Source organism: Prunus dulcis, chromosome 1 (genome assembly GCF_902201215.1).
Source record: "Prunus dulcis chromosome 1, ALMONDv2, whole genome shotgun sequence".
In the NCBI taxonomy this organism is placed as follows: domain Eukaryota; kingdom Viridiplantae; phylum Streptophyta; class Magnoliopsida; order Rosales; family Rosaceae; genus Prunus; species Prunus dulcis.
The window spans coordinates 42,829,729-42,966,768 of NC_047650.1; the positions used below are offsets into that span (position 1 = coordinate 42,829,729).

The window sequence follows — 137,040 nt, forward strand, 5'->3', positions numbered from 1 at the left end:
ACCTGATTCATTGGATGTTCCTAAACTAAGCATTACCTTACGTATTTAAGTGATAGCATGCAGTTTCTGCAGAACCCTACAAAGATTGTATGGCCAACTTCAGAGTATCTTCATAAAATAATGAATTGTTTTTTTCTTTTGGGTGGAAACAAATAATGAGTAGCATATGACATATAAAATGGTTAATCGTTGTGAATGGTGATTCTGCAGGCATAGGCACCTACCAAAACCAGTATACAAGGCAGCTGCAACATTGCGTGAGATGACCGAATCTCGGAGAAAGAAACATGAGAAGAGGAAGGCGCATAGCGCCCCTGGAAGCATCATTGAAGAGCCATTACGGAAAAGAAAAATCATCAAAGTTGAGTGATGAATGTGGGTAGTTTGTAATCGGCTCCTGCATATCCATGTTAGAGAATGGATCTTTCTTATGCAATGTTCGTGAGCTGCATACCAGCGCCTTTACAGTTCAAGTGATTTCCCAATCACCTATCCTCATCGTGCACGAGCCGTATCTATGGTGGCTTTGACGGACCATGTTTTGTTCATGCTATAGTAACTTTAGGTCATAGTGGAGTTTATTTCAAATTCAAGAGGGATTTGTCTCTCTCTTGTTTAGCCTTGTGCAATTTTGTCTGGAAAAATATGTAACTGAATATTGAAAGGTATATTGAGGGGACTAATCTTTTTCAGCCTGTGGACTAAATCACCCTTAATCTCTTGTAATATACTGCCTAACCCAAAAGTAATACATGGAATTGGGAGTCAAGTCACAGACAAAGTACCCTTCTTGACCTGTTTTTGTTCGCGGAAAGGAATTGATGAGAAATCAACCTTCATGCCTTTTCTTAGGGATTAAGAACACAGTATAACAGATTATAGGGAGCAAGAATTCGTACCCCTTTTACAAGATTAATTCCAAACAAGAACAGTTGTAAAATCTGAAATTTTGATAGAAAAATAGGAAAACTGACACCTCAATCCCAACGGATATTACACAATTAATTTGAAATTTAAAACGACTAATGATCAAGTAGCAAAAGAAAAATAAAAAAATTTGCTATAAATTCCACAATATGCGTCAAACATAACCCACCAAATTGTAAAAGAAAAGTAACTAGTGTGGTCAGCATGCACCAGTAACTAGCTTAATCATAATGAGAGACATTTTAGGACGAAAATTTTGATGTCTGAGTCATCAACTACCTAAGAACATTTGCTTAATTGGATTCCACTCAGAAAAAAAATGGTAAATGCTTTTAAGGCAACTTTGCCCTTGATGGGTTCGACAAAGTAAATTTTGCCTTGTAGAAAAGTTGAAGTTTTCTAGGCATTTGCTTAATCATTTGTCTTATTTTTAGAGTGATAAATTTTTAAGAGCGTGGTTTGGCTCCTTAGAATTGAGAAGGAGCTCTTCCTTTCAATAAAAGAAAAAATAGTTCAAGGAATTCAAAAGAAAATCAAGTTCAAGAAATTTGACACGTGTCAAAACTCTATTTATTGTGAGAAGGAACTCCTCCTCAATTTTAAGAAACCAAACTTTTTCCAATTTGTAATAAGTAAATATTGAAAGCAATGTTGAGCATGAAATGAGATTTAGTAATAACTCAAAATTCCCATTTTTCTTTTGTTAGGACAAGATTCCACATTGGAAAATTAGCGCACCTATCCTTATAACCCAGTTTTTATTGGCAAGTTCTACCCATGAGTTCCTTAACATTCGGTATCATATCTTGGTTTCACCACGCAAATGGGCTCAATTCCACGAAGGGGGCAACCTATAGGCTAGATTAAGATGATACACGGAAGGGGCAATCTATAGACTCGATTAAAATAATGTCGAGTTATTGAATACTGATAGTTGAGTCAATAAGGACATTGAGTACGAAAATGTGGTAGAATGTTAGAACTCAAGATCACACATTGAAAAAATAGTATATTATAGAGTGGTTTAAGAGCGCCAAATTCTACCTATTTATTCTTAACATTTTTTTTTGACGTTACTCAAATTTCTACTTAAATTGATCATTGAGACACATTTTTTCTTCTTAAAATGCAAGAAGAGCTTTGACTTGATCACTGAGGACTGGTAAGGTAAGTAGGGCCTACAGAATATTCACCTAATCCATTGTCTATCAATAATATAGTGAGTGACAGCTTTAAAGCATTATATTATTATATCATAATTATCATGATGGAATGGAACAAAAAAGAAAAAAGCATGATCTTGATCACCATGAAATTTTTAGTCTTGAGTTTAATCCAATCAATTAGCAACTTTTACCATATAGGTTAGCACATTTACTTATCAGGAATATCTTCTAATTTCTGTTTATGTATTTATTATCTCGTATTAAAATTATTTTATTTATTTATTTTAGTATAAACGAGAGTTTAAACTAGTTAGTCATGTTCGTCCTTACCAACAACCGAACAAATGCAGATAATCTAAAAATAATGAAACTCCACGTCATCGTACACACTGCCTGACAATACAAAATCACACATGGATTCAATTTAACACTGAAACTCAGAAAACCAGTTTTCACATTTCATCTTCTTCTGCAACATTTTCTGTGTCTTTTGGGTCTCTTTGAGAATCAGCCATGGCATTGCAGAGGCAGCTCTTGAAGAAAGCTCTAGGGGAAGCCAAGACCAAGATTGGTGGCTCCCGTTTTTGTTGCAGGCCATCTCTCTGCTGTTCTTTCTCTACGCTTCCTTCTTCTGGTGCTGATCATGAGGCTGCTCTGCCTTTGCTGCCGCCGTTTGGTTACGAGCCAAAGCCTTACAATGGACCTCGGGGCGATGAGGTCTTCCAGAAGCGAAAGAAGTTTCTGGGTCCTTCTCTTTTCCATTATTATCAGAACCCTGTATGATTGTTTATCTTTACACTTTCTTCTACCATTTGGATTAAATGCGGCCTGTTTCTGTTTTGGTTGAAATCATTTTCCATTTGGATAACTGGTTTGTTTCTCTGTTCTTGGACTTCAATCCCTCCGTTCTTGGACTTCAATCCCTCCGGCCGTTTGGCTGCTGAGAAACTAGAGGAAAATTTAATCAAACGGTATTTTCATGAGAAAATTTTAAAAGGAACTGACTATAATATAAAACATAGTATCAATCTTTTTTTTTTTTTTTTTTTTTTTTTAATCAAGACTTGGAACCTTTCAATTGGACCATGGATTTCAGGACCCATTTATATTTTGTTACATGTATGTTCATTTGAATTAATTATGCACTTTCTCTGTGGCTGGTTCGTTTTATCGTTTGAAAAAAGCTTTACAATGGCTCTGTCTGGTTTTAAAAAATAAAAATAAAAAAAATCATGTTGCTTCTCTTGCCATGCACCAATCAATAAGAACAGAAATTTGAGTGACTTTTGACATTTAGCTAAACTCTTTCAATCTTGTATTATTGGTAAAACTGCTTGCCGAGCAATTATTCAGTCAAGTTTTGTGGTAGAGTCTTATGTTGCATGTATCATAGTCGAAAAATTCTGGTTCCAAGGCATAAGGGTGTTCCTATATGATTTATTGCCTTTGCTCAACAACACCAGTTCATTTGCTAGTGAATGGAAATTATTGTCTCCCCGCCTGTATGATGTTGCATTTGCTTTTGTGCTACCGGATGTCCACTTCTATATTAACACAGTTTATGCAGAAACTGATTTCTTTGTTTTATTTATCGTTGTGTAAACAGCTCAATATTGTTGAAGGGAAGATGCAATATTTGTTTGATGAGAATGGCAGGCGCTACCTTGATGCTTTTGCTGGGATAGTAACTGTTTCTTGTGGACATTGCCATCCAGAAGTTTTAAATGCTATCATGGAGCAGAGCAAGCTTCTGCAGCATGCCACAACCATTTACCTGCACCATGCAATAGCTGATTTTTCCGAGGCATTAGCTTCAAAAATGCCTGGAAATTTAAAGGTTCAAGTTCTTCAAACTAGATTTCCAGACAATTTCTGACACTAAATTTTATTTTTTCTTAATGGTAGAAAATTATATTTGTTTAATTACAGGCTGCATAAGCTATTATATTTTAGCCTTCCCTTTGAAATAGTACTGAATAGAGCAACAGTGTTATGGTTTATCTGGTTTCAAAACTTGAGATACTTCTCAATTACTGCAAGGACAGAAGACTTCTGGGACTGTTGTGTAATCCATTTTATGTGCTTCATTTATCACCTTTTTTTAATTGCCAACTACTGAATAGACAGTTATAAGCTGCAGGTTGTTTACTTTGTGAATTCTGGGACAGAAGCAAATGAATTGGCAATGTTGATGGCTCGTCTATATAGTGGCAGTCTTGATATGATTTCGTTGAGAAATGCATATCATGGGGGAAGTTCTAATACAATTGGTTTGACCGCTTTGAACACATGGAAGTATCCAATTCCACAGGTTTGTACAATCAGTAGTCAGTATAGCTCCAAAGATCCATCTTCTGGCATGCTATGTTTAGAATACATCCAAATTTGATATGTCATTACTTTTATAGAGAAACTGGGGAGAACCAGAGTTCCATTTCCAGAGAGGTAGGCAAGGTGATCCATTAACCAGTTTATCACATTTTAATTACAATAACATGTAAATTATTAGTGTTCCAACATATGTTACCTGTGATATGCGTCTATGCTGTTCAATTTGGTCTCTTGATGTAAACCAGGGTTATGGAAGAATTGTTTCTTATCCTTCTGACACAATTTATGGTTTTGCAGGCACAATATTCTCAAAATAAAAGTTCTAAAAAATGTTAATAGGACTACATTTAATTAAGTTATTTTTTTTCCATTGCGCTTAATAGTAGTTATAAATACGCATGGCAGGAAGTTCACTATAGATAATGTCCTCTCATCACAAACTTTCTACTCCATGATGAGATTGTTTGTAACTCATTCTAACATAGCAAAGCATGCCTATGCAATGCACATTGATCAATTCATACTCTTGCCGAGTCTTCAGTCTTTGGCTCATTACCTTTTTTTTCAGTGTCACCAATATTAAGTTATGCAATAATCATACATGAACACTATTGAGACACCAACTTCTCTGTATTATCTACTTACTACTTGCTTTATCATTGCAGGGTGAAATTCATCACGTTGTAAATCCAGATCCATACCATGGAATCTTTGGCTCGGATGCCAAAAGTTATGTTAAAGATGTACAAGATCACATTGATTATGGAACTTCAGGAAAAGTTGCTGGATTTATATCTGAAACAATTCAGGTTGGTACTGAATGTTGTTTCAAATGTGGCTTTAAATTTATACATATAATGCCCTGTGCTTAGGAATCTGATACTTAATTCAAATTTTTTTTTTCTTCACATTATCTAACTGTAGGGAGTTGGAGGAGCAGTTGAATTGGCACCTGGATATTTAAAACTGGTTTATGACATTGTTCGCAAGGCTGGTGGTGTCTGCATTGCTGATGAAGTACAAACTGGTTTTGGGCGCACAGGAAGCCATTATTGGGGCTTTGAAACGCAGGGTGTCATTCCTGATATAGTTACCATGGCTAAGGTCTTTAAATATCAATTGATAGTTTGTATTTTATCTTTGAAAAGTTGATTCATGCGGTTTGGTGTTACAATAGTAGTATATGGTTGTGTTGTATGTTTTCACTATCAGCCTTTTCCTATAGATGACTTTGATTTTAGTGAAACACAATAACTTATTTACTGAACTATTTACCACTTTATTCCTTTGTTCAAAAATTTCAGGGCATTGGAAACGGGTTGCCATTGGGAGCAGTGGTGACAACACCAGAAATAGCAAGTGTACTAGCCCAGAAGATTCAATTCAACACTTTTGGTGGAAACCCTGTATGCTCTGCTGGAGGGCTGGCAGTGCTCAGAGTTATTGATAAGGAGAAGCGTCAAGTTCATTGCGCTGATGTTGGCTCTCACTTGCTTGGGCGTTTGAGAGATCTTCAGCAAAGATATGAAAGTAACTACCCTTTGAACTCAATGTCTTTAGAATTCTCTCTATTATAGGCATATATCTCTGGAATTTAAATATTTATCTATAGCCCATGTCATGGCCCTTTGTTAATGGGGAAATCAGCTGAGCCAGTTTTATATTTTTGAATGTATGCAAAGCTTACTCTGTAGTAGTACACTGAACTACTCTAAGGTTTGTCTTATGATACCTATACTCCTTTTGGTATGATTCGCTACTCAAAAATGTTAAAAATGACAGAAAGTTGGTCTTCCACCAACATTATATTCCAAAAGATGGAGTTACTCTTTGCCTTGAATTTCCCTACATATAGTTAGCTAACCTCATTAGAGCTTTATTGTGCTTAGACTTGATTCTATTGCCTCGCTCTATACTTTGCCTTGTAGAATCAGTTGAGTCCTAACTGATTGTTTGCAATTTGGCGCTCCTCTTTCTGGTGCCATATTTTGGTCTCTGAATCTGTTAAATATTACTACAAGTGTTCTTATATTAATATTCTATGTCAGTCATTGGAGATGTCAGAGGCCGAGGCTTAATGGTGGGGATAGAGCTTGTCACCGACAGGAAAGAGAAGACGCCTGCGAAGGCAGAAACCACAGTTTTGTTTGAGAAACTCAGAGGTATCAAGACACCCTCCCAGCTCATAGTATAAATTCTTTCAATAATTCCCAAGTTAAATTACATTTATCTCCATGAATTCCTTTCTACATACTAATCATAATTTGGTTATTGATTGAAGAGCTCGGAGTTCTAGTTGGCAAAGGGGGACTACATGGAAATGTTTTTAGGATAAAGCCACCAATGTGTTTTACCAAAGATGATGCAGGTACTTTTTATGTCTTACGCTTGGTATGAATTAGCCCAAATGGTAACTGGAAAGCATTCTATGAGCTGAGAGACAACAGCCTAATCAACACAAGACACACACACACACATATTATGTATGCATGTGAATATAATAATAATTTTCTCCGTCTCTTCCCCCTCCCTAGCGAATGACAAAAAAGAAGAAACAAATATAATAATTATTTTCTAATAAGGTCCATAACTTCTGTCCCGAAGAAGGTCCTTCAATGAAGACATGTTTTTCAACTGTTACATATTGTACACGAATGGTTCATATGCATACTTACTGTGAGCGTGCATTTGGGTGTGCTCGTGTGGTGACGTATAACAGAGGAAATAATTGTTTTTGGGTTGAGATACATACTTAAGTTAAACTTTTATGTCTGCAGATTTTCTTGTTGATGCTTTGGACTACTCCATGTCAAAGTTGTGAGGGCTAATACATGAAGAACCAAATGATATTGTGGTTTGTAAAGAACTTTCAATAATGTAAAGTTAAATTCCTAGAGTTTGTGCTCATTTTACATGAGAAATAGCAGCTTGGTCATCTCCCCGAAGGTGTCTAGCAACCGTTGGATGAAATCGACCCATGTACGGGGAGTGAGGACGCCAATCTGTGCACCAAAATGGATTCCGATAGCTTATCATCAGAGGCCATTAAGAGAGTGAGATAAGCTGTATGTTTTTCATTGTTAATGATGGAAGTTGCTAATTTACTAAACCCTTTTTGAGGTCTGGTTTTTCTTCCTTTAAAATGTCACCTCAAAGTGGAGAAGTGTTGACTAGAGAGCCAACCAACATTCCGTAAATAAGAAATAAAAATTGTCAGTGCTGCGTAGATTATTTTCAACACTCACAAACCTCAAGATCCAAAGAGGGTTGTTAAAATTACATTCCAAGTAGCTTTTCAACTCTTACAGCTCAAGTTATAAATAATTATAAGTAACACCTACGATTATAACTTAAGGGGCCTCTCGATACTCTAGACGGATGTAAAAGGATGTCATTTTACAACTTCCAAATTTTTTATCTCATATAAAAAACGCAGCATGAAAAGGTAAGCCGATGTCCTATAGAAAGTAAGCTCAATCTGATAAATTTAGCAATGAAACAGTTGGAGTTGGCTCACAGCAAAGATTGTGTTCATTGAGTCAAGGACAGCCTTGCAGCCGAAAACATGCATATAGCAAGCTCCGGCAGTCGGAGCTTCCATGCCACTTCTGGTAAAATACTGCAGTGAATCTATAACAGAGCTCAGCTCACAGCTCTGATTGTAGTAAGTAAAAACTATCTTTGATGAAGTCTGCAGTCGGAGCTCTCATACATACCAAAATGCCTTACTTAACTTTTCCAGAACAAGACACTCCGTTTTCAAGAGTAAAGGATTGTTAGGATGCATGACATCTGCTGTAAGGTCCGCCGCCAAAGATTATCAGCCTGTTTGGGTAAAAAGATTATTTAGTCAGAAAACATGTCATTGAAATGTTAAGAAAACTAATTACAATTACGATGAAAATCTCAGGCAACAGTAAAACTTTTTGTTCACCCCTTAACATAGAACTCATTATGTGATTATTTTCTGCCTTGTCCCAGTGGAAGCTGTAAATTACCAAATAGCTGACTAGTTGCAACCCTATTTTGTCATTAAGTTAATATCACAAATTCACTTGTCATTAAGAAATTAATTCACTTGTCATTAAGAAATTAATTTGTAATCAGATATCCTCAAAATTAGGAATTAAGTCAACTTAAAAAAAGAAAATAATTGATACGATTCCAATCCCTTAATTCCTTAATTTTAAGTTTTCCGATTCATCGTGTCAGTAAAATACTAGTACAATTTCCAAATTAATTTCTTTCTAGGTTTTGGCTCAAAAGTAAGAAAAAACTTACTTCTCTCTCTCTCTCTCTCTCTCTCTCTCGCTTCTCTCTCCCTTTCCACATTCAGACACCAACAAATTCTCTTCTCAATCCTATTTCCCCAACGATAAAATAGAGTTGGAAAGCTGATAAATTTCTTCTGGGGGTTTTAGTGCTCTGCCTCTTCATTTGGGTTGATCTTGGTATTTTTCTCTTGTGCTTGAGGTATGCGTCTTTTGATTTCTGGCTGCTGGTGGTTGGTAGATATGTGTTATTTTTGTTTGAACAATGTGGCAATGACTAGAAGTTTTGGCTTTTGTATTTTCACAATCCTGCTCTTCTATGAATCTGGGCAATATATTTTTTTCTTCTTTTAGGTACTTATATGAGCAGGCCAACCTAGAGCTCTTCACTATAAACAATAAAAGTGTTATCTTGTGGCCTTAAGTTTTCATAGTCAATTACAGTGGTGTAATCGATTTTGGTTTATATATCCCACGCATTCAATTTGCATCATTAGATGCTTTTATCAGATGCTTACCTGCACTGTCTTGCTGCTTGCTGCTCTCTCTCTCTCTCTGCCCTCACCTAATCACACTTATCACACATCCCCTCTCCTGGCCCCTTCTAAAATTAAATATCAACTTTTTCTTCAGAGAAATTAATAGTCAAGAGTCATGTAGCCGACAACACTTTAAGGGAATGTTTGTTAGACCGGACTAGGACAGGGATTGGGCTATTTGGCACCAATCCTGCCTTGAACTAAACAAGGGCTTACTTAGCAACTGGACTAAGTAGGATTAGAAGCTCACTAACTGGGCTTATTTTAGACCACTTAAAGTGTACGTAATAGATAGCTCCAGCAATACTGGTACTTTAAATGTGATTAATAATTTGGTAAATCCTTATGGGTGAGAATGGTTTAATGTTTGTTGAGTTAGAGAGTTCCAGAATGGATTGGATGAGATACAGATGCATATGCTTTGTTTTTTTACTCGTGGATTTGGATGTTTGGTAGTAATTGCTGCTACTGCTTCTTCTTCTTTTTTTTGGGTGGGGCGTTGGATTGCATTGATGATTAAATCTTGGTTTTCCTCTATTACTCTGTTATATATCCTTTGATTAGTTTTACAGCTCTAATTTGTAATTGAATACTGCAAGGTTCAATTTTAGCTATGTGCCCCTTTGTGTTGTTTGTAGTATTCTGGGGGTTTTAGTTTGTAGTGTAATGACAGTTTGCTCAAACGTGTAATGTGCTACAGACTGATGATAGCCTTCTGGGTAATCTTACAAACTGTCATGCATCTAAACTTAGTGATATATATCTCTTTATTCATTTGGAGATTATATGAGATTCACATTTTTCTTTTTCATTATATGTTGGCTTGCTGTAATGCTCCTCATTTTTTCTGTTTTTAAGAAGTGTTGTATGATAATTTCATGACCAATATCATCATTAGTTCTGTTTTTAACAACTGTTTGATAATTGTTCTAATAAGCAGAGCTGGTCGAGATGGCAAATAGTAAATATGAGTATGTCAAGTCGTATGAAGTCGACGATGAGGTTTTTCTGCCCAATTTCATTGTTGTTCAAATCAACGGCCGTGGTTTTAAGAGGTTTTTAGTCCTTCCCTCTCGTTGCTTGTGTGAGCTTGAGACGACAAGACAATGATTTTCTCCTTTAATTTTCCTTCAGGTTTTCTCAAGTTCATGAGTTTGAGAAGCCAAATGACGAGGTAGCTTTGAATTTGATGAACTCATGCGCTATTTGTGTGTCAGAGGAGTTTCCTGATGTTGTGTTTTTGTACGGATTCAGTGACGAGTACAGGTACTGCAACTGCGATGTAATCTGTTTATGTTCCATTTATATTAACTTAGTTGTATGAGAGCTTCATTGTGTTGTCTACAGCTTTGTTTTCAAGAAGACATCCAAGTTCTACCAGAGACGTGCCAGGTTTTAATTCTCAACCTTGAATTCAGCTTTATTTGTTTGTGATGCATCTAAGATTGTTGTAACAGTGCTTATTTGCATGTGATTCTTAGGTTGTATTCAATTTCAATTTTGATGAAATAATTTATATGCAAATTGTATGTGCAGCAAAGTAGAGTCCATTATTGTATCTTTCTTCACTTCGGTATATGTGATGAAATGGAGAGAATTCTTTCCTCATAAAGAGTTAAGATACTCCCCATCATTTCATGCACGGGTTATAAGCTGTGCTTCAATAGAAGTCCTTCAATCATATCTTCTATGGAGACAAACTAATTGTAAGTAGTCTCATAATGCTGTTTCGACTCTGTAAGTTACTATATAGTCATTTTCAAATAACAAGTCTCTGATTCAAGAAATACTTTCAAGTGAATTTTCTATTTACATGTTGTGTTTGCAGGTCATACACATAACCTACATAAGACTTGCCTTTGGGAGCTAATTAAATGCGGAAAGACCGAAAGTGAAGCATTGGAGTTACTAAGGGTGAGAAGATTTAATTGTACTTTATGCATTAATTGACGATAGATGCATGCTTATTTGAGGAAAAGGTTATGTTAAACTGTACCATGCGTTCGTCTAGTTATCCTTACAATTATATTTATTGTTTGTGTCCTTTCCTTTTTAACGTTATGTTGTGATATACTTGTGCTTCAATCTTTTCTTTTCTATTATTGAAAATGGTCCAGTTTTTCACCCGTTAAAAATAAATTTTAATTTTCAAATACAGAATGTTGTTGAATGTTGATATTTATAATTCTATTTTTCACCTGTGATTATCTATGTAATATGCAGGGCACTACTAAGGAAGAAAAAAATGATCTTCTTTTCGGAAATTTTGAGATTAACTACCAGAAATTGAATCCGATGTTCCGACAAGGATCCTGCATTTTAAAAACTGAGGTTATCTTTCAATTCTCTAGTGAACTCTATCGTACTGATCTTGGAAATCAAACTTTCCACTTTTGTTTCTAGGAAGTTTTTATTTGAATCTATTGGAAAGGTAGAACTCTTGGGCTTTTTGCATACTTTATTTTATACGTATGATGGAAAATGCTGAAAGAAATAAACTTGCACTTGCATATGCATATTTTAACATTTCTGTTTTGTTAGGAATTGTAGATGCCTTTAGTAATGTGTTCTAGTTCAAGTGACATTATAGATGCATTCTCATGCTGAAATCTTCATTGCACATTATTCAGGTGATTGACATTGTAAAGCACAGAGAAAATGGCTCTCCTGTCAGGAGACTTAGAAAAAAGTCTAGCATAGTCCATTCAAAGAATATAGCTGGAAAATGTTTTTGGAACAATCACACTGGTCTTCTGAAGGAGCTCGGTAGCTTTACAAATGACATTGGAAAAGTTGAACCGGATTATGTTAGGTCCTTCCAGTTTAAAAAAATACTGATGCCCTCAACTTGGATTGTTATTAGAATTGATGGTTGCCATTTTCACAGGTAAACTATTACTCACGTGACAACATAACTTATTGTGGTTGTTGTTGGTCTAAATTTTTTCTCGTGGGTTGCTAATTATTAAGGGGAGGTGTCCTACAAATGGTTCCAATCCTAAAATTTTAATGGGTTATAAAATTTACTTCTTCTGTTTAGATCACTTATTGAGAATTTTCCATGTTGGACCATTAAGTGGGTACAACTAAAGTGCTAAGTCATTGTTACACTACAAACAGTATACAACATGGACTATTTAATTTCTACATAGATGCATGTAATTTTGTTGTTAGATATCATGCTAAAATTCTAGAAATGATACTTAGTGTTTAGCTGTTTGGCTTTTTGAAGGTTTTCAGATGTTCATGAATTTGTGAAGCCGAATGATAAGCAAGCCCTCAACCTTATGAATGCATGTGCAGTGGCTGTTGTAAAAGAGTTTCCAGACATAGTTTTCTCCTATGGAGTCAGTGATGAATACAGGTATAAAATAGATTTTATATCAGAATGTTGTGATCTATAACATTAGTTTAATTGTTCCTGTTATTTTGCAGCTTTGTTCTGAAGAAGGATTCTCATTTCTATCAAAGGCAAGCAAGGTTTTTCTTCCATCATCTTTCTTATAGTTTCTAAACTTTAGATGCTTTTAATGGATGTCCTATATGGAATATAGTTAAATTTGTCTTTGGAGACGAAACAGATTGAGAAGGTCAACTATTAATAATGAATTTTCTTGGTCAGGAATTACTTTGTATTTCAGACTTTAGGTGACTGTTGGATTTTTTATTTATTCATTCAATAAGATTATTGTTAGATTTTAGATCATGTTAGATTTATAGTTACAATCGTTGACAATGCATTCTTATTCTATATGCATAGATTAACTAATATTTCTGTAGTGAATTACAAAACTAAGGTTATTTTAGGTCATGCTTGCTCTCAACCCAGGAAGGTGCTTCTCAGTGAAGCTCTTTTATAACACTGTTTGAAGTACCTTTTGTTTGAAGAAACGAGCTTTTGGGCCTCAAATTCCTATATTTCTCTGCTAGGTCTTTCATATTTTTTATACTTGAAGCACTTTTTCCCCATAAATCAAATTGGTCCTTTTGACCGGTATTAGAATTACTAACAACTTCACCTCTGCAGTGAGATAGTATCCGCCATTGTGTCATTATTCACTTCCATATACATAACGAAATGGAAAGATTTCTTCCATAAAAAAGAGTTAAAGTACCCTCCTTATTTTGATGGACGTGCTGTGTGCTATCCGTCAGTTGAAATTCTTCGAGACTATCTAGCCTGGAGACAAGTTGATTGTGAGTATTTCAGCTATAAATTTTCAAAAAAGAGAAAATGGGATTTAACTCTTTGACATTACTAAAAGCTAGAAGCAATAATTTTTTCAGTTTGTTTAAGGTTGCATTCAAAACTATGTACTTCATATGGATAATGTTGTAAATTCAGTGGAGTCAAATTTCTAATGGGTTTGCAGGCCATATCAACAATCAATACAATACTTGTTTCTGGGAGCTTGTTAAGTCTGGAAAAAGCAAAAGTGAAGCTCAGAATTTTCTAAAGGTATTTGGTCCATGCAGTATATTTAGGACACAATCTTTCTTCTCTAGGAGTCTACCCTCCACCTTTATCAATTTGAATAAAATTTTCTTTTGTATGTAGGTTTTTCATTCCAAATTTTTTTAGTGTTCCTTGAATATTATTTTTGCTTGATTTTCATATTCTTGTGGTAGCCCTCTTTATTAAAAAATAAAAAATAAAAATTTAATTGACAGGGTACTCAGACTGGAGACAAAGAGAAATTGCTGAAGCAATTTGGTATTGACTACCACAAATTACCAGCCATGTTTCGCCAAGGTTCCTCCATTTTCTGGGACAAGGTTGTCTTTCTATCTCTATTGGATGTGAAAATTTCAGTGCAATATTTTTTTATTATAAGATGTCGGCAACTCCTACCACCGGTTCATCTTTAACTTCACTCAAATAATAAAATGACAGGAATACATAGGTTAGTTTATATATGGAAAGCTTGGACTAATTAGTTCGGATTGGCCTTTGAGGAAAATAATGTTTACTGGGCTGCTGAATTATAGATCACATGGGCCAGATGGCCAACTTGCTTAATAGCAGATCTCATTGATGCTAGTTTGGCAACCAACCCTTTTTTCCCAAGTTTAAGCTAGTATTTTGACCAGAGTACCAGTGTCAGTAGATACATCTTATACTTTCCTGTGGAAAATGTGGATTAATGGAATATGCATAATTCTGTCCTTGCTTCATCATGACTCGTAACTAATATTTCACTTGGGACTTGGGATATTCCCAAGTTGATTTGGTTGAGTAGAGATGGAATTAGTAACCCAACTCATCTGCAGGTCATTCTTTCAGTAGGTTTCCATGACTGAAATCTTTTGGAGCATACCCTTTATATCCACTGTCTTCTCAGAAAAAGTGTAGTTCATTGATCTTTTATTCTCTATGGCAACTTCAACAGGTTTCTATATTTTCTGAGATTAGAAGTGGTGAGAAAATAAGGATAAGTGATTGTTTATGCGTTTGTTGACCTCTTTTGGAGTCCTATTGAGTAGATACACACAGCATTCTGACTAATGTGGGGTTGGCCATTAGCAGCTCCTCTTCTGCAGTTTTTTTCATTCTCTTGGTTTCCCCTTTTTCTGTTTAGTACACGTCTGTGAAACACCCACCCAGGATGCTACAAAAGGAATGGCCTGGAGGTCTAGTGGAGCCTTGAGTAGATAACGCACACAACACTCCCAATTAATCTGAGATCTATTTTTTCCTTTGGCCATTAAGAAACACACATAAATACACACCATCTATGAAATTTGAGATCCACTTTAGACACTTCAAAGGACTTTCTATCCGAATGGTTTTTTACATGCTAGTTCTTTATTTTCCCTTGATATGCAGGTTTCATTTTTAAGCTCTTGTATTTATTCTGCATGCAGGAAGACATCACAATGATGCAGGAGAAAGAAAAACCTGGTGGAAATTCTTTGAAAAGAGTTATTGTAGAACATTGTAATATAATTGAGCCAAGCTTTTGGGCTGCGCATCCAACAATTCTTTATTGGTAACTCCATAGATGCTGTGAAGCACCGAGTTCTTTGTTATGGAGAAATTGAAGACCTTGGCAATACCAAATTGAAGACCAGTTTTCCAAACCAAAACAAATCATCATGTGGCTTTACTTGAGTCCCGGTAGCTGGCCCTGTTTGTTCCACAATTTCAAGTGCTAAGGTAGAGACAACATGCTGGAGCTTTGTTCCAACCAGCATGACAAGCTTTGTCTCTGTGGAGCCCAGTCTTGACTTACCCTACTCTTGCAGGGCTGGTTCTTGCTCTTCACGTGCTTGCAAAGTTGTGGAAGGGAGTGTGTACCAGTAAGATTAGAGCTTCCTTGATGATGACCAGATTGAAGTGTGGATTTGTCTTTGGTTGTGCGGCTTATCCCTCATCTGATGTTGTACTTGAAACCCACAGGGAAGAGGAGCTCACTGGTTAAGTGTGATCTCTATATTTGACCGTGGTTGCTTGTATTGGCTTAGTTTATTTCAGGAGTTGCTTAATGTTTTTGTACTCTCATTTGTAGTATGAAATCATTGTAGCTTGTAAACCCTTACATGAATTTTCTCTTAAATCCCCTCTCTCTCTCTCTCTCTCTCTCTCTCTCTCTCTCTCTCTCTCTCTCTCTCAGGTTTCTGAGTTTAAAAGTGAAGGGTAGGCCTTACAAGGGAGACTGATAGCGGAAGGAAATGAGTTTGAGCATTGCTTAACAGGATATACATCCAGTGTTCAGCCACTATTCCAAACATGAACTTTAAGTGGTACATTGAACTCAGCTGCATTATAATCTACCTAATTATCTGAGATAACTTCTATTTAACCATGCCAAAAAAGAAGAGTTGTCAAACAATACTTTGAATTCTTGCTTGAGAAGCCAAGAACTCAAGTTTTCTGAAACAACTCTAAAAGAGTATCCACCTTTTCTTCCATTCCATTGCCTTCATCATCTTCGTCACTGATGGTTGGAGGTTGTGATGCACTAATTCTTACCGATTCAGATAAATACTCTTCCACTCGGAATGAGTATTCATGTTGAGGTGGTTCAGACGGCTCAAGAACAGCTTCAGGCTGTTCCGCTGACGCTACAGTTACTTGATGGAGTGAATCCAAGGAAGAGCTCCGAGACAAAGTGCCAGATGCAACTGTTATTTCATCTCTCGCATCAATTGTCGTATCAAGTGAACAAACTGACCTTGTAGCATGCGAATGCACAGAATCGCGTCTAGACCTCTCCTTTACTCTCTTGCACCAGCTATGGAGTGAATCTCTGACACTCTCGGCAACCAGAGCTTTCTTGCACCGTGATCCCATCTGTTGTCATCAAAATACGAAGAATGAACATCAAAATACCTCGTTTTTACAACTTGAACAAATTTCAATCTTCTCTGACTTCTCTATGTTCCTATAAATAAGAAACCCCTAGTTTGTTTGACAAAGGAAACAATTACTGAAAGTTGTGTATCCATGTGCATTGTGCAAAGTGATCGGTCATTCTGCAGAATGCTACATTTACTTTCTGTCTGTTCCAATAAATCCAAAGATTTATATTTCAGAATTGTTGAAGAGTTTAAGCAAACCTGTGTGACAATTACGTTCAGAGGCACTGTGCTGTAGCTACACCAGAACTGAACAAGAACACTGCAATTTCCGAAAAATTAATAAAAATATTTTAAGATGCATATTACTGATCCAACAAATCCATAGTCTCTAGGGCTGATTGGCATAATTAGGATACTGTTCATATGTATTATCAACAGAAGTGGCATGACTGGAATTTGTTGTTTGATAAAGTACATAACAGAGAAGGCAACTTACCCAGAGGTCAACCGGATAACTATCATTAAGTGGTTTTTCATGAAGCATGATCTCTCCTCAAGTCCCCACTACAAAGAGAAAAACTCAATACAATTCCCATGAATGAAAAAGCAAGCACACAACTAAAAAAAAATTTCAATAACTGTAAGCAAGGAGAACAGATCTGTTAATTCTGCTACTAGTGTGAATACGAAAATTAATTGCAGAAATCAGTCAATTCTGCTATTAGTGTGAATACAAAAATTATATGCACCGTATAACAACTTCGCTTACCAATTTCCATTTAATATTAGACAGGAAAAATAAAACAGAAATATATAATGGTTTTTCTTTTTTGTATTATGAATTATCTTAAAAGTAATAGTACATTTTTCTGGTGAATTAAGATTTTTTTTAAAAAAGGTTTTAGTGAAGAAGAAGCCCATATGTGATGTATATATTATCTGATTTTTACTTCTTTATTTTCTGTAAACTCTCCTTGAAAGTTTTCCTTGCTTTCAGAAGCATGTTAATCAACAAAGCATTTCCCATCCCATTACAAGCTTACAATGTAAGGAAAAATCTCTGAAATTGCATCGAGCCGATTTATATATTGTTTCATGCGACTATGTCTTACCAAGGACCAGAGAAAAGTTGCCATCTCAAATGCATTCTGCAGGGATGCACAAGAAAATGAGTGAGCATTTTTCTCATGAAGATTTATTGCAAATATTCATAAATAATATATACACATAAGATGTAAATTGCAAATATTCATAACCTGAAATATGATGAACTGTATCAACCTCAGTAGTATCACCGGTTTCCCAAACCAAAACAAATCATCACGTGGCTTTACTTGAGTCCCAGTAGCTGGCCCTGTTTGTTCCACAATTTCAAGTGCTAAGGAAGAGACTACATGCTGGAGCTTTGTTCCAACCAGCATGACAAGCTTTGAAATGCAAGAAGATTGAAAATATTCCATCAGAATGAAAAAAAAAAAAAAAAAAAAAGAAGGAAAATTGATTTAAGGGTATTTTAGTTTAATTCAATGATAACAAGTATGTATACTTACAATGGCAGGGATGAAAGAAAGCCAAAAGTAAATATTCAAACCTGCAGAAATTGGGAAGAAAAAAAAAAGGGTTAGGAAATAAGGCTCCAAATATATACAAGTTCAGTATATTTATTTGCATCTGAACATACAAGAATTTACCATGAATATTTACGAAAATGCACACTATGGCATATCCCCAAAGTGGCCAGCTGCAAAACCAGAAGTTAATTCAGATACAACCTTGCTTCTTCCCCATAAGATAATTAAGAAGTGCTTAAGAAATCAAATATGTTTAAGAGTTATAGGATGATGAAATATAGAAGAAATTAATGTTCAATATTAGATTACCGTAAGCTGTTTTAACCTTTTTTTTTTTTTTTTTTGACGACTCATCTTAACAGTATCGAAAGAATGTGGCACTTGTGATGTATAAACAAAGCAATTTTGGAACATATTTCTGGTATGGGATACTAAAAGTGTTGAAAAAACCCTCTTCCAGTCAAGTATTACATTTCCTGATGTGGGGAAAAGGCCAGTCAGTTAATTTTTGGTCTCGGAGTCGTATAATGACTATCCGAATCTTACATCTAACATAAAAAAATATAATTTCCATTACTTCAAGATTAATCTTAAAATAAAGATGTAGACCACTTTTATTATTGACGTTCAAGGAGAAGTCTTAATTTGCAACCATAATTAAAAGTATTCTAATTAATTCCTAGGGGCATGGGCAAAGCATGACAACTCAAGTACATAAAACAACAATAATAGAATTAAGGTAACCCAAGAGATCAAATAAGACACTATTATATCAAGCTACATAGATATAAATTATGTAATCCAGAAAAGTGCCTACCTAATACCCAGAATGCCCTGAAATTCATCTTCCATACTCCGGACCATATATTTATGAAAATTATAAGAAAGTGGAAGTTTGTGCTTCTGCATATTATTAACACAAATCAGTACAATAATAAAATGATAAAGCAATGAGAAAATGATGTTCCAGTGAACAAGAGAGTCAACAGAAATGCATTGGTGTTACAAATCTCAAAATACTGCAAAATCTGCAGCTATGCAGCACTTTGTTCAAATATTTCGAGGTTTCTATTGCAATATGAAAGAAAGAAAGTCAAAATGAAAATAAGCCCAGTAGGAAACATGTACAACTAAGGGCTTCAATAATAAAATACCCACACTGATGAAGCCCAAACGCAGAGCCAAGTAATCAGATCTCTGTATGGAACTCTTAAATTGTCGTAGAAAGCAGAGCTGCAGTATTAGGACACAAATCAACATTACCTTACAATCATTTGAAAACTCAACACATCAAAGATATAGCAAAAAATTGGAGATAAGGGGAACACTAAGATCAAAAGCAGTAAGGTATCTGATTCATCTATTGTTTACAATAAGAAGTTTTGACTGACATGGTGTTGTAACAGTTGTCTTGTTCAAAATAAAATTGTGATAATGACTGTCATAAGAGCACAATTTACGTAAGGCATTAGTTTTAAAATGGTGACTAGAAGGGAGGGGGTGCAAGTAATTCAAATCTTTTATGAAAAGGATGAAAAGTTACCATCCAAATCAGAAGCCGATTCCTGCTCCATGGATGAGATGTGTGATGAAAAATAAAGGTGGATTGCCGGGTCATGACTTTGTTTTTCTTTGCTATAGGAAAAACCAAGATGAGAAGGCTAATATAGCCAAGATGATAGATGATATAAGTACTTCAAAGACATGCAGAAATAGGATAATTAAGAAAGCTTCAAAAATGCACTAGAAGTTGTTATCAGTTGAAAAGAAACAAAAAATGCATAAAATAAAACCTCTGAATAATACTCATCTTCTAGGACTCAAATACAGAAGCAGATACTAGTGTCTGTATGAACTTGCATCAGCCAAGTGTACATCATCTTCCAAAACAGTTTTTGTAATTTGCTTGTTATTAGAACCCCCTGACAATGAACTAAAAGATATTTCCCATATCAAACTCCCAAGGAAATAGTCTCAAGTAGGGGTCTTTGCTTAAAGGCACTAATGCATTTCTAGTTTCCAACTTTAAAAATTCATCCAAACTTGAGGAGTACATTTCTTTTGTTCATGATAACTTGTATTGGCCCAATTATCCCTGTATCACCATTTTTCGGTTTAGACTTAACAAAAAGAAACCAAGGCCTGTTGTGCTATAGCCCTCTACAAACAGAAGTTAAGTGCTTAATACAGCAAACCCGGTTTGTTTATGAAGAATAGCCTTTATTGTTTAAATTAATTGACAAATGTAATTTATTTGGTTTAGCAAGTACGAGATATTTGCAATATTGATTTGCGTAGTCTGAAAATGTTGCAGGTTGGCAGGCATCAGGTTATCTACCTTTAGTGACCAATTCCTCCAATTACAAAACACGACATGTACTACGCTGAACAGAATTAATGGATATAAAGTGGTGTCATATGGCCTTGAGATTGACATCAATTAGGCTATTACATTATACCATCACCAAGTGAGAAAATTTTTACCAGCATAACAAGACTTTATTTTGAAATTCTGAAGTTGCTAAGTCAATGCAGAACAAAGAGGCAGTATTTTATTTTTAGTTTCCATTGTGTACCTTGCAAATTGGCATCAGCCACTGGACCATCTAGATTTTCCCATTTCCTCCAACTGTAAATCTGTAAACATGTGCACTAATTCAGAAGGCAGTGGACATCACAAGGAAATGAAATACTTGAACTAGTTTGAAATATCAGGAACTAGATTTATAAAATCAGGGATATAAAGATTAGGTCAATCAGAATCAATCAGGTATATGAAGACCGCACCTTGCTCATAGCCAAGGCAACAGCCAAACAACTATACAACACATGGGTGATCCCAAGTACAAACAAGAAACGATGCAGCTGCTCCAGTCCCTCGTATGAAACAAACGGTTCATGGCCCTGCAGTTAACCATGAGAATTGGTAAGGCGAATGCGTCGACAAATCTTTTCAAAATTCAACCTTGGACATCAGTTTACCTCACCACATTGATGAGAAAAGTTAATTAATCCTCTTGGAATTTCAGTCTTGTTAGGAGAAGAACTTTCTAGCATGGCATTCTCCTTGGTGCTGTAATCTCTCTCAGAACAGATATAAAATTGACTGGTGAAAAGAGAAGAATTTACACAAATCTCAGAGATCCACCTTGCTGATTGCGCCAACAACAAAGATATTAGCCCGAGCAGCATCAGCTCTGCCAGGAAGACCAAAATGTGAATTTAAGCAGAAAAAATATAGCAAAATTAACCCACATTGTCCCATAACTAGGGTTCTTAGAAGTCCACCACTCCAAAATTAAAAGAGAGAGATGACTAACTAACAAATCAAAACTCAAAGCCGAAATTCATCTCTGAAACAATATCAGCAGTCAGATTCCCTCAACATTTTAAGAACTTCTATTGTTAAACCCCACGCTCAACTCACCTTCCTTAATTTTCTCCAGAGAAGCAAATAGAGCTTTCCTCCTAGTCTTCTTTAACCACTGCACACAATAAAAAGAACAAACAAATATAAGAAAATCTTAAATCTTAAATCCAAAAATTCATAAATGCCTTCCAGAACTTGACATAAGCTCACTAAAATAAGCCAAATTGTGTTCCATCAGAACAATAACATTGAATTTGATTTATTTTGTTTCCTTTACTCTTAGCAACCAACCAGAGGAAAGTTGTGAACTGACTAAGCAGGTAGATATGCAGTTTTAATTAAGAAAAAAAAAATTTAATTCATTTTTACAGAAATTCTCATAGACCAAATAGAGTTCATGAACACAACTGACGTCTTCCTCAAGAACGTAGCTAGCTGGCTAAAGAATCTATAAATCAGCATTTGTCTTAAACACTCTCTGTAACCAAACAGAGCATCATCATTTATTGCATAATTATTTTCAATCCTCTCCAAATTAAACTATGCCAGATAGCTACATGGGCCCCTGACAAATAAAAACCGTAGCTGGAAAACAGAAATTCTTTTTCTGTTCTTTGAATCTTTTCTATTCAGTTCTGACATTTTCTCAGCAACCAAATGCAGCACTACAAATAACTTTTTGTTTCCTCTCAAACATCTCCAAACTTAGCTGAACAATCTATACATCAGCAAATATATAAGCTAAAACGCAAAAGCAGGAACCAAACAGGAAACAACAACATAACTCAACCTGCTTACCCTTCCAAATCTGTAGATTGACCTTTCAACCAGAAGGCACACAAACACCATAACCGTAACAACCGAAGCCACTGAATAAGTTGGTGTCTCGGCCAAGGACCTTTGTTGCTGTATCACCGCCTCCATTCTTCGTATCAACAAAAGAAACCATCAACTCTCACACTCTCAAAGTTTTGAACTTTCTTACTTGGAAAGCTGGAAACTTTCTCAAGAAAATGGAACCCAAGTGGAAAAAAGTAAAGAAAAAGGGAAAGATCCAGGAAATGGGGAAGTGGGAAATAGTAAGATGAAACTAGACCACGTTGTTCTGTAATATATTAATGTTAAGTGAAGTTGGATGTGGGGGTTTGAATTGAATAATTCAATAATTCAATAATTTAAGTAGTAGGATCTTCTTCTTTTGACACAGGAGCTTAGTTTATTTCTATTATATTTATCGATTAGTTTCTTGTCAGTGTTGTGATTTTTTAACCAAACCCACCTTCCATTGCTTTGGAATTGCTGCTCTCTCTCCCTCTCTCTCTCTCTCTCTCTCTCTCTGTGGCTGTGATGGTGTCGCACGGTGCTGCAGGTCCCCTTCAAAACCTACTCACATGAAGAAGCAGCATATCCCTCCACAACTCCCCCTTTTGGAATTTTAAAGATCCAACGGTCCCTTATTATTTACAAAACGGGTAGAAATGAAATCCTAATTCGGTCCAATTAAATTACTTCGATTATAATGATAACAGTTTGGGAAAATAAGTGTTGCTAAACGAACCCTAAAATTAACCGAGTACACCTTATAATATAAGTTAATCCTAATATTTTAATCAAAATGTAAAATTAACTAAGTACACCCTATTTAACTATCAAAAATAGCCTTAGTACAACACTCTAATATCAATCCTAAACCAGATTTCTCTTTTTACATGAATCTGTGCTCTCTTTTAAGATTTTGGGTTTCATCAAAATCTTTAATTTCGTAATACCAATCCTAAACTAGTTTTCGTTGCGTTATTCGTGAGCACCAAGCAATACGAAGACTTTTCTATGTCTGATAAGGGTTGAATATAGTGAGTAAAGTGTACTTATTAAAATTTTATTTGTTTCACAATTCAATATATCATTTTTGGTCATTTTATATTAGGGTAAATTAGTAATTCAATAAATAGTTTGGTAGTAGGGTGTACTCAGTTAATTTTAGGGTTCGTTTAGCAGCACTCTGGAAAACAAGCCAATCTCCTGCATTTATTTATAAATTTCATAACTCGGAATAGGCATGGCTCTGAACCAAACCCCAACAAGCTGAACTTAGAAAATTTAATGTTGGCCCAAATATATGTGGGCTTGAAACTACTCCAAAGCTTACTTTTACAACATAGTCCTTTGGTTAACAACAAAATGTCTTGCTAAACATTTTTGAGAAATTGAAAGAAGAATTTATTCTTGTACATTAGGAAGTTGCGAAGCAAGCTATTGATTCAAACAATAAGTAATATTGGTCTTTTGAGGATAAAATCCTCCTCATAATCCCAAATCTATATGAAATTCTATTCACATTCCTAGGCTCTATTTGGTGGGCTGAATTAAACTGCATATGTCCAATTAAATCGGGACCCTAATATACTAAATATACTTAGCACATTTTTCTCCTAAAATTACACCCTTAATAAAATATAAAAAGAAATCACGATAGCTTAACCAACCCATCACAACCACCCACGCTACCTTGACACCGGTCTCATGTGCCGATGATCCCTTCATCTCTCTTTCTTTCCATAGAAAAATAAAAGAGCTTAGCATGTGCTTATAAGGAATTGGGTCACTCCCTCATTGCTGACTATATTTAGGATTGAACTTCAACCTTTATGGTATCAAAGCCACATTATTAACGTCTTCTGCCAAACAGCCACACAACACATGCTTCGACAATGATAGAAGTTGTCTGTGTAGGTGTGAGGATGGAGTCAAGTGGACAGATTTTTGGGAGCTTCACATATAAGTCCAAAAATATAGAAGGGAAAAAAAACCTTACACTACCCAAACTAGTTTGTCAGATGTCTTACCTTTTTAGCACTCCTTCTTTCATATGGGCTGTAACTGCTCTCTTAGAGTTCTTGTAGATTACAGTTTCCACCGTTTTTGCCTATGGGCTTGTGGTGTATAAATACATGGTTTCTCTCTATGGATAAATTATCGAGTTTCACTATTATACATGGTAACAAAGGTTCTCACAAACTTCTCTTAACCAATTTTCTTCTGCCGTAGCTCAAATTTCTTTTTTACAACCTCTTTTCTTCTTTCATGGATGCTCCACCCACTCCTACTTTCTCTCTTTCTAGCTCCAATGTTGCTTACTTTCTCAAGTTTCTAAGGCTAACTACCTTCTATGAGAGAGTTAGATGCGCCCCTTCCTTATTAGTCATTATGTATGTAGATATGTCAATGAAAGTTATGTGGCTTCTTCTCAAACCCTTCATGGTTCTAGTGATCAGCTTGCCTCTGCCAATCTGGCTTATACTGCATGGTTTTAGGCGGACCAACTCGTTATGAGTCATCTCACCTCCACCTTATCTGAATATGTCTATTGATCATTGTTGGTCCCCTTTCCTCTCATGCTAGCTAGGACTGCCTTTGTCAACATTTTTCTGAAGTTTATGTTGCTAATGCAACTAATATTTGATTTCAACTTATGGATATCTCCAATGGCATGAAGTTTATACATGAATACCTTCAATATGTTAAGTCTTAATTAAGTTGATTCTTTGGCAACTATTGGTCAACCTGTCACCAATAATGATCTTGTTACGACAGTGTTCCTTAGGCTTGGCTCTGATTATGTCAAGCTCATTATAGTTATTCTTAAATTTCCTCATATGCCTCTTTTCAAAGGATCTTTATGCTTACCTCATCTCCTTTGAGTCTCAAACCATTCGACCTTCCTCATCTATTGCTTATGCATTCACCATCACTCAACAACATTTTTTTTTCCTTGTTCCTTTTCCTGTTTTTGCCCTAACTCCCTCCATCTTATCATGGTTGTGGTCTTGCTCGCAACCATAGACGTGGTGTTGGTTGCTTTCAATCGCAGCCTTGGCAGTTTCCCTTCTCGTATCGAATGCCTCGTTATGGTGCTCCTTATGCCTCATTTTTTTCATGGACTTCTTGGATCTGTTTGGTGTTCCATCTGTCACTCCACTTGTCATAATGTCTCTGTGTCATCATCAATTCATTGCTTCATATTCTCATTTTGCTTGGATGTATATCTCTTACTCCTCTACCTCATATCCATTTACTAGCCTTGATGTCTGGCACCACCTACCATATGACTAGTCATAGTATCACATTCCTGAGTTTAGTTCCTTAAATGATGCTCTTAATAATAGTGATACTATTTCTATCTCTAAAACTAGTACCATATCTCTTACCTTAGACTCTCATTCTTTTCGTCACTCTAACGTTATTCATGTTCCTTCTCTCTATAAAAATTTGCTCTCTAATGCTTGGCTCACCAAAGATAGTTCGTTGCTGTTTTGATTCTTCTAATATCACTATCTCTAACATACATTCTGGTGTTGTTCTCTTTTAGGGCCTGGGGCTAATTAGGAAGGAATATAAGGAGGGAAGGGTGAAGTGGCGACTTTGCCTTTCATAAGTGGGTCATGTGCGAATCACATGGGAAAAGTAATGGAGAAGTGGATAAAATCATTCAATATCTGACAGTAGACTAGGGGTGGGCATCAAAACCAGAATACCGAAACCATCCGGAAACCATGCCAAACCATGCCAATCTTGTGCCGTCCTGTTTGGTGTTGAAGTGTAAACGGAATGATACCGTGTCATCCCGTTATTGTTTGGCACGACATCGATTCCATATTTGTGATTCCGATTGGTGTCATACCGTACCGAACAGTAAATTAGTTTTATTAATCCTAATTTAATTTTAGTTCCACCCCTACTCTCCTCCACATATATTTCGTCGACTCATCTTTCTCTTTGTTTCTCTGCGTCTGTCTAATTCTTCTTTTCTCCTTTCTCCAGTCACGATTTGAAGTCGTAATTCCCAAATCCTCCACCATCAATCGATTTCATCTTCTTCTCTTCCTCCTCCTCCTCCTCTCTCTCTCTCTCTCTCTCTCTCTCTCTCTCTCTCTCTCTCCGTTCTTCTCCAAACCAATGAAAAAGGAAAGCCCCAACCCAAAGTCTCTCCGAGTTTCTGTGTAGAAAAATCATGGGGTACTTAATTTGGAAATCAAATCTCCATTCTTCTCCAAAGCAGCTATTAAAACTCACAGGAAAAATTACTCGAATTACATGTAGAAACAGAGCAAAACTGCAAGCAAAATACTCTTCCCAACTGTCATGCCTCTCACCAAAATCTGTCCATAAGCAAAATGAAGGAAAGGTAAGTAGATATAGTTCAAATTACAACATGCAACCCAACAACACAAATTACTTCAGAACTCCAGGTAGCCTCAATTATATTTAAAATATGATTCTCTTAGGACAGTATAAAAGACTGATTGAAGAATAAGAAGCGAAGCGACTTACATTTGTTAAGTTGACTGAGAAAGAGCGTTACATGTATGAGATATCCCACAAGAAGCTCTTTGTATGAGATTTGATTTCCATTTTCACTTGAATTTTGTATGAGATTTCCATTTATTGGTTGGTCTTAAATCAAGACTCTTGAATCTTGATTGAGGGTTTTGTTATATTACACTTGATTTATGAAATTTTGCATATTTTTTACGGTATCAACATTGATACTGAATCATACCGATTCCATTTGGGTCTGGTAAAGTTTGAACGTGTTTTCAAAAACTTTTATCCCGTGTCATCCCATCCCGATTCTCCTATTCATGATTGACACCGAAATGACCTCCATCCCGTGTCATCTCATACCATGCCTAGCCCTACAGTAAACACCTAATTGGCTATTTTTAACAAATTCGTATCCTCAATTTACTGAAAAAATAATTGAAAATGCAAATTGAGAATTATGGGTTCAGGGGTAAAACTGCAATTAAGCCTTTATTTTTTATTTTTGGGGAGAAGGCCCCTTCTAGAATATACAGGAGTGAGTAGAGTTTTCTCTTCTCCAAAACCCCGACGAGACCAAACCTCTCAAAACCCTAGCATAGTCTCTCATTTGTGGTTCACCTACACCAGCAGAACTAGCCATGGCGCTGAGCTCTCTTCGAATCCGCCGAACCCTCTGCGCCCTCTCAAACCTCCATCGCACTCTTTCTGCAACCTCTGCACTGTCATTTTCACACGCTTCTTCCTCTCCTCTGCTCAATGGCCCCACCTCAGCACAATCTCCTGTATCGCACCCGAAATCCTGGACCCTCCTCCTCCATTCTCGGACGTTCAGGTCGTCCTCGCTCTCTTCTGCTCGATCGGCGCCGTACGACAACAACCAAAACGAGAAGATGGACCCCAATACGGTACTGTTCGAAGGGTGCGATTACAACCACTGGCTCATTGTCATGGATTACCCGCAAACCAACCGGCCTCCGGCTGAGGAGATGGTCAGAGCTTATGAGGAAACCTGTGCTAAAGGCTTGAACATCAGGTCACACTCCTTTCCTGGCCCTTCTCTCTCTCTCTCTCTCTCTCTCTCTCTATATATATATATATATATGTGTGTGTGTGTGTGTGCGCGCGCGCGCGTGTGCGTGTGCGCATATGTTTATGATGTACGTTTTTTCTGTGGTAATTTGGTGGCTAAGAAAATTTGGGGGAAAGGGAAGATTTTGAGTTGAAGTGTTAATTGAGTTGTGGATCCTTGTGCCTTGTGATTGTTTACTGAGAATAGAACAGTGGAGAAGAACTGGCAGTATCATAACATGAGGTGGTGTTTTTGCCTCCCTCTCTCTCTGTGCGTTTCAGTATCTAAGAATAATAGGGAATTGTACCTTTTATGTAGAGAGAATGTGTTCAAATCGGAACTATGTCTGTGTCAGCTATTGCTACTTTTTGGATATTCAGAATGAATTGTCCTTCGATCGGTTCGGGTATGAATTTTTTTGAAGCATATATTTTTGCTTCTTCTTTTCTTGTTTTGTTCAGATGGGCGGTTTTGGGATGTAAGCAAACAGAGCTTGTTGGTTCGTAAGTGTTGGACAGTTGCATGATACAGAATGAGGAAAGGGATATGTACATGTTAAATAGTGCTCCATGACTATCAAATAGAGTTGCTCTATTAGATTGACTACATTTTCTCGGGGACCCATTATAACGTAGTGATCGCCTAAGGATACTTGAATCTTTCTTTTTTGTTTATTTTGTTTCCGAACCTCTCACAATATACTTGGTGGTTCATTCTGTTGTAGCTCTTTTACCAATTGTACAATATAATTCTAATTGCTTTTATGGTGCATGTATTATTGGCTATTTATGTATTAATCATCAACTGTTTGCTGGGTGCAATTTTGTTGATGCTACTAGTTTCTTGGACATTTTGTTCAGGCTAGCATTATGTTTGCAGCAGTCTTATATACATTGATTTTCACTCATCATAAGTTTTTATATATTTTATGATTCAGTGTGGAAGAGGCAAAACAGAAGATGTATGCTTGTAGCACTACAACATACACAGGCTTTCAGGTCGTAATGTCTGAGGAAGAGTCACAGAAGTTCGAAGGTAAATGTTGATAGCATCGTTACCATTGAGAATGATAGTACCGAGTCCTGTTTCTAACATTTCCATTTTATCTGAAACAGGTTTACCTGGAGTTATTTTTGTGTTGCCAGATTCTTACATTGACCCACAAAACAAGGAATATGGAGGTAAGGTTTTTGTCCACATGAATGCTTGTTCTCTTTGAGAATTCTGAGTTGCAATTTATCAGCAGATTCAACCAGTTATGGTATTTGGACTGTGTTAAGACTTGTAAAACAATGAGCTGGTCCATCTATATCTAGCAGTTTTGTTCAATTTAAAATTGTTTTCTATATATATCAGGAGACAAATACGTCAATGGTACAATCTATCCAAGACCACCCCCAGTTCATCATGGAAGACAGCAGGGGAGATACCACGATCGTAACAGAAATCCTGACCCACCAAGATACAATGGGCAAGGACCGACGCCTAATCAGCAAGGGAATCCCTCCTATAATCTGAAGGGGCCTATGCAAGATAGAGGGAACTATGGGCCTTCACAAACTTATGGCTCACAAAGACAAGGAGATAATAGAGGCCCTTTACCAGTGAATACCCCTGGAGGGAGGGATGCATATCAGCCAGGGAGGGATCCAGTACCTTCATATCAGGGCAATTATAACCAAGCGGGGCAGCAAAATTATCATCCCCAAGAACAAAGGAACTTCCCAGAAGGAGATCAGAGGAATTATGCCCCTCCTGGTCCGGTGGGATTTAGGCGAGATGATAGGAATTATGTTCCCCCACAAACTGAAACTCATGGACAAGGTTTGGGTGGATTTCAAGGCCAGGGAACAGCTGGAGCTTATGGGCAAGGACCGAGCTCAGGAGTTTATGGGCAAGGACCGAACTCAGGAGTTTATGGGCAAGGACCGAACTCCGGAGTTTATGGGCAAGGACCGAACTCCGGAGCTTATGGGCAAGGACCGAACTCCGGAGCTTATGGGCAAGGACCGAACTCCGGAGCTTATGGGCAAGAAGGACCGAGGTCCGGAGCTTATGGGCAAGAAGGACAGAGGTCCGGAGCCTTTGGCCAAGGACCGAGCTCCGGAGCATTTGGCCAAGGACCGAGCTCCGGACCCTTTGGTCAAGTAACAGAAGTAACAGCTTCTGGTAATGGGCAGTGCTACCCTGGGTACGGTGGAGATCAGAGGTTTTCACAAGGGGAGCAGAGGAACGTGCAAGGTGAACAAAGCAACTATGCACCCACAGGACAGACAGGAATTGAGCAAGTAAGAGATCCACTGTTTAGTAATTGAGATGAATCTCACTTTTTTTGGTCATAAAGATGAAACTTGGACTTGTGTGGTAGTCTCAGTATAATTTCAAGGCGACATGAAAAAATGAGAGGAATTTGCTGGGAAATTTTAGATGGCTCATGGTGGTTGGTTTTTGCAGGGGAGGTATTAATGACATGCCAATCATGACAATGTGAGATGGGATGTAGGAAGGAGTTTTATCAATCATTTGCCCCTCTTGTTTGATCTGATTTGAAGGGAGATTGCTTGACCTTCTGAACTCTTTCCATGGTACATAATCTGTCAAATTTTCTTGTCAGCATCATTTTTTTTTTCCTAGTGAAATCAGAACTTTTAGCTTTCCTCGTTTGTTTTACGAGCTTGAACTTGAATTTTGCTCCTAATGAAGTATACGAATGTAATGCGTGCCAATGATGTTATATTTTAGTTTTGGAAATGGCTATTGGTTCCTATTTAAGTATATTCTTTTCACCTAGAAATTAAATGTAGCACATTGAATTACTTGGTAGTTCAATTACTGAAAAATGACGACAATAATCCCCGAAAATGCACTAGAGAGAAACCAATGTGTCTAGAGATCCCGCTGGTTCTTAAACCATTTGTCTTCTTAGTACTTCACCTGCAGACTATTTTGGAACAGTGACTTTATGTCCGTATACAAAATCGCTATCGTTTTCATAATGAAATCATTTGAGATTGAAATGTACAATATGTAGTTTTTACCTCGGTGTACGTTGTTCATTACAATGGTACGATATGGCCTACTAAGAACCATAAGATGATTTTAATCCTTGAGATTTTATTAAATGCACCAAAATGCATACTTAATTAAGTGTAGAGGCAGGGACGGGGCTACGAGATTTTAGGGTTCTGGGCGAAATGGGCAGAGACCAAAGAGGCTTCTTAAAACAGACAGTCAATTAGAGATTGAGTCAAACAAGCACAATACACAGTTCTTTAAGTATGTCTTGGCCATATTAGAATGGACTCATTGAGTTGAAGATTTTTTTGGACTATGATAAGTGAAGTGAAAAACTGAAATAGATATGGAGAGTACGACTATAGGAGGAGCTAAACACAAATGTTTATTAAGAATACCACAAACGTAGGAGTGGCTAAACAAGAATGACGCAAAAATAAATTAGGGTTGATGTTTCGGTCCTTTTATTGGACGCCATCGACGACTTTATTGGACCCTAACATCATTTCATATAGAAGGAGGAGCTAAACATCAACCCATTTATTATCTTCATGGTTGAACTTTTGTGCTGTAATTCTGAAATGGCGTCTGATAAAGTCGTTGGGCTCGGAATCAAGAATGATCTTGTCGCCAACTTTGAGCCCTTTGTGATCAACAAATTTGAGCCAGTCCTCGGGTTGAAGAAAGGGCTTCCGGTAACGGCCCATCTTGATAGTGGAACATCGAAACTCATAAAACCCGAGCCCGTCCGAAACATAAATCTTGACCTCATGGCTTCCTTGTTCGATCGGAGGCAGTATCCTAAGCCATTCAATCGGAAGGGACAATTTGCCCACTGTATCCGTTTCTGTAAGGCGTTTTTCAAACGGAGCCGCCATTGCTTATTGATATAGTGAGATGAAGCAATGCTGCCCAACGTGCATTATTTATAGGACAGTGCCATGCAACTTGCAAGGGGTATTTAAAGAAGTATCAATCAAGTATCTTAGTTGATAATGCTTTTTGCTTAGAAAAAATAAATGTTATGAGATTCAAAGTCGGTCCAAACAAACGCTTTGCAGGCAACAGCTTATATCCTGCATGCATTGACTAAAAGGTCGTCCATGGTCTTATTATTTCAAAGCTTTGGCCCACGACGCGTGCTAATAACTATTTTTTTGGGTTTTTTCTTCTTTTTTCAATGGATGTGTGGATGAATTATGTACACAAATGAAACAAATGATGTAGATAGCTGTAGATAGCTGCCTTAACTATCTACATATAAAATCTTGATCTGTCCCATTTAGACAATCTTGTCCGGTTAAAAAAAAACATAGTGGTCCAACTATTTGAGAAGCACCAGTTTTTGTTCTATTGTTAGAAACGTAATTGATGGTGATGGATCGACAACTTAACTGGAACCAAGTGAAACAATATCTTAGAATTAACTTACGATGATTAAACAGTTGAAATGACATTTGAAGTTGTTGTATTTGGAATCTATTTTGTCATCTATATAAGTTTGGTGCGCTTTTGAGGCCGCCGGCTGTCAAGTGTGCTAGTGCACTTGAAGAGAAGAAGAAGCATTGTTACTAGGTCTTTTTGATTTTTGGCGTCAAGTGTGTGTGAACACCACCAGCATAAATGGTGACAATTGAGCTTCTTTTTTTTTTACTACCTTTTACGCGATTTGTAGAAGAAGCAACAATCATGAAATATTATTGGCCAGAAAGAGCGAAACAATGCTATCCCTGTTTCACACTCCATGTCCAGATCCTCACTTTAGGATGCTTCCAAAATATGCATTAGCCCCAACAATCCAATCATCCTCTTTCTAAGATGAAGGTAAAACTAACTGATGAGTGATATATATATATATAGTGGTCCAAGTCAAGTTAGTAAAGTAAAGTACGGCAGCTATATACATTGTCATATGTATGAATAAGCATCGATCATAAATAATTAAATTACGACATCACAGAATCTTGAAGTAATTAGTGCCAGAAAATGAACAGATTTGTGTGTTGTCTTCTTTCAGCTGTTTTCTTTACTATCTTTCTTTAGATCTAAATGGTTTGCCCTGCCGACAATCATCAACCTATCCTTCTGCTTGGGAGAAAAAGCTAACTCAAAATTAATGAAGATGCACTTATACAAAGCTTTCATTCGCATTCAAAATGGAGAAGAATTGTAAAGATTCGGAAGCATTTTCACAATTGAACACAAACACTTCTTTGATTTGGACTAATTGAGGACTGGGGTTTGTGATTTGACAAATTGGGTGGATGTATTATGCATAGGTTTTGGCTTGGTGCTTTTAAAAAATAAGTACAATTACTAGAAGACAAGAAGAAAAATAAAGGTCTCCCATAGATACTTTTTGATTTTGTTTTGGTGTGAAGTGTGAACGATACTCCATAACCCAACTTTAAGAATAATTATTTAGTATATTTTTCAAATTAATGTAGGGTTGTCGACCTGTGAAGCTTAACGGCTACATATGCTCTACGTTATACAATTTTTGTTGTTCATATGTTAAGTTGAAATTTCGCCACACATACTTGAGATGTGTGAAGATGTGAAGAAATATCTCATATTATAAAGTTAAGAAACATAACATAGACTTACTTCTATAATGTTAATTAATTTTAATTAAAACTTCAATTCCCTTAAAAAGATAGAGAAAAAATAGTATGCACATATTACGTCACATGTCATTGTAATGATTCATATTCATTAATATTATAAACCTTGTACAATTATTAATATACTAGGCTGAACTTAGCAAGATACTTTCGGGCTTCACTAGTAAAGTGCTAACCGAAAGTCCATTTTTTACTTCGGTGGTCTGGAAGACAGCAAAGAGTTGGATGCAGAAAACGAAGCCAACTATGGGGGACCCCCAAAATCTATCTCGAATGAGTTTGCATCCATCAAGGCACACTTTGGTACATTTACTTGCCTGTTGTTGACTGACCAAAAAGGTTGAATATTTGATTCTGAGCTGAGCTGAGCCTTTTCGCGACGGTCAAAATGTGTGACAAAAAGTGGAAAAAGCGTCATAAAGCATTGGAATTGTGACGCTTTTGGACGTGTCGCAATAAAAGGGGGTTACGACGCTCTAAAGCCGTCGTAATACCTGGTTTTGCAACGGCAAATTAGTGTACCAAGGATTTTACCATAACGTTTGCCTTCTTGTTTGATCTGATTTGAAGGGAGATTGCTTGACCTTCCGAACTCTTTCCATGGTACATAATCTGTCAAATTTTCTTGTGCGCATCATTTTTTTTTCCTAGTGAAATCAGAACTTTTAGCTTTCCTCGTTTGTTTTACGAGCTTGAACTTGAATTTTGCTCCTAATGAAGTATACAAATGTAATGCATGCCAATGATTTTATATTTTAATTTTGCTTCTAAAGATTGGAATTGTGACGCTTGAATTTTGCTTCTAATGAAGTATACAAATGTAATGCATGCCAATGATTGAAATGGCTATTGATCCCGCTGGTTCTTAAACCATTTGTCTTCTTAATACTTCACCTGCAGACTATTTTGGAAAAGTGACCTTATGTCCATATGCAAAATCGTTTTCAGAATGAAATCATTTGAGATTGAAACGTACAATATGTGGTTTTTACCTCGGTGTACGTTTTTCATAACAATGGTACGATGCGGCCTACTAAGAACCATTAGATGATTTTAATCCTTGGGATTTTATTAAATGCACCAAAATGCATACTTGTTAAATGTAGAGGTAAGGACGGGGCTATGAGATTTTAAGGGTTCTGTGCGAAATGGGCAAAGGGGCTTTTTAAAACAGTCACTTAATTAGAGATTGAGTCAAACAAGCACAATACACAATTCTTTAAATATGTCTTGGCCGTATTAGAATGGACTCATTGAGTTAGAGATTTTTTTCGACTATGATAAGTGAACTGAAAAATTGAAATAGATATCGAGAGTAAGACTATAGGACATGGGTCGAATTGAGAATTTATTATGTGGGATTAAGAGTTAAAAGGAAGATTTCAGAATGACACAAATGTTTATTAAGAATACCACAAATGTAGGAGCTGCTAAACAAGAACGACACAAAAATAAATTAGGGTTGATGTGTCGATCCTTTTATTGGACGCCATCGACGACTTTATTGGACCCTAACATCATCTCATATAGAAGGAGGAGCTAAACATCAACCCATTTATTATCTTCAGGGTTCAACTTTTGTGCTCTAATTCTGAAATGGCGTCCGATAAAGTCGTTGGGCTCGGAATCAAGAATGATCTTGTCGCCAACTTTGAGACCTTTGTGATCCACAAATTTGAGCCAGTCCTCGGGTTGAAGAAAGGGCTTTCGGTGACGCCCCATCCTGATAGTGGAACATCGAAACTCATAAAACCCGAAGCCGTCCGAAACATAAATCTTGACCTCATCGCTTCCTTGAGGCAGTATCCTAAGCCATTCAATCGGAAGGGACAATTTGCCCACTGTATCCGTTTCTGTAAGGCGTTTTTCAAACGGAGCCGCCATTGCTTATTGATATAGTGAGATGAAGCAATGCTGCCCAACATGCATTATTTATAGGACAGTGCCATGCAACTTGCAAGGGGTATTTAAAGAAGTATCAATCAAGTATCTTATTTGATAATGCTTTTTGCTTAGAAAAAATAAATGTTATGAGATTCAAAGTCGGCAACAGCTCATATCCTGCATGCATTGACTAAAAGGTCGTCCAGGGTCTTATTATTTCAAAGCTTTGGCCCACGACGCGTGCTAATAACTTTTTTTTTTTGTGTGGGTTTTTTCTTCTTTTTTCAATGGATGTGTGGATGAATTATGTACACACAAAAAAATTATATTATATAAGTGTCTGGCTTAACCTACAAGACAGCGGTTGATGTAGAAATTAGACGACAAAGTGCATGTCAGCCACACCACATGCTGTCCTCCTTTACAAATTGAAGCTTCGAAAAAGACTGAAAAATATATACTGCATTATTAGTAAGCTTTGCACGATCTTAGGAGCCCAAATTGCTCACATATCAAATTCTATTTTTGGTCTTTTTTTCAAACCTGAGGGCCTACTTTTGATGCATGACTTCTACGATTCAGATATCAAATGAAACTTCTAAAGTTTTTTGTTTTTTTGTTTCCTTCAAAAGAAACAAAGAAAATGATAAAGAAGATCTTTATCATATCAACACGGATCTTTTAAAGTTGTAAATTTGAATTTGAAATTGGAAGAGCCCAACTAACTGAATTCCGCTGTCATAATGATACAAATGTTTAACATAAAAAGCTTTTTATATAAGTTGGCATTGAATTCTCTTTCAAACAATGATATTTTAACGACTCGTTTTTTTAAGGATTTTTGCCTTTGTAACATGTCAAGACACACCCAATGTCCGAACTAAAACTATCAAACCAAATACGAGTATTTAACAAAGAATGACTTTTTTTTGTGGTCAAAATGTTAGTTAGTTTGATTAGTTTTTCTGTAGAAATACTACATAGAAAATCGATTAAAATCTTGTAAAAGATGCCAAATATCCTATAAAATTATTGATGATCACTACATATGACTATTAATGTTTAGTTATTTCATCAATTTTTTTGGACCAATGAAAAAACAAGAAAGTAAAGTTGCCTAAGAAAATTGAGCCAAAAAAAGGAAGAGGAATCTTGGGCAAAAAGCTGACGACTGAGATAGTGACGTGGGTTTTCACACCTCACTCCTCCATCAGCAGCATGACCGTTTTGTATTTTTGTCAGCGCATGTAAAGGAAACACGGCAGTCATGATTGAGATTTGATGGGCCCAAACTGCCATTCACTGCGCTTTGTTTTCTTCCCAACTTTCGGCTGTATTCATTAATACATTTTTAAGCTTTAGAATAACATTATTAAATAGTACAATGATTAACTATATTCATTAAATATTTTGGAGTGATGACATGGCAATAAACTTATCTTAAATACAAAGAGCGATAGCCTAAACTACACGGGAGAGAGGAATTTCTCTCTCTCTCTCTCACACACACACACACACTATCAAAGTGTCACTAGGGTTCGAACTTGAGATTACTAATTTGCAAATCAAATGTCTTTTTCTACTAAGCCAGGACCCCATTGACAGCAATAAGCTTATTAACTCTAACTTCTAACCCAAATAAAATTAAAATGAGACTCCCCATCCTTTATTTAATCATCGTTTTACAAGACTAGAAGAACAACATATCAAAATCAGTGGCCTCAGTGGCCTCGATATATATTTTTATTTTTAGCTTAAATATAGTAGTTTCATTATATTAAACTAAATAATAAAACCATAACAAAACAAAAAATTCATCATATTAGAATAATTAAATGTTTTCTTGAATGAAGTGTTCTATTAGTCAGATGTTTGTTGTTCCCAAAAAAAAAAAAAAATCTTTAACATATAAAATTGTTTTAATAACAACAATAAATAAATAAAAAAGTTAATTTCCATGGAAAGATGTCACATTGTATTTAGTGTACCAGAAATAATTCTCAGAAGATAGAATCACAAAGATTGTTCATTTAGTCCATCGATATTCAATATAGCGGTTTCTTTATGATTTTCAGATGTAATTCTCTCTCCTATTAAGTTTTTTTTTAATTCCAAATTCATAAACATCTAAACAACGGCAAAGCTAATTCTTGTTTCTTTGTTTTCTGTAGGCCCTTTTTTCCTGAAAGTAATTACCATGCATTGATTTTGCAGCTGGACATACAACCCATAATACTAATGTCTTCCAAGGAGAGATCAAAATAAGAACTAGGTTACCCCATCATGATAAGTTTTTCTCAAGTAAACACAGAACGGCAACAATTAGAAAGGAACATCATCAGGTTAAGCTAAAACAAAATATAAAAAGGAACTGTATTCCTGCAAATAATCCTTTCGGCTTTTTTTGAAGCTTCAAATAATCATTTGAAACTAATTATGCAATAATCCTTTGAAAATTATAAATTAATAACAATGACCTAATGAGTATTATGGCCAAATTATTTGATCCATTTGACTAGTTTTTCTTTCTTGTGTTGCAAGTTTTTTTTTTTTTTGGTAGTCACCACTAGGGTTGCCCACTTGCTAGCTACTAAAATTTTCTTAAAACCAGTCAAGGACAATTTTAGAATTGACCTCTCTAGCTAACCAACATTTTCCAGCATGCGCGAATGCGACCTTGTAAGTTAATTAAAAGTCTTAAAAGTCAAAAGAAACAAATAATTATAACAAAAGAAGAAGAAGAAGAGAATTGGATGATGGAGATGTTGACGTAAAGTTCCCTAAAATTTTGGGATTATTTGAAGATAGTGATGTTGTACGGAGGAGGGAGGGGACCCACAGAAAATTTCTATATATAGGCTGCCAATGCCATGTATTTCATATATATCCACAAGTAGAATAATGGCACACCTTGAGCTTGAAAAATACCTGACTGAGACAGATATAGAGGGAAGGCTGGCGGTTCCTTCTGAATGGCTCAAGATATTGCCTCCATTCGAAAAGGGAAGCTTTGAAGTTCAGTTTGAGGTCACAGATGGGGTAGGGTTTTATTGGCAATTCTGCTGCTCCATTCGCAAGGAACGTTACCCAAAGCCTGTTCTTCAATCCTCGGGTTGGCTCAAGTTTGTCAATGCCAAAGACCTCCAAGTTGGGGACAAGGTTGTTCTCGACACCAGCGCCGACGATTTCAGAGGAACCAAGATCAGAATCCGAGCACAAAAGGACCTCGACAGAAATGGCCACTGGGTTGATGTTTAGCTATGTTCTATAGACAAGATTGTGCTCCCACTTTAGAGTTTTCTGTCTTGGGTTATTGTAAGTGTTGTTTCTGTTGTTTGTTGTTGAATTATCTAAGTGTGCTATTTTAATTTGTGAAATTAATGTTATAAGTGGTGAAGTACTTTCTTTCACTTTGACTTGTGAAATTTCTTAATTATATGTTTGTCCAATCTCATCATTTTTATGTTCACAAAAAGAAAAAGGCGTAATCTATTTTAATTGATTGTTAATTATGTGGTCACCAAACGAGGCCTAATTAACTTAATTATGCAAATAAAACCGAGATTGTTAGACACATTGAGCCACTTGTCTTGTTTAACCAATGAACTAATTGGTCCTACATTGATATTGTATCACAAAAATATTAATAGTCAAACGAGACACACGTATGCACATATGTTTCACTTTCTAAAGATTTTAAATGTATTGAAGTGATGAGTGATGTAGTGGTCCAAATCAAACTAGTAAAGTAAGGTACATTGTCACCATGTATGAATAAGCATTGATCATGAATTTATTAGTAACACTTTTAGTACTTGTCCTACCGACCATCAACCTTATCTTTCTGCTTGGGAGAAAAGCTACCTAATAAAGTCAATTCTCCTTCAAAGTTTCTAAAATTCCAGCAACCGTTTGAATTGAATCTAGCCATCATTATGACCAGATGCCAATAACCGAAAATTATATCCTTGTCAATTTTATCTCCAAAAATTATCTCCAAAAATAAATAAATAATGTTGTTCAACTTTATTATTTTAATTTACCTAAAAAAAGTTATTTTAATTTATTAAACATTGAAAATAAATACAGCCGCACGTTTGGGAGAAAGAAAGCAGCAGGTGACTGGTGGTTATATGGGACCCACAGAATCTTCATAGCAGTTTGCATCCCAGTCAAATGTTTAAGCACTAAAAAAGGTCACAATAGTGGAGGAGTGAGGTGTCAGCACCCACCTTATATATATATATATATATATATATATATATAGAGAGAGAGAGAGAGAGAGAGAGAGAGAGAGAGAGAGAGGAGTCAATTATATATATAGATAGAGGTGGGCAATTGCAAATTTACAACTTGAAAAGATTAATATAAGTTGAACCACATATAGAAGCAGTAGGCCCCCTTGGGTTTGAAACTATAGCAGCCCCTAATTGATTGAGATTCCCTTTGTCTGCAAGTGCAACCTAAGGGCCAGTGATGTTAGATTATAAAAAGAAAAAGGAAAGCCAATACGCTTCTAAATTTAACTTAGCCAATCAGGTGAAACAAATTATTGAGGGAAAAATATCATGTTCATGTGATGTGGGGCCAAAGCGCTGAAATAATCAAACCATATGACTTTTAACCTCTTTTGTCAACGCATGTAGAATATATAATGTTTGTCTGCAAAGTTTTTGTTGTCATATGTATGCCCAAGAAGAGTGGAGTTTGTTTAACCAAAACTGTGAATCTCATAACATTTCCATACTTTCTTTCTATATACCGGTACCTTTACTTTACCAAAATGGACTCCTATTGTTTGCTCTTAAATTCATAACCCAATTTGCTAACGGCTTATTGTTTAGTGGAAAAATATATTGACTTGCAAATTAAAGGTCTTAAATTCGAATCCCCACGACCTCATAATTGTATGTCCATCCATATTATAATACGTATACGAATTACGTCCCTCCTAATTTTCTACTAAACATAATTATTATATTTCTTAAAATGTGAAAGATGATATGCAAGGGATTAAAATTTGTGTTGTGGCGAAGCACTTCTCCACGTCACTTGGTATCTGCCAGGTCAACTTGGACAAGTGATAGACAAACTAAAACTAAAAGCATAAAGCAAAACTAAAATAATAAACCATAAAGCATTATCATGAAAGAAGATTCTCATTGATAGCTTATAATTCTATCATTCAGATGTTGACATGCAGATAGATCCACGTTCAGTGATAGATTAAATATTTCCTTATATACCCCTGGCCCTGTCCTCCTCCTATATAAATGCACTAGAATTACAGTGAGCAGATTCATCAATAAAGCAATGGCGTCCCACTTTGAGAAATGCCTTACAGAAACAGATGTAGTGAGCAGATTTGCCCTTCCGATTTCCTGGCTTAGTGTGCTGCCTCCAATTGAACAAGGAAGCCATGAGTCCCATTTGCAGGTTACAGACGGGTTCGGGTTTTTTTGGGAATTTTGCTGCTCCATTCGAAGGGTGGGACGGTACCGGAAGCCGGTTCTTCAGTCTGAGGGATGGCTCAAGTTTGTCAACCACAAAGGACTCAAAGTTGGGGACAAGATCGTTCTTGATTCAGAGGCCAACCATTTCAGAGAAACCCAATTCAGAATTAGAGCACAGAAGTTGAACAAAGAGTGTGATCAGTGGCTTGATGTTTAGCTACTTGTATGAATTCATGTAAATTTGTTTTTCTAGACTCAGAATATGATGTATGAGTGAATTAATGATGAGTTTTCTGTTGTAATTAATTCCTTAATTATGATCTCATCAAGTGTTCTTTCTGGCCTTTTCTTTATGGTATCTTTTAGTTTGAAATTAAGCTCTTATTATTATAAAGGGAGTGAACCTTTCTTTGCCTGAAATAATGGATGAACTAATTTGGTCATGGATTAGTTGATTAACTAGCCGTCATGATCATAAAGTATTAATTAATAATTAACATTTAATTGACAAATATAAATTTTGCAATTTGTTATATGTGATTGGAGAAAGGCAAGAAGCTTAATTTCCTCTAAATTCTAACCCAAAGAAAATTCAACCACAAAAATGTATATGTCATGTGGGCCCTCAGGTTTGAACTAGTGGTAGTGCTGCTGGCTAGCTATGGTGGTGTAATTACTTTATTATATTATTATTATCATATAAGGAGTTACTAAATATTATTTTTATGGGAGATTCACTATAATACCCAATATTGGAGCCTAAATTATAAAAAAACCCTATATGAAATGGACTTTAGAAACACACCCAAAACTCATTTACAACATAACAATAAGGCTTTTAACTTCTTTTAAATTACAAAACTGCCATTGATTTCTTAAAACAAACCCAACCCAAAAACCTCATAAAACAGCCCAAAACACTCAATGGGGTATCAAAGTAATTTAATAATTAAAATTAAATTCAATAGGGCCAGCTATTATTTTTTGGGTTTTTTTGGGGTATGTTTATAGAAATTAAATAGTGTAGGGTTTATTTATAGTTTTAGTGCTAAAAATGGGTATTTAACTAAATATCTCTATTTTTATCTTCTTCCAGTTCAGATTATTTGAGTGATTGTCATGACCACTTGCCCTTCTTCTTTATCATCTTTCTTTGACTTGTACACAACTTTTCCTTTTTCTTTTTCATATGTTGCATTTTTGTGGTGGTCATATCCGAGTAGGGTTTGACCACTTGCATTTTTATTTTTACGATGCACGAGTTTTGTATAGTTCAAGTGAGTTAAAAAATTTATCCTTACATCCGAGATCGTATGTTTAATTTTTTCATTTTTTTAACATTGTTTCTATTAAAAAAAAATTATTATTATGTTCTTATCATAGATTCTAACATTTGCAAATTCTATAACGTTCACATACTAAGTTCTCTGAAAAACCCGCATAGATTGATTGTCAATGTCACCAAACTTTGGACCCGACAAATATTTGATTTATTGCATATTAAAATCTAAAATAGAAAAAAGCCTTTTAATAATCCAACATCCTTTTCAGTCTTTTTCGAAGCTTCGATTCCCAAAATGCTCCTCCTCCTCGTAAAACGTGGTGGTGGTGGATGACAATGATACGCCCTATTTTCAAATGTTTCTATCACAGGTTTGGTCCCATATAAATTTAATACTTGAGAGGGATACCACACGATCCATGAAACTTATGTTTAATATTTTGTTTAATGATATAATTACATTCTTCACAAATCAAATTAAGATAGTTGAAGACAAATGTGGTTGGTTGCAAAACTGAGCTCAGCATTAAAGATTACTGTTTATCATATTTTCTTTTAATTTTGAGGAATTTTTTTATATACGAGCGATATTAAAAAAGAGAAAAATCAAACTTAAAATCTCAAGTTTAATTATTTCAGTTACAAACTGCTTACTTAACTGTGTAGGGATTACTTAGAGGTGTTAGGCAGAAAGTCGAATAATAAACAAAAAAGACCATCAACATGTGACGTGGGCCTAAGCGTTGAAATAATAATCAATGAGACCATGTACTCCAAAAGTTCTGACAAGTTTGTCATATAACATCTATGACCATATCACTCCACTTTAATTAGTCGGTCGATGTTAAGTTGATAACATCAATTATCCAACTGGATGATTGTAATTAAACTATAAATTAATTAATGTAAAATAAAATAATTAAATAAGCGATTAATTTATTTTTAAATTAATATAAATTATAAAAAAAAAATAACTCGAACTTAAATGTAAGGAGACGAACTCACTATGCTAAAAAACTGCAGTGAGCATACCTAATAGCTATCAGCCAAGTTTGGCTTATCTCTTTGGAGAGTATGGACCATTGATCTTTAAGGTGGACTTGTTACATTTATGACCTTTCTTACTTTTGAATTCCAATATAACATTGTCTTTTGGCCAAATATTCGTGGTATTAAGCAGCTGCATACACATTTTGGACGCAAGGGAATTAATAAATTAATGTCAAGTCAATCAACAATTATTATAGTGGAGGACCAACCAGTAATTAAAGCCCCATACAAAACATAGATTAACGTTATTAATCAAAATAGAAACACATAGAACTATATATAATTGTTCATATCACATTAAATATCGACCTAGTGACCATCGATGTTCTGCATTTGTGCTCTAACTTAAAGGATGCGAGCATTCAATTATTGAAATCATACTACTAGAAAACCTGATTATACGAACGTTCCTTCATAAAGGGCAATTTCTCAATGAAAGGGGCTCTTTCTTCCCCTGCCCCTGCTGATGAGTCAACTGCTCCTTCTAATGTGACTCTTATCTCCCGAGCCACAAACACATCAATGGCCACTGTTGGTTCGTCGTCAGTTGCGGAGTCAGGATTTTATGTGTGGAGGGGCCAATATATTAGGATTTAAAGTTGATTTCTTTCCCAGTGTTAAGCTTGTAAATAAATAAATAACAGATTATCTTTAATTTCCTATTTTCTTAAATATACTTGTGAAAGAAAGATTTGATTGGCTATTTCTTTTAATTTTTATTAATTATGTTGGTAGAATCTAGGAGTAAGTTTGTCATATTGCTAATAAAAGAGTCTTTTAGTTGGAGGGAGAAACGTAAATTCCTCTCTCTTTATTGTGGGGGGCCATAAGCATTAATTTACAGAAAAAATGTTATTTTAATTTATTAAGTCTTGAAAATAATACAGCCGAAAGTTGGGTAGAAAGTAGCAACAGGTGGCCGGAAGTTATATGAGACCCACACAATCTTCGTGGCAGTTTGCACCCCATAAAATGTCCAATCACTGCAAAAAGGTAATGCTGAAAATGATGAGGACTGAGGTGGCAGCCGTGCACCCACCACTCACTACCTCACTCCTTACTTAGCTATTTGCTCAATGTCCTTTTATTTTTATTTTTTTGGCTCAATTTTCTCAGGTAAGTTAGAGCATCTTGAAAGGTTTTGATTTTAGAAATTCAACACAGGTCCCATTCTTGCCTTTCATTTTTAATCTGGAATTCCTAAACGAATGCAAGTATTCACAGAGAGGGGGGTTGCTTTATGTCGGAGGTTCCTTTTCTTTCTCAATCTTTCTTCAATAATTCATTCATCACAACCAAAGTTGTTAAATCTTTCTGGTAGATTTTAACATGAGGTTTAAAAGCTGTACAACTTAATTTCACTTCTTGTTTGCCAAACTAGCGTAATTGAGTGAAGACTTTCTCTAAGTTTGTTTGTAAAAGTGTTGCGGGTAGTCAAAGTGTTAACAGTGACGGAATAACATTATATGCTATCGCCCCTTTCAATAGGAAAGGAACTCAAAAAACAAAAAAAAACAAAATAACATTATATGATGAACTCATGATGCTATATATGGAAATAAAAGCTTTTACATTTATATTATGATGACCTGATCCAAAAGAAACATAGATTAAACATAACACAAACCCCAGACAACATAGATTAACTTATTCATCCAAAACTATAAACATACCAACTACATAACAAGATTGGCATAAATATATACCAATCACTCATAATAAATTATTCATATGATCAAATATCGACCCAGTGACCGTGGATGTTCTGTCTTTGTGCTCTCACTTGAAATTTGGTTTCTCTGAAATGATCTATCTGAGGACGAAAGATAATCTTGTCACCAATTTTGAGCCCCTTGTAATTGACAAACCTGAGCCAACCCTCGGCCTGAAGCACCGGCTTTCGATAACCACCATTTCGGATGGAGCAGCACAGCGGAAAATGGAAGCCCTTGTCGTCCAGGACCCCGAACTGGACCTCACGACAGCCCCCTTCAAATGGAGGCATTTCATCAAGCCATTGCACTGGAACCACCAGCTTATGCCTCACATCTGTTTCAGTCAGCTCTTTCTCAAGCTCATGTGCACCTTCCATTCTCTTCTTAATTACTAATTATATTTTGCTTTGTTTCTGCTCTCCTCCAGGATGCTTGGGTTGGGACTCGGGACACCCCCCCTATTTATAAACAAAATTCACCTAGAGTTCTTAATTTTCAGCCAACTACGTACAAAAAGTTTGATGTACCAGTTGCTGAGCTTGTGGGTCCAGATGGACTTTTTGGGATATCCTTATGATCTTTATCAATCGTCCTTGATTCCCTGTCAATCAACTCAGTCTCAATCTGTTTGGTCTTCTTAATTTTTTAATCATATGCTTTTCGTACCTTTGTCTAAGATTTTCGTATCTTCTTTTTGTTTTTGTTTTTTAAAATTTTTAATGTGGTCCATGTTATATGAAAGTAGGTGTTAGGATGTGAGCAATCAATTATTGAAATCATATTTAGTATGAGGATCTCCTCTTAATATGCCTCCTAACATGTGCTATGCAAGACTTGCATTCCAAACGCGCCCCTTACGTGAGGTGTCTCTTGAGCCTAAACATGTTCCATTAATATTAAGAGTACGTATATGAACATCTAACTCAAAATTAATTAACAATAAATGAAGATGCACAAATTTGTGTCTTAAACACTAATACAAAACTTCCATTCACCTTTAAAATGGTGAAGACACTTGAACACAAACACTTCTTGATTTGGACTAACTAAGGATCGGAATCAGTGATTTGACATTTTGGTGGTTGTGCAGGTCTTTAAGTACTAGGACCTACTTGTTGACTTTTCGCTCAATTTTCTCAAGTAAGTTAGAGCATATCGTGAAAGGTTTTGATTTTAGAAATTTAATGTACAGGTCCCATTCATGCCTTTCATTTTCAATCTAGAATTCCTGAACGAATGCAAGTATTCACAGAGAGGAGGGTTGCTTTATGTCGGAGTTTGATTTTAGCATGAGATTTAAAAGTTGTACAACTCAATTTCACTTCTTGTCTGTCAAATTAGCGTAATTGAGTGAAGGCTTTCTCTGCGTTTGTTTGTAAAAGCGGTGCGGGTAGTCAAAATGTTTAATATAACAGTGATGGATGCAGAATTTCTTACATGGCTGCATTAACTATCTTGCTTACTAAGTTTGGATAATGAAATCATAAATGGTGTCCGACATATAAGATCTTGATCTGTACCATTTAGACAATCTTGTCCTATTAAAAAAAGCATAGTGGTCCAACTAGATTTGTTCTATTGTTAGAAAACCAATTGATGGTGATGGATCAACTACTACTTGCCTGGAACCAAGTGAAACAATATTTTAGAATTAACTTACGATGATTAAACTGTTGAAATGACATTCGTTTGGAATCTAGTCATCTATATAATTAGTTCGGTGCTTTTGAGGCTGCCGGCTGCCAAGTGCGCATGTGCACCTGAAGAGAAGAAGTATTGTCCGACAAAATATCTCTCTGGTCGGCTTGAGAGAAAGAGATAACCACCCTCCTATGAGCTTTTTGATTTTTCGTGTCAAGTGTGTGTGAACACCAGCACCAACATAAATGGTGTCAATTGATCATCCTTAAATTTTTTTTCCAACAATTCAAATTATCTATTTTTTAAATCTACATTCATAGATCATCCTTGTACAAAATTAGACAAATCGAAAAACGTTTCGACATCTAATTGTATCATACAAAATCAATGAACATTGTGCATCAAGAAAGTACTAAAATTTTAATAACACAATTGAGTGGTCAAACTATATCGGATTCGAGTGATTTTTTGTAGAGGATGATCTTTGAATGATTATCTAAAACATAGACGGTTTGGATTAATGAAATATAATGCGAAATGAATCCTACAAAAGTATCCCTCAAGTTTGTGAAGTAAAGTATGACAGCTAACTCAATGTATATAGCTGAAAGAGCTAACTCAAAAAAAAGAGCTGAAAGAAGCTAACTCAAAATTAATGAAGATGCACTATACAAAGCTTTCATTCGCATTCAAAATGGATAAGAATTGTAAAGATTCGGAAGCATTCACACTGGAACACCAATACTCTTTGGTTTGGACTGATTAAGGACCGGAGCTTGTGATTTGACATTTGGGTGGATGCATTAAGCATAGGTTTTGGCTTGGTGCTTTTAAAAAATAAGTACAATTACTAGAAGACAAGAAGAAAAAAAGTCTCCCGTAGATACTTTTTGGTTTTGTTTTGGTGTGAAGCGTGAACGGTACTCCATAACCCAACAGAGAAAAATTATTTAGAGTTATTTTCAAGTTAATGTAGGTTTGTCTACGTGTGATGCTTAATGGCTACACATGATGTACGTTATATAATAGTTGTTGTTTATGTGTTATGTTGAAATTTCGCCATAAATATGTAGAATATATGAAAATGTAAAAAAATGTCTCACATCGTAAAGTTAATAAACATAACATAGACTTACTTCCATATTGTTAATTGATTATAATTAAAACTTCAATTCCTTTTAAAAGACAAAGAAACAATAGTGTGCACATATTACGTCACATGTCATTATAATGTTTCATATTCATTCATATTATAAAACTCGTACACCCAATTATTAATATACTAAGCTGAACTTAGCAAGATAAATACTTTTGGGCTTCACTACTAGAGTGCTAACCAAAAGTTTATTTTTTATTTTTTATTGTTTATTTTGGTGGTCTGGAAGGCAGCAAAGAGCTGGATGCAGAAAAGGAAGCCAAATATGTGGGACCCACAAAATCTATCTCCAGTGAGTTTGGATCCATCAAACCACACTTGGGTACGTTTACTTACCTGTTGTTGACCGACAAAAAGGGTTGAATATTTGACTCTGAGCTGACCTGGGGGAGGAAGGAGGAGTGAGGTCCCACGTCACTTTTTAACTGAGCCTTTTCGAAACGGTCAAAATGTGTCACAAAAAGGAGAAAAAGCGTCGTAATGGCATATAAAAGGCATCATGGAACTTTTTACGACGCTTTAAAGCCGTCGTAATACCTATTTGCGTGATCTTGCGACGGCAAACTAGTGTCGCAATAAATTATCATTGGGGTTTTACAACAGTATTTGCGACTCTAGTTTCTATCGCAAAAGTTCATAATGAAATGACTTTTTTCAGTCTAAATTATAATTTAATATTATAAAAAACACTGTCTCTTAACTTACATGCCCCTTCACAAATGCTAATGGGATTGTTTCAATTGACATATAAAGTAAACTATGATTTAACAGTCGAATGTACTATAAAAGCTTATTCTCAATGGTACTATATCCTCATCAAAGCCAACATAAACTTCATTCATGTAATTGAAAGTATTGTTGAATACATTCACTTTACAGAACCAATAATTATAAATCTAAAATCTCAAGTCATGATGTATAAAAAATTACTATCTCCTACAGATACAATGAGAATATTACAAATTCAAGTAGCCAAACAAATATGTTCCAAAATAGTATATTAGTCTTGTACTTAACCTAATTCTTTACCCCAACCTGAAAAACAATCACAAAACCATCAATAAAATGAATAGGAAACATAAAGCAATATGCTAATATGAAAAACAATTACAAAGTCATCATTGTGAACAAAAAAGGAACAAACCTACAACATAATTAACTTGAAGGAAGCAATATGCCAATTTGAGGTAGAGATTTGTTCTTTTCTTTTTCCTTTTGAGATTGTATAACGATCATCAATCTTATAGGCTTTGAATATCAAACAAAAAAGTGCAAGGAAAGCAGCCAAAAGCTGGGACCAGCTTCAACCATTATATATAAGGCCATGTACAATGGCCTGGTGTTTGTGTTTAAGTTTTCACTTTGTGATTCCAAACTTAACTATTCTTAGCACTATGCCAAGATTAGGCAAATAATACCACTTCCAATGTAGCATGACAGTTTTTAACATGAAGTTCATAATATATATATTCCTAATGCATCACTAAAATAATAATAAAAACTCCAACCATTCACCAAATTGAAAGACAGAGACAGAGAGATGAATCTAAAAAAAGAAAAGAAATCAAAACAAAATTTTACCCAGATCAGATGTTGGGAAAGATGGATGGGCTGCTAGTTGGTTTGGTGATGGAATACCTGCAAATCCAAAATCAAAATCAAAACAATACCTAATTGGAAAACATAATCAAAACCAATTTCAAATCAAAAAGCACAAGATGAAGAGTGAGTCCTTTTTCCCATGTAGAAGATTTAAGTCATGTAAATTAGAACTCTTCATACGCACGGTACCATTGATTGCAGTGAAGTTTCATGTTCAGTGGGTTGGGAAGTCCTATAAACATGAAAGCACACAAGCAAAATAAAACAATAGTTATAACTAACTACCCACAATTCAACCTATTTGGTGTTGTCTAAAGTAAAATGTTGCATAGTGCAAAGACAAGGCATTAAGAAAACCATCCATAAAAAGGCAAGAAACTATCTACTAAAACTTTGAAAGTAAGAGGAAGAAAATAACCAGAAGGCACGTGCTCTTTTTCTGCATGTTCCTTCTCTGCACGTCTCTTTTTCGAATCAGCCCTACACAAGCAACAAAAAGCAGCATTATGAAAACTATCTCAGATACCACATCAATAGAATAGAAGTTAGAACTATCTTTACATGCGCAACTATCTCAGAGACCACAACAACCTCCACCATATTTTTTCTACTATGACCACAGCAACCCAATGCATAATGCCTACCCACCAACATAAACCAGAAAATTATTACTGAAATGAGAAACCAGAAACCAGAGAACAAAACACACTAAGCAACTGAACCCAATTTACATTTTTTTGCAAATACAACCACTACAGATAAAGATTACCTGCACATACAGAGAGGAGCCCATATGCAAAAACCCATAAAATCAAAGCCCTAAAATCCAAACAAATCAAACATTAAGTAAATACAAGAAGCAGCTACATTATGAAAACTATCTGAGAGACCAACACTACAAGAAAAAGGTCAGTATTGACAAATTTCCTTGTTACCACATGAATAATGGTCACAAATATAGTGAATTTAATGACCAATAATAGCAATTTTTCTACGTCACTATCCTACGTCGGGTGGACCAAACTAAATTATTTTAGGAAAAAACATAGCCTCCATGTATAATATAAAATATGTAATGATGACCCAACTTAATCTTTATTGGATGGTGGTTTGATTATATAATACTATAGTAGTATGTTCACGTGGTACATCTTGTACACATATTATAATATAAATGAACGATATTATTTATCTTCCCCTTTTAAGAGAATAGTATTAATAAATTTCCACTTATATAGCCATAGTACCATGGTATTTTATAATCACTCAATTAAATTGACCCATACTAATTAATCGAATTATATGACGGTTGAAGTTTCTATAAAAAAAATGTTGAAGTTTTATCTTTGAGCTATCCCCCGAACCGATCCATGCCTACAGGTTTCTCTTTTGACCCGTACCGTTTTTCTTTTTCTCATCTTTGTTATGGTCATCAAATGTGTTATCAATTTTGTCCAATACTACATTGGAAGATGATAATGAACTACATCCAAGACTACATTGGAAAATGATAATGAACTACATGAAAATGTTCTTTCCAGGCCTTCAATGGTGTCTAATTTACAAAGTAATTTCTATCCGCACTCATACCCAACAAAGAAAAGGGGAAGCAAAATTTTTTAAGATTTACTCATCTCAGTGTACATGAGAATGATGAAGAGAGTGCCAAAACCCTCTTGGCCATTTATAAATACATATAAGCAGCCTCCGCCAATCCCCAACATTCTCGTATCACTTTTGTAACCATATCTAAACAGCCTTTCAGCTCTCCATTACCTACAGATTGTGCAAAGAGTCTCGGCCGCTATATCCATTTCATCAATTGAACATCCTCGTTTGAGGAACATGAGGTCAAGCTCACGCTGCATTATTTAGCTGAAGGGTCAATTTTATGTTCATAGCTGCTAACTCAGCTGCTAAATATTTGAAGACATAAGGCATTGCAACTGTCTCCATCCCTCTACTCGTCTGACAAGCATGGCAAATGACCTTCTTTGAGGCTCTTATGGGCGGCAGTCCCTTAACCGCACGTCCAACCCGTCTTTCTGGCTTGACGAATGAGGTCGTTAGGATGCTTCCACATATAGAACATACATCAGCAATGTGATAATCGGAACACGTATGAAGCCTGTCGTGCAACAGATATGCTGCCCCATGTGCAAGCATAGAGTCTCGCTCCATTTCACCAAAACGTATACCACCACCTCTTTTTCGTCCCTTGATAGGCTGGTGGGTGATCTGGTCTATCGTTCCAGTGGAACGAACCTGCATGCCGAATTGGAGTGTCACTTGTGAGGCAACCAATAATCGAAAATGGAACTCTGAAAAAATCTTAAAACTTCATGTGGTTAAAAATCTGAGTTGGTGATTTCTTACCTGATATTTGTCTGAAACCATATGTCGTAGGCGTTGATAATAAACAGGACCCATAAAGATCTCACATGTGAGTTCTGTCCCATAGACCCCGCTGTACATTACCTCTGTACCATGGTAGTTAAACCCTTTAACCTTTAACATTTCACCAAGTTCATCAACAAGTGTTTTCGATTGTGGTGGAGTCTCTTCATTAACATTCTTTGAATTAGCAAATGGTGTTGCATCAACATATTTTCCATGTAAGCTACCTCCCTGTGACAAGAAACATGCAAGCATATAAAAGGACGTCTTCTGATATTCTAATGAAGAAAAACAAATCTAAAATATGGCATACAAGAGGAAGAAAATGTAGACTCGAGATATATTCCAGAGTAATTCGATCTTTTGATCACCAGTTAATGGAAAACTATTTTTTTGGTGCTTCCGCCTTCCACAAAATCAGAAAATAGCACACTTTACAACATCTACCACCACGACCCTACATATCATGTATGGGAGAAACAGGCAGCATCAAAATGTAAATTTATGCCCGTACAATTACTAAACCAAAACTCTATTATGACAAAAATAAAAATAAAAACTAAGACTATAACCCAATAAAAATAAAAATAAACAATATATATATATTGTTCGTTCCGCTGAAAATTCACAAAAATCCTGTTATCTGAATTTCCCTTTCCGGAAACTTGATGCCAATCAAGATTCATTTTCCTAAAGTCCTATTTGAACATTACCAAATCCCAAATTACCTTTAAAGCAACTTATCACTGCCACCTTACAACAGTCCGAATCACTACAGACAAGAACATCTGTGCTTTGTCTACAGGGGTGCACTGGCTGTGCATTTTTAAAATAACTTTTTGACATCATAAAAATGAATTCTTTAGGTGCTAGTACCTTTGCAGCGACTGATTCCAAGAGCATCGCTATTGTCATTCTTGAGGGGAATGCATGTGGATTGATGATAAGATCTGGACGCATTCCTGTAACCCCAGAAAATGGCATATCAATATCAGGCCACAACTGGGAGCAAACACCCTTTTGTCCATGTCGGCTGCTAAATTTATCACCAATGATAGGGTTTCTAGGGTGTCGAAAGCGTATGCTCGCCTGGTCAAAAAAGAAAATAGAAATCAATACAATTCAGGAAAAATAGAAAACGAATAGTATAATGAGCAAATCTGGGATATACTTTTTAACAAAGATTAACCTATAGTTCTCATGATAACTAGGAAGATTCAAGATGAAAAATATTACAGTTGGATGTTCAAGTCACCTGCGATGCTTGATATATTTCAGAAAACATTAGGAAACGAAATGGAACAAATTACTCTCAGCTTATTTGGTTATAAATACCAAGCATATACAGATAGATTTGTTTCAAAGCAAGTATAGCTCTTAACAATCACATTAAATGAAGCCAAAACAATTAACTGTAGAGAGGGTGAGTCTTTCCTCAGTTTGGGTACACAGAAATGATGAAAAATAATAGAAAAGAGTGGGGACATAATGCTTAAACCAACTTTCTCCAACCACGCACGGGTTGAAGACTGGAGTACAATAGTCTGGAAGAAAACTGACACTTGAAATGTCTAAATCACAAACCAAATAATGAAAATCTACATGAACGTAAGTTCACTCTCTTTTCTCTAGTGGCGAGAAAAAATGGTGCAGAACTGTGGGCAAAAGACTAAATGCCCCTACTACGCACATAAAAAATGGTGCAAAATTCAATATATTCAAACTTTTCAAATTCAGTGTCCAAGAACCAAAATTAGGAGCCAGAATAAAGGTTGTCCACTTACCTTCTGAAGAAGCTTCTTCCCATCAATAGCAACATAGTCAACGATAACAGGTTCTGAACCTTTGTGTTTGATGGATCTTGACTCATTTGTCACCTCATTATGAATGCTATACAATTCTTCATTGGGTTTTATTGTCTGAAATTCCACATAGAATAGGATCAGTATACATATATGAACATATATAGGAACCTTCAGTTGCAGGAGCCAACTGTGCACATGTACAACTACATATATAGTATTATTCAATTAGCCGGACGTTAGCATCCGGATTTTTTTGGACAAAAACACCGGTCACCAAGTAGAGGAGGCCGATCAACAGACCCCTGTAGCTTCGGGCTGCTGCCAAGTTTTTATCAATCTATTCCATTTTATTACACTACAAAGTTGCTTTAGTAATTTCCGTACAAGCTTAGATTTTCTGTTTTAACTATCGGGTGTTCTCCTCCACCCAAAACCCAAAAATTAAAACCTAAAACTTAAGCAAACAATTATCCAAGGAGAAATTTATGTTTTATGTTTGTGTATATTATCAGCAAAACCAGAAATCACTTGGCCACTTAATTACCATCACAACCACTTCATTTTAATCAATGGACTGAATTTTTCTATACAGTTTCCGATTTGTCTTAATTTTTTTTTTCAGGGATCAAAATTGAGGAGGTATCTGAAGGATGATGGCTTTGGTTCATCAAACTACATTATTGAGTAAACGGTATATCTATATCATCTCCAATTTTCAGTGATCCAAACTATCTGGGTTCGACATGATACAGAACAAGAAACACAGAGAAGAAAATGAAATTCCAGAAACGAATGCTAACCTGACCAACATAAGGAAGACCATCTGAATCGATTGAGGAATTCTTATTGATGTTACTTCTCCTAAAAAATTTCCGTGATCTATCTGACCTGCTCTTTTGATCAGACAAGTCAATTGTTTCTGTCTGAAAAAAACCATTATTAGGTGAGCAAGGGTATATGTTAAAGAACAAGAAAACGACGACCATCAGTACAGACATTGACTTGGTATCAAGAAAAAGAAAAAAAAACAGATGAATAAGAAGGAACTTCTAATAAAATTCCTGAAATTGCCTTGTAAAAATGACTTTCAACAGTAAATATAGGGCACAACCATAAGTGCACATATACGAAATGCATAGAGCAACATGAATACAGGATTTTTCTAATACTCCAATTTATCAGACATGAAAGTTCGTCATGCTCTGCCTTTTCTTAACACGAGTACAGTATTTAAAAATTTAGGTCTAGCCTCCAAGTTACTAGCTGAGTGATATTTAAGCATGAACATAACCACTAATATCATGACCAAAACAAAACCTATAGTATACTGATCCCATGAGGCACCTCAAAACAAATTAATAAAAAGCAGAGCATAATGCATACACTTGTAGGGAACTTTTACTAGCAGCATTTTAAGTAACAAAGAAGAAAGACTATTTATAGTAGCATCATAATACTGCCCGAAAAAGACCTGATAAATTAGTCCATGAAACATTCCACGATCCACAGATGACTTGTTTAAAATCATGGCATCCTCCATATCATACCTAGGTGTCATAAGAAAAAAAAAAAGCAACTAATAAATGGTACAAAAGAAAAGAAACAACTACAATAAGCTTTATGCATCTAAATTTCTCACCCAGTATATGACAGTACAGCAACGATTGCATTTGTGCCTGTTGGATATTCATCAATGCAGTACTTCTTATATGCACTTGTTCGTACAATGGGAGACTGAGGAGTCTGAGAATGCCCAAGTTTCCATTATAACAATGAACAGTGAGGGAAAAAAAAGCATCAAAAAAGCACGATGAACAGACGATAACTATAAAATAGTAATCAATTTAAATAAGAGAATTTGTCACTTCTATAAGGGCGCATGTCTCCCTAGCACAAGGAAGGTGCAGAGACTAGAAAACATTCACCATGCACCGATATTCATCAAGGGATGAAAAGACAGAAACTATGTACTAGTGAATGAAGTTTATTTAAATAAGAGAATTTGTCACTTCTACAACAAGTTTGGTCACATGCTTCCCTTGCACAAAAAGGTACACACACTAGAATATATTAACCATGAACCAACATTCATCCAGAGATGAACAGGCAATTATGATGTAGTAGTGCATGAAGCCCACTTAGTGAGTTGCCACTTCTACAACAATATTAACTCACAGTCCCCACAATGAAATATTGGCAGGATAGAGCAGAAATTGTACAGGACCAGTCAAAGATTTAGTAGTGTGAACACAAAAAGAGAACATAATAAGATTGATACGACAATTAATCACTGCACAGTCCCTGACCAACTACGCGTTCATATATGAACTCAGTAACTTAAATTATCTCATATGATTTTGTACATACAATAAAATAACAAGATAAAAAGGAACCAACCTTAAGATGATACAGCTTTTGATCTGCACGGTTGCAAAGTGCTTGTAAAGAGAAGGCCATTGTTTGTTTTGCCATCTATAATTCAAAGACAAATAGAATGTAACAAATTGAGAGTAAGCAGATTCCAAAAAATAGCAAGAGCTTTATACAACATAGAGCTTCCATTCAACAATGACCAAGGACAGACAGGAGGGTAAAACTAATAAGAACCTGACACTGGTACATATTTCGTGGGCTCTGATTATGATCTGACCAGGGTGTAAGACTAGCGACGACACTGAGCATTCCTGTTGGATGAATTTCTTCATGAGTTGCAGGGAAAGCATCTTTCCTTCCACCATCTCGACCGTCAGGACATCTTATTTCCATGAAAACCTAATGTCGCACATAGAAAACAGTTAGTCATACTATTGGTGCCCTAGCTGTAGCAGGAATTGTTACAAGATAATTGTTATCAAGGCAGGAAATACCTGTTCAAAGGGCCCAATAAGTTCAATATTTTCACCTTCATCAGAAGGAATTGAAATATTCTTAACTGGCCGAACAAATCTAGAAGGAGAAGTGAAAAGGTACAGACCAGGATATGCCCCACGCGAGCTCAATGGTACATATCCCACTTCCAGATCATCAGGAATCTGAGTTATATCATTTCAGCAATAAGATCAGGGACTGAGATTACAACCAAAAGCAAGGCTAAAAAAAGTAGTAAACAAAAATAAATGAAGGGAAAAAACTAACCACTGAAGAAGCTGACACTTTCAGCCTCCTTAACTGAGCCACAACTTTCTCAACTACTTTGGAAGATATAGAACCAACAACACAGCCATCTAAAAGAACAGAAAGATTTGCAGGAGGACCAGCTTGAACCAGCTTTGGCACTGAAGATATCATTTGAAGCTCACTCAGAACAGTGAGAATAGACTCTCGGATATTCAAGAAGTTTCTAATATTTCCTTGTGCATCAAAGTAGGATGTAATTCCTGTCATAAATAAGATGGAATCAGTTATTGGGTGTTACATCCAAGACGAGTGTGGCAATAAACAATAAATTGGGAAGATGACAGGCAAAGAACTAATAAACATCCACATGACATGAAGAAAAATAGTTTTGTAGCTTCTAAGTATGATATTACTCAGTTTTTTGTTTTTGGGAAAAAGAAACAGAATTTTATTAAAGTAGGAAAGCTTTACAAAGAGTGGATAAGGACCCACAAATCCAACATTATAGAAAAAATCCTTAAAATCATCCAAAATCGATGCCCATAAAGCTGCTCTATGTCTGTCGATGTCCTTGAGGCTTCTTCAGTTCTTCAGGGTCAACATAGGGCTTAAGCTTTAATCGGTTCATAAACTTAAAAATGGTCTTCCATGTCAGTTGAGAAAATAAGTTACTCTTGAGCTTATAAGCTGGCATTCATACCAGGCCTCAAGTGCTAACTAGAAAATATATCTGATCACAATAAGCGAAACTAATGCTCCTCATTCCATCAATTTTTTTCCCTTTTCATTCCTTATATGTGTGACATAAATACGACTAGTAAGTTGATATTTAAGAAATGTGAGTAAAGAAGCAATCTTCTTCACTTTATAACTTTAGTCCATGATCATCCATTTGATAAATAATATTAATTTAAACGTTAGTTACCAAGTTTTAAAAGAAAATTAAATACATCCCAGAAAGAAAAAGGGCCAAATATGTACTTACTACAAGTGGAAGTCATATGGTTCAACAAGCCACACGGCTCTCCATCAGGTGTATGCACCGGGCAAAGAAAACCCCAAGATCTATTATAAAAAAAAAAAAACAAATATATATACATATTTAACGTGATTGAACCCAATTTTAGTAATGGAGTCAACATGTCAGATCCTGAATAACCTCGCAAGAAAATACATACTCAGGTAGCAATTTCCGCACGCTTGTGGTGCGAAGTCCAGCAAATGAAGCTCCTCGATGGACGGCACGAAAATGAGATAAGTAACGCAGATAATTAAGCCTCTCTGCCTGAACCGTTAAGCCTGCCCTCTAAGAAACAACACAGAAAATAAATGAGTCTTCAAATTTTATAGAGATAGCGTGATATTATATGTGAAATAATAATTTTCCCCATCTCTTCTTTGTCTCCCTCTATCTTGCTCATTTCTTTGTTGCACTGATGTGATGCAAGAGAGTAAACATAAATGTTCAAGGACCTTTTTAAGACTATTCTCTTCAAAATCTACTCCCTGGAAACTCCGTGGAAATACACCCATTTTCCTCCCATCCAGCTTCAAATTAACATAGCGATTGTTTGGAATACCAGATTACTTCAGGTCACAAGTCTAGGACATATTTACGTATCGTTGCTCTATATAAAGAACTGTATTGTACTCCATTTAGATGCAATATACAGACTTTTCCTCTTACTTTGTCTCAATTTTCTTTCAACAATGATGTTAGCCAAACAGAGGCATTTCAGACAAACAATTAAAATGAGCAATTGATGTTTAGTTACAAAGTTAAGCTGTATTAGAAAAAGTTTACTGCTCAAACTAACCAAGAAAGCACACAGCCACAAGCATCAGTTGTACAATACAAGTACTCAAAATTTGAGCATTCAAAGAGCAAAAATAAAAGGTTTCAACGCAGTATTTATCTTTGCAGTTACCTGCCACACTCAACATATAATATGAAATTGGACCCAAGCTTTTACTCTATAACAACCAACAGTCTATGATCGTACGTATAAAGCTTTTATTTTCTTTTGTAGTCAATTTATAAATGGAAGTTTTTTATAACGAACTCTAATTAGATGGGTCAAAATCATATAATCTTGATGATATTTACCATCAGGAACAGCTCTAGGAATAAACAATGAATGGTGGTCATCGCTCCATGAAGACCATCCTCAACATAAAAGCCTCATGTCTTATAATCAAATCAATTGCCAACCTAGGAAGCTGCACCCTAGCACGGGGGTATTGGAAAGCCCCCAGTTTAACAAGTGCCATACGTCAAAGTCAAAGCATGGCCTCAATATCATACAAATTTAACCTGGCTATCAATCAGTTGGGTGGTTGTTTGTAATAAAGAAGAACGCAATTGTTTATCACAACCATTATTCAAACAATGCTGTTTGCTTGGATAAGGAAAATCCAAACAAATATTAGCATTCCAAGTCTTAAATTTTCTGATTATTAGTCGTACAACCACCAACATGATTAAAAATTGGTGCATTTCAAGTATTAAATATACCCTACTAATTTGAAGTTTGATGCTAACACAACTTATCATTAAAAAATAATTCAGAACATCCTATGAACCATGAGCTTGTATAATCAACATATTACTTGGCTGGTTTAAAGAAGAATTAATTCATTATGTCAAAAAGACCCTGATATGAGAAAAGCGAAAGGGAATGAATTTAGTACAAATGTATGACAAGGAAAAGTTAAAGCATATAACCAAAAAGCCCATACCTGCTGCAAATCTAGACCTGATTGCGTAACAAGCCTTCCGGTTTTCAACATATTTTCAACAGCTAAACTGATGTGCTTTGAAGGATTTTTATCCAAAACCTTCTTTACATTTACTACTGCATTAACAGGATGCAAGTGTTAATTCATGTGAGAAAAAGAATGCACATATCTTGATTTATAGAAGATATCTTAAAAAGCATGTTAGAGCAAGTGCAAGTTGTGTAACACACAGCTGAAAAGAGAGAGGAACAGGAATAATTCAAGAATAAATTTAAACAAAAATTTTCAATATAAGAAAGAAAACACATACAGCTGCAAAAATCAAAAGTCTTGCTTTTGTTGTTGATCTGATCTTGAAGAAGTTTTTTGGCCCTTTGCAACCAATCTTCTAGTTTTTCCTAGAAACATGATAAACGGTAAGTGAATAAAACCTGAACTCAAAGACAAATAAACTGTAATCTATTAATAATCAGATCTTAGTATTAGAAAGATGGACACATCACTAAATCCAATCAAAATCATTAAACGAAAGATCATTTGCTCCCAAATAAATATTGTTCACAATAATGGGGCCAAAAAACCTATGTTCTAGTTGCAAGAAAAAACAAAAGTGAGAAGACAGGAATGGCTTTACAACATCAGACAGCTATGGCGGCATTTGTTCGTAGAAATGTAATATTCACGGGTATTGTACCATGTAGTCCTAACTTCCATTCGGTATGAAAGAATATGGTAAGAGTAATATATTGCCAGCTACGTGAACCCCAAAAAGCAGCGGCATCCAAACAAAAGCAAGAATCCCCGTCCCACAATAACTCAAAAAACTACTTACAGATAAATAACTGGTCAAGAACTTAAGGATATCAAATGGATGAATCATTGGATTTGATCATGCCTCAATCGCAATATTTTGAACTCCCAAATAAAAATCATTCGGCAGGGGATGGATTAGCATTAACCAGGAAAACAATTTTATTTTAATATTAACCACTAAATTGCTACATATTAAATAAACATATCAAAAGATGCTATTTAGAAACATACTACTTTACTAAACACATACATATTCCCGCACCCTAGACATGCTTAAAAACATAATTCATTACACAATAATGCTCTGCACACTTACACTAGCAGAAAACCTTGACATCCTGGTGCGCACACCAGGCATCCAAACAGTTTTGCTTTCACCAGGGATTGGCACTATACAAACTACCACAAAAGCTACCACAAAAGCTTCCACACACAAAAAGTAATGTCTGAAAATTAACAATTTAATTTTCTACCTTGAGATATATGGTAATCAAGTGACCGGGGAGTAAGACTTCATGATTTTGCAAGGCATCTGGATTGTCTGGCAAGGATGTCTGATCCATAAGAGAAAAAAGCTTCTGCACCATAAATCTAGAGATACAAAATGTGAGAAGTGATGCACAAAACCAGCGGAGAAGAAATACATTTTTCGTGATCAAAACTGTACATGTATCTATATATATATATATATATATATAGAGAGAGAGAGAGAGAGAGAGAGAGAGAGAGAGAGAAACCAACATGAGCAGATTGAATTTGTCAAACCCTTTATCAAGGTGAACAAATATGTAGTCCTCTAGAACAGCTTCTCCAACCTACATATTGAACAGTTAGCAGAAATAAGCAGCCAAACAAACCACGCCACCAGTAAAGTAGTTTTCTTTTCCCCAATTCCTTTGGACCAAAAGGAGAGGCAAAGTTCGCAGAACAGGACTTACCACAGAAAGATCACTTTCATCCTCCAGTCCACGCATAAGAGGTCGGAAGTGCCCTCCTGATTATGATAAAAGGGATCAACACAAATCACTAATATTATAAATCAAATCTGAAAGGCCATGATAAGACAATAGTAAGTACCAATGTGCTCTAGACATTGACGGCGAGTGATAAAGTCTCTCACTTCATCTAGAATAATGTGTGCCCGCTCACCCACAAGCTGAGTGCCAACATTACCCTTTCCTTTCTCATATTTCTTGACATCGCAACTCTCATCTTTCTCGACATAGCAACATGTCAAATTTTTATAAATTTCGTGATCAGTAGTGTCAATAAGAGCCTGTTAAGAACAAATAGGTGAGTTAGCAAAGAATATCTATTACACCACAACACTCCAAATATGTGATCACAGATGATGTATTAAGAAATGTGTCAAGGAATTAAATATCCCTAATATATAGTATAAAATGATCACAATTAAAAAGTTGTCTTTGTGATCATGAAGCCATAGACAAGACCAGAAAATTTGTAATTCATCAACAAGAATTAATAATAAAATACCTGAAGTTCTTTGCTTTTTACAACTAATAAGACAAGGAAGGCATTTTTGTCATACTAGCTAAGTCTGCATAAAAGATTCACCTCTATCCATACAAAATATAAGTCTTCTTGCAATTATAATCTCATTACATTTGTTTTTATCTGTCTCATTACATTTGAAACCACCGCAATTAAAGTATAGAGGGGGAGAGAGAGTGAGAGAGAGAGAGAGAGAGAGAGAGAGAGAGAGAGAGATCAAAACAAAAGTTAAAACACATAGATATTTTATTTTCTCCCAACTGGTGTGTTATGTGCAGGTGTGCTACTGGGAGTATGGATCATTAATTTCTTTTATACCCAGTGGAAAGGAATAGGAGAGTTTTTGATAATGTTAAGAATGATGAGATAGATCAGCTATGGGATCAGATTCGGTTTTGGGCATCCTTGTGGGCATATATGCTTTATCAGAATTTAGGGAGTTTACCCTTTATTTTATCTATTAGGATTGGAAAGCAGTATTGTGGGGACATTTGTTTCAGGTGCAATGTGGGAGTGAGGTGTCTTAGTTTTAAGATTCTGGCTGTTGCATTTTTGGTGAATTTCTTGTTCACCATTTGTACATATTGGTTTTTTAATATAATAGTTGTTTCTCACAAAATAAAATAAAACCATAACTAAGAGTCTTCAGTCTGGGGCATGACAATAGATAGTAATGCAAAAGATATAGCAAACACAATGATGACATCCTATACAACTAGTAAAAAATTATAAGATATGCACTTGATTGAGAAGGACTTCACCAAAAGTAAAAAATAAAGTATATTTGTCACAGTATCATCAAAAGCACCTTTAAGACAAGACCCACAGGAAGCAAGTATTCCCTCCCTTGTATCCTGCAAAGTTCAAATTATATAATATATACACTTAGTTGCAGCTCAATATAGCAAAACCAAAATTCTTCTCTAACCTGCTTACCAAAATCCAAGTCTTGCGCTATCATTACGAAGGTAGTACAATTTGACTGTTACTGAAGATTGATCTTCTCTTGCACACCTGGAATGACAGTAAAAGTTGAATCAAAATAATAAACTGCACAACTTTTCCAAAAGGAAGCTGCAACTGCAAACCATTGTTTCTTACAACTAAGGCTGGCAATAGATTGGATTTTAATCTGAATCCCAACCAAATTCACTTAAACAAACAGGAGACGGCAGTTCAAATCCATATATTCAATTTGAGTCTGCATTCATCGTTCCACTTGTCAAATTGAATATGAATTTGATATATCCAATCTAATAATAAACCAATCAGAGTTTAATATAAATTTTTCATCATGCCAATATATATTAAATTATGCTTGCATGCATAGACAACAACATAATCTGCTACCCCATTTCATAAAATAGAAAAAGGAAAATACAACAATGGAGGCACGGTGTTTCCTAAACTATATGCAACTAAAACAGCAAAGCAAAAACCAAAGAGAACAAAACCAAAACAAAAACAAAAATTCATGACCGGACCAATCCTTAAAATCATAGGAAACTGAAGTCCATAAAGATGTCCAGAAACGAAATTTGTCCACAAATGATCCACATCCTCCCCCTAACACCCTAAAAAAAAAAATTCCTATCTCTCCTCCCAAACAACCCAAATTTTGCCAACACATCACATCTTCCAAGCACCATGCAATTGTCCTCCCTCCAAAAAACTTAGGTTTCTCACAAAGTAATGGATTACAAGGTTCTGGGACTGCCCAACTCAATCTGAACTCCCTAAATAGCCTTATCCACAAAGAATGCCCCCACTGAGAATGGAGCATTAAATGACTCAAAGATTCAGCATCTCCTTTGCACATTACACACAGGAGAAAGGCTCCAATATGGTTTCCTCCTCTGTTATAATACCTTGGTAAGCGTTAAGTACAGTTAAGCTAACTTTTAATAAATGATTTTAGCATTTTGATACAACATTGGTAAGACTTAAGGGGGTTTTCTTTTCACGTTTGGTACCAAAAGTTTAACCCATGTCTCATTCCATAACCTGAACTTTAATTTGTCCCAACTAATCCCTAACCTAATTTTTGTGTATGTACCAACTTAAATGTTTCTGAATATTATCCCATGGGCAATTTTGGCACTTGCATAGCGTATGTCATCTATGTCCTCAATGATAATGACGAGAAAGACACAATTTCCATCAGATCTGTTAGACAAAAAGGAAATAAAAATTGAAGGACCCAATTGAGACAAATTATAGTTTAGGTCATAATTCAGGTACAAATAAATATACAGTAAATTTAGTTTTCCAGTATTCTACTAAATGACTATTATCGTATTAATTTTGTAATTGTTCTTCAATAAGTTAAATATTTTATGTCCTCATTAAGTGCAATGATTAAAAATCCAGTGGATGCTTGGATTGGGTCTCATTTCATAGAACTAATTTCCATTCCAACTTCTATCTCTATTTTTCTGTTGTTTATTTCTGGAAATCTATTTTCCACAGTGATCTGGCACTTTTACAGCCGCTGGACAGCAGGATCACCCTGTCCCAAAGCCCTAGAGGCACCAACCAAAACTACACCTAGGCCTCCTATTGATAATAACAGAGAAACTAACAGAAGCCAAGCAACCACTCAGCCACTTCCTCCACCTATTACCAAAACCCTTTCATCTCCAGCACATGATCAAGGAAGGCCCAATCCACATGGTCACAAGATTTCTCAAAAATCATCTTAAAAGCAACTCCTTCCTTCTTTCTAACTTGAAAGTCCTACACAACTTCATTGACAACTGAGTCAAAGTAGAAAAGAAATCTCTAACCAAAGCTCCTAGGGATTTGGAAATAGTCTCCTCCAAGCACTCCCTCAATCTCCTAGATAGCATAATCTTGTACAAGCTAGTGATGAACTTACAGGGCAGCAGTCCTTACCTTCAAAGGATGGGTCTTCTCAGAGATCAAGCGGATAGAGGTTTGGTTAGTGCAAGGCATTGACAACCCAGTTGTGAAAGGACTACTGAAAAACCTTCACCAAATCAGCCTTACCAACCTCCCAATCCTAAGAACCTTCAACAAACCATCCATACCAGGGGACTTATCACAGTCAGAAAGATGAATTGTCCATTGTGCTTGAATCTGGCACTCACAAGAAATTTAAATGATTAAGAGGTGGAGAAGTTGGCTTCATCATTTCACTTGATGGAAAGGGTTCATTTGACGACCACCAGACCGGATTCAAGGGTTTGGAGAGTTGGATCTACACTTCTCTTGTAAAATTTTTTTTAGATATCTTTGCGGAGATGACGATGGTCTCAATTTTTATCTAACGGGTTTGATATGGAAGGCAAAATTTCCCCCAAATGCCACAGTTTTGGCATGCCTGGCCGCATATATACATTAGAAGAGAAGACCAAGTGTGTGCTGTCTCCAACTCCAAGCTGGTGTGCTGCGTGTAGCAAAATGGGGGAGAGTCAATCATGTCTTTCATCATTGTTCTGTGCAACAACAGGGTGCTTCCCATCATAAGGATTCTCCAGATGAGGAGCAACAGTAAAATTTTCAAGGATTACAAGGGTTCTGTCTATCATTTTGAACCTCCGTCGATAGTCTCGGAGAATATAACCCAAGCAGTCTAACCCCCAGGGTGGACCCCAACCAAAAGGTGATAGACCAATAGTGTGATTTTCTGGCTATCTCTTTGGGCCTTTATTTCTAATGTTTTTCCAAGGGCGTTACCTTTGCTGCCACTTTGTTAGACTGGATGGCAGATACCAGTTAAACCACTTTCTTTCCTATTTAGTTTTGAATTTGATGCAGATCTGTTTCCGCTCTGTTTTGTTTTAATGAACTTGTCCATTGATTGTATAGTTTAAATCTGTGATTAACAAAAGTTTCTTTTTCTTATAAAAAGAAGAAAAAAACATATGACATTTCATAAACTAGGACTAACATTATTATTAATAATACCAGTAAATGAATTATAACAGAATGCCTCAAAACAACTTTATTATAAACGCACATGTGTGGAATTTAGAGAGAGAACCAACCTTATTACAACTGCCTTATCAGTATATCCTTCCTTTCGATCACGAAATGAATTTCGCACCATACTCGTTGGCTGGAAGACAAAAAGACAATCGCATGAAGCAAGTTAATATCCTCCCCCAGAACTATCTTTGAAAATCCATAAAAAATCATAACGTTAAAAAACTCTCAGTAAGGTACTTGCCAATTCTCATCATAATATTTTTTCTATTTCTCTCAAGAGGTAATTGTGGGATACACAAAGGGGAGCAGCCTTCCCCCTCCAACCCCAAACCCCACCCGCCCAAAAAAAATCTAGGTTGAACCCAAGACCTCTCCCCCTTTAATCAGGGAAGAGATACCACTTTGGGTACAAGGCTCATTATCTGTCACAAAACTTGCTGCATTACATCAGATCAAACGGCTCACTTACATAATTCCGCTTTGGCAATATGACAAGCCGAACAACTCTCTCGAGCCCATTTAACACGAAGTAACTATAGCACGACAAAAATAAACAGTTATTAAAAAAAAAAAAAAAAAAAGCAGAAAATGAACAGAAATCAAAATAAAAACAGACAGTGCAGTAAGACATCTCACATGATGACATGATATGAAAAAGAGAAATCAAAATACTCACCCACCCATTTCTGATGACTCTTCTTTGCAAGAAACTAGCTTTTCGGGATTAGCACCTCTTAAGTGGCAAAGCTTTGACTGCATTTTACAAACCATCCATCAAGAACAAGACTAAAACAGAAGACTCCACAAAACATTTTGGTTAACATTTATTGCAGGGTTCACCAAATATCCAATTTTGGCCATCTTGCTCTTTTGAATCCCCTAATATCACTGTCCCTGCCCTTAAAACTAGAAACATTTTCTATAAGTACCAATTAGAGGAGATTTAACCCCCAAAGGCACCCTCAATGCTTATTCTTAAATGGGAAGAGAAGCCAGCAGCACCATATGGTAAAATCACAAAGTGGACCATATGAACACTTAGCATGTCTCGACAACCAAGTGGACTAAAATCACAAAGTGATGCATAACTTCATACCAATTTTTAGGTGAAATGACAAGAAACATCTTATGATAAATAAATGATAAGAAACAGATCAGTAATCTCCAAGATTTTGGCATGGACTTCAGACAAAAATATATACAAGATATATATAGATAGAAGGGCATACATTTTCGAATATGCTCAAAGAAATATGTAACTGATGTGCAATTATTGAAGGAGGTGTACAAGTAGTGAAGTGGGCATGACACCATATGAGAATTAGCGTGCAAGACATAAATTGCTTAAATGTTTCACATCTACATTTAATTTGTCAGATTTGAATCTAGCACCTTGCTTACCTGCATGATCAAATATTCCGAAAACCACTCAGGAATATGAATACATACATCATTAACTAATCATACAAACAAAACAAAATAAAAGACTTGATAAAGTTAAGGATCAAAATACGAGAATACCGACCATTAGCATGATGGGAAGCTGCCCAAAATTGAAATTCTCTCTTATTGCGGGTCCGTCATTATACTTAAAGTAAACATCTGCCATGAATTTCCCTGTGTACGAAAGTTTAGCCTGTCTACACTGTTTAAACAACCACAACCCATTAATGCCTATAACGCACAGAATCATACATTCATACACATATACCTATATGAGTGTTTGACACTTACTTCAAAAGGAAGCAGCTTTCCACGGGCAGTTTTTGATTCTTCCTTTTGAGGTGGGAATAAAAAAGGTTTGCCAAACCAAAGTAAGATATGAGTCAAGAATAAACGCCATTCCTTTCAGTCTAACAATGCAATGATTAGCTTTGAACAAAATCACATGTAATTTCCATGAATTCAATCCAACGAAAGATTAAAAGCTACTAGCCTGCAAACAAAACAAATGGAAAATAGAAGGTAAATAATAAAATTTAAAAAAGAAAAAAAGAAAGGATATTTGCAAGGCTTGTTCCGGTGGAAGAGTCGACGACTTCGATGGGCTTGATTTTATTGAGCATAGTCTCAAGACCAGCAGTGACAAAGTGATCGAATGACTCTATGTGGTGCCTGAAGAGCTCACGCACCGCCGCGTAGTCCTCCGACTCAGCCGATGGCTTCCCAAACATCTTCTTCATCTTCTCTTCTCTCTTCGACGTCATTCTGATTCTGTTCTGTGCTGTTCGTTAGCTCTGTTCAGTGAACAACTGAAGAAAGAAGCTGGATTTTTTTTTTCTTGTTTTGTGTTTTTTGTTAAAGTCCTTCTCGGTGTTCGTCGGACGTGTAAAATTGCAGTCGCGGAGGTTTTATTAGCGTTTTCAGGGTTTTATTAGGGTTTGTAGTTTTTGGGTTGCTGTGTCAGTTTGTCATGGTCTGGTCGAGTTGGGCTTTTCTGTTAGCCCAACGTTCTTCGGCTGGGCTATAATGACGGGATTTTGTGCGGGGGTTGAGGTAATGGTTAAATACACTATTGGTCAGTGAGTTTAAGACCACACTGTATTTCCTAGAATTCACAATTTATATACATTTCGTTATCAATAAGAGTAGTTTAGAAGATTTTTTATTATCGGCTATTACACGAAACTCTATTGTCCTCTTTAGATTTTTTACTTTTTGAGAGTTATTATCTGTATAAAGAATTTAACATTTTTCCGTTTAATATTTTGTATTATACACGTACGTACAAATTTTTCATTAATACTTCCTTTTTCATACATGTCTTTAAGAATTTGTAAAATACATATTTTTTTAAAAAGCAAATATACAATACACGTACGTACTTATTTTTCATGTTTAATATAAGTGTCGTTTATAAAATTTTCAATAATACATACAAAATTCATGTATTATACACATAATTTTCACATATTATTGAATAAAAATAATATATATTAAATTATTTAAATAAATTCTATTAAAATATTATATAGTGGCCGAACTTTTCAGTTCGAGAGGATTAAGTGAGAAAATTTCGGTTTCAGAGTGTAAAGTGATAAATTAAGACTCTAGTATAGCCGCGCAGATACTCTTTTAAAAAAATTTAAAATAAAAAATAAAAATCGCCTTTTAAAAAAAATTTTAAAATAAAAAGTACAGCTGCACGGCTATTCTAGAGTTTTTTATTTTTTGGAAAAAATGGTCCCTTAGGTTTGCAAAATTATCACATTTCGTCCCTAACGTTTTTTTGTGACACCAATGGTCCCTAAGGTTACCCTCCACACATCAAAATAGTTCATGCCGTTAACTTTCATCAAATTTTGTTAAGTAGCTGACGTGTGTAGAGCCCACACATCCAATAATATACATCCATGTGGCTTTAAATAAAATATATTATATTTTAAATATTTTAAAAATTAAAATAAAAATAAAAAAAGAAAAAAAAGACCTGTATCATCTACGTTCTTCCTCTGCCAGCACCTCCTACCCACTCTGCCTCTCTCTCCCTCCTCTTCCTCCCTTCTTTTTCTCTCTCTCCCTCATCTTCCTTGATTTTTACAGGCTGATCTACCATAGCTTGATGTAGTTTTTGCATCAAGAAGTTTCTCCACGGCCAAATCTAAGCTTCAAAACACAAATTCTCTATGCGGGTCACTGTGAATATGAGCTAAGTGGCAGTAATTCCCAACTCTAGAGTCCTCACATAATAATCTAATGAAATTAACACTTGGGTCCTTTTTTGTTTGACCAAAACCCGCAAATCAATAAAACCCAAATCTTAAAAGTTCGAAAAAAAAAAAAAGGGGTATGGGATGAGAGCCAATAATGAAGATGAAGCGATCCAATTATAAGATTTACAAAATAGCAAACCTGGTGGCTGGTACAGTTACTGTCATAACATAAACATTGAGTTGGGTTTTTGGATCAGGGAGAGAGAGAAGGGAAAGCCCAAGAAGTCAAGGAAGAACAAGGAAGATGAGGGAGAGAGGGAAAACGCAGATGGTACATTTATTTATTTATTTATTAAAATTTTAAGTTTTAAAATATTTAAAATATAATATATTTTATTTAAAGCCACGTGGATGTATATAATTGGATGTGTGAGCTCCACTCATGTGTCATGTCAGCTACTTAACAGAAAATTTGATGGAAGCTAACAGTAAGGACCATTTTGATGTGTGAAGGGTAACGTTAGGGACCATTGGTGTCACAAAAAAACGTTAGAGACGAAATGTGATAATTTTGCAAACCTAAAGGACCATTTGTGATAAAAAGCTTTATTTTTTTAATAAATAGTATAGTCGAACGACAATACTGCAGGTTTTTTTTTAATTAATAGTATAGCCGATTGGCTATACTATTAAAAATAAAATAATCGGCCCCAGAAGCTAAGCAGGTTTTTTTTTAATTAATAAATTCACTTATTTTTTTACAAAATCTCTACTAATACACACAAAATTCAAATATTATACACATAATTTTTTTCTTCTTTTCTCAATAATATATGAGTGATTTTTCATAGAACGGACCCTAGGAAGTCCATAAGAATCCATAGAAGTTTATAAGAATCTATCAAGCTCTACAAGGTTTTTTTCCATAAACTCCCCTTAATTTTCTTTCTTCCTTGGATGATCCACGGCTAATTAATTTCCACTATTTACTTCTTTTTTATAATGTCAATTAGCACCTATCAATAGCGGATTTCTATCTATTTTGGGTGAAGGGTGAATTATTTTTGAAAACTAGGTAAAAGTTACTCCATTTTCGGTTTGAATAGGTGACCGTTTTGTATGGGAAAGAGGCAGCCAAGAACCTATAGCTTCCATGTATTTCCCGCCAATATCGCTTCAGCCTCTCTCTCTCTCTCTCTCTCTCTCTCTCTCTCTCTCTCTCTCTCTCTCTCCGTCTTGGTGGTACTGGCCAACTCCCTTCTGTTTCTCCCCCAAAAAGAAAGTAAAAAAGAAATAATTCCCTTCCTCAGGTGCGATTGAACTTGACTCTTCATGTCCTGATATCATGTCAGTTCTGTTAAATTTTTCATCCAAGAATAATCATTATAATGAAATAAATTTTCTGCGTTTTTCTTTTTTCTGGTAGTGAAAATTTTGATATCTTGTAGATGTTACAGATATATGAATTGCTTGATGAATTTCTCATCTTTCAATGGCTTATCTTTCTCTGAATGTTCTAATGGCCTCCTGTTTCTGAGCATTTGAGGAGACAGATACCGTAAGTGGTGATGACAGTTAGTATACCTGCTTGTGTCGATATAGAAGAAAGATTCACAGAACAGGAACTTAGTGTCTATAACACAGATTGGAAGTTTAGGGTAAGGACATGTTATGCTTGAGTTGAAGTATAGGGTTCTGGTACAGTTTATCTGTTTTAGACTTGAATTATCATGAAACATTAGCACAACTATTAATTAAATAAGACTCTCATAGAGCATGGCTACGTCTGTTAGTACTAATATATGAAGAATGGATGTTGTGCTTTACACAAGATTTTATTCATTTGCTTTAAACACATAACATGGGCAAAATGGATCATTTTCCTTTATTCCTTTGACTCATCTGTCATTTCTTAGAGGGGTGGCGTTGTCTTGCTGACATTCTCCCAATTTTATGTTTATTAGTCACAAAGTTGCTCGCTGAAGTATTGAGTATACTAACCAACTAGATGAGGACTTTGAAAATTGTTTTTTAATTATTAAAAGAAAAAAAGAAAACTATGATTCTTATTTATAGCCCAATCATAAAGCAAAAAGTATATTTCTTGCATCTATGGTATTTCAGTTTGTTTTCTCATTTTCTGGAAAGATTTGTGATGTCCTGCTTGCTTCTGGTCATTGATGGAAATCAGTTAGGTAACATCTGTTGCACATGTGCTTGTCTGTAATGCAAATGTTCATTTGTAGTTTTATAACTGTTCTTATGTGTATGCAATATGTATGTGCTGAGGAAATGGTTTTGTCCGATCTAATTTGGTTCTTATTTCTGATATTTATCAGGGAGCTTTATTAAATCAGTTGAGCAAACTTGTTGCCTCCAAGAAATGATATTAAATGGACATGGAGAGGAGGAAATCATGCTTCAACTTGCCTAACTGCTTGATTATGATGAAGATGGTAGTTTATTCTCAGACATGAGTTTTACTGAGGTTCACGGGCTTTCCGGTCCAGATGTGTCCTACTTAAGTGACTAGGGGGAAGAGTTCTCCATTATAAGTGGTTATTCTTACAATGATCTTAGATTTTGATTGATGATGATATTATGGGCCTATAGTTAGCAATTGTGAGATGAATTAATAATTGCTATATAGGAAAATACAAAATCATTTTGTGTTTTCGAGTTCACCTGTCAAAATGGGTAATGACAGTAGTGATTGCCAAGAGAGTAATGAGGCTGGGAGTTCTAAAGAATATGTTATCTTGCATGGTGAACTAGATTTGTGGATTATAGAAGCTAAATCTCTTCCAAATATGGATTTAACTTCAGAAAGAATGAGACGGTGTTTTACCATGTTTGGAACTTGCTCTGCTCCCTTTGGGAATAGACCTGCTAAAACTGCTTCAGGCAAACATTCCATGATTACAAGTGATCCTTATGTGTCTGTTTGCCTAGCAGGGGCTACTGTAGCTCAAACCAGAGTAATTTCAAACTGTGAGAATCCTTCGTGGGAAGAACATTTTTGTGTTCCTGTTGCTCACCCTGTTGCGAAGGTGGAGTTTCATGTGAAAGATAATGATGTTCTCGGGGCTGAACTTATTGGCGTAGTGGAGATATCTATTGATAAAATCATTTCAGGAAAGCCAATGAATGATTGGTTTCCAGTCATTGGCAATCACGGGAACTGTTTAAAACCTTTTCCCGAATTGCATGTTTCTATTCAGTTTAAGCCAGTTGGAGATAACCCTTTATATAAAAATGGTGTTGGTGCTGGGCCGGAATATAACGGAGTTCCTAATACATATTTTCCTCTTCGCAAAGGAGGGAGTGTCACTTTATATCAAGATGCTCATGTACCTAACGATATGCTACCAGACATTGTACTAGATGGTGGAAAAAAATTTCAGCAAAGAAAGTGCTGGGAAGAAATATGCCATGCCATTTTGGAAGCTCAGCACCTTATATATATTATAGGCTGGTCTGTGTACCACCGTGTTAAGCTTGTGAGGGAGCCAACAAAGCCACTACCTTCTGGAGGAGAGTTGACACTTGGGGAGTTGTTGAAATACAAGTCACAAGAAGGGATTCGCGTTGTTATGTTGATTTGGGATGATAAAACTTCACATGACAAATTTCTTTTAAAAACAGTAATTCCCTGACACGGTGACACCTGAAACTTGGCAAATATTACTTGTTGAAAATTTACTATTATTCCTCTTTTAAAATGCAAAAGAGTTTGCAGTTTCCACAATACCAGGGACTTGGATTTTAAATTGTCACAGTAATGGATACAACAAAAGTTTTCATAAGCTCCTTTATGTCACTCCCTACTTTTTGTGCAAAGAAGGGTGTTTGAAAAGTTTGAAAGAAAAATATGGTCATATATATATATATATATATATATATCTAATTACCACAGCAGCTTTGGCATTTGCTTTCTCATTTTATAAATAGGACACATAAGATAGGATGCTAAAGTTCTTTTGAAGGTTATTACCATTTTTCTTTGAAATATCATGATGCAACTTGGTCATTATTTTCATGTGGATTCCTAATGGCTTACATAATCATTCTTGTTGTTAGACAACTTAGCAGAATGCTGCATGCATGACTAATGTTAATTCTAGAATCCATTTTATTGATGATGATAGCTTGAATGCAGGAAGGTGTCATGCAGACCCATGATGAGGAAACCAAAAAGTTTTTCAGACATTCCAGTGTCCATTGTGTGCTTTCTCCTCGTTATGCAAGCAATAAGCTCAGTATTTTCAAGCAACAGGTCTGGAACATCTATATTTTAGATCTACACTCATCTCTATTTTACCACCCTTTTTTTTTGCAGTTGCTCATTTAAATGGATTCCTCTAGTGCAGGTTGTGGGAACCCTTTTTACACATCATCAGAAGTGTGTGCTTCTTGACACAGCTTCTGGGAATAATCGGAAACTAACTGCTTTCATTGGTGGTCTGGATTTGTGTGACGGAAGATATGACACTCCTGAGCACAGGCTCTTTAAGGATCTTAACACGGTGTTTGAAAATGATATTCATAATCCTGCATTTCCTGTAAGTGGTTATAGTACCTGTATACAACTCTCTGCATTCTTGATCTTAATGCATTGTAAGATTTGTACTGATTTATAGTGCCTGGTATGATGTTTGACAATATCACCTTACTGTACTTCAAATTGTGTGTGAATTTTTGTCCATGCATGGCTTGACAGCAACCGTGCTAGATGGCTGCTGGTCCACCTTGCCATGAATTAGTAATGTGGCCTGTCCATTTAAGGCTTGGGTTCTACTATCAGATTATTCTTCATATAACTTTTTCTCTTCTGTTTTTGTTTGTATTTTGTGAAGTGATAGTCATGTTTAATGTATAAATGGCATGTCTTTGTGCTACTACTGATGATGGGTTCAGTTTGCATCTCTTTAGTTGTCTATCTCATAAGTGGTCTTCCTTTTGTTGAACAAAATCCTCCTTTTGCTGAACAAAATGATAAATATAAGTAGAACTTCCCAATTTCAAATATAATGTTTTGACAGTTCTACTTTTTGTAACATGTACAGCCTAACACTTATGGCCCAAGGGAACCATGGCATGATTTACACTGTAAAATTGAGGGTCCTGCTGCATATGATATATTGACAAATTTTGAACAAAGATGGAGGAAAGCCAAAAAGCGCGACTTCAAGATAAAAAAGGTCACTAATAGGCATGATGACGCCTTGATAAGGCTAGACCGTGTTTCATGGATAGTCTCTCCATCATCTGGTCGTGATGGGGATCAAAACGTACGTGTTAGCAGTGAAGAAGACCGTGAGAACTGGCATGTTCAGGTAGGGAAGCAAAAGTTTCAGTGATTACAGCTTAATCGTACAACTCATTTCAATGAAAACTTTACACAGATTGGTCAGTTTTGACTCTTGTTTGATAGGTATTCAGGTCCATTGATTCAGGATCGGTGAAGGGATTTCCAAAGGGTGTTCAGGATGCTGAAGCTCAGGTTAGCAGAACTAGCTTTATTCGTATGTATTCCTCATAGAGTTTTCTATTTATTATTCTTTTTACTCGAGATTATGGAGTTAACTGCCAACTTGATTAGTTTGTCCTACCAGGCTTTTTGTTCATTAATCATAAACAGACAGGTCAACTTTTTGAGCATGCTATCTGCGTTTTGAGCTTTCATCAAATTTATGCAACCAAAAAAAAAAAAAAAAAACCTCTTTTTAATCTGGGTTTCTCTTCTTGCAGAATCTTATTTGTGGAAAGAATTTGAAAATAGATAAGAGCATCCATGTTGCATATATTAAAGCAATAAGATCAGCGCAGCGCTTTATATACATAGAGAACCAGTATTTTGTTGGATCTTCATACTACTGGCCATCCTACAAAAATGCAGGTAAATTACAGCTTAGTTGCTGATGCTGTTATGATTACACCTTCAACTACTAATATCTGGTTGCTTCAGTACGTCATCCTTTTTAATACACCGACATTCATGTTATTTACATTGTTCATATTTTCCCCTCTCATTTTCATTATATAGATTGTTACACTGCCGTCAAAGTATATGTGTTAACATTGTGATTTTCTACGTAGAGAGAACTTTCTCCTGGATCTTATAGATACATTGTGATTTTCTACGTAGTTCAATTTGCATATTAGAGCAATAAGTTTGGCCAAAAACTTGACTTTGAATGTTCTTAAATTCTCTTTCTAATATCTGAAGATGCAAATCGAAATACCTTATGATGTTGCAGATGCTAAATCCAAATATTCTTAGCATCTTTTATTTAAATTTAATGTCCTTTGAATGTACAGTTTTTGGTTCTCTTTAGATATTTTGCAATATCACCACCACATTTTTTGGACATGTGTTTGAGATCTCGGTGTTATAACAGGCGCAGATAACTTGGTCCCAATGGAACTGGCCCTAAAAATTGCCAGCAAAATCAAAGCAAATGAGCGTTTCTCTGTGTATATAGTAATACCTATGTGGCCAGAGGGCGTGCCAACCGCCTCGGCTGTTCAGGAAATTTTATACTGGCAGGTTAGACCATTCTATCATTTGTGACACTGCAAAAAAACTCCTTAATCTCTTTACCTTTAAAATGTATAAAATATAAAAAAGTTATCAACCATTCTTTCTTACTTTGTATAGGAAGGTTCATGCTTTAAAATGTATAGAAAGGTTCATATTTTGTATGCCTTAAATGATATGGTAACTTTTGTTAGCTTGATATGTATTGCTGGCCTATTCCCCAACAACTTAAATTTTTGAGGTATAGTGGTTGTCTAAATCTATTTTCCCACAGGCACAGACAATGGGTATGATGTACCAGGTCATTTCAAAGGCCCTTGAAGATGCAGGCCTTTTTGATCAGTATCATCCACAGGATTTTTTGAACTTTTACTGCCTTGGTCAGCGTGAAGCCCCATCTTCAAGAAGTTCATCCCAAACTAATCAGCCAACTGATAATCGTGGACTGGTATACTTATTTCTCCATTCTGGTAAACCAGTGGTTAATATTTTATTGCACACCAAATGCATAGACGGGTTCTGAATTCTGATGGCTTTAAGATCAAACGAAAAGCCACTAATGTCTCTCTCTCTCTCTCGTTAACAGGCATTAGCTCAAAAGTTTCGCCGGTTTATGATTTATGTTCATGCCAAAGGGATGATTGTTGATGATGAGTATGTAATCATGGGATCTGCAAACATTAACCAAAGATCAATGGATGGTTCAAGGGACACAGAAATTGCAATGGGTGCTTACCAACCACACCATACATGGGCAGCTGAAAAGAATCTTCATCCACATGGCCAGGTTTGAAACCCTTCAGCAACTCTAATTACTCAGTAGAATGCCCAAAATGCAACTTCAAAACTAGTTTTAAATCTATGCATGCATTCCTTCCCATATTGATTAAAAGCAAATTTGGTTTGATTGGATGCAGGTATATGGCTACCGAATGTCTCTCTGGGCTGAGCACCTTGGTGGACTTGAGGAGACTTATCAAGATCCTGAGAGCCTTGAATGTGTTAAGCGTGTCAGCGAGATTGCCAAACAGAACTGGAAAGCATTTGTGTCTGAGGAGCATAAGGAAATGAAGGGACACTTGATGCAGTACCCAGTTCAGATTGGCAGAGACGGACAAGTCAGTTCATTGCCAGGATACGAATCGTTTCCTGATGTTGGTGGTAAAATTCTTGGAGCACCCACCAACCTTCCCGATGCTCTAACAACATAACCAGTTAATTAAGACTTGGAAAGCAAGCTTTAACATATGAGTTCCAACATGTTAAAACACTAATGCATGTGTGATGTACAGTGTGGTTAGTTTCAAAGGGAAATTTTGCTTCCATATAAATACGGACTGCCCAACTTTAACATGCCTTTATTCCAATGCCAAGGCAGCTTTAACATATCCACAATTTTTTGCTCTACATTTTCTGCACTTCCATAAGGTCTCATATTTTTGTCATTTTGTAAATAAATAATGTCCTAGTATTATTAATAAAAATCTACATATATAGAGTCAGAAGGTCTTAAAATTGGAACATTCAAAATTTCACATTTACCCTTGGTTAATGAAAATACTAAAACATAAGACACTTTATTAAATAAGGATAAAACAATACATTCCCAATCTATTAAAAAAATTAAAAATTAAAAACATATACTGCAGTTGTCCGTATTAAAAAGATATTTACAAAGAGGATCATATCTAAGACTTTGGGTCATATCTACGACAGTTTAATAACGAAGAAGTAAGAAGAGGTTAAACTCAATGTTCAAACACCTTCCGTTCTTCTGACCGCATAGCGCAGTGGATTAGCGCGTCTGACTTCGGATCAGAAGGCCGTGGGTTCGACTCCCACTGTAGTCGATTTCATTTTTAGAAGGAGGAAATCTTTGAACACTGACTTCCGGAAATTGAAGTCTTTTCAGGTTGTTTTTTCCTATTATTTTTGGTTTCTGTGAAGATTGGGGAAGACTAGAGGTAAGAAATGGAACATCTTGTGCTGTGGGTTTTATGTTGATATTTTTATTTTGTTCAGTTAAGCTCAACTATTGTCTTAAGGAGGCACAACTGTCAATTTTACATGATGCAAAATTTCAATCAATTTCGGTAATTAAGCACACAAATTTTAATTTGTTTCTGTCTTTATAATGGGAACTTGAAGTCTTCTGGTACGTTTATCTTTCAGGTTGATTGTGGGGCTTTATACATTCTGGGTAAAAATGGCTTCCATGGAACAACCCTCACCTCTGAAGCGGCGTGAGGCTTCTGCATCAAGAAAAGATGATAAACTTATCATAACTCCTTTAGGAGCTGGTAATGAAGTCGGCCGCTCTTGTGTGTATTTGTCCTACAAAGGGAAAACTGTGTTGGTATGCCATTAACACAAATGCAATATCTTTTTTTGAGTATTGAATCTAGAGTTATTCTTCTTCTCTCTTTATTCTAATTTTTTTTTTCTCATCTTTCTTGCTTTTGTGATTTTGGTTTACCTTCCCATGAATGATAGTTTGATTGTGGAATTCACCTCGCATATTCGGGCATGGCTGCTTTGCCGTACTTTGATGAGATTGATCCTTCCACAATTGATGTCGTCCTCATTAGTCAGTATGTTTTTTTTATCTTAATTTTTTATTTATTTTATCGTATGCATAACTCATAAGTCATAGCATCAATACTGCATGTCCTTGCTTCTCCTGCAGCTCTAGTATTTTATGTGTCAATTGCTTATGAAATGATAAAACCATCAGACCTGACCCGTTGGGTCAAAATATTTCTTATTTTAATTGAACGATCCAGAAGAAGTGATGGTTTGTTAAGAGAAAAAAAATTATGTCCGAAGTTGAATTAATGGCCAATCACAGGAATCCGTTTTTGTTTTGAAGTTCTTAAGGTGGAATAGATTATTATGGGTTCAAGGTTTGGAAAGAGGCGAAAACTGAAAACGTTTTGTTTTGATTTGGGTAGCAGAAAACCTAGACTTGGTCACAGCTGTTTGTGGTGTCAATGCAATCACACTAATGCAGGAATTGAAATAAAAAAAGAGGAAGGAAAAAAAAACACAATTGTTAGGAATCTTTCATTCAAAAAAAAAAAAAATTTGTTAAGAATCCCTTGTGGCCAGAGTTGCATGAGATAATGTTCAAATATGGCCTTATACCTTGGTAGTTGTTGAAACTCATTTTCCATTAGAAAAAAGAGAGTTAAATTTAAGGTGCTTAGATTCCCGAATTCTTATAGGACTGGATTTAAGGTGCTTAGATTCCCAAATTCTTATAGGACTGGACTTTCAAATAGGTATATTTCAGCATATGATGAATAGGTATGTCTGCCGATATGTAGGTTGAGTGATCCTGAAAAGATTACTTTTTTAAAATATGGATTTAATGTACGCGAGCTCTTTAAGATGTGATTATTTTAATAAATTTATTGAATATTATTGAAGGAAAAAGTCAAATAATATATCATGAATTCTTCTCATGTTTTTATTTACAAGTGATATTATCTGGAATTTCATTTTCTTACCATTTTCTCTTGTCTATTATGTCTCCATGATCAATAATTCCTTCTGAAATTTTGCTTGCTAAGAGGGGTGTGGTCCCCTTCCCCTTAATTCTCAGATTTACATATTTTACATTACAAAAGATACAACACATAAAAAATACTAGTAGTAATTGGCATTAGAATCAAAGTGGATCAGCAGTTCACAAAAGATACATCCCTCATCCTACAGTTGATAGAAAACCACAAACAAAATAAACGAGCAAATATCCAACCAACCAAGCAGAAAACATAACAAAAGCCACCAAAACAACAGTCAGGAAATCGAAAGGTTCTCTTCTTAGGGCCAGTTGTACTATGCTCTTCTTGACAATCACATAAAGATTTTTTGTAACATGTAAGAAGTCTTGCACCATGCACAACCACATTGTATTCTACACATCGGACTTTTTTTTTTTCCTTTGGCAACATGGTTATAGATGTGTCTGATTTCACCTTTTGCTGCCAAAGTTATGTGTGGAAGTGTTACCTCATTATTGTAGACTCTTCATCCAATTGTACTAATATTAGGTCATACTTTTTGCTTGCAGTTTTCACTTGGATCATGCCGCTTCCCTACCTTACTTTCTTGAGAAGGTTTTCACTTTCTGAATGAATAAATATATAATTAGTTTGTATTTTATTTTCCAGGGAGCTAATATCTCTATAACTTTTGATAGACCACATTCAAAGGCCGAGTCTTTATGACTTATGCAACAAAGGCCATCTACAAGTTGCTTTTGACGGATTATGTGAAAGTGAGCAAAGTTTCAGTTGAAGATATGTTGTTTGATGAGCAGGACATAAATGCCTCAATGGATAAAATTGAGGTTTGTTGTCTTCCCATGACCTATGTGTTTATTGCCACCGATTTTTGTTCCCAACTGAACCTCCTTGTCACAGATTTATGTTAAATTTGAGTTATGTTGTTTCTAATGATGTATGTTTGAACCAACCAAAATTTTCCAGCATTCCAGCTTGTAGTTGTGGCTGTGTTTCATGGGGATGTATGTTTTCTCTCTGCCAAAATTCCAAGTGATTTGTGCAGAAAAAGTAGTGCTTTCAAGAATCTGAGTTCAGTCCGCATTTGTTGACCCAGTTAATATTTTAGTTTGGTGCAGGCCAGTTGGTGATATTAGGACTTTGAATTGGTTAACATTTTGGTCATTGATAGACTCAACCTCACCATCTTTACATCATTATCCATTTATCTGTACAGTCTTAATCTGAATACTGGTTTTCGATCCTTAATCCTTTACACCCAACAAGACATGAATGATTTTTTCATGATTATTATCTAACAGTGTATGATAATTGTAGGTTATTGACTTCCATCAAACAGTAGAGGTTGAGGGCATTCGATTTTGGTGCTATACTGCTGGTCATGTCCTGGGTGCTGCTATGTTTATGGTTGATATTGCCGGCATTAGAGTCCTGTACACTGGTGATTATTCACGTGAAGAAGACCGGCATCTCCGTGCTGCTGAGACCCCACAGTTCTCCCCTGATGTATGCATTATTGAATCCACGTATGGTGTACAGCACCATCAACCTCGGCACATCAGAGAGAAGCGATTCACTGATGTTATCCATTCAACCATCTCTCAAGGGGGTCGTGTCTTAATTCCTGTTTTTGCACTCGGCCGTGCCCAAGAACTTCTCCTGATCCTTGATGAGTATTGGGCAAACCATCCTGATCTCCAAAATATTCCTATTTATTATGCTTCCCCACTTGCAAAAAGATGTTTATCTGTATATGAGACATACACCCTTTCCATGAACGATAGGATCCGCAATGCGAAGTCAAATCCCTTCATATTCAAGTACATATCACCACTAAAGAGCATTGAAAATTTCAAAGATGTAGGCCCGTCAGTGGTGATGGCAAGCCCTGGTGGTCTTCAGAGTGGGCTGTCAAGGCAGCTATTTGATAACTGGTGCTCTGATAAGAAAAATGCGTGTGTTATTCCAGGTTATGTGGTTCAAGGGACACTAGCTAAAACAATCATCAATGAACCGAAGGAGGTAACTCTTATGAATGGACTCAGTGCTCCTCTCAACATGCAGGTCCATTACATTTCATTCTCTGCTCATGCAGACTCTGTTCAGACAACTGCATTTTTGGAAGAGCTGAGGCCTCCTAATATAATCCTTGTTCATGGAGAAGCTAATGAGATGGGGAGGCTCAAACAGAAGCTGATGACCCAGTTTGCTGATCGTAACACTAATATCCTCACCCCAAAGAATTGTCAGTCTGTTGAAATGTATTTTAACTCACAGAAAATGGCAAAAGCTATTGGAAGGCTTGCTGAGAAGACCCCTGAAGTTGGTGAAAGTATCAGCGGTTTACTGGTAAAAAAAGGCTTTAGTTATCAAATAATGGCTTCTGATGATCTTCATGTCTTCTCACAGCTGTGCACAGCAAATGTCAGACAACGGATTACTATCCCGTTTGCTAGTGGCTTTATTGTGATAAAACACCGGCTTAGCCAGATATATAAGAGTGTAGAGTCTTCAGTGGATGAGGAATCTGGAGTGCCAACATTGCGAGTGCATGATCGGGTGACGGTGAAGGAGGATACAGATAAACACATTTCACTACATTGGTCGTCAGATCCTATAAGTGACATGGTGTCAGACTCCATTGTGGCTCTTATTTTGAATATCAACCGTGAAGTCCCCAAGGTAGTTGTTGAATCAGAGGACGTAAAAACTGAGGAAGAGAACGGGAAGAAGGCGGAAAAGGTCATTCATGCACTTCTTGTATCACTCTTTGGGGATGTGAAGCCTGGAGAAAATGGGAAATTAGTGATTACGGTTGATGGGAATGTGGCACAGCTTGATAAACAGAGTGGGGATGTTGAGAGTGAACATGAAGGTCTCAAGGAAAAAGTAAAGGCGGCAATTCGTCGAATCCAAAGTGCAGTGAAGCCAATCCCTCTTTCTGCAAGTTAGCTGCATTGCTTCGATGTTTACGTTGCTGTATTTTGAGTTACTTTTGAATTTTGTAAGTTAACAGATGAATACTAAACCCATGTATGTAAATTACAACAGCTAGACACTTCAATTCAAAGGATTGGGAACCCTAGTATTATTAATAAAAATCTATATGTATAAAGTCAGAAGACCTTAAAATTGGAACATATTTCACATTTACCCTTGGTTAATGAAAATACTAAAACATAAGACACTTTATTAAATAAGGATAAAACAATACATTTATAATATATTAAAATTAAAAGAAAACATTTACCGCAGTTGTCTATATGAAAAAGAAATTTTCAAAGAGGATCCGGAGTAAACAAAATGGAATACATGTTTTGGTAAAATTATATGGGTGTTTTTTTTTCCCCTTCGGATCATATCATTTAAGACAGTTTAATAATGAAGAAGAAAGAAGAGGTTAAATAATAAAAATTTTAAACAGTGTCTACCCTTCGGACCGCATAGCGCAGTGGATTAGCGCGTCTGACTTCGGATCAGAAGGTCGTGGGTTCGACTCCCACTGTAGTCGATTATTTTTTTTTTTTTTTATTTTTTTTTTTTGGGACGAAGTGGTCCATTAAATTTCAATATGTATAAAAATAAGGAATAGCATGGAAGCCTGACTTTGACCACCAAAAAAAAAAAAAAAAAAAGCATGGAAGCCTGAAGCTTACGGTCCCACAGCGAGTAGGAGCTGTAATCTCTCTCTCTCTCTCTCTCTCTCTCTCTCTCTCTCTCTCACTTTCTAGGGTTTTAGCTCTCTCTGCATTCTCAGAAATATTTGAACACTGACTTCTCTCTCTCATTTTACTCCCATTTAGCTGTAATTCAGCTCAACTTTTGTCTTAGGGAGGCCCAACTGTTAATTTTACATGATGCAAAATTTCCATTTGTTTCTGTTTTGTTGTTGTTGTGGATAAACATATTTCAATTTGACATAAGCACCTGTATGAATGACTTTATCTACTTATTGTAATTGAAAAATGAAGTCTTCTGCTACGTTTATCTTTCAGGTTGTTTTTTCCTATTATTTTTGGTTTCTGTGAAGATTGGGGAAGACTAAAGGTAAGAAATGGAACATCTTGTGTTGTGAGAGGCACAACTGTTAATTTTACATGATGCAAAATTTCAATCAATTTCGGTAAGTAAGCACCAAATTTTAATTTGTTTCTATCTTTATAATGGGAAATTGAAGTCTTCTGGTACGTTTATCTTTCAGGTTGATTGCAGGGCTTTACACATTCTTGGTAAAAATGGCTTCCATGGTACAACCCTCACCTCTGAAGCTGCGGGAGGCTTCTGCATCAAGAGAAGATGATAAACTTATCATAATTCCTTTAGGGGCTGGTAATGAAGTTGGCCGGTCTTGTGTGTACATGTCCTACAAAGGGAAAACTGTGTTGGTATGCCATTAACATAAATGCATTATCATTTTTTGAGTATTGAATCTAGAATTCTTCTTCTTCACTCTCTTGACTCTAATTTTTTTTTTTTTTTTCCTCCTTCTTTCTTGCTTTTGTGATTTTGGGTCACCTTCCCATGAATGATAGTTTGATTGTGGAATTCACCCCGCATATTCGGGCATGGCTGCTTTGCCGTACTTTGATGAGATTGATCCTTCCACAATTGATGTCCTCCTCATTACTCAGTATTTTTTTTTTTTTTTTCATTTTGTATTTATTTGATCGTATGTTTAACTCATAAGTCATAGCATCAATAAAGTTTCTGTTATAAAAAAAAAAAAAAAGAAGAAAAAAAAGAAAAAAAAAAAAGTCATAGCATCAATACTGCAATGTCCTTGCTTTCCCTGCAGCTGTAGTATTTTATGTGTCAGTTGCTTGTGAAATGATAAAACCATCAGACATGACCCTTTGGGTCAAAATATTTCTTATTTTAATTGAATGAGCTAACCATTTCAGTGTTTATTCTGGTTGAGGAGAACTTACTTTGCCTTTCTTTCTCTCTGACTAATTTCTTAGAGTTTTAAGAGATGAATTTTAATAGGAAAACTGCTTTGTGCTTAGGGCCGGTTGTACTATGCCCTTCTTGACAATCGTGTAAAGAATTTTTGTAATATGTAAGAAGTCATGAACCATGCACAATCACATTGTATTCTACACATCAGACTTTTTTTATATATTTGGCAACATGGTTATAGATGTCTCTGATTTCACCTTTTGCTGCCAAATTCATATGCAGAAGTGTCCTAATATTCTGATGATCTCTCTTAGTTTGTATAAATAAATTTTATGATACCTCATTATTGTAGACTCTTCATATTAGGTCATACTTTTGCCTGCAGCTTTCACTTGGATCATGCTGCTTCCCTACCTTACTTTCTTGAGAAGTTTTTCACTTTCTGAATAAATAATTATATAATTAGTTTGTATTTTATTTTCCAGGGAACTAATATCTCTGTAACTTTTGATAGACCACATTCAAAGGCCGAGTCTTTATGACTTATGCAACAAAGGCCATCTACAAGTTGCTTTTGACGGATTATGTGAAAGTGAGCAAAGTTTCCGTTGAAGATATGTTGTTTGATGAGCAGGACATAAATGCCTCAATGGATAAAATTGAGGTTTGTTGTCTTCCCATGACCTATGTGTTCATTGCCACCGGTTTTTGTTCCCAACTGAACCTTGCTGTCACAGATTGTACTAAATTTGAGTTATGTTGTTTTCAATGATGCATGTTTGAACCAACCAAAATTTTCCAGCATTACAGCTTGTAGTTGTGGCTGTGTTTCATAGGTGATGTATGTTTTCTCTTTGCCAAAATTCCCAGTGATTTGTGCAGAAAAAGTAGTGTTTTCAAGAATCTGAGATGTATGTTATGTGTTTCAATTGGCATTTGTTGACCTGGTTAATATTTCAGTTTGGTGCAGGCCAGTTGGCGATATTAGTACTTTGAATTGGTTAACATTTTGCTCATTGATGGACTCTCAACCTCACCATCTTTACATCATTATCCATTTATCTTTATTTAGTAGTCTTAATCTGAATACTGGTGTTGGATCCTTACTCCTTTACACCCAACAAGACATGAATGATTTTCTCATGATTCTTGTCTAACAGTGTATGGTAATTGTAGGTTATTGATTTCCATCAAACAGTAGAGGTGGAGGGCATTCGATTTTGGTGCTATACTGCCGGTCATGTCCTTGGTGCTGCTATGTTTATGGTTGATATTGCGGGTGTTAGAGTCCTCTACACTGGTGATTATTCACGTGAAGAAGACCGGCATCTCCGTGCTGCTGAGACCCCACAGTTCTCCCCTGATGTATGCATTATTGAATCCACATATGGTGTCCAGCACCATCAACCTCGGCACATCAGAGAGAAGCGATTCACTGATGTTATCCATTCAACAATCTCTCAAGGGGGTCGTGTCTTAATTCCTGCTTTTGCACTTGGCCGTGCTCAAGAACTTCTCCTGATCCTTGATGAGTATTGGGCAAACCATCCTGAGCTCCAAAATATTCCTATTTATTATGCTTCCCCACTTGCAAAAAGATGTTTATCTGTATATGAGACATACACCCTTTCCATGAACGATAGGATCCGCAATGCGAAGTCAAATCCCTTTGTATTCAAGTACATATCACCACTAAAGAGCATTGAAAATTTCAAAGATGTAGGCCCGTCGGTGGTGATGGCAAGCCCTAGTGGTCTTCAGAGTGGGCTGTCAAGGCAGCTATTTGATATGTGGTGCTCTGATAAGAAAAATGCTTGTGTTATTCCAGGTTATGTGGTTGAAGGGACACTAGCTAAGACAATCATCAATGAACCGAAGGAGGTAACTCTTATGAATGGACTCAGTGCTCCTCTCAACATGCAGGTCCATTACATTTCATTCTCTGCTCATGCAGACTCTGTTCAGACAACTGCATTTTTGGAAGAGCTGAGGCCCCCTAATATAATCCTTGTTCATGGAGAAGCTAATGAGATGGGGAGGCTCAAACAGAAGCTGATGACCCAGTTTGCTGATCATAACACCAAAATCCTCACCCCAAAGAATTGCCAGTCCGTTGAAATGTATTTTAACTCGCAGAAAATGGCAAAAGCTATTGGAAGGCTTGCTGAGAAGACCCCTGAAGTTGGTGAAAGTGTCGGCGGTTTACTGGTTAAAAAAGGCTTTAGTTATCAAATAATGGCTTCTGATGATCTTCATGTCTTCTCACAGCTGTGCACAGCAAATGTCACCCAACGGATTACTATCCCATTTGCTAGTGGCTTTACTGTGATAAAACACCGGCTTAGCCAAATATATGAGAGTGTAGAGTCTTCAGTGGATGAGGAATCTGGAGTGCCAACATTGCGAGTGCATGATCGGGTGACGGTGAAGCAGGATACAGATAAACACATTTCACTACATTGGTCGTCAGATCCTATAAGTGACATGGTGTCAGACTCCATTGTGGCTCTTATTTTGAATATCAACCGAGAAGTCCCCAAGGTAGTTGTTGAATCAGAGTACGTAAAAACTGAGGAAGAGAACAGGAAGAAGGCGGAAAAGGTCATTCATGCACTTCTTGTATCACTCTTTGGGGATGTGAAGCCTGGAGGAAATGGGAAACTAGTGATTAGGGTTGATGGGAATGTGGCACAGCTTGATAAACAGAGTGGGGATGTTGAGAGTGAAAATGAAGGTCTCAAGGAAAAAGTAAAGGTGGCATGTCGTCGAATCCAAAGTGCCGTGAAGCCAATCCCTCTCTCTGCAACTTAGCTGCAGTGCTTCGATGTTTACATTGCTGTATTTTGAGTTACTTTTGAATTTTGTAAGCTAACAGATGAATACTGAACAGTGAACAGTAACAACTACCAAATGACAAATGCCGTAACTGATTGATGTGTCAATCTACTTGGACTAGTTTTCTGTTTAGATGTTTACAATGCTTTGACCTTCCTGGCTGCTTCTTTTTGATGAATGAGTACCCAAATTTTATTACATGGTCCTTCGTTGAGTCAAGTAGCAGCTGACGTCTGCAAATATCTTTGACTAGCGAGGCACTGCAAATAATCTTGAACACGAGAAAAAAAAGTACAATAACATGCCTTTATTCCAATGCCAAGGCAGCTTCATGAGTATATCCACCCATTTCTGCACTGCCACTGATTTGAAGAATGTAAAGTCTCATATCTGATATAATAGTGATACCATAAATACTGTTTTGTCATTTTTTACGTAAATAATATATGAAACTAAATTCAAGTTACAACAGCTAGACACTTCAATTCAATGGATTGGAATAATCTTAAAATTGAAGCATTCAAAATTTCACATTTACCCTTGGTTAATGAAAATGCTAAAACATGACACGTTATTAAATAAGGATAAAACAATACATTCACAATCTATTAAAATTTTAAAAAACATTTACCGCAGTTGTCCTCTTCTTTCTTCTGAGACAGTTTAATTATAATAGGTTAAAATCAATTTCAAACACTTTCATTTCATCTGACCGCATAGCGCAGTGGATTAGCGCGTCTGACTTCGGATCAGAAGGTCGTGGGTTCGACTCCCACTGTGGTCGATTAAATTTTACAATGTCCTTATTTTTATTTTTGAAAAATAAGGAATAGCCTGGAAGCCTGAAGCTTACGGTCCCACAGCGACTAGGAGCTGTACTTTTCCGCTCTCTCACTTACTTTTTAGGGTTTTAGCGCTCTCTCTGCATTCTCAGAAACCTTTGAACACTGACTTCTCTCTCTTATTTTTCCCTCTACTTTATTCTAAATCTTAGGTTCCCTTCTCTTTTTTGTTTTTGCTATTATTTTTGGTTTCTGTGAAGATTGGGGAAGGCCAAAGGTAAGAAATGGAACATCTTGTGTTGTGGGTTTTATGTTGTTATTTTTCTTTTCTTCAATTAAGCTCAACTATTGTCTTAGGGAGGAGGCACAACTGTTAATTTTACAGGATGCAAAATTTCAATCAATTTCGGTAATTAAGCACCCAAATTTTAATTTGTTTCCGTCTTTATAATGGGAACTGGTACGTTTATCTTTCAGGTTGATTGGAGGGCTTTACACATTTCTGGGTAAAAATGGCTTCCATGGCACAACCCTCACCTCTGAAGCGGCGTGAGGCTTCTGCATCAAGAGAAGATGATAAACTGATCATAACTCCTTTAGGAGCTGGTAATGAAGTCGGCCGCTCTTGTGTGTATATGTCCTACAAAGGGAAAACTGTGTTGGTATGCCATTAACACAAATGCATTATCTTTTTTTGAGTATTGAATCTAGAGTTATTATTCTTTACTCTAATTTTTTTTTTCCTCTTCTTTCTTGCTTTTGTGATTTTGGGTCACCTTCCAATGAATGATAGTTTGATTGTGGAATTCACCCCGCATATTCGGGCATGGCTGCTTTGCCGTACTTTGATGAGATTGATCCTTCCATAATTGATGTCCTCCTCATTACTCAGTATGTTTTTTTTCCTTTTTATTTTATTTTATCGTATGCTTAACTCATAAGTCATAGCATCAATACTGCAATGTCCTTGCTTCTCCTGCTGCTCTAGTATTTTATGTGTCAGTTGCTTATGAAATGATAAAACCATCAGACATGACCCATTGGGTCAAAATATTTCTTATTTGAATTGAATGAGCTAACCATTTAAGTGTTTACTCTGATTGAGTAGAACTTTGTTTTTCTTTCTCTCTGACTAATTTCTTAGAGTTTTAAGAGATGAATTTTAATAGGAAAACTGCTTTGTGCATATTTCCTTGATTTTCTTATCAGTTGAAAAGATTATATCTAATGTAGGACAAGTAGCTCAAATACCAAATTTACAAAGAACTAAATGTCCAATACCAACTATTTACAACAAAGAGCTTTTACACCAAAATGATGTGGGATGAAATAGATAACAACAAGCAATATTCCAGAAGAAGTGATGGTTTGTTAAGAGAAAAAAAGTTATGTCTGAAGTTGAATTAATGGCCAATCAAGGGAATCGGTTTTGGTTTTGAAGTTCTTAAGCTGGAATATGTTATTATGTGTTCAAGGTTTGGAAAGAGGCGAAAACTGAAAATGTTTTGTTTAGATTTGGGTAGCAGAAAACCTAGACTTGGTGACAGCTGTTTGTGGTGTCAATGCAATCAAACTAATGCAGGAATTGAAATCAAAGAAGAGGAAGGAAAAAAAACACAATTGTTAGGAATCTTTCGTCCAAAAAAAAAATGTTAAGAATCACTTGTGACCATAGTTGCATGACATAATGTTCAAATATGGCCTTATACCTTGGTAATTGTTGAAACTTATTTTCCATTAGAAAAAACAAAAAAGAGAGTTAAATTTAAGGTGCTTAGATTCCCAAATTCTTATAGGACTGGACTTTCAAATAGGCATATTTCAGCATATGATGAATAGGTATGTCTGCCGATATTGAATATAACTTTGTATGTAGGTTGAGTGATCCTGAAAAGGTTGGATGTTGTACAAGAAGGATATGTTAGTAAAAATAATTACTTTTTTTTTTCTTTAGATATGGATTTTATGTACGCAAGCTTTTTAAGATGTGATTATTTTAAGAAATTTATTGAATATTGTTGAAGGAAAAAGTCAAATAATATGTCATGAATTCTTCTCATGTTTTTATTTACAAGTGATATTGTCTCCATGATCAATAATTCCTTCTGAAATTTCGCTGCTAAGAGCGGTGCGGTCCCCTTTCCCCTTAATTCTCAGATTAACATATTTTACATTACAAAAGATACAACACATAAAAAATACTAGTAGTAATTGGCATTAGAATCGAAGTGGACCAGCAGTTCAAAAAAGATGCTAATAGTAAATGGGGAATACAATTGAAGTGGACCAGCAGTGCACAAAAGATACATCCCTCATCCTACAGTTGATAGAAAACCACAAACAAAATAAACGAGCAAATATCCAACCATGCAGAAAACATAACAAAGGCCACCAAAACAACAATCAGGAAATCGAAAGGTTCTCTTCTTAGGGCCAGTTGTACTGTGCTCTTCTTGACAATCACGTAAAGAATTTTTGTAACATGTAAGAAGTCATGCGCCATGCACAATCACATTGTATTCTACACATCAGACTTTTTTTTCTTTTTTTTTCATTTGACAACATGGTTATAGATGTGTCTGATTTCACCTTTTGCTGCCAAAGTCATGTGTGGAAGTGTTACCTCATTATTGTAGACTCTTCATCCAATTGTACTAATGTTAGGTCATACTTTTTGCTTGCAGTTTTCACTTGGATCATGCCGCTTCCCTACCTTACTTTCTTGAGAAGGTTTTCACTTTTTGAATGAATAATTATATAATTAGTTGTATTTTATTTTCCAGGGAACTAATATCTCTATAACTTTTGATAGACCACATTCAAAGGCCGAGTCTTTATGACTTATGCAACAAAGGCCATCTACAAGTTGCTTTTGACGGATTATGTGAAAGTGAGCAAAGTTTCAGTTGAAGATATGTTGTTTGATGAGCAGGACATAAATGCCTCAATGGATAAAATTGAGGTTTGTTGTCTTCCCATGACCTATGTGTTTATTGCCACCGATTTTTGTTCCCAACTGAACCTCCTTGTCACAGATTTATGTTAAATTTGAGTTATGTTGTTTCTAATGATGTATGTTTGAACCAACCAAAATTTTCCAGCATTCCAGCTTGTAGTTGTGGCTGTGTTTCATGGGGATGTATGTTTTCTCTCTGCCAAAATTCCAAGTGATTTGTGCAGAAAAAGTAGTGCTTTCAAGAATCTGAGTTCAGTCCGCATTTGTTGACCCAGTTAATATTTTAGTTTGGTGCAGGCCAGTTGGTGATATTAGGACTTTGAATTGGTTAACATTTTGGTCATTGATAGACTCAACCTCACCATCTTTACATCATTATCCATTTATCTGTACAGTCTTAATCTGAATACTGGTTTTCGATCCTTAATCCTTTACACCCAACAAGACATGAATGATTTTCTCATGATTATTGTCTAACAGTGTATGATAATTGTAGGTTATTGATTTCCATCAAACAGTAGAGGTTGAGGGCATTCGATTTTGGTGCTATACTGCTGGTCATGTCCTTGGTGCTGCTATGTTTATGGTTGATATTGCCGGCATTAGAGTCCTGTACACTGGTGATTATTCACGTGAAGAAGACCGGCATCTCCGTGCTGCTGAGACCCCACAGTTCTCCCCTGATGTATGCATTATTGAATCCACGTATGGTGTACAGCACCATCAACCTCGGCACATCAGAGAGAAGCGATTCACTGATGTTATCCATTCAACCATCTCTCAAGGGGGTCGTGTCTTAATTCCTGTTTTTGCACTCGGCCGTGCCCAAGAACTTCTCCTGATCCTTGATGAGTATTGGGCAAACCATCCTGATCTCCAAAATATTCCTATTTATTATGCTTCCCCACTTGCAAAAAGATGTTTATCTGTATATGAGACATACACCCTTTCCATGAACGATAGGATCCGCAATGCGAAGTCAAATCCCTTCATATTCAAGTACATATCACCACTAAAGAGCATTGAAAATTTCAAAGATGTAGGCCCGTCAGTGGTGATGGCAAGCCCTGGTGGTCTTCAGAGTGGGCTGTCAAGGCAGCTATTTGATATGTGGTGCTCTGATAAGAAAAATGCGTGTGTTATTCCAGGTTATGTGGTTGAAGGGACACTAGCTAAAACAATCATCAATGAACCGAAGGAGGTAACTCTTATGAATGGACTCAGTGCTCCTCTCAACATGCAGGTCCATTACATTTCATTCTCTGCTCATGCAGACTCTGTTCAGACAACTGCATTTTTGGAAGAGCTGAGGCCTCCTAATATAATCCTTGTTCATGGAGAAGCTAATGAGATGGGGAGGCTCAAACAGAAGCTGATGACCCAGTTTGCTGATCGTAACACCAATATCCTCACCCCAAAGAATTGTCAGTCTGTTGAAATGTATTTTAACTCACAGAAAATGGCAAAAGCTATTGGAAGGCTTGCTGAGAAGACCCCTGAAGTTGGTGAAAGTATCAGCGGTTTACTGGTAAAAAAAGGCTTTAGTTATCAAATAATGGCTTCTGATGATCTTCATGTCTTCTCACAGCTGTGCACAGCAAATGTCAGACAACGGATTACTATCCCGTTTGCTAGTGGCTTTATTGTGATAAAACACCGGCTTAGCCAAATATATGAGAGTGTAGAGTCTTCAGTGGATGAGGAATCTGGAGTGCCAACATTGCGAGTGCATGATCGGGTGACGGTGAAGCAGGATACAGATAAACACATTTCACTACATTGGTCGTCAGATCCTATAAGTGACATGGTGTCAGACTCCATTGTGGCTCTTATTTTGAATATCAACCGAGAAGTCCCCAAGGTAGTTGTTGAATCAGAGGACGTAAAAACTGAGGAAGAGAACGGGAAGAAGGCGGAAAAGGTCATTCATGCACTTCTTGTATCACTCTTTGGGGATGTGAAGCCTGGAGAAAATGGGAAATTAGTGATTACGGTTGATGGGAATGTGGCACAGCTTGATAAACAGAGTGGGGATGTTGAGAGTGAACATGAAGGTCTCAAGGAAAAAGTAAAGGCGGCAATTCGTCGAATCCAAAGTGCAGTGAAGCCAATCCCTCTTTCTGCAAGTTAGCTGCATTGCTTCGATGTTTACGTTGCTGTATTTTGAGTTACTTTTGAATTTTGTAAGTTAACAGATGAATACTAAACCCATGTATGTAAATTACAACAGCTAGACACTTCAATTCAAAGGATTGGGAACCCTAGTATTATTAATAAAAATCTATATGTATAAAGTCAGAAGACCTTAAAATTGGAACATATTTCACATTTACCCTTGGTTAATGAAAATACTAAAACATAAGACACTTTATTAAATAAGGATAAAACAATACATTTATAATATATTAAAATTAAAAGAAAACATTTACCGCAGTTGTCTATATGAAAAAGAAATTTTCAAAGAGGATCCGGAGTAAACAAAATGGAATACATGTTTTGGTAAAATTATATGGGTGTTTTTTTTTCCCCTTCGGATCATATCATTTAAGACAGTTTAATAATGAAGAAGAAAGAAGAGGTTAAATAATAAAAATTTTAAACAGTGTCTACCCTTCGGACCGCATAGCGCAGTGGATTAGCGCGTCTGACTTCGGATCAGAAGGTCGTGGGTTCGACTCCCACTGTAGTCGATTATTTTTTTTTTTTTTTATTTTTTTTTTTTGGGACGAAGTGGTCCATTAAATTTCAATATGTATAAAAATAAGGAATAGCATGGAAGCCTGACTTTGACCACCAAAAAAAAAAAAAAAAAAAGCATGGAAGCCTGAAGCTTACGGTCCCACAGCGAGTAGGAGCTGTAATCTCTCTCTCTCTCTCTCTCTCTCTCTCTCTCTCTCTCTCACTTTCTAGGGTTTTAGCTCTCTCTGCATTCTCAGAAATATTTGAACACTGACTTCTCTCTCTCATTTTACTCCCATTTAGCTGTAATTCAGCTCAACTTTTGTCTTAGGGAGGCCCAACTGTTAATTTTACATGATGCAAAATTTCCATTTGTTTCTGTTTTGTTGTTGTTGTGGATAAACATATTTCAATTTGACATAAGCACCTGTATGAATGACTTTATCTACTTATTGTAATTGAAAAATGAAGTCTTCTGCTACGTTTATCTTTCAGGTTGTTTTTTCCTATTATTTTTGGTTTCTGTGAAGATTGGGGAAGACTAAAGGTAAGAAATGGAACATCTTGTGTTGTGAGAGGCACAACTGTTAATTTTACATGATGCAAAATTTCAATCAATTTCGGTAAGTAAGCACCAAATTTTAATTTGTTTCTATCTTTATAATGGGAAATTGAAGTCTTCTGGTACGTTTATCTTTCAGGTTGATTGCAGGGCTTTACACATTCTTGGTAAAAATGGCTTCCATGGTACAACCCTCACCTCTGAAGCTGCGGGAGGCTTCTGCATCAAGAGAAGATGATAAACTTATCATAATTCCTTTAGGGGCTGGTAATGAAGTTGGCCGGTCTTGTGTGTACATGTCCTACAAAGGGAAAACTGTGTTGGTATGCCATTAACATAAATGCATTATCATTTTTTGAGTATTGAATCTAGAATTCTTCTTCTTCCCTCTCTTGACTCTAATTTTTTTTTTTTTTTTCCTCCTTCTTTCTTGCTTTTGTGATTTTGGGTCACCTTCCCATGAATGATAGTTTGATTGTGGAATTCACCCCGCATATTCGGGCATGGCTGCTTTGCCGTACTTTGATGAGATTGATCCTTCCACAATTGATGTCCTCCTCATTACTCAGTATTTTTTTTTTTTTTTTCATTTTGTATTTATTTGATCGTATGTTTAACTCATAAGTCATAGCATCAATAAAGTTTCTGTTATAAAAAAAAAAAAAAAGAAGAAAAAAAAGAAAAAAAAAAAAGTCATAGCATCAATACTGCAATGTCCTTGCTTTCCCTGCAGCTGTAGTATTTTATGTGTCAGTTGCTTGTGAAATGATAAAACCATCAGACATGACCCTTTGGGTCAAAATATTTCTTATTTTAATTGAATGAGCTAACCATTTCAGTGTTTATTCTGGTTGAGGAGAACTTACTTTGCCTTTCTTTCTCTCTGACTAATTTCTTAGAGTTTTAAGAGATGAATTTTAATAGGAAAACTGCTTTGTGCTTAGGGCCGGTTGTACTATGCCCTTCTTGACAATCGTGTAAAGAATTTTTGTAATATGTAAGAAGTCATGAACCATGCACAATCACATTGTATTCTACACATCAGACTTTTTTTATATATTTGGCAACATGGTTATAGATGTCTCTGATTTCACCTTTTGCTGCCAAATTCATATGCAGAAGTGTCCTAATATTCTGATGATCTCTCTTAGTTTGTATAAATAAATTTTATGATACCTCATTATTGTAGACTCTTCATATTAGGTCATACTTTTGCCTGCAGCTTTCACTTGGATCATGCTGCTTCCCTACCTTACTTTCTTGAGAAGTTTTTCACTTTCTGAATAAATAATTATATAATTAGTTTGTATTTTATTTTCCAGGGAACTAATATCTCTGTAACTTTTGATAGACCACATTCAAAGGCCGAGTCTTTATGACTTATGCAACAAAGGCCATCTACAAGTTGCTTTTGACGGATTATGTGAAAGTGAGCAAAGTTTCCGTTGAAGATATGTTGTTTGATGAGCAGGACATAAATGCCTCAATGGATAAAATTGAGGTTTGTTGTCTTCCCATGACCTATGTGTTCATTGCCACAGGTTTTTGTTCCCAACTGAACCTTGCTGTCACAGATTGTACTAAATTTGAGTTATGTTGTTTTCAATGATGCATGTTTGAACCAACCAAAATTTTCCAGCATTACAGCTTGTAGTTGTGGCTGTGTTTCATAGGTGATGTATGTTTTCTCTTTGCCAAAATTCCCAGTGATTTGTGCAGAAAAAGTAGTGTTTTCAAGAATCTGAGATGTATGTTATGTGTTTCAATTGGCATTTGTTGACCTGGTTAATATTTCAGTTTGGTGCAGGCCAGTTGGCGATATTAGTACTTTGAATTGGTTAACATTTTGCTCATTGATGGACTCTCAACCTCACCATCTTTACATCATTATCCATTTATCTTTATTTAGTAGTCTTAATCTGAATACTGGTGTTGGATCCTTACTCCTTTACACCCAACAAGACATGAATGATTTTCTCATGATTCTTGTCTAACAGTGTATGGTAATTGTAGGTTATTGATTTCCATCAAACAGTAGAGGTGGAGGGCATTCGATTTTGGTGCTATACTGCCGGTCATGTCCTTGGTGCTGCTATGTTTATGGTTGATATTGCGGGTGTTAGAGTCCTCTACACTGGTGATTATTCACGTGAAGAAGACCGGCATCTCCGTGCTGCTGAGACCCCACAGTTCTCCCCTGATGTATGCATTATTGAATCCACATATGGTGTCCAGCACCATCAACCTCGGCACATCAGAGAGAAGCGATTCACTGATGTTATCCATTCAACAATCTCTCAAGGGGGTCGTGTCTTAATTCCTGCTTTTGCACTTGGCCGTGCTCAAGAACTTCTCCTGATCCTTGATGAGTATTGGGCAAACCATCCTGAGCTCCAAAATATTCCTATTTATTATGCTTCCCCACTTGCAAAAAGATGTTTATCTGTATATGAGACATACACCCTTTCCATGAACGATAGGATCCGCAATGCGAAGTCAAATCCCTTTGTATTCAAGTACATATCACCACTAAAGAGCATTGAAAATTTCAAAGATGTAGGCCCGTCAGTGGTGATGGCAAGCCCTAGTGGTCTTCAGATTGGGCTGTCAAGGCAGCTATTTGATATGTGGTGCTCTGATAAGAAAAATGCTTGTGTTATTCCAGGTTATGTGGTTGAAGGGACACTAGCTAAGACAATCATCAATGAACCGAAGGAGGTAACTCTTATGAATGGACTCAGTGCTCCTCTCAACATGCAGGTCCATTACATTTCATTCTCTGCTCATGCAGACTCTGTTCAGACAACTGCATTTTTGGAAGAGCTGAGGCCCCCTAATATAATCCTTGTTCATGGAGAAGCTAATGAGATGGGGAGGCTCAAACAGAAGCTGATGACCCAGTTTGCTGATCGTAACACCAAAATCCTCACCCCAAAGAATTGCCAGTCCGTTGAAATGTATTTTAACTCGCAGAAAATGGCAAAAGCTATTGGAAGGCTTGCTGAGAAGACCCCTGAAGTTGGTGAAAGTGTCGGCGGTTTACTGGTTAAAAAAGGCTTTAGTTATCAAATAATGGCTTCTGATGATCTTCATGTCTTCTCACAGCTGTGCACAGCAAATGTCACCCAACGGATTACTATCCCATTTGCTAGTGGCTTTACTGTGATAAAACACCGGCTTAGCCAAATATATGAGAGTGTAGAGTCTTCAGTGGATGAGGAATCTGGAGTGCCAACATTGCGAGTGCATGATCGGGTGACGGTGAAGCAGGATACAGATAAACACATTTCACTACATTGGTCGTCAGATCCTATAAGTGACATGGTGTCAGACTCCATTGTGGCTCTTATTTTGAATATCAACCGAGAAGTCCCCAAGGTAGTTGTTGAATCAGAGTACGTAAAAACTGAGGAAGAGAACAGGAAGAAGGCGGAAAAGGTCATTCATGCACTTCTTGTATCACTCTTTGGGGATGTGAAGCCTGGAGGAAATGGGAAACTAGTGATTAGGGTTGATGGGAATGTGGCAAAGCTTGATAAACAGAGTGTGGATGTTGAGAGTGAAAATGAAGGTCTCAAGGAAAAAGTAAAGGTGGCATTTCGTCGAATCCAAAGTGCCGTGAAGCCAATCCCTCTCTCTGCAACTTAGCTGCAGTGCTTCGATGTTTACATTGCTGTATTTTGAGTTACTTTTGAATTTTGTAAGCTAACAGATGAATACTGAACAAATGACAAATGCCGTAACTGATTGATGTGTCAATCTACTTGGACTAGTTTTCTGTTTAGATGTTTACAATGCTTTGACCTTCCTGGCTGCTTCTTTTTGATGAATGAGTACCCAAATTTTATTACATGGTCCTTCGTTGAGTCAAGTAGCAGCTGACGTCTGCAAATATCTTTGACTAGCGAGGCACTGCAAATAATCTTGAACACGAGAAAAAAAAGTACAATAACATGCCTTTATTCCAATGCCAAGGCCGCTTCATGAGTATATCCACCCATTTCTGCACTGCCACTGAGTTGAAGAATGTAAAGTCTCATATCTGATATAATAGTGATACCATAAATACTGTTTTGTCATTTTTTACGTAAATAATATATGAAACTAAATTCAAGTTACAACAGCTAGACACTTCAATTCAATGGATTGGAATAATCTTAAAATTGAAGCATTCAAAATTTCACATTTACCCTTGGTTAATGAAAATGCTAAAACATGACACGTTATTAAATAAGGATAAAACAATACATTCACAATCTATTAAAATTTTAAAAAACATTTACCGCAGTTGTCCTCTTCTTTCTTCTGAGACAGTTTAATTATAATAGGTTAAAATCAATTTCAAACACTTTCATTTCATCTGACCGCATAGCGCAGTGGATTAGCGCGTCTGACTTCGGATCAGAAGGTCGTGGGTTCGACTCCCACTGTGGTCGATTAAATTTTACAATGTCCTTATTTTTATTTTTGAAAAATAAGGAATAGCCTGGAAGCCTGAAGCTTACGGTCCCACAGCGACTAGGAGCTGTACTTTTCCGCTCTCTCACTTACTTTTTAGGGTTTTAGCGCTCTCTCTGCATTCTCAGAAACCTTTGAACACTGACTTCTCTCTCTTATTTTTCCCTCTGCTTTATTCTAAATCTTAGGTTCCCTTCTCTTTTTTGTTTTTGCTATTATTTTTGGTTTCTGTGAAGATTGGGGAAGACCAAAGGTAAGAAATGGAACATCTTGTGTTGTGGGTTTTATGTTGTTATTTTTCTTTTCTTCAATTAAGCTCGACTATTGTCTTAGGGAGGAGGCACAACTGTTAATTTTACAGGATGCAAAATTTCAATCAATTTCGGTAATTAAGCACCCAAATTTTAATTTGTTTCCGTCTTTATAATGGGAACTGGTACGTTTATCTTTCAGGTTGATTGGAGGGCTTTACACATTTCTGGGTAAAAATGGCTTCCATGGCACAACCCTCACCTCTGAAGCGGCGTGAGGCTTCTGCATCAAGAGAAGATGATAAACTGATCATAACTCCTTTAGGAGCTGGTAATGAAGTCGGCCGCTCTTGTGTGTATATGTCCTACAAAGGGAAAACTGTGTTGGTATGCCATTAACACAAATGCATTATCTTTTTTTGAGTATTGAATCTAGAGTTATTATTCTTTACTCTAATTTTTTTTTTCTCTTCTTTCTTGCTTTTGTGATTTTGGGTCACCTTCCAATGAATGATAGTTTGATTGTGGAATTCACCCCGCATATTCGGGCATGGCTGCTTTGCCGTACTTTGATGAGATTGATCCTTCCATAATTGATGTCCTCCTCATTACTCAGTATGTTTTTTTTCCTTTTTATTTTATTTTATCGTATGCTTAACTCATAAGTCATAGCATCAATACTGCAATGTCCTTGCTTCTCCTGCTGCTCTAGTATTTTATGTGTCAGTTGCTTATGAAATGATAAAACCATCAGACATGACCCATTGGGTCAAAATATTTCTTATTTGAATTGAATGAGCTAACCATTTAAGTGTTTACTCTGATTGAGTAGAACTTTGTTTTTCTTTCTCTCTGACTAATTTCTTAGAGTTTTAAGAGATGAATTTTAATAGGAAAACTGCTTTGTGCATATTTCCTTGATTTTCTTATCAGTTGAAAAGATTATATCTAATGTAGGACAAGTAGCTCAAATACCAAATTTACAAAGAACTAAATGTCCAATACCAACTATTTACAACAAAGAGCTTTTACACCAAAATGATGTGGGATGAAATAGATAACAACAAGCAATATTCCAGAAGAAGTGATGGTTTGTTAAGAGAAAAAAAGTTATGTCTGAAGTTGAATTAATGGCCAATCAAGGGAATCGGTTTTGGTTTTGAAGTTCTTAAGCTGGAATATGTTATTATGTGTTCAAGGTTTGGAAAGAGGCGAAAACTGAAAATGTTTTGTTTAGATTTGGGTAGCAGAAAACCTAGACTTGGTGACAGCTGTTTGTGGTGTCAATGCAATCAAACTAATGCAGGAATTGAAATCAAAGAAGAGGAAGGAAAAAAAACACAATTGTTAGGAATCTTTCGTCCAAAAAAAAAATGTTAAGAATCACTTGTGACCATAGTTGCATGACATAATGTTCAAATATGGCCTTATACCTTGGTAATTGTTGAAACTTATTTTCCATTAGAAAAAACAAAAAAGAGAGTTAAATTTAAGGTGCTTAGATTCCCAAATTCTTATAGGACTGGACTTTCAAATAGGCATATTTCAGCATATGATGAATAGGTATGTCTGCCGATATTGAATATAACTTTGTATGTAGGTTGAGTGATCCTGAAAAGGTTGGATGTTGTACAAGAAGGATATGTTAGTAAAAATAATTACTTTTTTTTTTCTTTAGATATGGATTTTATGTACGCGAGCTCTTTAAGATGTGATTATTTTAAGAAATTTATTGAATATTGTTGAAGGAAAAAGTCAAATAATATGTCATGAATTCTTCTCATGTTTTTATTTACAAGTGATATTGTCTCCATGATCAATAATTCCTTCTGAAATTTCGCTGCTAAGAGCGGTGCGGTCCCCTTTCCCCTTAATTCTCAGATTAACATATTTTACATTACAAAAGATACAACACATAAAAAATACTAGTAGTAATTGGCATTAGAATCGAAGTGGACCAGCAGTTCAAAAAAGATGCTAATAGTAAATGGGGAATACAATTGAAGTGGACCAGCAGTGCACAAAAGATACATCCCTCATCCTACAGTTGATAGAAAACCACAAACAAAATAAACGAGCAAATATCCAACCATGCAGAAAACATAACAAAGGCCACCAAAACAACAATCAGGAAATCGAAAGGTTCTCTTCTTAGGGCCAGTTGTACTGTGCTCTTCTTGACAATCACGTAAAGAATTTTTGTAACATGTAAGAAGTCATGCGCCATGCACAATCACATTGTATTCTACACATCAGACTTTTTTTTCTTTTTTTTTCATTTGACAACATGGTTATAGATGTGTCTGATTTCACCTTTTGCTGCCAAAGTCATGTGTGGAAGTGTTACCTCATTATTGTAGACTCTTCATCCAATTGTACTAATGTTAGGTCATACTTTTTGCTTGCAGTTTTCACTTGGATCATGCCGCTTCCCTACCTTACTTTCTTGAGAAGGTTTTCACTTTTTGAATGAATAATTATATAATTAGTTGTATTTTATTTTCCAGGGAACTAATATCTCTATAACTTTTGATAGACCACATTCAAAGGCCGAGTCTTTATGACTTATGCAACAAAGGCCATCTACAAGTTGCTTTTGACGGATTATGTGAAAGTGAGCAAAGTTTCAGTTGAAGATATGTTGTTTGATGAGCAGGACATAAATGCCTCAATGGATAAAATTGAGGTTTGTTGTCTTCCCATGACCTATGTGTTTATTGCCACAGGTTTTTTGTTCCCAACTGAACCTCCCTATCACATATTTATACTAAATTTGAGTTGTGTTGTTTCTAATGATGTATGTTTGAACCAACCAAAATTTTCCAGCATTACAGCTTGTAGTTGTGGCTGTGTTTCATAGGGGATGTATATTTTCTCTCTGCCAAAATTCCAAGTGATTTGTGCAGAAAAAGTAGTGCTTTGAAGAATCTGAGTTCAGTTGGCATTTGTTGACCCAGTTAATATTTTAGTTTGGTGCAGGCCAGTTGGCGATATTAGTACTTTGAATTGGTTAACATTTTGGTCATTGATAGACTCAACCTCACCATCTTTACATCTTATCCATTTATCTCTGTTCAGTACAATCTTAATCTTTACATCTTATCCTTTACACCCAACAAGACATGAATGATTTTCTCATGATTATTGTCTAACAGTGTATGGTAATTGTAGGTTATTGATTTCCATCAAACAGTAGAGGTTGAGGGCATTCGATTTTGGTGCTATACTGCTGGTCATGTCCTTGGTGCTGCTATGTTTATGGTTGATATTGCCGGCGTTAGAGTCCTCTACACTGGTGATTATTCACGTGAAGAAGACCGGCATCTCCGTGCTGCTGAGACCCCACAGTTCTCCCCTGATGTATGCATTATTGAATCCACGTATGGTGTACAGCACCATCAACCTCGGCACATCAGAGAGAAGCGATTCACTGATGTTATCCATTCAACCATCTCTCAAGGGGGTCGTGTCTTAATTCCTGTTTTTGCACTCGGCCGTGCCCAAGAACTTCTCCTGATCCTTGATGAGTATTGGGCAAACCATCCTGATCTCCAAAATATTCCTATTTATTATGCTTCCCCACTTGCAAAAAGATGTTTATCTGTATATGAGACATACACCCTTTCCATGAACGATAGGATCCGCAATGCGAAGTCAAATCCCTTCATATTCAAGTACATATCACCACTAAAGAGCATTGAAAATTTCAAAGATGTAGGCCCGTCAGTGGTGATGGCAAGCCCTGGTGGTCTTCAGAGTGGGCTGTCAAGGCAGCTATTTGATATGTGGTGCTCTGATAAGAAAAATGCATGTGTTATTCCAGGGTATGTGGTTGAAGGGACACTAGCTAAAACAATCATCAATGAACCGAAGGAGGTAACTCTTATGAATGGACTCAGTGCTCCTCTCAACATGCAGGTCCATTACATTTCATTCTCTGCTCATGCAGACTCTGTTCAGACAACTGCATTTTTGGAAGAGCTGAGGCCTCCTAATATAATCCTTGTTCATGGAGAAGCTAATGAGATGGGGAGGCTCAAACAGAAGCTGATGACCCAGTTTGCTGATCGTAACACCAAAATCCTCACCCCAAAGAATTGTCAGTCTGTTGAAATGTATTTTAACTCACAGAAAATGGCAAAAGCTATTGGAAGGCTTGCCGAGAAGACCCCTGAAGTTGGTGAAAGTGTCAGCGGTTTACTGGTAAAAAAAGGCTTCAGTTATCAAATAATGGCTTCTGATGATCTTCATGTCTTCTCACAGCTGTGCACAGCAAATGTCACTCAACGAATTACCATCCCATTTGCTAGTGGCTTCACTGTGATTAAACACCGGCTAAGGCAAATATATGAGAGTGTAGAGTCTTCAGTGGATGAGGAATCTGGGGTGCCAACATTGCGAGTGCATGATCGGGTGACGGTGAAGCAGGATACAGATAAACACATTTCAGTACATTGGTCATCAGATCCTATAAGCGACATGGTTTCAGACTCCATTGTGGCTCTTATTTTGAATATCAACCGAGAAGTACCCAAGGTAGTTGTTGAATCTGAGGACGTAAAAACTGAGGAAGAGAATGGGAAGAAGGTGGAAAAGGTCATTCATGCACTTCTTGTATCACTCTTTGGGGATGTGAAGCCTGGAGAAAATGGGAAACTAGTGATTAGTGTTGATGGGAATGTGGCACAGCTTGATAAACAGAGTGGGGATGTTGAGAGTGAAAATGAAGGTCTCAAGGAAAGAGTAAAGACTGCATTTCGTCGAATCCAAAGTGCGGTGAAGCCAATCCCTCTTTCTGCAACTTAGCTGCAGTGCTTCGATGTTTTTGTTTCTGTATTTTGAGTTACTTTTGAATTTTTTAAGCTAACAGATGAATACTGAACAGTGAACAGTAACACTACCAACTGACAAATGCAGTAACTGTTTCCTTCCTTTAATCATCTATGTGTCAATCTACTTGGCTAGTTTTCTGTTTAGATGTTTACAGTGTTTTGACCTTCGTGGTTGTTTCTTTTTAATGAACGATTACCCAAATTTTATTACATGGTGCTTAGCTGAGATCTGCAAATATCTTTGATTGGCACTGCAAATAATCTCATAATCGACATCCGTTGGCCATTTTACTTTTACATTGGTTTTTAATTGGGGAAACATTTTCACTTTCACTTTTAGCGGGCAATAAGGGATGGTTTTTATTTTTTATTTAATTAATTTATAATTTTTTTTTTTCTTTACTACAATAAGAGATGTTTGTATTGTACGCCATACAAAGTATGTTTCAAAAGTAATAAATTATTCAGCCCATATTTTCTCTATATAATTTTTTTTTTTCCTTATACCTCCAATAAAAGTACTAATTTCAAGGATTCATCATGTTTCTTTGGATCAATTTCTGAGAAAGGAGATAATTCCTTACGTAATTGAATTTTAACCTGGCAGAGAAAATCCGGATGCACGTTAATTTTGTGCAGAATATGCCTTGCTTAGAAGAGAAATTGTATTCTAGAGAAGTGAAGTTAGTATTTCCATTTTTGTTTAGTTGAATAAGAGACTGAAAAGTATCATTTTCAAGGAAAAGGGCTCATGAAATAAAAATTGAATGGGGGAAAAAATATGTATTCAATCCGAAAGTTTTAGCCTAGTTTCGTGCCGGAAGTGATTTTTTGCCTTTATCTTTTTGTTTTTCTTTTCAAATGGAATATTTGAACAAATAATTAGTTTTAATGGCACATCTGGACAAGAATTATGAAAAAAAAAAAAAAAAAAAATCATTTATGCAAAAACTCATAACTAACATGTTAAGAGTACATACAGCTAATTTCGTATAGTGAAAGTTATACACACATAACAAATAATACATGAAAAGGGTTTTACAATTTCTACAATTGAATTTGAATTTGAACATGGAACAATATCACGCAAGCATCCTCCAAGTTGGCACCCAAATCGTGGCGACCTCCAACTCCGACTGGCCTACAAGAAGAGAATATAATAAACACAAAACACAGCAAACTACATTAAATAGGTATTGGATCATTTTCAGAGCACTCAAGTAGAGATGCTTCATAAGACTCAATAGGAAGTTTTAGATTTAACAATAGTGAACAACTCCAGTAATTTTTTTTACGTAGCAGCATGCTTCCAAACTTTTCTTACTTGCAAAATATACTTGAATATCTCAGACTTCTACTTAATAAAAACATAAACAAAACAGAAAACCAGTTTTGACTTTGATGCTATTCATCACAGAATTTGACCAAAGACAACTCAATTCAAGGTGACTTGGTAATGCAGCAAAATAGTAGCAACAAAGTCGTAGTAAGGCTAATTGTCTTCCATGCAGGGTTACTATTTAAGTAGAGCAAATATATACGAAGATATTGTAAGAGAACTCAATGGCTTCTGTCCGACTCAGAACCATTATAGGTACTGCCGTGACTCCTCCCACGTCAGCTTTTCTGTTCTTTTTCTGGGCCTTCTTAGAAAAAAAAACAAAGACAATAAATTTAGTGATGACAGACCATACTTACTATGCCTTGCTTTCGAGCAAGTGTAAATACAAGGTAAGATATATAAAACTTTTAGAACACTAGCCATATTGGGGGTGTAACCCAAGACAAGAACTCAGGTGGATGGTGAATGCTCTTAAGTACTACCACTCGAACTACACGCCTCTTCCAAGACAACATTCTACTAGTAAAGCAGTCAACAACACATGATTAACATACACAGCACTCAGCAGACTACATAGTATGTTGACAGACTAAATGGTTGACACATTCTTTGTTACAGAGCTTAAAGCATAATTCAGATGGTGGTGAGCCACTCGATGGAATTGTCAGGATAACTAAACAGCGATGACAAATTAATAAGACATGGAAAAACAACTTGTGGTAAAGAGGCTTAGAAGACTTGTAATAATTCATTTCACAAGGAACTAACAGAAGCAACACCCCTCTCCCGAAAATAGAAAGAAAAACCAAATATAGAAATCAATAGGAAGTCAGCAAAAGTGCAGACAACTAACAGCTTAACAGCCAGGGAACACCAGCAGTAACTTCAACACAAACAACACCTGCCCAAACTTTTTTCTTTTGATTGGAAACACAAATATTTTATTCAGAATCTATAAACTAAAGTACAACAACAGTGTTCAAGCTGTCCACTAAAGTACAAACAATATCCATAACCAGACAGCTCTTTCCAAACATCAAAAGGTATAAATAAATAAAAGAATACAAGTTTATAATAACAGAACCCCGGAAAATAATAAGCTATGGAAGCAAAAAATGAATTAATCGAAAAAAGAAAAAAAAGACTCAACCTATCTGGCTTCTATACATAACCTCATCATTTTAAGTTTCCTAATCCCCCACCTGAAACTTCAACTAAAATCCAAAACTCAGGGCTTCATTTCAATCACATACCTTTTCTACCTGGTTTCAAATAAGCACTGCAAACTCTGGCGCCCTAATCTCATGCTTGGTGAGACTCCACTGTTTCTCCACAGTGAAAAATTACTTATATATGCCCAAAAGAAGATAAGACTGAAGGATTCTGTAGGCAATCAAGAGTCTGATCTGGAAGTTGTGAACGATGAGAGAAGACCTGCAGCCTGGGCAGGTAGAATGTCACCAAATGTCGACATGGCGGCTGCTGATCTATCCTTGAATATGCCCACTTGCCCATCTGTTAGCATTGATCCCAGTTTCAATGTGCTCTCTCCAAATATGCTTCTAGCCTGCCAATTACAAGGAACATCATATTCACAACCTGGCTATCCAAATATGGCAAACAAGCAGATAACCATAAAAAATTTCTCCATATAAATCCTATATGCAGTAGACTCGCAAATCAAAATCAAGTTGACACAAAAGAGTAAAAATTGTATACCATACCACTCAAGTCTGGATGGTATTAAACAATATTCACACATAAGAAGTTTATGAGAATTTTGTATCTAAAATCAGCATATTGCCATCANCTTCCAAACTATAAACTTTGGATATACATCAATAGACCTGGCAATGTACTGTGCTTTAGCATGTTCGTATTGTGTGGAAATATACTAAACCCAAACCAAGAATAACATAAACAAAATATAATATATTGCCATAAAAACTGTGTCCAACACATTATATATCAGATACAACAATCCAAAACATGTTAAAGAAATACAACCCAAAAAAATGTATACTCTGAAGAGTTTTTTAAAAGGAAAAGAAAAAAAAGCATCTATCATGAAGAAAACATGTCACTAACATATTAACCTGGTTCACCAATGGCACTGACTGAACCTTTGAGATAAGGTGTCATCATAAGTTAACCCATTACAGATCCGAACCGAAAATACTCCACCAGAAAACTTAACTTTTAGTTCATGTCAGTGTTGTGCTATTGTCCCATGTATGACTTCCCCAAGTCTAATAATGCCATTAAAAATTTACATCTCAAACAACATATGCATTCCTATTCCAATATGAAATCAATACTTGTTTAAATGCAACTACGAAAATAGGAAGAACTTGTGACAAGAAAAACTAAAGAGATAGAAAGCCTTGCCTGCATGAAAGATTTAAAAATTGGTACTGCAACCCCAAAACTCGAGTTATCATCCAAATCAAGCTTACTGGACAGGTCTCCATTTGCATAAGATTTCCAGGTACTTCTCGAAGAAATATCATCTGAAGATGTTGGAATGGACGTCTTAGCTGTCCCTCTTGAAGACAATGCTGGGGCACTGGAACACCAAAATGAAGTCAAAACTATGAACCCAATATTGAATGGTACCCTTTGGCAATAACTATTTTTGGCCAGAGTTAAAACTGGAAAACACTAATATGCAGTCATATGTAACTGATCAGCCAGTTCAATTCAATTTATATGTATAAGAAATTTGAAAAGACTCAAAATTGATAACACATGCCTGTGGACACCATGTAAAGGGGTTGCTCAAAAAGTAGAAAATAATTTGAGTTTCAGAAAACGTACCTGATGGGAAGGTACTTGAAGCGAGGAACTGAAGAGCATCTCATTATATTGGACTCGGAATTAGTAGGAAGTTTTTGAACAGTATCTGTATACATGCGATTAAGTTGCACAAAGAATCCGAAAAGGACAGCATGCCGTAGGTATGATTGCCTCTCATTTTCCCAGAGATATGGCTCATACCTGATATGAGATAAAGTAAGAAAACACAAAGTCAAATGCCTAATTAGTTACAAAATTATTTTAAAATGCTATGAATAATTGATATACAACACAATATTATAGATATCCCTCCATTTTATTTTTGTTTTAGCAGCACTCTGGCTTAGGAATCTAAAGACACATAGCCAGAACAACCAAGCCATGAACTCTTGATCTCACCTCCCAATCTTATTCTAAAAGGAGGAGGAGGTGCCACTAGGCTCAAGAGCCACTGGAAATGCACATAACAGAATATTATAAGATTTTCTCTTAGGCGAGATCCAGCTCAGGATTGCCACAGGAAAAGAAAAAGATCCAGCACAGGATACTTGTCGGTGCATTCATAATATCACCACACATCATTCTATCCCCTATCAATACTAGTCACTATCACTTTTTCCTAGGTAAGATAAAGATATTAGCTAATTTTTTTCCCTATAAGATCCAATACGCATTGTGACCAGAATATTAGCTAGCCAAGACATAACCTGGAAACTCCTGAATATTCATTTTCCTCTGAAAGCAACAATTAGGGACAGCCTTTTAACGGGAACAATGGGGGAGAAACATGCATGTAAGGAGACACCACTCTCAGATCCAAACTTTTGGAAAATCTTTATACTCTTTAAATTTTATTCACAAGAATGAACAAACTCACGTAAGCCAATCTATGGGATCCAATCTTTGTGAAAGGCGATTTATCAACCCATCAAAACGCTCTCTAATGACAGACTTCACGTGGCTTTGTTCCTGCTTCCGTCTGAAAGGACTTTTTGCCTTTAGGTTTATAGATGGCTCCTCACTCACATTGGAATCACCCCCAGAAAGAACATCAACAACAAATCTCAAATCTAACAAAACTTGCAAAACTCCTTTTTCAGACACTTCAGTTCCACCAGCCTCTAGAGTAGAAAGGAAGTCCCCATAAATATCGATGACCTACGTGAAAATATTGCAATCACATAAACAATCAAAGAGAAATAGTTGAGAGTAGAAATCACAACTATTGTTTAACAAAACAACTTGCAACTTCTTCATTCTTCACATAAATATCACAAAGTAAACACCTCTGAGAGTGCAAGATAAGAAGATAGAGTTCAAGCTAAGTGATAGTAACAATTTTTTTTTAGAAGAAACAAAATTAAGACAAAAAAGCGGGGGTATTCAGAAAATTACAAGTAAGAATAAAAAACTGATGGTTAATGGCCTTTGGGTCTAGTGGGTGGCATGTGGAATAACATACTGATGGTTAAAGCTTGAGAAATAACAAGGATGGGTCAGATTTGGGATTTAGGATTTCGTTGGGAAAAACAATTACATATTGATGAATACAGAAAAGATGAGTGAAGTCAGACATCAAGCTGAGTTACATACCTTTTCCAACAACTTTGATGCAAACTTGTGCAGAATTGTTTTGTCAAGAACATGACCTCCAATTCGATGAACTTCTTTGCATACACGGAAGAGAAACGAGGTTACATAGAGGGAAGGCATGCATGGGAGCCAAATTCTCAGGTCTGATTGGTTATCATCAGACTGCTCTTGCTTAACTACTGTCTCTTCCCAACCCTGCCCAAATAATGAAAATTATGGTAAATTGTATTCTAATCAACATCATACTTGCAAACGACAAACAGCATAGCGTAATATACCATCAACTTGGTCTTAAACAGAACATAAGCACTCCAATATCTTGGTCAGCAGATGGATGAACACAAAATGTTCTTCAGAAATACTAATAAAACGTGCACTTAAACACACTACTATGTTAAGCCAACCCATGGATTTGCTTTAAAAGCAAGCAACCAATTTTACTTCTTCAGGTCTGTTTCATTTAACACCATATCATTAGTCCTGCATTTGTAGGTATAGACAAATTTTTGTGATGAATGTTTGTTTACCATATCATTAGGCCCACTTTCCAATAATCACTGATTATAGGGTGGTTGCTGACCAATTATCAAATTATAATAATCAAGACCACCTTGCAATATCAAGTTTAGGCTGTTCAGCTTCGAAAGTCTCTAAAGCCCTTTCATTTCTCTTTTTTCTAACTGAAAACAGATGAAAAGGATCTTTTGCACTTCCCAATTAGCATCCAACAACTAGTTTATTACCAGTCATGTAAGCTCTCAATTTATTTCACTTATACTAATTAAAAGGCATAGTTAATTGATAGCAGCACCGAAAAAGATACACACAGAAAGCAGTGTGTTAAATGCAACTTACCCTCAGAGGACTTGATGATGACAAAGCATAATCTTTTTCAAGATCATCAGAAAGAATAACTGAAAGCTCATCGGACAACCATGACATCCACAAACCATGCGCTCTAATGCGGAGATCTCGCATAGTTACATTAAGTTCTTCAAGTTTAGGGCTTGCACTTTGGCTTGCTCCAAGCAATGCAGCAGTAGCAGATGAAGTGTGCCTTTTAGAACCCAAGGGGCTATCAAACACGGGAGAATCAGTGGGGGCTCTAGATTGTCTCAACATGGATGGTAACTTATCGAAAACTGCAGACCCAGTTGCATTTGCCCAAGACCTTGGAGGGCCAAGTATGATGGGAATGTGTTTGGAGTGGTTCTGCAATGCAAACAAGAGTCTCCCAATGAAAAGTGCCCTCTCAACGGTTACCAGCCCTTGCTTGTCTTTGCCACTTTCCAAATTCCCAAGCTCACTATTCAGTTGCATCAATATAACAGATATGGTTTGGTAACATTTATCTTGTAGATAGGGTGCCAGATCCTTTAATCTAAGGGCTGCCTTTGGAGATTCTAAGAAACACAGTAAGTCATCAAGAACCCCCTGACAGCTACCATCCACAGCATCCCTAATACCACTAGCTTGAGGACCAAAATAGAAATTGAGACAATTCTCTTCACAAGGCAGAGCAGAAGTACCCTTTTTACCATGATTCGATTTGGCTTCTACAAACCAAATTCCACCACCAGCACCAAGAAAATCAATGGGTTCACCCTCCTTAACGTTCACGGCCCTCGTGAGCTCCTCAAACCTGCGGTCCACAATCACCTTCATCCTCCCGACAAATGCTGGTTCAAAGATACTGTCCCATAGGTCCGAATCGTCTCCCAGAACAAGTTCACTCATTCTACTCCAAGGCAGGTCAATGTTGGACCCGAAAACATTCTTGAGCCACTCCAAGCTCCCTTCTAATACCTCTTTGCTATTCATAGTCTCCCTAATCAACTTCTCAGCTGAGGCGAGCTCATGGCCGCTGCCAATGGCATCAATGAGAAACCTCCCATTGATCTTATCCACCATCTGGCCTCCACAGTCCTTAAGCCACGAGCGACAAGCCTTGGCAATATAATCCTTCTCCAGCATTCCCATGGCGGCCTCCAGCTTCTCCCTGAACGAGTTCCAAAGCTTGACCTCCTCATCCGGGTTGGGAATTCCACCAAACAGTTGAGATGCAGGTGGGGAACCCAAAACCACTTTGTAAAACAACGGCATGTCGTTAAACACCCGCAAGAAGAGCTCCCCAACCTGCCCCACAGTCACTTGAATCACCCTCAAGGCCTCGCACAGCACCGAAACGACGTCGGAGCACTGCGCATCGACACCGCAGGCGTTGAGTATCTGCAAGACCCACGACTTCCGAGTCTCGAGGAAGAGCGAGAGGACGTGCTCGGGGCGGAGGTCGTCGATCAGAGCAACGGCTGCCAATGCGTCGGCGTAGGAGGAGATGGGCAGCTGGAGCTCCCGATCGAATAGGCGGTCGCGGGCGCGCTGAGAGATCTGAGACTTGAAGCTGTCGACGATCTGCCACTGGTGCTGGAGCAGAGGGAAGTTGGAGAGGAAACGCACGTGACCGGGGAGCGTGAGGATGGAGTGCACGTGACTGGCGCGGGAGTAGCGCGCGGCAGACTCGAGGAACATGGACTCGTCGAGGCAGCCCCAGATGTTCTCGGGGGTGTCGACGAGGTACTTGACCCGGCAGGCAATGCCGTAGATGCGGTGGCGGGTCGGGTCGTGGCGGGAGGGGTCGGGCGGGTCGGGGGTGGAGGCGGAGGAGGAAAGGGAATCGATGGAGGCGTGGACGGAGGAGATGTTGAGGGAGATGGAGTGGGAGGAGCGCTTCATGAGGACGATGGAATCGGCGGAGTCGATGAGATCGCGGTAGCGGGTGCCGACGAGCTGGCGGAGCTCCTCCATCTTGGATTGGATCTGGGTTCGGGTGGTGGACTCGACGGTTCGGATCTCGGAGATGGGTTTGGAGCGGAAGAGGGCCTCGGCGTCCCTGGAAGCCGCGGCGGCAGTGGCGGAGGCGGCGGAGGTGGCGCCGCCACTGAGGCCATCGCCGGAGCTCACTCTCATTATCGATGGTTGGGATTTTTGGGCTGGGTGAGTTCAGAGATGACGAGGCGGTTGCGGTTGCATTTGCAGTGGATCAAAACGACATCATTCTCCCTCTTTTTTGTGTTTTTGATCAATTCGTTGGTCCTTTATTAATCGAATCGAAGTTGTAAAACTCTAGTCTAGCTGCTAATTTTGCCTGGTAGATGCTCAACTTGGGCCTGCATATCTCTGATATCTTAGCTGTGGGCGTTTTTAGTCTGTTTGTTTTTGGGCCCTCATTTGTTGCGACTCGCGAGAGAGACAGATATTTAAAGTAGAAGAAATCTCAATTTTGCTGACACAACACAACTACAGATTTTCATGCAATCATATATTTTGAATACCTTTTTGGTCATTGTATTTTACACAAAATTTCAATTTAGTCACTGAGAACAAATTTAGCTAAATTGATCATTGTATATATTTACAGTTTGTTTTCATTAAAAATTTAACGATGAACCTATAAATTGTAAATTTTGCTTAAAAAGTGACTGATTTAGCTAAATATTTATCTTTGTGACCAAATTGAATTTCCATGTAAAACCTAACGACCAAAAAATCATTTAATACATAAACCTCCATAAAAGATAAAATACATATATATTTATTTATAATAGCGTAGGTGCAAGAAGGTGCAGTTGCACCTCCTGTCAAGGGAAAATCTCTTAGAGAGGCTGGAATATACATGTGCCCACTCCTAAGAGGCTTTGCTTTTTTGTTTGCTTGCATTTTGTTTATGTTTTGTTTTTCATGAATTATGAATGACCTTAGTATTGTTTAAATTCTAAGGGTATTTACTTTTAGCATTTTAAATACTGCCCCTCCTCTAAAAATTCATGGCTCTGTCATCATTTATTTATATATAAAAAGATAGAGGTCTATTTATATATAAAAATATAGAGGTACAGAATGATGAAACATTCAAAATACTAAAAATATCCTTAGTTAATGAATTTATTTGCAAATGAAATTTTTTTTATTAAATAAAGATAATATAGCAAATTAACAATTTTTCATATTTAAAAATTTTTAAAATAAAAAATAAAATAACAACATGGATCACATTTTCTTGGTACACAACAACCAAATCATTTTCCTCTTTTTAAGAAAAAAGACAAATATATTATCCGATAGACAAAATGTCAAATACATATGATTTCATAAATAAATTTGAAACTGCCGTAGAAGTGGGTGTAGAAAAAGTGAGAAAGCACTTTTGATAAGAACCACACAACATTTCTTTGGAGAAGGACCCATGATCAGTATTATTGAGTGCATTGAATTAGTTGTTATGATAATAAATAAATAAATAAAGGTTTATTTGTTGAAATGCCCTTTGTAGTTTTTAAATAGTTTTAGTTTGCCTCATGACTTTTTAAATGACTCAATCTCCTCCTTGAACTTCCACAATGTGATCAAGGTTGCCCTATTCTGTTAGTTTTCAGATGAAAATCGTTAAATCAGATGACATAATATGAGTATTTTGGTAAATGTAACTACTAAAAATTCAAATTAAATATAAAAAATTCTTGAAATGTTTACCATGTTTAAAAATATATAAAATAAAAATAAGTTAGGAATAAATTTTTAACAACACTCAGCAGCCCATCCCAACTCCTGAGCTAGACGATCTTGTCAAGCCCCTCATCTTCTCTCTCTTCCCACCAATTCTCCCTCTCATCTCTCTTATCTCTCCATCACTTCCCCTATTATCTCTCTCATCTCTCCCTCTTTTCCCGTGCAACTTAGATATGGAGGAGAGAGTGATGCCAGATAAATATCTCCCCAAAATTGTACCATGTTCTTCCACAAAACCGAAGCCAACCCAAAGTCCACCATTTCCAAAATTTATAAAACTCCTCAATAAGTAACTCAATAAAGTTAAAAATAAAACAGAAGAGCAATCAATACATAGTATGTGGGTGATGAATGATGAGTGATTGAAGAGCAAAATAAGAAGGGGTGTGTAGGTGATGATGATGGAGGATGAGTGATTGGAAAGAGAACGGGGAATGGAGGAGAGAGATGATCCCGATGACGATGAAGTAGAGGAAGGTAACGCGGAGGATAGAGGATGGTGGTCGACGTTGTTGTCCAGGTTGCTGGGTTTTTAATTTTTTTTGTTCAAAAAATTAATTAATTTTTAAACATTTAAAATAATTTCTCTAAAGAAAAAAAAATATTTATTTTAAAACCACCTATGCCACATTAGTTGATTTAATGATTTTTATTTGAAACTAACAGAATGGAGCAACCTTGGTCACATAATGGAAGCTCAGGGGAGAGATTGAATCATTTAAAAAATAAGGGGAGGGGACAAACATAGCCTATTTGGAAACCACAACATTTGAACAAATAAGCCCAAAAAAAAAAAAACAAAACAAAAGAATTTTTAACCGAAATGGTCCTTCAACTATTGCTCGAGTTTCATTTTGGTCAACAAATTAAAATTTTCATAATAGTACTCCAACTCTCTATTATCAAAATGGTCGTACCGTCAAAGTTTGATAATATTATTATTACCTTAAATTGAGGAGTAAAATTATTCATATGAATTAAAGTATTAATACAATAATTAAAATTAAAGGAAATAATTATAAAAATATGAAAAATTAAAGAGATGTTCGTAATTTTTTTTTCTTTCCATTTATGGAAAACTCAAGGAATGTGCTAACAACTCCTAGAGACTTCAAATCCATGGATTTGTTCACTCAACAAGCTGGTTTTGGCTCCTCTGTTACCAAGATGGCTGATTCTAGGTATGCTAGATATAATTTATATAAATTTAAAGTCATTGTTGGGTTCCCTCAGCTAATACTTTGTCAAATGCTGGAAAATAGTGGCTTGTTCATAATGGCTCAGTGTGAAGAAATCTTCCCTAGGAGAGGCTCAAAACGCACACATGACCAACTTATATGGCAGACAAGTAATTGTGTTCAACGGAACAATGGACAGAGAGAGGAATTAGGTGAACAACTATCAGTGGGTTGCGGGGATGGACTAACTTTGACGGTTTTGCTCCTCAATTTCACGAAATAATTGACAGACTTTGACGGTCGGACCGAAAAATTTAGTCAGTAGACCAAAATAAAACTCGAGCAATAATTGGAGGTGACCAAAAATTTAGTCCATGAAAAGTTTCGATAAAAAACCCTATATATATTTAATGATTTATTGACCCAGAGTCTTGTAAATAGGTCAAAATAAATTTCCAATATGGGACAAAGTTCAACTCAAACTTGCTTATAAAACAACATCAGTTAATATAAAGCTCTTCTAAGTTTAGATTTCCTTACTTAAATCAATCCAGACCAAATTAATCTCTCACAGATGTCCTTGTTTGAATTGAAATTGTGGTATTTTTTGGGTACTTCTTAGCTGATCTCGACTGTGATTTGCCTGATCTAAGGTAATTTAGTGTTGCTTAGGTGGCATAGGTTTAACCTTTGTATAGTAAAGGAATTAGAATGCAAAGAGAACTAAATTAGTTTTATCAAACTGTTTTTATTTATTTTATAATTGGGGTAAATTATGAATGTAAAATCATCAACTTCCTAGTCTAGTTGTCTTTGTTAATTTTCATTTCTCCAACTTATTGTGCTGTATCAAGGCATGATCGTAAGTGGATTGTCAGTGCTTTGAATTAGTTGTGATAAGAAAAAAAGGGCATTCCGCACTCACTGGCGGACCCAGTAAGGCCCAAGGAGGTACAACACCTCCCTTAGCCGGAAAAACCATTGTAGGTGCTTCAAATTGCCCATTTGCTCAACTGGTGCACAGATTACCTTATTTCCATTTTCAACATTTAAGTAAATGTCTTTGTCCTTTTACTTTTATTTATTTTTATATTACTCCATTTACTTAAGTTTACAATGTAAATAAGGAAGTACCTCCCATTTGGATTCAAATAAAAATACTAGAAAATCAAATTCTCACCAAATCAAAATATGAAAATTCGATTTTAGTGCAAAATACGATTTAGGCTAAAAATGATAGCTCATTAAGTCAGTATATATTTCATAGTAAAATCCCATAAAATCAAGTTTTCATATTTGATGTGTAAGGAATAAAAGCCGCCAAAAATTATCTTGAGAAAATGATTATTCCAAAAAACCATTTTTCATACTTAGTCAATATTGCACCTCCGCTGAAAAATTTCTGGGTCCGCCAGTGCCCGCACTTGATTTTCCTTATGTCTTTTTTCTTTTGACTGACCTATAAATTAGTCACTAACGACCTTGTCTAATAAACTCTCATGACTTGCCAATTGCTTTGACCTCCAAAGTTTACCAAACAAATAGAAATAGTTTGTTAATAATTGTATTCCCTATCATAATTTACTTCTTCATTCATTATTTATAGGTATAAAAAATCATTAACTTTCTTTTGATTAGTGTAGTCCACCAAAAAAAAAAAAAAAGATTTTGGGATCTGCTTGATAAAAACCCACACGATTTTTTTACGAGGATGGACCACGAGTGTGTTTTCTAATTAGTGGCAAGCATAGGCATCACCCCACACTTTCTTTCATTTCCAGTCTTTTTTCCACTTGGCGGATCTTAATTCAATAAAGGGAAGGGTTGTAGGTGATTTAAAATGAATTTTATGAGTCTAAGCTCAATTTATTAAAAATTTTAAGAGATGCATTAGACAGGATGTACTTTTCTTGGATATCAATGCTTGTAATCGGGGTCAGGCTTTACGTCCCCCCTTCTTTTTTCAGTTGTTAATCAATAAAGTTATCCCTTGTACCGCCGAGGTTTCTTCCACACAAAAAAGAGACGCTTCGGAAATACAAGTCTACTGAGTTAGAATTGGATGAAAGACAAAAGAATGCAGATGGATAAATAATTCCAATCAATACGATCAGATGCTTGTTTATATGTTTTTCTTAGGAAAGAAGATAACAACTCATGACGGATGAGAATATTACAAATCTTGAATTAGTAAGAAAAAGGACAAACAAAAAACATATAGCAAGAATCAAAATCCAGGAGGAGGAAGACAGTAGATGAACATAGCCAAATCACTGCATGTGTATCAAAGGGTTGGTTTATTGAGTTCAAGAACGCCTCCTCACACATAAAAACAATTGAATACTCTGAAACTGACTCATAATTTAGTTTGGATGAGGTAAAATAACTAGAAATTTAGTTAAAAGTCGAGAATTTAAGAGAATTAAGAAATTGACAATTTCCTTGTTTGACAACTTAAACGCGGAATTTATTAACTGATGTGTGGAAAAAAATCATGGAAATTAGGACATCAAATTCTCGAGTTTAATTTCCACCAAAATAGGCATCATTTCACAATTTCCATAGTGCCATTTACAAAATTCGACATACATAAATTCAAACACTGAAATCTTAAATTGCCAAAAATTGAAATGATGGAAATCTAAATTCCATCATTTTAGAATCCTATGTAATTTTCAATTTCTTTATCTAAATGGAGGATAATAGTGTGCCTTTTTCCCAGAAAACCAAATAGAGGATAATAGTGTGCCTTTTGCCAAAAGAAAGTCTAATGAAAAATAAAGGCTTATTTATGTACATTCCCCATGTGCTTTCAAACTTGTCTCAGATTACCATATGTGTTTGAAAACGTCTCAAAGTACCCTCTAACCTTTTAAAAACCGTCTCACGCTACCTATTCTGTTAGTTTTTTTGACGTTCCGTTACGAATGTTGGGCCCCACTTTCTTTTTTCTTCTTTTTTTCTCCTCCTTCCCCTTCCCCTCATTCCAGAACAGCAGCCCCTCCCCTTTATTACTGTTCATAGCTTATTTACGCTCCAAAACTCAGAAATTTCTCATAACCAATACAACTAGCAGCAAGAACAACTCGAGAGGTTGAAAAATCATACCTAGATCGAAGCAAATGGTGCTCGGAATCTCCCAAACGAGCGATGGAGATTTTGGGTAAAAACCGACCAATTTCTTGCTTTTTCCAGCAATTCTAGACGACGGTTGGCAGGGGTTGAGATGTGAGGCTAGTAGAGGACAACGTGCTGGTTCTTTTGATACCCATGTCGTCGCTTGGGGTGGCCGAATGAGGAGATGGCGGCCCAAAAACTGGTCGGATGAATAGTAACAAAGCTGTTCTTGAATTTGGGGGAGGGGGGAAGGAGGAGAAAAAAGGAAGTGGGGCCCAACGTTCGTAGCGGAACGTCAAAAAAACTGACGGAAGGGGTAACGTGAGACAGTTTTTAAAAGGTTAGAGGGTACTTTGAGACGTTTTCAAACACAAGTGGTAATCTGAGACAAGTTTGAAAGTGCAGGAGGCATGTACATAAATAAGCCAAAAATAAATGACATTTTGCGAAAATATGTCCTACACGTTATGAAAGACTAGTATAAAGCTTTTTTAAATCTTTGTCATTTGCTCCACTGAACTCCTTATTCACGTTTTGTTTAAGTGCAAGTATGTGAGAAGAGAAGATCCCGTTTGGACACGTCCTCTCCCCCAAAGATGTATAAATAGCACTCTAGATGACTCATTATTGCTCACAGTCACAGAGTAAGTAGTTGATATAATTTAGCTCATGAATATTGGTAGCACTGTTGTCAGGTTTCTAAGCATTGCCACCTTATTTACCATTTGCTTATTATTATGCAATGCAAATCTGAGTGCGCCTTGCAAGCAAAATGAGAGACAAGCACTTTTGAAGTTTAAGCACGATCTTTATGATTCTTTCAATAAGCTTTCATCTTGGGCTGGTGAAGGAGATTGTTGCAATTGGACGGGAGTTGTCTGCGACAATTTAACAGGTCATGTCCGCGAGCTCCACCTTGGCGGAGATATATATGACGTGGCTTTCAGTGGTAAGATAAATCCATCTCTGCTCAATTTAAAGCATCTTATCTACTTGGATCTAAGCAACAATGATTTTCGAAGAATGCAGATTCCTAGCTTCTTAGGTTCTCTCAAAAGTTTAAGATATCTTAACCTCTCAGAGTCGTTGTTCATCGGATTAACTCCTCATCAATTGGGAAATCTAAAAAGTCTACAGGTTCTTGATCTGCACGATGACCCGGGGATTTACGCCCATTTGGAGGTTGAGAGCCTTCAATGGATTTCTGGTCTTTCTCAATTGCAACACTTGGACATGAGTGGTGCAAATCTTAGCAAAGCATCTGATTGGTTGCGGGTGACAAACACACTCCCGTCTTTCGTGGAGAACTTGGATATGTCTTTTTGTGGACTTTATCACATACCTGGTGGTATTGCCAACATGACTAATCTTAAATTCCTTCATCTCCAGTACAACTCTATCAATTCTACTATACCTAAATGGTTGTACAGGCTTAGCCACCTTCAGTCCCTTATTCTTTCCGGCAATTCTTTTCATGGTGAGATCTCGTCTTCCCTTGGAAACCTCACATCCATTGTCAATCTTGACTTAAATTCTAATCAAGTTGCAGGGAATATCCCGAACTCTTTGGGAAATCTTTATAAGTTGACTACTCTTGATATGTCGGAGAACAATCTCATTGAGTCTGTCAGGGAACAATCTTTTTGGCCATTTAACAGATTAGCTTGATCATTTTGAAAAGTTGCGCGTCCTTGATCTTTCTCATAACTCAATATCAGGTTCCCTTCCACACTGTCGTTTGGCAATCTGTCATGCCTAGAAGTTTTGAGAATTGGTGTTAATAATTTAACAGGTGTTGTCTCTCAACTACATTTCACTAATCTTACAAGATTGGTGGAATTTCAAGCAAGTGGAAACTCATTGACTCTTGAAACTGTGATAAAAAATAATAGTTTTCATTTTTCCGTAAAGCCAAATACAAAACATTTATATTATAAATAACATATAAACAGATTGGAAAGCTTTGAAGGTATAATGAAATTGAAGAAAACAAAATAATAGATAAGTAAAAGAAAAATAAATAATAAGTAAGAAGGTGAGTTTGGTACGGTGAAGCACGTCAAAGACGATGTCCTAAAGCCTTTGTAGCCTCCCTACGTGCAGGTACTGACGGTCTACAAGACTCCAAGATATGACCCATTGTACACAAACTCAGGATCCGCTATGAGCACGTTCATAGACAGATATAGGTATCCAAGTCACATAACCATTGCCCAAAATAATAATAATAACAAGTAGAGAATATATGTAAAAGTAGAAAATGAGCGAATTAGAATGTGTATGTGATATTCTGATAGTGTATTGTGTGTGTTTCAAATATGAATGAAGAGTGGCCTTTTATAGGCATCCAAAAATATGTAACCTTCACCAACCATAAAAGTTCACCAAACAAAAAATTAAGGCGTTCACCAACTAGAAATAAAACCTAAATATTAAATATTTATAACCCCACAATAAATAAAATAAAACAACTAAAATAACTAAGTAAATAAAACGGTTAAATTTTTACAACCTTTTAAAATTCCAACAGAAACTACTCCACACTGGCTTCCTCCATTCCAACTTTCTATTTTGCTTTAAAATTCTTGGCATCTGGAGCCATCGGAATTGCCCATGTGGCTTCAGAGTCTGGAAAAACTTGGAAAAATTCCTGACTGTTTCAGAAACTGCAAAAACTTGGTAGTTGTAAATTTAGAAAGCAACAATTTAATTGGGAATATTCCAAGGACTTTGGGCTACTTGCACTGGAGCCTCAAATACTTGCACTTGCACGGGGAGTTGCCTCCATATCTAAAGAAATGTACAGAATTGACTATTCTTGACCTTAGTTACAATAAGTTTCTAGGAAAGATACCAATGTGGATTGGAACAAGCCTTTCAATTTTGGCGGTTCTTAGCCTTCGTTCAAATCAGTTTCATGGCCACATTCCGTACAAACTTTGCGATCTCACATTTCTCCGTATATTGGACCTTGCACATAACAATATCTCAGGAAGAATGCCAAGGTGTTTGTACAAATTTAAGGCGATGGCTTCAAACTCTGAAATCTCTCATTCTTCCTTTTATTATGGAAATAATAATAATTATGATAATTCATTTGAAGCTAACAAAATAGAGACTGCAATATTGGTGTCGAAAGGTAGAGAAGTGAAATATGGAAGCATTCTTCCTAGCTTGGCAATTAGTTTGGACCTTTCAGACAACATTATCTCTGGAGAAATCCCCGAAGAACTTACCAGCCTCATCTACTTGCAGTCGGTGAATTTGTCTTACAATCTTTTGAGGGGAAGAATCCCTCCCAAGATTGGTGATACGAGACGGTTAGAATCTCTTGATTTGTTGTCCAACGACAGGGAGCATTTTGATGTGTAAAAGATAACCTTAAGGACCATTACTGTCACAAAAAAACGTTAGGGATGAAAGGTGATAATTTTGCAAACGTCAAGGACCATTTGTGATAAAAAGCCTATAAAAAAAAAAGGACCAGCATGGCATGTAGCACCGCGTCTCCACGTGTCAAAAACAGTATAGCCACACGGCAACAAGCTTTGTGGTGCTCCACTTGAAGAGAATGCAGTGCAATACCACAATTGGGTGACCAGAAACACAGAGGAACTGATTTACTTGAAGAGAGTTGGTTCTATGCTTGGGACTAGGATTTTTGTTCTGCTTTTGGAGTATTGTTGGTTCCTTGCTGTTCAACATTCCATGGAGCAGTACCTTTTGTGCAGTCCAAAACAGCATGCTGCAAAAGTTTTATAGGGTGTAGTTGTTGTATATAGTTTTGAAGATTAAAGTTGTAAGATTTTAAAGTTTTTCTTTTTTTACTGGCTATAGTGGGTCTCAATTGTTATTACTTCAGTAACTTTACCCATCTGTGTTGTGTATATATATATATATATATATATATATATATTGACCTCTTATAATCAAAATTGTTAGTGTGCTCCTTCTTGTCTCATCCCTAGTTATTTGACACATATATGGCATAAAAAAACAATATTTAGATATTTTTAAAACACCGAAAAATTGGTCTCCTTATAGTCTTGGATCCTGTCATATTTGAAAGTACCTTTAGGAGCAATCTTAATCTCTTGAAGAGCATTTGGATGATGAAATTTGACACACTGTATACAGGACGCCAAATACAAATACGCTAGTATATGCTTTGTATAGTCATAGGTATTTTGATTATTCGTTGCACATCTTATAATACTTTTTGAATAAAATCGGCTTTTAAAAATAAAAATTAAAAAGTTGTATGCTCGGTGTACCATCCCTTTGTTTAGAACTCCACTGTTTTAACAAGAATTTTATATATCCACAGTCGTCAATTATAGTGTTTAGTATCAAAGTGAGAAGGAAAAATAATAGGGTTGATGTGATGAGAGCAACAAAAAGCAGGACATCCACAAAACAATGAGGAAAAAGATGCTGGAGATCTCCTAAGTTGTCAATTCATCCATTTCTTGTAGACACAAACAACACAATTTTCAACCAAATATGGAAACAAATAAGCAAAGACAAGATACATGCAGCAAAAAAAAACAGTATTGTATTGATCTCACAAACGTGGACATTTTCAATCTACATCTTCACATCACTAGCAAGTAGCAGCAGTGGTAGTGCTCTTCATTCTCGTAACTGACTGTGACGTTGTGCAAGCTTGCAGTTAATCATCATCATCATCAAACTGGATCATGTCCACCAGATCATCAAAACTAGCACGGTTCAGAAAATCAAGCATCTCATCATCGTGAACCGGGAAGCCTGACACATTGAGTTGAGCATTTTCAGTACCAAGTTCACCACCTGTTTGATCTTCTGATGATATCCAACAAATCCAATATTAATATTGCCCGAGTCTTCATCAATACTGCAGACTCCTGGATTATGCATGGATATGGATGTGATCCTCCTCCCAATGGTTGTGCTGTAAGTGGTTGGATGTTATCCAAATTTGAGAGATCCTTCATCAAGGCATCAACATCATTAGCATCTAGAAATTGGCTGAGGTCATAATTAAAACCTTGTGTTGGCTGATGAACAGTGTCACTAATTAGCTCAAAGCCATAGTCTGATGCAGAGGCCATAGTTGTTGGGTAATCTGCAAGACAGTAGTGTGGCTGATCCATTGTCAAGTAACCATTCGCACCGGTACGAGTAGTGGTAGTCTGCTCCGGCTGCTGCTTATAATGATTTGTAACCTCTGAAGCCTCAGAAATTGGTGTAGAATCTTTCTGTCATTCTTTCTAATTCGACACAGCACGTATTTACCATCACCCCCACAAGTGTTTGAATTTGACTGGGGCTTCACCAATGAAGGGTGCAGGCTGTACTCGTGCATAATCCAGCAGCCATGTTGATCAGATTTCTCATTCTCATAACGAAACCTCTTACACAGACCTAAAGGCGTATTATTTTTAGTGAAGAAGTAGAGGTCTTCACCCTTTTCTAAGTTTTGTCCACCGAAATCATTCCATATATCCCATGGCTCTTTCTTACCATAAAGATTGAACTCTGGCACAACGTTGCTATACTTAAATGGTGTGCCAGAAACCTTGTTAAGAAGATAATACCTCAATAACTTAAATCGAATTGGAACATCAACATACTCACAGGGTGCCATATATAAGTATGTGTAGGTTTGTTAAAGATGAAATATTTCTTGGTTTCTTGGAATGGACGTTTCTCTGGGACTGTGAGTAGCAGATAATGGATTATTGAATGAGTTTCTTGGAGAGATGTGGGCTAGGGCTTTTGTGATTTCTGTGTGAATCAGTTCCTTCCTTCCCTTCCAATATAAAGAGGACTATTAGCGGGCCCAGTTTTGGCTCAGGGCCAATAGGGCAACGGCAATAAAAAAAAAAAAAAAGGGCTCAAAGTCCCGAAAAATCCGTCAACCCCACTTTTCATGTGATAGAGTTGTCCAATGTTCAATTCAAAAATAAAAAAAAACATTGGGCTTCGGCCCTCCTTGTAACCAAAAAATAATAATAAAAACAGAACTAGTGTGTTGAGAGAGAGAGAGAGAGAGAGAAAGTGAAAGAAGCGGCAGGGGAGGATGAGGCGGAGTCGGAGCAGAAGATGTTCGATTATCGCTAGTTTCTGCCCATCCATCACTCACTGCCCTCCAAACTCCCATTCATAAAACCAAACTTCACACCCCACGCACTCACACACCAACCCAGGAAGAAGAAAAAGAACAGAGAAGAAGAAGAAATTACCAGAAAACCAGCCACAATCAACAATGGGGAAGGGCCCTTTCTCTTTCAAGCGAAGCAGTAGCAGCAAACGCCGCCCCAAGAAGTTCATTGGCCCCCCACCTTCCCCTTTCCCCTCGCCGCCGCAGCCGATGAGATCTCCGCCAACAAACAATAACGATGCCAATTATAATAATAATCTGGGTGTGGTGGCGGGTGGTGCTGCTGCCGTGAAGGGGAAGAAGAAGGCCGGAGGAGCCAGGCTCTGGATGCGATTTGACATCTTCGGCGGATCAGAGCTCGTCGAGTGCGACAAGAACGCTATCATTCGACGCGCTGCCATTCCCGCCCGAGACCTGAGGATTCTTGGCCCTGTCTTCTCCCATTCCTCCAGCATCCTTGGTACTTCTCCAGTTTATTTCTATTGAATCAATTAAGTTGTTTGTTTTGTTAATTGTGTTCTGGGTTTTCGAAATTTTATGAATTTATGCTACATTAGGTGTCTTTTAGGAGATTGAGATTCTGGGTTCAGAATGCAATTTGTATTAGTTGGTTTTCCTTGTCCTGTTTTTGTTTGGGTCTTCCACCATTAACTTGGTTGTGGAGTTGTAGTTTTAGGGTGTTGCCAGGAATGCTTTGTGCAAGTGGATAGTTAAGCAGCCTACTCGTACATTTGAAGTTACCGCTTAGGACCTTCGGATTGTTGGACTACATGTACACCATGATCGTGACAAAAGTTTTAGCGCCTGATAATTATGTTTTCCTCATTTCAATTGCAGCTAGGGAGAAGGCCATGGTGGTTAATTTAGAGTTTATAAAGGCTATAGTTACAGCTGAAGAGGTTCTGTTGCTTGATCCTCTTAGGCAGGAGGTTCTTCCATTTGCGGATCAGCTAAGGCAACAGATTCCTCAGAAAAGCCAATCCAGGATTGAAGAAGCAAGTCCACTTGATGAACAAGATAATGGAATGGATGTTTCAACAGGAAGGCAATGGTTACCTGTTCCAGAGGCCACTGAAGGTTTGCAGTGTGATCTCCCGTTTGAGTTTCAGGTTCTGGAGATTGCATTAGAAGTTGTCTGTACATTCTTGGATTCAAGTGTGGCAGACCTTGAGAGAGAAGCTTACCCTGTGTTGGATGAACTTGCCAGAAATGTTAGCACCAAGAACCTTGAACTTGTGCGGAGTTTGAAAAGCAATCTTACCCGTTTGCTTGCCCGTGTACAGAAGGTATGCTTGCTTAATCGTTCTTAACGAGGATCTCTTTATTATATTTGTCCAGATGATCTGCATGTCATTTATCATATGTCTCACATCAATAATCTGACCCATCTTGGAGTCAAGATGTTTGTCGAGTCATAATCCTTGTGATATTTTGATTTGTTTTGATAACTCAAAAGCTTCCTGGAGCATTGATGCCCTAAATAATACAAAACTGTGAATATCAACATAAAGCAGTAAATCTCAAATTGACATAAATAAACCCTAAGGAAGTGTCTTTGCACAATCTGCATCAAACATGTTTCGTGAATTAGGAGTTGAACACCCTAGATGCATCAATGTGTCAAAGTTAGCTTCTTGTTGGTAGTAGGGGCTATCTTAAAATGCATTCAATTGACTAATAAAAGCACCTATAGATTCATTCAGCATAAACTTTTGCCTTCCTAGTCACTCTAGTTGGTTGTCTCGGCATTAATGTTGTGGTTGTTTGGTACACTGAATAGCCATTATTATGGAATCTGATTTCATTTAGTTACCTTGGTCTTTGTTTCGTAATTGTAGTGAGGTCGGAATACAATTTTTTCTCTTCATGGCCTCTCCCGCATTCAAGCCGTATGAAATTGGCTAAGGCTTCTGGCTTCTAAATCCCAAACTTTAAATAACACCTTAGCCTAAGTATAATGTACCTGTAATATATATCCACTTAGGAAATTGAAATTACGACGTTAAAGACGTCATAATTCCATTTTCTAATGCTCTTATGGATGAGTAACATGCAGGTTTGAATAAGTTTTAAGAGGGTGGCTCATGTTCTGGGCAATAATAGATAAATTTGTGATGAGATTTATTTTCTTAACATGCTTCCTGCCTGGTCTCATGGATATGAAGTGAATGACATCAGAGTTTGAGCTTTACTATATTGGTCATCAATGTTTCTACTTGATGAGGTGGCAAACCCAATATTCCCATAGATTGTTTCATTTTCTTTATAATAAAATTAGGGAGCTGATTTTCCCACTCCCCTTTTCTCCACTTACACTCCCTTTTATTTTTTAATATTTTTTAATTAATTTTGTTCTTTTTTATTCTTTCTCTTTCCTATTCTATCCTTACTGAATTAAGATTTTTTGATAATTGAAATTAAGAAGTTAACAGAAAATAAAAAACAAAATAGAAAATTTGTGAATTTAATTTCAGCTCCTGTAATATTAAGCAAATGATCTTTGATCTTTCTCTCTCAAGCTAACCACACATAACCCACCACCCACCTCGTCTCCCTCTGTGTTATGTCTTTCCTTCTTCCCCCACCCACATGCCCACCCCCAACAACAAAAGCTCACCACAACCTCTCCAAAGCTCATGTTCCTCTTCGATGTCCACCACCACCCCCAGCCAGATCCCATCAGCCCTATTTCACTCTCTAACCAAATACAAGTTAAGGCACAAAGGGAAAATTATTGTACTGGATTGAATCCATTCCCTCTTTTCAATTTTTTGTTTTTAAATTTGCATAGAGAGTAGAGAATTAGGTTTTTGAAATAGGGGCGAGTTCGACTTAATGAGGTGCTGGGAAAGAGGGGGCGAATTCGATTTTGTGAGTGTTAACGCTGTGATACGATTTGGTTGTGCAGGTTGAGGCATGGGTGGTCACTGCGATTCTTGTGGTTTGTTTGCAGTGATGATGAAGCTGGGGGCACGGGGATGAGGGAGGCCAGATTTAGCCTTTGTGGGTCCTCCCATGGGTGGAGATTAGGAAGGGGGCTGGGCGGTGGTGCAGTGGGGCAGAAGAATATGAGGGGTGGAGGCGTGGGGGGTTTTGAGTATTTTTATCAAAAGGGTTTAGGTGGTGAGGGTAGAATAGGAAATAAAAAGAACAAAAAAAATAAAATTAATTAAAAAATATTAAAAAATAAAAGGGAGTGTAAGTAGAGAAAAAGGGAGTGGGAAAATCAGCTCCCTAAAATTAAACTTAAGCCCGACCAAAAAATAAATAAACATAACTGTTGTCACTATTGCTAGGGAAGAGGCTGGGGCTATGTATAACTGAAAGATGTACCTTTCTCATGGCAGCTTGATGGTTTCCTGTTATAAGTGGATTTTGGAGATGGATAATTTTTTAGGTGCATGTGATTTGGATATTTCTCATTGTGTCAGATAGAGGGTTTACCTATTTCAATATTATGCTGGACTATAATCAAAAGAGCCTTTTCGGCTCTCTTTACCTCTCTGTCTCTTATCCTTAGGAGGTTTTCTTCCACTAGGATGTTTTTTCTGCAGAACTCCATTTTTTCTTGTTTGGATTGTAGCATGTATACTTTTCGTAAATGGTGGTTACTTTTTAAAAATAAAAATAAAAATATTCCTTGCCTTGCACAAATGTCATTTGCTCTACCCAATTTTACCAGATGTCCCCAGAGGTCCCCAAAGGGAAAACTTTCATTTAATCTTGACCATTATTCCCTTTTTCCTCATTGAGTTATTAATGCATGCAGAAGTCTTTACTGAAAAAATGCAGTCGGAATTGAGAAGTTGGTACTCTTTACTATTTGATAGAATACACATGTATCATCTGTATGCTACTATTTAATATCTATAACTATTTTCTTTTTGGACATGAAGCATGTATCAATCTGATGTCAGGTGAGGGATGAAATTGAGCATTTGTTGGATGACAATGAAGATATGGCGCAATTATATTTGACAAGGAAATGGATTCAGAATCAACAATCTGAGGCTTTTTTGGGCCGTTCTGCCTCCATTAGCATCAGCAACACCGCACCCCATCTTCGTCGTCTTAGTTCTAACAAAAGCGGGAGCTTGGTAACTAGCAACAATATGGATTATGATGATGTAGAGGATCTAGAGATGCTTCTTGAGGCATATTTTATGCAACTAGATGGAACCCGTAACAAGATATTGTCTGTAAGTGGCATTTGTACTGACTTAGTTTAATTTCAATTTCTGGCTCGACTTGGAACTTGACTTTAAATTTCAGTTTCTGAAAATGCTCTCCTAGGACCTGATTATGGATAAGGTAACCCTTTATAAACAGTTTTAGGGATCAGTTATCAACATTAGGTTGACCTTTGCAGTTTTCACGTTTGATTCAGTTTCATATAACTGAATTTAGGTAGGATTATTTATATGTTGCACAGTTTTCCGTAAGAAGTTCTGTGGTTGCACTTGCTCTGGAATAATTTGGAGGCTTCAGACCTTTGCAGATTCCCAGTCGGCATTAATTTAACTAACACTGGTATACGAAAACTTTAATTTTGAAACCAGTTTTGAAATTAGGGAGGAATTATTGACTGTAAAGATTGATCAGTCTAGTTAGATCTTTCTATTAATTATCCTATCCATCACTTGATAATAGCTAGCTATGGCATTGGCTTCTTGACTTTGATGATGCTCTCTGTCTGGCACATTTTTTTTTTTAAATGGTAGTACAAGACCTGTCTCATAATGTAATTTAGTCATGTTCAAAGATGTGATAGTTGAAGCTAAAAACTGATTTTTAAGGTGAAAGACACGGTCTATGGTTCGTTCGGCTGAACCCAATGGATCTTTTTGTTCCTTTGGCTGAATCTAATGGATCCTTAAATTGGAAATGGCAGGTTAAATACTAGTGGATGACCATTTACCTTTTTCATTTCAGCTAAATGGTAAATTGGAAGAGAATTGAAATGTACAAACTGGGCATAGTAATTGTATTATTCTCTCAAAACTTCCTCATGTTCTTATCGTGTTCGTTGGATGTAGGTACGGGAGTATATCGACGACACAGAGGACTATGTCAACATTCAACTCGACAACCAGCGAAACGAACTCATTCAGCTCCAGTTGACGTTGACCATTGCATCATTTGCTGTAGCAGTAGAAACCTTGATATCTGGGATCTTTGGTATGAACATCCCCTGTGTATTATACGAAATGAATGGGGTATTTGAGCCCTTTGTCGGAGGCATTACGGCATTTTGTGTGTTGCTCTTCTTTGTTATCTTTGGGTATGCCAGATGGAAGAAGCTGCTTGGTTCATGAGTCCACTATGTCATCTTCTGTAGATAATACTAGATTCGCACACTTATTCAAGAACCCTACTAACGGGAAGCGTTTGAAGTATATGCTGAAATGTAGGGCCAGCAAAGAATTGCTTGTGATACATTTTAGGTGAAACATTTTAGGGATTTCATGACTTAATATGACAAACTGCTGTAACATCGTTCAGTTTTCTTTTGAAATTATATGGCAAGTAGGTATTTGTCGGTGTACAGTTGTATAATATGGCAGACGGATAAATGTATTTTCACATGTCATCAATACATAAGGCCTCGTTTAGTAATAATGTCTCTGCTTTTAGTTTTTGGTTAATTTGAGTTCTAGTTTTTAATTTTTTAATTCAAAATGTTATTTTTGTAAATAAAAATTTAATTCTAAAGAACAGTTAGATTTCTATGTTTAAATAATTCATATTACCTATAGTTTTATTTTTTAATACATGTGATTTTGGAGAGGGGAGAATCGAATTTAGGACATCATGGGTAAATGCTCTTAACCACTTCAGCTACAACACCCTTGTATATTACCTACAGTTAAACAATTAGAATAAATGTAATGCCAATGGGTGTTTACCTAGAGGTGTTTGTTTGCAAACCCCATGGCACCAGTTCGAATCTCCTTGTGTGCACTCCTCCTCCTAATCCCCTAGATTTGTTAATCGCTCTATCTCAAAAATAAAGAATAAGTTATATACTACTGAAATGCAATGGCAGAGAGCTTAAATTAAGAGATCTCTAAACTGAGCTTATTTGAAGTACACTCTTGTGGGCCCATTATGAATTGTATTTCAATTATCCAAACCTTCTATCGTTAGGTATTCATTCAAAGATCATTTCTGTACCAAATAAAAAATAAAAAATCACTCGAATTTGGAACATGTTGATCACTCAATTAACAATTGTCAATTATATTGTAGCTTGATAAAATAATATGACAATATATAGAGGATATAACTATTTAAACTTTATACCAGCTCTTTATGATATAAATACATGAAAAGCAACTAATCAGTAATGATTTGCTTGACTTTCGTTCTCTACATGTCATCTCATTAAAATTTAATATAAAGAAATGTAAATCATCTTTAAAATAAAAACCCAATTTACTCATAATTAAAAATAATAAAAAAAGCCCTAACTTGACTAAACTCTAACTTACTTAACGTCTGTAGGTTTTTTTTTTTTTTTTTTCCCTCCTCCTTCCTTTATCTGCACGTCTCCCCTGCCCCAAATCTTAGCTATCGGCAAACTTTCCTTCTCCCAGACCTCTGTAAACATGCTATTCTTCTTTTTTGGGTTTCTGCCACATGCTCTTATTTTTTTGGTTCCAGCAACTGCTCTTTTTTCTTTCCTTCCTTCCTTTCTGGGCAAAAATCTTACTCATACCCCCTTTAATCCAAAAATTCTCTCTGTCTCACCGAAATTAATTAGAAATATTAAAAGAAATAGTTTAAATGTGGTTAATTTCTTCGCAAATTTAAAAGTTTCTCTGGTGAATGAGTTATGGGAGGGAAACAGGTAAATTGGAAGAGAGGGATAAGTTTTTGAGTAACATGATTAAATATTTAAAAATTATATAATTACGAGAGGTTTCACCTCTCCTTTGTAAGATTTTATTTTTTTTTATTTTTTTTTTCTGACTTGGTTTTTTCAAGTTTTATCTATTTTTTATTGTTCCAAATTTGTAATCTTATTTGGGATGCTCATGCCAAAATTTCTTCTGTCCTGTGTGATTGTTAATTGAGGTGCACCAGATTAGTTTGTATTGGGCCTCTTTGGTTGAATTATGAATGCAATCCTAGAATTTATCCCAAAAAAATACACTGAATGTTAGAATAGTTGGCTTATATTAATTGACATGATTGTCCAATTTTAACTTGCCACATAAGATGGTATATGAATGTGGTATAAAAATATGGTGTTTGTGTACCAAAGAATATGGAGTGTAGAGAGAGCAGGGAGAGAGGGAAACAAATGTATTCAAGAGAGAGAGTGACAATAGGGAACAAACGTGAAAGCGTATTAAGGGTCTAACTTTTTTGGGTAAAATTTTAAGGGAGATTCACTATTATACCCAATATGGGGGCCCAAATTATAAAAATACCCTATATAAAATGGACTTTAGAAACACACCCAAAGCCCATTTACAACATAACAAAAAAGCTTTTAACTTCTTATAAATTACAAAACTGCCATCAATTTCTTAAAACAAGCCCAACCCCAAAATCTCATAAAAATACCCAAAGCACTCAATAGGCATCAAAGTAATTTAATAATCAATATTAAATTCAATAAGGCTAGCTATCATTTTTTTGGTTTTTTTTGGGTTTGTTTATAGGAATTCAATTGTGTAGGGTTTATTTATAATATTAGTGCTAGAAATGGGTATATCACTAAATATCTCAAATTTTAATTCTTTTTTGTTAATTAAAAACTTATCAAAAGAATAAAGACTCAAATTAATTTAACTGATGTGGTTGTCTATCTCGGCTTCCCACATAAGATAGTATACAATGTAGTAAGGTTAGACATGTATGTTCATCTTAACTTGTCACATGAAATCGTATTGGTATACGTATAGAAATATAACAAGTCTAGCATTATTGTTTATAAAAGGAAAGCACTTTGACAACTAGATTATCAACTAATAGTTTGTATTTCATGATCATTGGAATTCATTGAGCCTTAAAGAGAGAGCAAGCCCTATTTAGTTGGGCAAAGGCCAACCATTTCACAGGCAAAATGTGGTCAAAATGTGTGGACATGTCTGATTTTTTATTGTACGGATTTTTGTTGTCTTGTTGTAGACTTTATTAATGAGGAATTGGCTGGCTGTCTCCCCTCATGCACACTTTATGTGCCAACTGCCTTCCTTATCTCACTCTTCTATTTCTATGTGCCAATACCCCATTATTTTATCATTAATGTCGTTGTCAACAACTCACTCCACATTGTCCTGCTTTACGTTTGCAATAAGAAAAAGCAAAAACAGGGAAATGCTTGTATGCAATAAAGTTGCAAAGCACCACAGAGAAAAGTTAAAGCCCTACTTGCTGAATTTTAAAAAATAAAAAAAGACTTATCAATGAAGAGAATATTACCACTTTGCAGTAAGTGCTGAATTTGGATTCTCACATTTTATTGGCTAGCTTTTTTTTTTTTTTTTTTTTTTTGAGTTTTTATCGCAAAACGTTGATAATATTTACGAAATTATAAGATTATATTCTTGATGTTTTTTTGATGTCATTAATAGTCTTTAAGGTTAACATCTATACTCACAAATAGTCCTTATTGTTAGATTTCTTTAAGAATTCTATTAGTTTGTTGACGTGTCACATCCACGTCTATATATCTAATAAAACAGTGTCACATGAATTTATAGGATTAAATATGAGACCGCTGATCTATAAATTAATGTACTTCCAACTTTTAATCTACTTTGTTTTGTCACCCATTTTCTTTAGGGTTTTGGTAATAAAATTTCCATTTATGTTATATATATTAGTACAAACGATTTAGAAAAGAAGATTTACACAAATATTCATTGAATGCTTGAATTTCAAACCTATGCCCACCTAGTTTTCGGATCAATAGTTAATTGGTGTCACCCTCTTTTTATTTGACCATCACTTTACACAATCCAAACTTTCTTTTATACCAGGAGAGAAAACTTGCGTATTCTAAAAAAAGAAACTTGCGGATGAATTTTTTAAAATTTAAAATTTATTTTAACATCTTTAATCCTAGAATAGAATTTAGTGGTACCAAAAAAAAAAAATGAACTGGAAAAGGAGAATAAAAAGGACACAACAAAAGGCTGTCGACATATGAAAATTGAAAGATCCTTCGCGGAAACAAAGTGCGAAAAAACAATCAAATTTCAGAAAGGAAAAAAAAAACATAAAAACAAAAATCGTAAAAAGATGAATAATGTATTTAATTTTGGGAATTTGTTTTCCATCCAACCCCCATACCTTAACCAGAAGACATAGTCGAGAGAGAAAGGAGAGAGGGCTTCTTCGAAGGGAAGAGGGGAAACGAATCATAGATACACACAGAAACCCTAGGACAGAGGAAACTCTGTTTCTTCGATCATTGCATTTCAAGATCTCGATTGTTCATTCCATATAGGTAATCAATCTTTTATCTTATTTTATCTATTCATTTTCTTTCTTCAAAACAAAGTAAATATTTTGTTTCATGCATCTGTTTCTGTTTTCATCGGATCAGCTGGGGTTGTTGATTAGTTTTGCTGACAATCGTACACATTCTCTGCATTTCGTCAAATCATTGATTTTCTTCTTTTTAAATTTTATATAAATGTTTCCTAGGGCACTATTTATTTTTCAATTCAGGAATTTGTGAGATTCATTTTGTGTTTGGATGCTGGGAAATTGTGGCAAAGGGTAATGAGCGGATGTATTTGAATCTCGGAAAGTTTTCGTTATTTGGGGCTGAGAAAACAGAAGCCTTCGCCTCAACCAACTGAGGCTAACAACTCAATTGTTTGGGAGATGGTATTCCAAATTTATCTTCCCCTTCTCTCTTTCCATGGTTTCCTTAAACAAATAGAGGGTTTGAGTCTGTTGCGTATAGTGATTAGGAATTTGTGGCATCTTCTTTAACACAGTAAGTGTTGTGGCTGAACCCACCAATTAATTTAGAGTGTTAGTGTACTTGGTTTTATTTCACGGAGAAAAAGAAACAGAAAACCCAGTTGGGTAGCAACTTTATTTATGTTGTAATTTGGGTTTAGATATTATAGTGATCCATGTACTATTATGTAAATTGTTTTATTTTTAAATTTTTTTTTATTTTTTATGATCAGCGTACTGCACATAAAATTGGGTAGTTGTGAGAATGCTGTTGATTGAATGTATTGATATGCTACATGGACTGGGATATGTGTGTTGTGTCATGTGCGTGTCCAGGTTTAGGGTTCGTCTGCCTTAAGTTATTGATTATTTTGGTGTTTCCAGTAGGCATGTTCATAAACGTAACCATTCATGTAACTGTGCATTATCTCATGTCTGCATTGAGAAGCATATAATTATAGTTATTACTTATTTTTTCCCCCTTAATTTTTTAAAAATAAGAAGACCTGCATTTTGCTTTTCCTATTTTCCTTGACCCATCTATCTTTTGGCTTGTCAACACTGTGCTTGCAAACTTTTCCCTCCTTAATAAATTAAATTTACTATCCGTCATCTTGCACTATATTGGTTGACAGGGGCTGGTTGTGCTGCAGTGATGGCAAACTCCAAGAGTTCAAATATCAGAAATTTCATGTATTCAGGAAAGCATCCTTTGCTTCCTCCGAAAAGTCCATTTCCTAGCGTTTCCCCGTCTTATGCAGATTATGTCCTCAGTCCTGCATTTGGATCAAAAACTGTTCAGAAGCCTAGAGAGGGAAATGCACATCACCAGCGAACTTCCTCGGAGAGCCTTCTTATAGAGGAACAACCTTCTTGGCTTGATGATCTCCTTAATGAGCCGGACACACCAATACGCAGAGGAGGTCATCGTCGTTCATCAAGTGACTCATTTGCATATGTGGATACATCTAATGCTTCTAACATTGATTACGCAGCTCAAGACGAGTACAAATATCATCATATGATTTCCTCACCCTCTTGGGGATCTCACGACTTTGATCCCCAAAAAGATTTACGACATGCTTCATTATACACTGAACTGAACTTGGTGAAGCAGAAGAATAAGGCATGGGAGTCTTCTTTGAATAGTGTAAATAACATGAGCAGCCTTCCTTCTGTCAAGGATAACATTGTTCTTCAGAGTTCAGGATCATTATCTACACCACAAGAAGCAGATGGGTTTGCTTCTACTGCAAGTGAAAAGCAGGATCCGGTTGAATCTGGTCCACATGATCCAAAGGCTTCTTCTGAGAAAAAAGACAATTCTAATGCTAAGCTTTATGCATCTGAGACGGATGCAAAACGCGCTAAACAGTATGTAGTTGATTAAAAAAATTTTTTTCTACACCCATACTGATTTACCTCATAGTAACATAGAAATATTAATCTTGCATAATCTTTGGTTGTCTCTTTGACCTGCATCTAGTTTTCTTTATCCAGTTTTTGCATATGTTTTCGAGTTGAAATAAACACCCACCCTCTATCTCACTCTCACAATCATGGGTGGCTGCTTTATGAAAACTCTTAACTGTAGCTAGAATGCAAAGAATGTTGTTTACATTAACATTAGTATGACTACTGTTCCTTTAAGCTAAGCTTATGCAGTCAATTGCATATTAAATGCAAAGAAAAAGGGGAAAGTGGTTCAATGGAGTTATAAGGACACAGGAATGAATAGTCTCCTACGCCCGGTACACAATACATTGGCTGTACTTGGTTGCTTGTGTGTAACTTGGTGCCATATGGGGATTAGGGATTGCATTCCCACATTTAGTTTGTTACAGTGCAACTTCAAGTGCATCCATACAAGCATACATTAATGCATAAAACTTGCGTACAAAGTAAAACACATCACATTAATATATTGGAAGCATTTAAGGATGTAAATGGCTGTAAATGCACAAACCTGGTCTTAAATTGCAATATGTCAAACCTGTTTTGTTCTTAGTTTTCTTTTATTTTTGACATTTTAAGTCTTTTGTTCCGCCATATTTGTTAGGAATTCCAGTTATGAAAAACTGGATAATCAAAATACTGTGAGCTGGGAGATGTGATCTGGGTTCTGGCTGAGGGGGTGGTAGGAAAATCTAGTAAAACTCCTGCTCTGGACCAGGTCAAAAACATTAACAGTTTTACAAGGAAGTTGGAGTGGTACTGTCATGATGTTTATTGCTACTGGGTTTACTTGAAATCTTAGATTTAATTGTATGCCTGTAGCTATACTGTTAGTTTCTTATAATACTGGTGGCATCTATTAGATAATAAATATTTTGTACTTATGCTTTGTAGGAGGCTTACATCGTTTAGAGATATTCCAATACCTGTATTACAACAAAATCACATGTCATTTCTTTTTGTTTAATATTTCCTTTGAATATGCGGTTCTTGCTTCTTTATTGCTTTAAGTCCAAAATTTGGGAAGAGGGTGAAGGATAGAAGAAAGGTGGTAATGGTAAAAGGGAAATAGCTTTTCTAATCTTAGCTGTGAGTTAGAGAGGCATTTCCTGTCTTTCTATAATGTATAAAGGTGCAGGCTGCAACTGTGGTAATCTAGAGGGCCCATAATTGAGCACTACCTATTGTTCTGCTCTACAGCCTGCTCCTCGGAGTTGAGCCTGATGATTCCTTTAGTTTGTTGAAACTGCAAGCCATAATCTAGGTCATTACTATTATGCATATGCATCAGTGGTAAATTATGAATCAGAGTAGTT

General features: G+C 36.3%; 16 protein-coding genes, 1 long non-coding RNA gene, 5 other non-coding genes and 1 pseudogene across 55 annotated transcripts in view; 18 read left to right on the top strand and 5 right to left on the bottom strand.

Annotated features, from left to right (window-relative positions):
* LOC117627725 (DDB1- and CUL4-associated factor 13-like) overlaps positions 1 to 794 on the top strand; it is a 6,607-nt gene extending 5,813 nt beyond the window's left edge. For 4 of the 6 annotated variants that reach the window (XM_034359971.1, XM_034359955.1, XM_034359946.1 and 1 more), the window contains one exon: positions 211 to 749. In XM_034359971.1, coding sequence (XP_034215862.1) covers positions 211 to 370 — 160 coding nt within the window. In that variant the 3' untranslated portion in view covers positions 371 to 749. Of the gene's footprint in view, positions 1 to 210 lie in introns of all 6 variants that reach the window. The other 2 variants (XM_034359977.1, XM_034359985.1) reach the window with 2 other exon arrangements.
* A 1,570-nt stretch (positions 795 to 2,364) lies between these two features.
* LOC117627762 (alanine--glyoxylate aminotransferase 2 homolog 1, mitochondrial-like) lies at positions 2,365 to 7,650 on the top strand. Its single transcript, XM_034359996.1, has 9 exons — positions 2,365 to 2,870; positions 3,700 to 3,930; positions 4,234 to 4,404; positions 5,090 to 5,233; positions 5,349 to 5,528; positions 5,729 to 5,954; positions 6,473 to 6,586; positions 6,706 to 6,792; positions 7,202 to 7,650. The coding sequence occupies exons 1-9, from the start codon at positions 2,607 to 2,609 to the stop codon at positions 7,243 to 7,245; spliced, it is 1,461 nt and encodes a 486-aa protein (XP_034215887.1). The 5' UTR covers positions 2,365 to 2,606; the 3' UTR covers positions 7,246 to 7,650.
* Positions 7,651 to 8,690: 1,040 nt separating this feature from the next.
* LOC117627784 (tRNA(His) guanylyltransferase 1-like) lies at positions 8,691 to 15,711 on the top strand. 3 transcript variants are annotated; one of them, XR_004585835.1, is made up of 15 exons: positions 8,691 to 8,897; positions 10,175 to 10,289; positions 10,369 to 10,500; positions 10,582 to 10,626; positions 10,771 to 10,940; positions 11,063 to 11,148; positions 11,458 to 11,565; positions 11,865 to 12,121; positions 12,467 to 12,598; positions 12,670 to 12,714; positions 13,262 to 13,431; positions 13,608 to 13,693; positions 13,906 to 14,010; positions 15,100 to 15,391; positions 15,481 to 15,711. XR_004585835.1 is itself a non-coding variant. In XM_034360027.1 (14 exons), the coding sequence occupies exons 2-14, from the start codon at positions 10,186 to 10,188 to the stop codon at positions 15,226 to 15,228; spliced, it is 1,569 nt and encodes a 522-aa protein (XP_034215918.1). In that variant the 5' UTR covers positions 8,691 to 8,897; positions 10,175 to 10,185; the 3' UTR covers positions 15,229 to 15,711. The 3 variants fall into 3 exon arrangements, 2 of the variants coding, with proteins under 2 accessions (XP_034215918.1, XP_034215930.1); XM_034360027.1 differs by having other exon boundaries at positions 15,100 to 15,711; XM_034360039.1 differs by having other exon boundaries at positions 12,670 to 12,705; positions 15,100 to 15,711.
* Positions 15,712 to 15,894: 183 nt separating this feature from the next.
* LOC117627772 (MLO-like protein 4) lies at positions 15,895 to 22,780 on the bottom strand. 2 transcript variants are annotated; one of them, XM_034360017.1, is made up of 16 exons: positions 22,276 to 22,780; positions 21,535 to 21,592; positions 21,256 to 21,304; positions 21,090 to 21,180; positions 20,895 to 21,011; positions 20,684 to 20,744; positions 19,651 to 19,742; positions 19,266 to 19,340; positions 18,925 to 19,010; positions 18,228 to 18,277; positions 18,087 to 18,127; positions 17,793 to 17,963; positions 17,649 to 17,684; positions 17,033 to 17,100; positions 16,795 to 16,855; positions 15,895 to 16,528 (listed from the first exon to the last, which is right to left on the bottom strand). In XM_034360017.1, the coding sequence occupies exons 1-16, from the start codon at positions 22,399 to 22,401 to the stop codon at positions 16,100 to 16,102; spliced, it is 1,611 nt and encodes a 536-aa protein (XP_034215908.1). In that variant the 5' UTR covers positions 22,402 to 22,780; the 3' UTR covers positions 15,895 to 16,099. The 2 variants fall into 2 exon arrangements, with proteins under 2 accessions (XP_034215908.1, XP_034215898.1); XM_034360007.1 differs by having other exon boundaries at positions 21,090 to 21,304; positions 22,276 to 22,401.
* Positions 22,781 to 27,306: 4,526 nt separating this feature from the next.
* Positions 27,307 to 30,646, top strand: LOC117615744 (multiple organellar RNA editing factor 1, mitochondrial). 2 transcript variants are annotated; one of them, XM_034344884.1, is made up of 5 exons: positions 27,307 to 27,835; positions 28,809 to 28,906; positions 28,987 to 29,052; positions 29,228 to 30,159; positions 30,326 to 30,646. In XM_034344884.1, exons 1-5 carry the CDS (start codon positions 27,441 to 27,443, stop codon positions 30,335 to 30,337), a joined length of 1,503 nt encoding a protein of 500 aa, XP_034200775.1. In that variant the 5' UTR covers positions 27,307 to 27,440; the 3' UTR covers positions 30,338 to 30,646. The 2 variants fall into 2 exon arrangements, with proteins under 2 accessions (XP_034200775.1, XP_034200774.1); XM_034344883.1 differs by having other exon boundaries at positions 29,228 to 30,646.
* A 17,863-nt stretch (positions 30,647 to 48,509) lies between these two features.
* LOC117616535 lies at positions 48,510 to 49,885 on the bottom strand. Its single transcript, XR_004584150.1, has 2 exons — positions 49,712 to 49,885; positions 48,510 to 48,726 (listed from the first exon to the last, which is right to left on the bottom strand). It is a non-coding gene; the product is annotated as an uncharacterized LOC117616535 (long non-coding RNA).
* An 845-nt stretch (positions 49,886 to 50,730) lies between these two features.
* Positions 50,731 to 67,982, bottom strand: LOC117614329 (DNA-directed RNA polymerase I subunit 2). 5 transcript variants are annotated; one of them, XM_034343101.1, is made up of 27 exons: positions 67,636 to 67,982; positions 67,365 to 67,444; positions 67,156 to 67,275; positions 66,307 to 66,383; positions 66,100 to 66,163; positions 65,690 to 65,760; positions 62,616 to 62,693; positions 62,488 to 62,533; positions 61,242 to 61,440; positions 61,103 to 61,158; positions 60,906 to 60,979; positions 60,638 to 60,755; positions 59,662 to 59,749; positions 59,352 to 59,467; positions 57,791 to 57,918; positions 57,598 to 57,677; positions 56,631 to 56,872; positions 56,363 to 56,527; positions 56,103 to 56,267; positions 55,893 to 55,967; positions 55,135 to 55,238; positions 54,967 to 55,042; positions 54,296 to 54,418; positions 53,475 to 53,609; positions 52,567 to 52,779; positions 51,670 to 51,921; positions 50,731 to 51,558 (listed from the first exon to the last, which is right to left on the bottom strand). In XM_034343101.1, the coding sequence occupies exons 1-27, from the start codon at positions 67,835 to 67,837 to the stop codon at positions 51,151 to 51,153; spliced, it is 3,555 nt and encodes a 1,184-aa protein (XP_034198992.1). In that variant the 5' UTR covers positions 67,838 to 67,982; the 3' UTR covers positions 50,731 to 51,150. The 5 variants fall into 5 exon arrangements, with proteins under 5 accessions (XP_034198992.1, XP_034198993.1, XP_034198995.1 ...); XM_034343102.1 differs by lacking the exons at positions 54,967 to 55,042; positions 55,135 to 55,238; XM_034343104.1 differs by lacking the exons at positions 66,100 to 66,163; positions 67,365 to 67,444; positions 67,636 to 67,982 and having other exon boundaries at positions 67,156 to 67,194.
* Positions 67,983 to 70,530: 2,548 nt separating this feature from the next.
* Positions 70,531 to 77,127, top strand: LOC117612824 (phospholipase D delta-like). Of its 3 annotated transcripts, XM_034341473.1 has the most exons (12): positions 70,599 to 70,630; positions 70,837 to 70,941; positions 71,623 to 72,927; positions 73,443 to 73,559; positions 73,654 to 73,845; positions 74,350 to 74,619; positions 74,718 to 74,786; positions 75,035 to 75,182; positions 75,685 to 75,833; positions 76,099 to 76,272; positions 76,411 to 76,611; positions 76,742 to 77,127. In XM_034341473.1, exons 3-12 carry the CDS (start codon positions 71,977 to 71,979, stop codon positions 77,033 to 77,035), a joined length of 2,565 nt encoding a protein of 854 aa, XP_034197364.1. In that variant the 5' UTR covers positions 70,599 to 70,630; positions 70,837 to 70,941; positions 71,623 to 71,976; the 3' UTR covers positions 77,036 to 77,127. The 3 variants fall into 3 exon arrangements, with proteins under 3 accessions (XP_034197372.1, XP_034197358.1, XP_034197364.1); XM_034341481.1 differs by lacking the exons at positions 70,599 to 70,630; positions 70,837 to 70,941 and adding an exon at positions 70,531 to 70,593; XM_034341467.1 differs by lacking the exon at positions 70,837 to 70,941 and having other exon boundaries at positions 70,548 to 70,630.
* A 473-nt stretch (positions 77,128 to 77,600) lies between these two features.
* TRNAR-UCG lies at positions 77,601 to 77,674 on the top strand. Its single transcript has one exon. It is a non-coding gene; the product is annotated as a tRNA-Arg (tRNA).
* LOC117616344 (cleavage and polyadenylation specificity factor subunit 3-I-like) lies at positions 77,672 to 82,470 on the top strand. 2 transcript variants are annotated; one of them, XM_034345625.1, is made up of 6 exons: positions 77,672 to 77,788; positions 77,997 to 78,180; positions 78,318 to 78,415; positions 79,900 to 79,945; positions 80,029 to 80,178; positions 80,669 to 82,470. In XM_034345625.1, the coding sequence occupies exons 2-6, from the start codon at positions 78,031 to 78,033 to the stop codon at positions 82,301 to 82,303; spliced, it is 2,079 nt and encodes a 692-aa protein (XP_034201516.1). In that variant the 5' UTR covers positions 77,672 to 77,788; positions 77,997 to 78,030; the 3' UTR covers positions 82,304 to 82,470. The 2 variants fall into 2 exon arrangements, with proteins under 2 accessions (XP_034201516.1, XP_034201517.1); XM_034345626.1 differs by lacking the exons at positions 77,672 to 77,788; positions 78,318 to 78,415 and having other exon boundaries at positions 78,012 to 78,180.
* Positions 77,681 to 93,087, top strand: LOC117616345 (cleavage and polyadenylation specificity factor subunit 3-I-like). Of its 3 annotated transcripts, none has more exons than XM_034345628.1 (6): positions 77,681 to 77,788; positions 88,345 to 88,529; positions 88,661 to 88,758; positions 90,552 to 90,597; positions 90,680 to 90,829; positions 91,320 to 93,082. In XM_034345628.1, the coding sequence occupies exons 2-6, from the start codon at positions 88,380 to 88,382 to the stop codon at positions 92,952 to 92,954; spliced, it is 2,079 nt and encodes a 692-aa protein (XP_034201519.1). In that variant the 5' UTR covers positions 77,681 to 77,788; positions 88,345 to 88,379; the 3' UTR covers positions 92,955 to 93,082. The 3 variants fall into 3 exon arrangements, with proteins under 3 accessions (XP_034201519.1, XP_034201518.1, XP_034201520.1); XM_034345627.1 differs by lacking the exon at positions 77,681 to 77,788 and adding an exon at positions 88,007 to 88,144 and having other exon boundaries at positions 91,320 to 93,087; XM_034345629.1 differs by lacking the exons at positions 77,681 to 77,788; positions 88,661 to 88,758; positions 90,552 to 90,597; positions 90,680 to 90,829 and adding an exon at positions 88,009 to 88,144 and having other exon boundaries at positions 91,320 to 93,087.
* On the top strand, positions 82,789 to 82,862 carry TRNAR-UCG. The gene has a single exon. It is a non-coding gene; the product is annotated as a tRNA-Arg (tRNA).
* Positions 82,971 to 87,219, top strand: LOC117616346 (cleavage and polyadenylation specificity factor subunit 3-I-like). 7 transcript variants are annotated; one of them, XM_034345636.1, is made up of 6 exons: positions 83,062 to 83,398; positions 83,553 to 83,736; positions 83,884 to 83,981; positions 84,636 to 84,679; positions 84,763 to 84,914; positions 85,427 to 87,219. In XM_034345636.1, exons 2-6 carry the CDS (start codon positions 83,587 to 83,589, stop codon positions 87,059 to 87,061), a joined length of 2,079 nt encoding a protein of 692 aa, XP_034201527.1. In that variant the 5' UTR covers positions 83,062 to 83,398; positions 83,553 to 83,586; the 3' UTR covers positions 87,062 to 87,219. The 7 variants fall into 7 exon arrangements, with proteins under 7 accessions (XP_034201522.1, XP_034201527.1, XP_034201521.1 ...); XM_034345631.1 differs by lacking the exons at positions 83,884 to 83,981; positions 84,636 to 84,679 and adding an exon at positions 82,971 to 83,029 and having other exon boundaries at positions 83,347 to 83,398; positions 84,765 to 84,914; positions 85,427 to 87,061; XM_034345632.1 differs by lacking the exons at positions 83,884 to 83,981; positions 84,636 to 84,679 and having other exon boundaries at positions 83,140 to 83,156; positions 83,347 to 83,398; positions 84,765 to 84,914; positions 85,427 to 87,061.
* Positions 87,796 to 87,869, top strand: TRNAR-UCG. The gene has a single exon. It is a non-coding gene; the product is annotated as a tRNA-Arg (tRNA).
* A 352-nt stretch (positions 93,088 to 93,439) lies between the features above and the next one.
* On the top strand, positions 93,440 to 93,513 carry TRNAR-UCG. The gene has a single exon. It is a non-coding gene; the product is annotated as a tRNA-Arg (tRNA).
* Positions 93,514 to 93,621: 108 nt separating this feature from the next.
* LOC117614501 (cleavage and polyadenylation specificity factor subunit 3-I-like) lies at positions 93,622 to 103,831 on the top strand. 6 transcript variants are annotated; one of them, XM_034343339.1, is made up of 7 exons: positions 93,713 to 94,049; positions 94,204 to 94,387; positions 94,535 to 94,632; positions 95,287 to 95,330; positions 95,414 to 95,565; positions 96,078 to 97,776; positions 103,644 to 103,831. In XM_034343339.1, exons 2-6 carry the CDS (start codon positions 94,238 to 94,240, stop codon positions 97,710 to 97,712), a joined length of 2,079 nt encoding a protein of 692 aa, XP_034199230.1. In that variant the 5' UTR covers positions 93,713 to 94,049; positions 94,204 to 94,237; the 3' UTR covers positions 97,713 to 97,776; positions 103,644 to 103,831. The 6 variants fall into 6 exon arrangements, with proteins under 6 accessions (XP_034199225.1, XP_034199230.1, XP_034199226.1 ...); XM_034343334.1 differs by lacking the exons at positions 94,535 to 94,632; positions 95,287 to 95,330 and adding an exon at positions 93,622 to 93,680 and having other exon boundaries at positions 93,998 to 94,049; positions 95,416 to 95,565; XM_034343335.1 differs by lacking the exons at positions 94,535 to 94,632; positions 95,287 to 95,330 and having other exon boundaries at positions 93,791 to 93,807; positions 93,998 to 94,049; positions 95,416 to 95,565.
* Positions 98,427 to 98,500, top strand: TRNAR-UCG. The gene has a single exon. It is a non-coding gene; the product is annotated as a tRNA-Arg (tRNA).
* Positions 98,604 to 103,749, top strand: LOC117614500 (cleavage and polyadenylation specificity factor subunit 3-I-like). Of its 3 annotated transcripts, XM_034343331.1 has the most exons (6): positions 98,606 to 98,775; positions 98,976 to 99,160; positions 99,291 to 99,388; positions 101,182 to 101,227; positions 101,310 to 101,459; positions 101,945 to 103,749. In XM_034343331.1, exons 2-6 carry the CDS (start codon positions 99,011 to 99,013, stop codon positions 103,577 to 103,579), a joined length of 2,079 nt encoding a protein of 692 aa, XP_034199222.1. In that variant the 5' UTR covers positions 98,606 to 98,775; positions 98,976 to 99,010; the 3' UTR covers positions 103,580 to 103,749. The 3 variants fall into 3 exon arrangements, with proteins under 3 accessions (XP_034199224.1, XP_034199222.1, XP_034199223.1); XM_034343332.1 differs by lacking the exons at positions 98,606 to 98,775; positions 99,291 to 99,388 and having other exon boundaries at positions 98,984 to 99,160; XM_034343333.1 differs by lacking the exons at positions 99,291 to 99,388; positions 101,182 to 101,227; positions 101,310 to 101,459 and having other exon boundaries at positions 98,604 to 98,775.
* A 697-nt stretch (positions 103,832 to 104,528) lies between the features above and the next one.
* Positions 104,529 to 112,529, bottom strand: LOC117614503 (conserved oligomeric Golgi complex subunit 1). Of its 2 annotated transcripts, XR_004583880.1 has the most exons (7): positions 110,192 to 112,529; positions 109,337 to 109,531; positions 108,621 to 108,901; positions 107,765 to 107,944; positions 107,336 to 107,513; positions 106,201 to 106,514; positions 104,529 to 104,746 (listed from the first exon to the last, which is right to left on the bottom strand). XR_004583880.1 is itself a non-coding variant. In XM_034343340.1 (6 exons), the coding sequence occupies exons 1-6, from the start codon at positions 112,301 to 112,303 to the stop codon at positions 106,341 to 106,343; spliced, it is 3,120 nt and encodes a 1,039-aa protein (XP_034199231.1). In that variant the 5' UTR covers positions 112,304 to 112,529; the 3' UTR covers positions 104,530 to 106,340. The 2 variants fall into 2 exon arrangements, 1 of the variants encoding a protein (XP_034199231.1); XM_034343340.1 differs by having other exon boundaries at positions 104,530 to 106,514.
* A 6,337-nt stretch (positions 112,530 to 118,866) lies between these two features.
* Positions 118,867 to 121,569, top strand: LOC117620357 (receptor-like protein EIX1). Its single transcript, XM_034350532.1, has 2 exons — positions 118,867 to 119,823; positions 120,823 to 121,569. Exons 1-2 carry the CDS (start codon positions 118,867 to 118,869, stop codon positions 121,567 to 121,569), a joined length of 1,704 nt encoding a protein of 567 aa, XP_034206423.1.
* Positions 121,570 to 122,869: 1,300 nt separating this feature from the next.
* LOC117620362 lies at positions 122,870 to 123,826 on the bottom strand (annotated as a pseudogene).
* A 292-nt stretch (positions 123,827 to 124,118) lies between these two features.
* Positions 124,119 to 129,961, top strand: LOC117614448 (magnesium transporter MRS2-4). Its single transcript, XM_034343263.1, has 4 exons — positions 124,119 to 124,802; positions 125,180 to 125,628; positions 128,260 to 128,541; positions 129,379 to 129,961. The coding sequence occupies exons 1-4, from the start codon at positions 124,448 to 124,450 to the stop codon at positions 129,655 to 129,657; spliced, it is 1,365 nt and encodes a 454-aa protein (XP_034199154.1). The 5' UTR covers positions 124,119 to 124,447; the 3' UTR covers positions 129,658 to 129,961.
* A 3,460-nt stretch (positions 129,962 to 133,421) lies between these two features.
* LOC117614374 (uncharacterized protein At4g06598-like) overlaps positions 133,422 to 137,040 on the top strand; it is a 6,906-nt gene continuing 3,287 nt past the window's right edge. The window contains exons 1-2 of one of the 2 annotated variants that reach the window (XM_034343171.1): positions 133,422 to 133,805; positions 134,905 to 135,643. In XM_034343171.1, coding sequence (XP_034199062.1) covers positions 134,925 to 135,643 — 719 coding nt within the window. In that variant the 5' untranslated portion in view covers positions 133,422 to 133,805; positions 134,905 to 134,924. The remainder of the gene's footprint in view (positions 133,806 to 134,904; positions 135,644 to 137,040) is intronic. The other variant, XM_034343172.1, reaches the window with a different exon arrangement.

Coding starts and splice junctions, on each gene's coding strand:
- LOC117627772 (XM_034360007.1), bottom strand. CDS start 22,401: ATGGAGGCGGTGATACAGCAACAAAGGTCCTTGGCCGAGACACCAACT. Junction 19,341..19,650: donor ATCGGCTTCTGATTTGGATG/GTAACTTTTCAT, acceptor CTAATACTGCAG/CTCTGCTTTCTACGACAATT. Junction 18,128..18,227: donor CATTTTCGTAAATATTCATG/GTAAATTCTTGT, acceptor CAATTTCTGCAG/GTTTGAATATTTACTTTTGG.
- LOC117616344 (XM_034345625.1), top strand. CDS start 78,031: ATGGCTTCCATGGAACAACCCTCACCTCTGAAGCGGCGTGAGGCTTCT. Junction 78,181..78,317: donor ACAAAGGGAAAACTGTGTTG/GTATGCCATTAA, acceptor CATGAATGATAG/TTTGATTGTGGAATTCACCT. Junction 78,416..79,899: donor GATGTCGTCCTCATTAGTCA/GTATGTTTTTTT, acceptor TTTTGCTTGCAG/TTTTCACTTGGATCATGCCG.
- LOC117627762 (XM_034359996.1), top strand. CDS start 2,607: ATGGCATTGCAGAGGCAGCTCTTGAAGAAAGCTCTAGGGGAAGCCAAG. Junction 3,931..4,233: donor AAATGCCTGGAAATTTAAAG/GTTCAAGTTCTT, acceptor TATAAGCTGCAG/GTTGTTTACTTTGTGAATTC. Junction 6,587..6,705: donor TTTGTTTGAGAAACTCAGAG/GTATCAAGACAC, acceptor TATTGATTGAAG/AGCTCGGAGTTCTAGTTGGC.
- LOC117616346 (XM_034345636.1), top strand. CDS start 83,587: ATGGCTTCCATGGTACAACCCTCACCTCTGAAGCTGCGGGAGGCTTCT. Junction 83,737..83,883: donor ACAAAGGGAAAACTGTGTTG/GTATGCCATTAA, acceptor CATGAATGATAG/TTTGATTGTGGAATTCACCC. Junction 83,982..84,635: donor GATGTCCTCCTCATTACTCA/GTATTTTTTTTT, acceptor TTTTGCCTGCAG/CTTTCACTTGGATCATGCTG.
- LOC117616345 (XM_034345628.1), top strand. CDS start 88,380: ATGGCTTCCATGGCACAACCCTCACCTCTGAAGCGGCGTGAGGCTTCT. Junction 88,530..88,660: donor ACAAAGGGAAAACTGTGTTG/GTATGCCATTAA, acceptor AATGAATGATAG/TTTGATTGTGGAATTCACCC. Junction 88,759..90,551: donor GATGTCCTCCTCATTACTCA/GTATGTTTTTTT, acceptor TTTTGCTTGCAG/TTTTCACTTGGATCATGCCG.
- LOC117620357 (XM_034350532.1), top strand. CDS start 118,867: ATGAATATTGGTAGCACTGTTGTCAGGTTTCTAAGCATTGCCACCTTA. Junction 119,824..120,822: donor AGAACAATCTCATTGAGTCT/GTCAGGGAACAA, acceptor ATGTGGCTTCAG/AGTCTGGAAAAACTTGGAAA.
- LOC117612824 (XM_034341481.1), top strand. CDS start 71,977: ATGGGTAATGACAGTAGTGATTGCCAAGAGAGTAATGAGGCTGGGAGT. Junction 74,620..74,717: donor GTGAGAACTGGCATGTTCAG/GTAGGGAAGCAA, acceptor CTTGTTTGATAG/GTATTCAGGTCCATTGATTC. Junction 74,787..75,034: donor TTCAGGATGCTGAAGCTCAG/GTTAGCAGAACT, acceptor CTCTTCTTGCAG/AATCTTATTTGTGGAAAGAA.
- LOC117614329 (XM_034343101.1), bottom strand. CDS start 67,837: ATGACGTCGAAGAGAGAAGAGAAGATGAAGAAGATGTTTGGGAAGCCA. Junction 54,419..54,966: donor TTCATGGACTAATTTATCAG/GTCTTTTTCGGG, acceptor GGTTTTTTTCAG/ACAGAAACAATTGACTTGTC. Junction 52,780..53,474: donor GGAAGAAGCTTCTTCAGAAG/GTAAGTGGACAA, acceptor TTTTTTGACCAG/GCGAGCATACGCTTTCGACA.
- LOC117614448 (XM_034343263.1), top strand. CDS start 124,448: ATGGGGAAGGGCCCTTTCTCTTTCAAGCGAAGCAGTAGCAGCAAACGC. Junction 124,803..125,179: donor CCATTCCTCCAGCATCCTTG/GTACTTCTCCAG, acceptor TTTCAATTGCAG/CTAGGGAGAAGGCCATGGTG. Junction 128,542..129,378: donor CCCGTAACAAGATATTGTCT/GTAAGTGGCATT, acceptor CGTTGGATGTAG/GTACGGGAGTATATCGACGA.
- LOC117614500 (XM_034343331.1), top strand. CDS start 99,011: ATGGCTTCCATGGCACAACCCTCACCTCTGAAGCGGCGTGAGGCTTCT. Junction 99,161..99,290: donor ACAAAGGGAAAACTGTGTTG/GTATGCCATTAA, acceptor AATGAATGATAG/TTTGATTGTGGAATTCACCC. Junction 101,228..101,309: donor TACCTTACTTTCTTGAGAAG/GTTTTCACTTTT, acceptor AACTTTTGATAG/ACCACATTCAAAGGCCGAGT.
- LOC117615744 (XM_034344883.1), top strand. CDS start 27,441: ATGGCGCTGAGCTCTCTTCGAATCCGCCGAACCCTCTGCGCCCTCTCA. Junction 27,836..28,808: donor GCTAAAGGCTTGAACATCAG/GTCACACTCCTT, acceptor TTTATGATTCAG/TGTGGAAGAGGCAAAACAGA. Junction 28,907..28,986: donor AGAGTCACAGAAGTTCGAAG/GTAAATGTTGAT, acceptor TATCTGAAACAG/GTTTACCTGGAGTTATTTTT.
- LOC117614503 (XM_034343340.1), bottom strand. CDS start 112,303: ATGAGAGTGAGCTCCGGCGATGGCCTCAGTGGCGGCGCCACCTCCGCC. Junction 107,945..108,620: donor GATCCCATAGATTGGCTTAC/GTGAGTTTGTTC, acceptor ATCTCATATCAG/GTATGAGCCATATCTCTGGG. Junction 107,514..107,764: donor TTCAAGTACCTTCCCATCAG/GTACGTTTTCTG, acceptor TTGGTGTTCCAG/TGCCCCAGCATTGTCTTCAA.
- LOC117627784 (XM_034360027.1), top strand. CDS start 10,186: ATGGCAAATAGTAAATATGAGTATGTCAAGTCGTATGAAGTCGACGAT. Junction 12,122..12,466: donor GATGGTTGCCATTTTCACAG/GTAAACTATTAC, acceptor GGCTTTTTGAAG/GTTTTCAGATGTTCATGAAT. Junction 12,599..12,669: donor GGAGTCAGTGATGAATACAG/GTATAAAATAGA, acceptor GTTATTTTGCAG/CTTTGTTCTGAAGAAGGATT.
- LOC117614501 (XM_034343339.1), top strand. CDS start 94,238: ATGGCTTCCATGGTACAACCCTCACCTCTGAAGCTGCGGGAGGCTTCT. Junction 94,633..95,286: donor GATGTCCTCCTCATTACTCA/GTATTTTTTTTT, acceptor TTTTGCCTGCAG/CTTTCACTTGGATCATGCTG. Junction 95,331..95,413: donor CCTACCTTACTTTCTTGAGA/AGTTTTTCACTT, acceptor GTAACTTTTGAT/AGACCACATTCAAAGGCCGA.